At 35.4% G+C, this 134,257-nt stretch overlaps 3 protein-coding genes, 1 long non-coding RNA gene and 1 other non-coding gene across 12 annotated transcripts; 3 read left to right on the top strand and 2 right to left on the bottom strand.

The window, feature by feature from the left end:
- Positions 1 to 15,063: 15,063 nt before the first annotated feature.
- Positions 15,064 to 65,701, top strand: CALS5 (callose synthase 5). 8 transcript variants are annotated; one of them, XM_011626000.3, is made up of 43 exons: positions 15,064 to 15,370; positions 17,322 to 17,517; positions 20,469 to 20,569; positions 29,715 to 29,836; positions 31,081 to 31,177; positions 31,373 to 31,483; positions 31,738 to 31,866; positions 32,020 to 32,112; positions 33,829 to 33,920; positions 34,082 to 34,208; positions 34,373 to 34,510; positions 34,591 to 34,667; positions 34,763 to 34,850; positions 34,945 to 35,073; positions 35,163 to 35,277; positions 36,445 to 36,779; positions 36,911 to 36,963; positions 37,151 to 37,211; positions 37,318 to 37,399; positions 37,495 to 37,544; positions 38,382 to 38,468; positions 47,138 to 47,260; positions 47,352 to 47,446; positions 47,545 to 47,629; positions 48,198 to 48,358; positions 49,426 to 49,549; positions 49,645 to 49,739; positions 49,853 to 50,006; positions 50,232 to 50,383; positions 51,677 to 51,786; positions 51,902 to 52,027; positions 52,110 to 52,178; positions 52,276 to 52,465; positions 59,101 to 59,212; positions 59,303 to 59,422; positions 59,524 to 59,639; positions 59,759 to 59,842; positions 60,332 to 60,444; positions 60,552 to 60,781; positions 61,599 to 62,396; positions 63,003 to 63,053; positions 63,205 to 63,390; positions 65,237 to 65,701. In XM_011626000.3, the coding sequence occupies exons 2-43, from the start codon at positions 17,322 to 17,324 to the stop codon at positions 65,465 to 65,467; spliced, it is 5,808 nt and encodes a 1,935-aa protein (XP_011624302.2). In that variant the 5' UTR covers positions 15,064 to 15,370; the 3' UTR covers positions 65,468 to 65,701. The 8 variants fall into 8 exon arrangements, with proteins under 8 accessions (XP_011624302.2, XP_088709721.1, XP_088709726.1 ...); XM_088853595.1 differs by having other exon boundaries at positions 59,101 to 59,422; XM_088853601.1 differs by lacking the exons at positions 15,064 to 15,370; positions 17,322 to 17,517; positions 20,469 to 20,569 and adding exons at positions 27,883 to 28,220; positions 28,839 to 28,907.
- Positions 52,107 to 52,184, top strand: LOC148779528 (small nucleolar RNA J33). Its single transcript, XR_016046639.1, has one exon. It is a non-coding gene; the product is annotated as a small nucleolar RNA J33 (small nucleolar RNA).
- A 263-nt stretch (positions 65,702 to 65,964) lies between the features above and the next one.
- Positions 65,965 to 68,202, top strand: LOC18436574 (class V chitinase CHIT5). Its single transcript, XM_006846792.4, has 2 exons — positions 65,965 to 67,451; positions 67,919 to 68,202. Exons 1-2 carry the CDS (start codon positions 66,353 to 66,355, stop codon positions 67,942 to 67,944), a joined length of 1,125 nt encoding a protein of 374 aa, XP_006846855.1. The 5' UTR covers positions 65,965 to 66,352; the 3' UTR covers positions 67,945 to 68,202.
- A 25,407-nt stretch (positions 68,203 to 93,609) lies between these two features.
- Positions 93,610 to 95,075, bottom strand: LOC148779527 (uncharacterized). Its single transcript, XR_016045740.1, has 2 exons — positions 94,341 to 95,075; positions 93,610 to 94,193 (listed from the first exon to the last, which is right to left on the bottom strand). It is a non-coding gene; the product is annotated as an uncharacterized LOC148779527 (long non-coding RNA).
- Positions 95,076 to 120,340: 25,265 nt separating this feature from the next.
- Positions 120,341 to 123,119, bottom strand: LOC18436563 (receptor-like protein 8). Its single transcript, XM_006846795.4, has 2 exons — positions 122,576 to 123,119; positions 120,341 to 122,478 (listed from the first exon to the last, which is right to left on the bottom strand). The coding sequence occupies exons 1-2, from the start codon at positions 123,081 to 123,083 to the stop codon at positions 120,518 to 120,520; spliced, it is 2,469 nt and encodes an 822-aa protein (XP_006846858.4). The 5' UTR covers positions 123,084 to 123,119; the 3' UTR covers positions 120,341 to 120,517.
- Positions 123,120 to 134,257: the final 11,138 nt, after the last annotated feature.

Below are 134,257 nucleotides of genomic sequence, written 5' to 3'. Positions count from 1 at the left end.
TAAAGTAAAATTTGAATTTATTGACAAACCAAAAGTAAAAGAAATAAATCAGGTTTAAAACCAACTGAAAAATAAAGAAAAATTTTGATTCCCCCTGAAGGAAGAAATAAATTATAAAATAATGGAGAAAATTTTAAAATCTTCTATCAATCAAAACGAAATCAAAATATTTCGGGAAAAACTTGAAAAAGAAATTTGTGCAGATGTCCCTAATGCCTTTTGGAACAGAAAGCAGCATATGGTGGAACTGCCATACGAACCAAAATTTGATGAAAAACATATTCCTATAAAATCCAGACCTATTCAACTGAACAGACGATTATTGAAGATTTGTAAAAAGGAAATACAAGAATTGTTAGAGAAAAACCTTATAAGGAAATCTTATTCCTCTTGGAGCTGCCCAGCTTTTTATGTGGAAAAAGCAACAGAATTAGATAAAGGAGTACCCAGATTAGTAATTAATTATAAACCGCTAAACAAGGCATTGAGATGGATTCGTTATCCAATCCCTAATAAAAGGGATTTGCTGAACAGACTGTTTAAAGCTACGATCTTCTCCAAATTTGATATGAAATCAAGATACTGGCAAATTAAGATCACCGAAAAAGATAAATACAAAACTGCATTCACTTTACCATTTGGACATTATGAATGAAACGTAATGCCTTTCGGACTAAAAAATGCTCATTCTGAATTTCAAAATATTATGAATGAAATATTCAATCCATATACCACTTTTATATTTGTGTATATTGATGATGTATTTATATTATCTAAATCTATAGATCAACATTGGAAACACTTGCATATTTTTCATAAGATTATTATGCAAGCTAGTTTGGTAGTCTCGGCCAAAAATATTAAGCTCTTTCAAATTAATATCTGATTTTAGGACACGATATTTCTCAATGTACCATAACTCCTATTGACAGAGTCCTACAATTTGCAGACAAATTTCATGATAAAATTAAAGATAAAACCCAATTCCAAAGGTTTTTAGGGTCTTTCAATTATATTGCGGATTATTATAAAAATCTGGCAGCTGATTGTAAACCCTTTTTTCAAAGGCTTTGAAAAAATCCGCCAGATTGGGGGGAGCAGCATACTCTTGCAGTAAAAAAGATTAAGGCAAAAGCTAAACAACTCCCTTGTCTAGTTATTTCTCATCTAAAAAGCTTTCAAAATTATTGAAACAGATGCCTCTGAACTCGGTTATGGTGGAATCTTAAAACAAAGGTTTCAATCAACTGAAAAAGTAAAATTAGTAAGATATACCTCTGAAATTTGGAACCCAGCACAACAAAATTACTCAACTATTAAAAAGAAATTCTTTCAATTGTCAAATGTGTTACACAATTCAAAAGTGATATTTTAAATCAATAATTTTTTATAAGAGTCGTCTGTAAAATTGCTAAAGATATTCTAGAAAAATATGTTAAAAATATAGCATCTAAACAGGTTTTTGCTAGATGACAAGTCATTCTTTCCTCATTCGATTTTACAATAGAATATATAAAAAGAGAGTTCTTACATGGACACTAGAAGGAAAATAGAAGCTAATACATCCAGCAGCAGCAATAAAAAAGATCTTCTCCTTATAATAAGGAGACCAGTGAAAAGGCTAAAAACCTAAATACACAGCCTAGAACGCCTTATATTGAAATGTGTTCATACCTATAATGGTTATTGAAAATAAGCATGCTCTAAAAGAGTCTAATCAAGTAGTTGATCTTTATCTTATAGATAATATGCATCTTGAAATAAGATATAAAACCCGAGAATATTATGAAATAATATTGACTGAAACAGAGTCAATAAAGATTTTCCATTATAATAGGAATAACAAAATTATTGGCTATTCAAAATTTCAGATCTTAGAGATCATTACTTATAAAGAATGGGGGTTTAATCATCTGAAACATAAAAATCTTTTAGGAACCCTAAATATCAGGGCTTATAATTATTATGACTACATTAAAGCTTGGGATGTAGTCTTGCTATTTGAAAATCCTCAAAGGACCCATAGTTGGTTTTTACAATTTCAATTAAATACTAAAATAAGTGCATTTCCGTAATGGTTTAAAAGATGGATGTTGTACTGGGGACCTACTCCAGACATCTATCCAAAAAACCTAAAAGAATTATATGAGCTCTTTCACGCATTTAATAGATGAATAAATCAAGTAGATATATATATATACATTTTACAGCACTATATGAAATCCCTTGGATTCTGAGATGGGAATATGATAACTCCTAATAATAATGAATGAGATTATCTCCCTTATTTAGAAAGGATGGTCATGATAAAATAGTGGGATTCATTCGAAGATACTTATCTTTACCCACAAAATATAAAACTTGAAAAGCTTATACAAGCTAATTTTGAAACCTCATCAATTCTATACTTATCTTCACCTACAAAATATAAAACTTGAAAAGCTTATACAAGCTAATTTTGAAACGCCAAATCCTAATAGGATTGATGAGTATTTTAGCTCTTAAAAAAATATAATCCGAGTTTATCAAATAAAGAAATTAAAAGGCAATTATCATTAGCTCTAAATGAAGAAGATTCAGATGATATGTCCTTAACCTCCTCAAAAGACAAAGAAAACACCATGCGGAAGAAAACGAAGATGACTCTTATGGAGTCCTTACAACTATTAGACGATAAGACAGTAAACAAGTACAATGGGCTGGCCCGACTCCATAACAATCTAGGACACGAAGGCCAAAAGAGGATGACGTAAGCCATGATGACACTCTTCATCAACATGAGTTACTGTAGCAACGAAATAATACTGTAATGTCGGCAAAATAATTGAAGGCCACTGTATCAAGGACAGGATTATTGTAGTGTCGGCACAATAATTCGAAAATTACTATTGCCTTTAACCACCTGGAGATGCTATCATCCTTATCTCTTTTCGGACTCCAAAATAAATTTAAAGTTTGACTTTCGCCTATAAAAGAGAAATGAAGCCTCATTTCAAGGCATCGAAGGTAGTCTGAGGGCTTTAGTTTGAGTATAAGTTCTTAGCCTGTAAACTTTGAGAGTCTTAAAAATGTTTGTTTGAAAGCATATGTGTGACTGTTTTTGGAAAGTACCAGAATATACTCCAGAGCAATTAAAGTTGTTCACAAGCTTCTGCATATATGAAGTGTAAGTCTTTATTTTATAAGTCTTCTGTATACATTCCAATGCTGATCTATAGATTTAGAGAATATAAGTACATCATCAATATAAACAATTGTAAAAGTGGTAGATGGATTGAATATTTCATTCATAATATTTTAAAATTCAGAATGAGCATTTTTTAGTCCGAGACATTACATTCCATTCATAATGTCCAAATGGTATAGTGAATGCAATTTTGTATTTATCTTTTTTGGCGATCTGAATTTGCCAGTATCCTGATTTCATATCAAATTTGGAGAAGATCGTAGCTTTAAACAGTCTGTTCAACAAATCCCTTTTATTAGGGATTGGATAACGAATCCATCTCAACGCCTTGTTTAGCGGTTTGTAATTAATTACTAATCTGGGTACTCCTCTCTCTAATTATGCTATTTTTTAGACATAAAAAGCGGGGCAGCTCTAAGGGGAATAAGATTTCCTTATAAGGCTTTTATATAACAATTCTTGTATTTACGTTTACAAATCTCCAATAATCGGTTGTTTATTTGAATAGTGTAGGAATATGTTTGTCATCAAATTTTGGTTCATAAGGCAGTTCCACCATATGCTACTTTCTGTTCCAAAAGGCATTAAGTACATCTGCAAAAACTTCTTTTTCAAGTTTTTCCGAAAATTTTGATTTCGTTTTGAATAATAGAAGATTTTAATTTTTTTCTATTATTTTATAATTTATTTCTTCTTTCGGGGAGAATTAAAATTTTTCTTTATTTTTCAATTAGTTTTGAACCTGATTTATTTTTTTTACTTTTGACTTGTCAATAAATTCAAATTTTACGTTATTACCATCAATTTCGAATTCTATATCTGTATGGTCCAAAAGTTTTATTGGATATAAGAGGTTCAAAAAAGGTGTTCCAAGTATGACAGCTTGTGATAGACCTTTAACGATTATGAACGGTAATATAAAACAGGCTCCATTATTGCAAACTGCTGCATCAGAAAGTTTATAATTAATCATCATTCTCTTACTATTAGCAGTATTCAATATTTGTGTAGTTTTGTCAAAATATTTAGAAGGAATAAGACCTTCATTATTACAATTTAAATATGCGTCTGAGTCCATTAAGGCGACAGCCTTAAAGTTAAATTATTTGTTTACCAAAATTGTGACATAAGTATGCCATTTTAGATTAAGGTATGTCAAGGTTTTCAGATTTTTATAAGAAATATGATTGTTTTATGCTATCGAGATGTTAAGGTCTTCGAATTCATCTACTAAAAGGATAACGGGTTCTTTTTCTCCTATGTGAGGAGTCTCTAACTGTTCAATTCTTATTCTAAGCTATTTTATTGCTTACTTAATATTGTTTACTTCATATTTCAATTCTTCCTCAGTAGTATCTTTGGAATAATCCTTTGATTTTTTCTTTTGTTTCTTCATACTAATACTATTTTTAAAAGTGGGATTAGTATAGCAATTATTTTGTTTAGGAAAATCTTCATTGGGTTTTAGCTTAGAAATATAAGTAAATAAAGCTTCTCTTTTAGAAATAGGATCGTCAATTTTGTCGATAATATCCAGAATAATATTGTCTTCCTGGGTTAAAGTATTAATTTCTAATTCATTCATAAGAAAGATTGATTTATAATAATCACATTGACAATTAGAATTATTGCTTAATTTTTCATCAGTAAAGGAATTAGATTCATCAATAATATTAATAAAGTCTTCAGAAAGAAACTTTGAGTTGTTATAAGAGGTTAAGAGAACCTGGCAGAGTTGCCTTTTAAGGCCCTCATTAATATTCAAGTTATAAAAATTTTTTTTTGGTTCTACATTTATTACTATAATGTCCGAATTTACCACAATTTCTACAGATGATAGGTTTTCTTTTACGCCTTGAAGATTTTTCTTTATTACCTTCATCAGTACCAGTCTTTTTTTGTTTTAGGAAATGTTTTCTAGATCTTTTAGATTTTTTCTTGTATGAATTAAAAGATCTTCCCTTATCAACTTCAGATTTGTGGAATTTTGTCTTAATGAATTCAAAACCAAATTGTTCACAGAAATCACCTAACTCTTTTCTTCTTGTCAGGTTTTGTTTTTTTAATTGTTTCCTTAGTGTTATATCTGTACATACTTCTAAGCCTGTGGCATAGACCTTAGCAGATGATTCCCCTAGATTATAATGATCATAATTTAGCTCACCATTATTCTTGCCTTTTAGCTTGTTTTTGACCTTTTCAGCAAATAATCTTGAGAGTCCCACAATGAATTGTCATTTCCAATAACTCACTCTACAGTCTTCAATTGTAAAGAGTCTGGATGTAAAAGTATTTTTATACCATTTGTAATGGGAAACAGTAAAACATCTGAGGCTTTGCAAGAGATCTGACTGTCTTTGAGTCAGTATACTAGTATTTCTTATGAAATGAAGGGCAATAATATATATTAGAGTGTTTACACACTCATCTTTAGCGTGTTTGTATTTGGTCAGGTTGTATTGCTCTAGTTCTTGTGTACTGTTTTTTAGCAGTCAGAATATAGTTTTTTTCTGTCTTAATGAAATAATCATCCCACCAATCTCTAAGTTGTCCTATAAATCATACTATAATTGCTTTGGCCACATCCGGGTCTTGGTTTCCATTATTGATGCTAGCTGTGGTATACATCATCATGTGTCTAAGCAAGGTAAGAGCCTGATATTCACTAAGAGTATCCAAGTTCCATTATACAATTGCTTTGCCATCATGCATGGCAGATCCCATCAGGATATCTTCTTCATGTTGGATATCAACAGGGGGAGGTCTCAGATAATACATTTTTGTAGGGGCTGTTGGTCCGGTTTTAATGTCATATCCTACTTTATTGATTTTAGCAAGCTCAATATTGATTAATTGTTTAAATATTTGCTCCAGACTATCAATATCTTATTTAGAATAGTTATCAGTAATGTCTTAAATCATGTTATTGGAAGTCTCTAGAATTTTTTCAAGGGTTTTACATTTTTCTTTTATTTTCAGATTTCCTAATCTAGATATAACTTCTTCAAGAAATTTTGAGCTTACAGGCTGTAATCTAAACCCGTTTTTAGGTAATTCAAGTGAGGGTTTAAAAATTAAGGGAGCAGTAGTTTTTATGGATGGTGGTATTTCTTTTGAAGATAAATGTTTATCTTCCAGGGTATCTTTTTTATATACTAAATCTTCTATTATGTTGGCTTGCTCTCCTATGGATTTAAGATAAAGATTAGTATAGTTATTTTGTTCTATAATTGTTTTAAATCCTTCTATATTAGGATTATCAGAAGGTTTTTTATATGAGGCAACAGTGGCTCCCTTAACATCTAATATAATATCTTCCGGAGGATGCCTAAATTTTATCTCTCCTTTAGTAGTTTTGTAAGAATTGTATTGGGAATTTAACATATTAAGATCAAGAGATTTTCTAACATATCTCTTTCCTATATATTCGAATGGAAATGTTAGTTTATGTTGTCTAGCAAAGATTTCCCCAAAGCATCTAAAAAAGAACATATTTTCTTAGCCTTATTCATGGCTTTTATATATTTTTCCTTAATATATTGGTGAGATTTATCAGTTCCTTTATTAAGAAACCATTCTCTGATATCTTTATTATGGCTAAAATTAAAATCAGCTTCAATTTTTTCATGATTAATTTGAAATGTACTAATTTATATAACATTGATTTGATGATCATATTCCACATCAGAAAAAGTTGGCCCATGTGAAATAGGTCTAGATTTACCAGTCTTTGGAGTTTTAATATTATAAATAGGCTGTTGTGTTTCACCAACTCTCCTTAACTACTGTAGCATTATTAATTTGTTGATACATATATTACGCATTTGGAATAGAGGAAGTAGAACTTCTAGCAAGAATTCTAGGGTTTTGTGAAGTTATATGAATTCAAGCACTTCTTTGAGGGTTGAATTGAATTTGGATTTCCCCATTTGGGAATTCAACTATAGAGTTATTTAGCTTTTGCCTTAATCTTTTTGAATTATTTAGTCTAGTGCGAATAAAAGGTTTAACAATAATTTGGACTAATCCTATATGCAAATTGTTGTAACATTTCTTTTTATACTTATCTAATTTGTCTTTAGATAGAAGAGAAAAGGTATTCTGTGAATCAAAGATGAAAAAAGTTTTTTCAACTGTATTTATAACATAGTCACTTTAAACTAAAAAGATCATCTTTTGTATATTTCACAAATTGGGACCTTAGGAATACTTCAATTTTGTATACTCTTTTATATACTGGAAATAACGATTTCTACAGTATTATTAATACTATTGATAAGAGACCTAGAAGAACTAGCTTCATTGCTTAAAGTTTGAGATCTACTCCTAAATAAGCTGGTCATTGAGTCAATAATACAGTTACCTATTTCCTGTTTCACAGTCAATGGGATAAATGCACTAGCGACTTGTCTTATCCGCGTACCTGCTCGACCATGACTTAGGGTTCCACATGATTAAGCATACTGTCTATTATGACTGGTTTATTTAGGTCTAGATCAAACTTAAATGAATAAATTAGAAACTTTTCTGATTCTTTATTAGGAATTGTTGAATTTAGCCTTTCTGAAGGCCCAATTTTCTTCAATTGCTATTCCAATTTCTCAGTTTCTTTAACAGATCCCAACCTTTTAAAGGTTTTAGCCTCAAACCTTAAAACTCAGGGTTTGATATGAAATTTGGCTCGCAAAACATTGCTATAATTTATCGTATCTGTTATAAGGTATACAATTTACCCTATTATTAAAAAAATGGATAAGAGGGGCCAAACGATATATTTTCAAATTAATGTTGAAAAATCAAATTTAATTGTTTCTAAGATGATAACCTGAAACCAAGTGAATTTACCAGTACAATGGAATTTACAATATGAAACATCTGCAAGACCTGTGCAAAATTCCAATGTCACCTCTATAGTTGAATTCCCAAATGGGAAAGTCCAAATTCAATTCAACCTTCAAAGAAGTGCTAGAATTCATATAGCCTCACAAAACACTAGAATTCCTGCTAGAAGTTCTACTTCCAAATGCGTAATATGAGTATCAACAAATTAATACTATGTTATAAGAGTTAAGAAGAGTTGGTGAAACACAACAATCTATTTATAATATTAAAACTCCAAAGACTGATAAATCTAGACCTATTTCACCTAGGCCAACTTTTTTTAATGTGGAATATGATCTTTAAATCAATGTTATAGAAATTAGTACATATCAAATTAATCATGAAAAAATTGAAGCTAATTTTAATTCTTGCCATAATAAAGATATTAGAGAATGGTTTCTTAATAAAGGAACTCATAGATCTCGCTAATATATTAAGGAAAAATATATTGAAGCCATAAATAAGGCTAAAGGAAATATGTTTTTTTTTTAGATGGTTTGGAGAAGTTTTTGTTAAACAACAGAAACTAACATTTCCATTCGAATATATAGGAAAGAGATATGTTAGAAAATCTCTTGATCTTAATACGTTAAATTCCCAATACAATTCTTACAAAACCATTAAAGGAGAGATAAAATTTAGGCATCCTCTGAAAGATATTATATTAGATGTTAAGGGAATCACTGCTGCCCCATATAAAAAACCTTATGATAATCCTAATATGGAAGGATTTAAATCCATAGGAGAACAAAACAACATAATAGAAGATTTAGTATCTAAAAATGATACTCTGGAATTACTTAAAAACAGGTTTAGAGTACATCCTGTAAGCTCAAAATTTATTGAAGAAGTTATATTTAGATTAGGAAATCTAAAAATAAATGAAAAATATAAAACCCTTGAAAAAATTCTAGAGACTTTCAATAACATGATTGAAGACATTACTGATGACTGTTCTGAGCAAGATATTGATAGTCTGGAGCAAAACAATCAATCAATACTGAGCCTGCTGAAATCAATAAAGTAGGATATGACATTAAAACCGGACCAACAACCCCTACAAAAATGTATTATCGGAGACCTTCCCCAGCTGATATCCAACATGAAGAAGATATCCTGATGGGATTTGCCATGTATGATGGCAAAGTAATTGTAGAATGAAACTTGGATACTCTTAGTGAATGTTAGACTCTTACCTTGCTTAGACACATGATGATGTATACCACAGCTAGCATCAATAATGGAAACCAAGACCCGGATGTGGCCAAAGCAATTATAGTAGGATTTACAGGACAACTTAGAGATTGGTGGGATGATTATTTCACTAAGACAGAAAAAACCTATATTCTGACTGCTAAAAAGCAGTACATAAGAACTAGAGCAATACAACGTGACCAAATACAAACAGTTCAGGTTACTAAAGATGAATGTGTAAACACTCTAATCTATACTATTGCCCTTCATTTCATAGGAAATACTAGTATACTGACTCAAAGATAGTCAGATCTCTTGCAAAACCTCAAATGTTTTACTATTTCCCATTACAAATGGTATAAAAATACTTTTACATCCAGACTCTTTACAGTTGAAGACTGTAGAGCAAGTTATTGGAAATGACAATTCATTGTCGGACTCCCAAGATTATTTGCTGAAAAGGTAAAAAACAAGCTAAAAGGCAAGAATAATAGTGAGCTAAATTACGATCTTTATAATCTAGTAGGATCATCTGCTGACGTCTGTGCCACAGGCTTAGAAATATGTACTAACATAACACTAAGGAAACAATTAAAAAAACAAAACCTGACAAGAAGAAAAGAGTTAGGTGATTTCTGTGAACAATTTGGTTTTGAATCCATAAAGACAAAATTCCACAAATCTGAAGTTGATAAGGGAAGATCTTTTAATTCATACAAGAAAAAATTTAAAAGATCTAGAAAAAATTCCAAAAACAAAAAAAAACTGGTATTGATGAAAGTAATAAAGAAAAATCTTCTAGGCATAAAAGAAAACCTATCATATGTATAAAATATAATAAATTCCGTTGTGCTGTGTTCTAAATTCGAAAGGTTTATCATACTAATTTTTCTTTTTCAGTTAGTTGAAACCTTTGTTTTAAGATTTCACCATAACCGAGTTCAGAGGCATATGTTTCAATAATTTTGAAAGCTTTTGGATGAGAAATATCTATAATGTTGAATTCTCAATTGGGGAAGTCCAAATTCAATTCATCCCTCAAAGAAGTGCTAGAATTCATATAGCTTCACATAACCCTATTTTTCCTGCTAGAAGTTCTACTTCCTATATTCCAAATGCGGAGTATGAGCATCAACATATTAATACTATGTTACAGGAGTTAAGGAGAGTTGGTGAAATACAACAACCTATTTATAATATTATATAGATTTATAAATTAGAATTATTGCTTAATTCTATTGAAACTCCAATATTATAAATAGGTTTACTTACTATTGAAACTCTAATGTTTCACTTGAGAATTAAGCAACTATTTATAATATTGGAGTTTCAATAGTTGCTTTATAATATTGGAGTGTAAGAATATTATAAATAGGTTTACTTATAGAATATTATAAATAGGTTTACTTACAATATTATGAATAGGTTGAAGTGCTAGAATTCATATACCTTCACATAACAATATTTTTCCAACTAGAAGTTCTACTTCCTCTATTCCAAATGTGGAATATGAGCATCAACATATTAATACTATGTTACAGGAGTTAAGGAGAATTGGAGAAATACAACAACCTATTTATAATATTATACAGATTTATATATTAGAATTATTGCTTAATTCTGTAGTGCTAGGTTCCAAATTCCAGAGGTATACATAATTCATCTATATATATATATATATATATATATATATATATATATATATATATATATATATATATATATATATATATATATATATATATATATATATATATATATATATATATATATATATATATATATATATATATATGAAAAAGCTGGGGTTAGCTCACTGTCTCATATGAATATATAAGCCCAACGGTCTAGATTGAATCTGGACCGATCTGACGATCATGGATGTCCGATAATATTTGAATTTTTTTTTCTACAAATCCAAATGACTTGAAATTTTAAGAGTATGTTCATAAAAAATAATTGAATCTTCAAAAAATATCCAAAAAATATTTTCTATATGAAATAATTTGACAAAAATACCCCCAAAAAGTTTTGGGGTGTAGTTTGGTCATTTATTTTTCACGAATAAATTTTTTTATATTTTTATTAGGTGCGCCTTGATGAGAAGAACACACACCTAAAATTTCAAGTGATTTGAAATTTTTTTTTTTAAAAAAAATTCAAGCACTACTGGATATCCGTAATCGTCAGATCGGCCCATATTCAATTTGGGCTGTTGGGCTCATATGTTCAAATGAGCTAGTGGGCTAACCCCAACTTTTTTCACACATATATATATATATATATATATATATATATATATATATATATATATATATATATATATATATATATATATATATATATATATATATATATATATATACACATGCGGTTTGCATAGAGCCTAAACAATCAAATTAGAGCCTACCTTCAAATAGTATCGTGAAATGTGGTTTCAATACTGGAATTCTTTGTGATAGCCTTAAAATATATTTTCATCTTTGTTTATAATATTTAAAGCTTAAAAAATAGTGTAGATCGGCAAATCTATGAAAACTTGAAAATCTTGAAAATTGACGATCCAAAAGTGCATTACAAAATGCACCATTTCCAAAATTTAAAATCCATTTTTTTCTCATGTCTATGCATCTTGATGTCGAGATGATCAATTCGATGATATTTGGGCATCAAAACAACCTCTACTAATAAACTTTTTGTAGTAGGCTCGAATTTGATCGTTTAGAGTATTTATAAAAAGCACACACGTTAAACGTGCTACATACTTTGGTGTTAATTAATCATCTAAATCATTTAACACGTTAGCCATCCATATGAATATGTTGTACTTCTTATAACATACAATTTGACAATACAGTAATGGAATTCATAAACCAGAGTTACTATGTAATTGAAGTAAGGACATAGCTCACGGATCACTCTCTACTTGATAGCATAAAAACGATACAATTCAACCCAAGAAGTACTCTTACACGAATATCTACTCCAAATGCATAAAAATAACTAGAAAATAACGAAAAATAACTTAAATTTCTCTCATAATCCATCACTATTCATGGTTTATTTAAAACTAAAATTTCGGAACTGGTTATAAAGGTGCCGTAAATCTAGAATATGAAAAAATGGGAATTGGTAGTTACAACCAACCAGGGTAAGTGAGAAATCTTTTGCAAAATTGGAAACTCCAATAATATAAATTTTCCCCAAACCAAAATTCTAAAACTTCAACAAAAATTCCAAGTCAAAGATGGTATTATTAACAATGAGAGTGAGAGAAAGAGAGAATGGATTAAGACCTCAAATAAGCTAATGTACAAAACAAAATGCAAATTTCTCATGATAAAGAAACCCAAAACACCAAAACCAAAATTAAGTAACAAGAAATAGGTCTCATAAAACCCACCTTCTAATAATAAAGAAACCCAAAACACCAAAAACAAACTTAAGTAAGAATAAATTGATCTCATAAAACCCCACTCTGACTCTCTTATTGAATTTACCTAAAAATGGAGAAATTAGGTGCTCTTGAACTACAATGATTTTTTTTCCAATCACTCTTCTTTCCCTTCATTTGATAATCGCAACCCTCATACAGCTTAACAAGGTAGCTATCGCATTGAACCATACAAGGAAGAGAGTCTAATGACTTTGGGATGAGAAAGGGAAATGTTGGTTTTGGAATCAAAGTGAAAAAATGGTAAGGGTATGATCGAATGGGCTCGGAGGCATTTTTCAACAGTCTTATAATTGAGGGAAAGAGACGGGGTAAAATTATAAGCGTTAAAATGCAATTTTTTTTTTTTTTTTTTGATGAATGTTGCTAATCACTTTATTTACAATCAATACAAGAAAGACATGAAACTCATGTGAAGCTATGAAACCTATAAATCTTAGGGGTGGTAAGGGCCTGGTGGCTCGGCCCTAACAAACTAGGGCTTGGGGCACAAAATAGGGTATGAGGACTGGGCTAGGGCCTAGCAATCATGGCCAGAGGGTAATTCCAATTTGAACTTCGGCCAGGGATAGCCTGGTTCGGCCCGATCCTCCCCTCTTTTTCTTTTTTCCTTTTCTTTTATTTTTGGTTTATTTCATTTGGCCTAGCCCCGATTAGGGCCAGGCCGAGGCTGGGTTGGCCGTTTGGAGACTAGGCCCAGGCCTGGCCCTTTGCCAACCCTAATTAATCTATAAAACATCAAAGGAGTAACCCTCCTTAGAAAGTTTATGAGCCTCTTCATTAATTTCTTTAAAAACATGCATAAAACATTTGTTTAAATTTAATTGTTGTGATATAAAATTACTCCAACACTTTGTATTTATAATACACATGATCAGTAGCTTATAGGTTAGGATTTCATCTTTTGGGTTTCAGATTTCTAATCTCTATAGAGCATGAAACTCAAGATAAAGGAAGAAAGATATACTTAATAAAACGAGAAGTTGAGAAGTTTATAAAAGACATTGTATTTTCCCCAAGACGATAACGCACAAATATTCACAAGCTTATGATCGTGGATTTTAAGGTAGTACAGTGTACCAAGATCACAAGAAAAATAAGATACTAGGCACCCGACACCAGTGAAGGTAAAAAGGAGGTAGAAGATAAATATTCGCCAGAACTCTCAAGGAAGCTTTTATGATGGTCATTTATGGCACAATTTAATTAAACTTTTGAATGTCCTTAGTTTCTCTGAGAAAGTGGCCATCAAAATCTGAGAGCATGAACCCACTATTTGGAATACTTATTTTCTCTTTCTAAAAAAACCTTTAGATCTGATTTTCGTGAGTCAGCCGAATGCATCCCCCTCTAAAATTTATCTTAAAGAAGATTTTGGATACAAGTTTTTAGAGTTTGATAATCTAGACCATGATCGTCGTGTATGCGAATAAACAAATAATTTTAATATTTTAAAAAAATATTTTTTTGAAATTTTTTTACACCCTTTATTTTTAGTTTTGGTTGGATCCCTGCCGCCGCCCATCTTAAAAATGAGCGTTTGATGGACGTGCATACTCACAAAACACTTTGTTAAAACCTTAATAGAAAAAATGTCCATTTAGGCAACTAAATACATATAGGAAAAGTTCATATAGAGCAGAGGCTAAACAATCAAATTATAGTGCACCTCAAACCTTTCATTAGAAGAAGTTGTTTTGATGCCCAAATATCTTTAAATTGATCATCTCGACATCAAGATGCGTGGACATGAGAAAAAAATATATTACAAGTTTTGAAAATAGTCCATCTTGTAATGCATTTCTAGACCATCGATTTTCAAGAATTTCAAATTTTTATAGATCTGCTCGATCTACACTATTTTGAAGCTTTAAATTTTTGGATTGTATACAATGAGATCATTTACCTTTTGTATAAAAATGTCACAATTAGTTATAACCATCTGATGTGAAATTTGATAGCTTGGATGTGTCATAAAGTTCGAAATTTTTTTTTTTAAACTTTGAGCTTAATCAATGAAATAAATGCAGCCACCTAATTTTACATCCAATGATCAAAGATCAATGGTAACTACCTTGTAACAAAGATAAATGGTCTTATTATACATTTTATCTCAAATTTTATGATTAAAAATAAAAATATATTTTAAGGCTGAAACCACGTTGTGCACTTTACTTTGATTGTTTAGAGCCTCCGCTCTTTACAAGCCTCACCTTCAGAGAAATGTTAATTTAGGCAAGCAAAAGTATCGATGGCACAGAAGCCCTGGGCCACACACGTGCCAACATTTGAAAAGGAAGCGGAGGTCCATCGCGCGTTTAAGGTGAGTGATTCCTCTCTCCCTCTCTTGATTTTGTCTCGTCATTTTAAGGTGTTTTCCATTGGACAGACGAGAGAGGGAACCGACCCGTAAAGATCAGGCCATCTTCTCTCTTAATTCAAAGCCAACTCGATTTTAAGGCTTCCTCAGAGTGATAGAGGGAGAGAGACGATCTTAAAAGGTGAGGCATTCCTTTTTTGATTCAGAGGCTTCTTCCTCTGAATCAAGAAGGCGAGGCATTCCAAAAATTTGAGGCATTCCTTTCTCTTGATTCAGAGGCTGTTTCCTTTTAAGGTTTTTCAGAGAGACAGAACGTGGAGAACCGATCTTAACAGTGAGTCCTTCTTTCTTGATCAAAATGCAGGAAGATTTTAAGGTAGTAGACCAGTTTTTCCTGTGATTTGAGGTCAAATTACAGTCTTAAAACTGGTAATCATCAATGGATTTCAAACTATTGGGAAGCAATTTGTGATATTCATTGAATTATTGGATGTTTTCTAAAACTTGTCTCGAATCCATTGTAGTTCATCTTCATGCATGCACTTTCCTAGTTTTCAGCTAGGTTCTCCATTATTTCTCTACGTTTGACGAGATTATAGTATGCATTTATTATTGTCATTATCCATTTGCGAAGGCGAGGTATTTCTTTCTCTTGTTTCAGAGGCTGCTTCCTTTTAAGGTTTTTTTACAGAGACAGAGAGGAGAACCGACCCTAAAAGTTAGTCCTTCTTTCTTGATCAAAATGCAGCAAGATTTTAAGATAGTAAAGCAGGTTTTTGGGCGATTTCCATGGGATTTTTAGGTCAAATGACGGTCTTAAAGCTGGTAATCATGTATTCAGGCTGGCTTTTCAGAATCCGCATCAATCGATTTCAAATTTATGGCTTTTAGATTTTATTTTTCGCTATTAGGAAGAAATTTGAAGATATGAATTCTTGGATACTGTCTAATTTTGTAATGAATCCATAGTAGTTTGTATTCATGCATGTATTTTCCTCGCTTTTTTTAGCGAGATTCTCCATTATATCTCTGCTTCTAACGATAGTATAATACACATTTATTGTCAGAATCCATTTGCGTGTGCCTGGTTTTATTACATGGAAAAAAGACTGATTATTCGGTTTTGTTTTTTATTTTCGTTATTTTGCAACAGAATATAGGGAGTATTCGTGGTCCATATTTGTGAAGTTGTTTTGGTTTCATTTTAGTAAATTTTATGACAATGGAGCAATGTTTTAGGAGATTGTGCGCCTCTACTAAAATTTCGGCATTTTTTTCTCTCTCTTCCTTCCCGCTAAAGTTTCAGCATTTATTTTATTTTTTCAGGTTTAGCGGACTCTTCTCTCTCTTTCTCTTTCTCTCTCTCTTCCAGCTAAAGTTCATCATTTGTTTCGTAACGGTCTCTCTCTCTCTCTCGGCTAAAATTTTAAGTTTTGGACATTTTGGTTTTCGTCGGGGTTGGACTCCCCCTCTCTCTCCCATAAATTTAGCATTCCCTATTTTGTCATGGTTAAAGGGGCTCTCTCTCTCTCTTTCAGCGAAAGTTTTATCCCTTATTGGTCATGGTGAAATGCACACACACTCTTTCCCCCCCTCTCTCTCTCTAAAATTTCAGAAGTGCCTTCTTATTTTCCGCGTTTCCGATTTAGTTATGGTCAACGAAATAACGGACTGACTCTCTCTCTCCAACCAAATTTTGGTCATTTCCTTTTCGTTCATAGTTAATTGGACTCTGTCTCGCTCATGTTGTCCATTCGAGATTTGTCTGGCATTTGATGAAATCACGCCTAATAATCTTTTATTATTTAGTGTACACGGTTTTACCATTCCGTTATAATTTGTTTCTTTCTTTGCAACATTTTTCTCTCCTGCCGCCTTCAAAACGACCTTAAAATGTTGGAGTTTTATTATGCTTTTTTTAAGGTCCTTATAACAACGATTCAAGCTTTTTAATTTTTGTTTAAGCTAATTTTTGTTTCTTATTTTGCCGCCTTTTGCCTGATTAGTAATTTCACTGTTTTTCTGGTTGCCCTTAAATGGGAAACCCCCTAATTTTGTAATATCTCACTCTACACGTCTTAAAACTGTAATGTTCCATGTCTAAATAAACTCTTTCGCCAACCTTTTCACCCCTTCGCAATAATAAAACAAAATATTTTCACCTGTGCTCCCCGGCCTTGATAGTATGAGCATTTAAAATCCCCCGTTAATAGAAACAAGGAGAATTTATTCTTCTTCGAACAAGCAGCGAAATGAGTGACAAACGTTGGCCGTTGAATGAGCAGATGTGGAGCCAGGAATCGAGCTCGGCGGGGCCGCAGACTCTGATGAGGCGGCCCTCGACGAGGAGTGCGGCCATGACCACATTCAGTCAGGAGGTGTTCGACAACGAGGTGGTGCCTTCGTCCCTCGGCAGCATCGCGCCCATCCTCCGTGTCGCCACTGAGATCGAAGCTGAACGCCCACGTGTCGGTTATCTATGTGAGTACACTAAAAACTTGGCCCCTACATACATTTCTCTCCGGTCGTCCTGCTCTCCTTTGTCCTTGTTAATATATATATATATATATATATATAAAATAAAAAAGAAAAAAGAAAAAAAAATGGTTTCATACGGGTTGACAGCGTTTTTATATATGTGGTCCGAACTGTATAACGTATCCATTGGATACAAGTAGGTGTTTTATCTAAAACCAATGTAAACTAACTGTCTAAATGTTTTTTTATTAGAATTATTATTTTTAGTTTTTAAAATTTATTTATTTTTTTATATTCATGATCTTCATGTTAAAGATTAAAAATTAAGTCTTCAAATCTATCTAAAAAATAGATTTATTTAAAAGCTCGTACTTCTACATATGTGGGCTTGGCAGCATAGAAACTGGGTCTTAAAAAACATCTCTACGGGGTAGTGTACTGCACATATCTCGTGAATCTAAGCATCATACACAGGCGGTGTATGCGTATGATATCCCATCGGAAGCTAAAACTTAAAAGACGGGACGATGCACAAGATGTGGAAGCAGTACCCACTGCATGGTATACAATGCACGTCTCGTGTATGGTATACATACGGCAGAAAGCACCTGTGTGTGGGCTATCGTAGGATGAATTTTGAGCCTCAGTCAAGTTTCAGGTAAGATTAACTGAAGTCTACGGCTAAGATGCAGATAAAATATTTTTCTTGTCTGAAACGCACACGTAGAATCCGGGTCCCACTTCAAATGCGCCCCCATTTACATGGCAAACCTGGGACTACTTGATCCCATTGGAAATCATTTATTTTTCGTGTCACTTGAAAGATAACTATTTTCATATGGAAAATCCCATTGGAAATCATTTATTTTTTGTGTCACTTGAAAGATAGCTATTTTCATATGGAAATGTTGAAAGCAAAACTCCCAACCATGATAGGATTGGATGTTAAACAGTCTATTGAACAACTGCCTACAATTTTTTTTTTTTTAAAAAAACAACTAGAAAGAAAGGGTTGGGGTTTGTCGTTCCTACCAATATAAGTGCTAGCAAAATGTTTGAAATCCGAATGCATGTTTAGTCCACAAACCTATGTTCTAAGTTACTTTGGGGAAGGCATTTGGCAACTACTTGGAATTCAGTTACGAATCACTAGATCACAATTTTGAAAAATTAAATTTAGATTTTGAGTTTTTCAACTCTTGGATCTCACTATTCAAAATTGATGTTCCATGCTCGATCTTAGGGCGTTATTATTTTGATTTAATCTTGGCCAAACAAACAAGTTTTTTATTTTTTTAAAATAATTTTTAAGTAATTCTATGGACATGAAATTTAGAGTAATAATCTTATGAGACCCTCCCACACCCATGTGTGTAGGATCCCAAAAGATCACCATTAAATATGATACAGATATCTAGAAAAGTTATCACATGGATATGGGATTTGATTTTTCTAAAGATCTATACTATATTTAATGGTGATCCTTTGGGGTCCTACACACATAGATATAGGAGGGTTTCATAAGATCATTACTCTGAAATCCATGAATAATAAAAATGATAAAATGATTTAAGTTAAAATACCCCTCAAATATAAGGGCTATTTTGGTAATTTTTATTTGAATTACTTTTCTTAAGTTTTATTAAGTGCCCCTCTTGCTTGATACATTAATGCCTCGAAGGTATTATAAAGAAGATTTATAGAAAAACTTAAAAATAAAAAGAAAATTTAGTAATGGCCACCCAACAGACTCGATTCAATCAATGACCATGGGCATAGACGAGGTATGTGACTTGGCATAGCCCATCTTTCCACACACATACGAGTAGTGATTTCGTGTAATTGTGTTATAGTAACATAACGAGACATACATCCAAAAACCATATTAGAAAGACTACTTGTTTGACCCTAATTGTTTATTTTATATTGAATTCACCATGTGATCTGAAAAAAAAAAAAATTTGAAAACGCACCATAAAAATTTACTTTTTTTAAACCAATGAACATTGACCGTCCATTTTATGGGATGTTTATATCTAGACTTTAAATGATATATATTTTTTATCAAAATTTTTCAGATGGCCTAATAGATATTAGATGAACAATCATATGAAGTAAAATATTAATTGAGTTTTTAAAGGCTTAGATCTCAATGTCCACCAAATGGATAGTTTGAACTCATTGTTAGAGAATAACTCATTTTGACATTTTTTTTTATTTTTTTTTCCTTTTCCTTTTTGGCATTGATTGTTGGAATTAGGAGAATGTAAATACAAAATTTAGAATTATACAATTGCCACAATTATCATTTCTAACAAGGACAGTTTCAGTTAATTATAATGCGACGGGATGGTACCATGCAATCAATCCTCTTACATAAAATCTTTTTGGTTTTAATCAAATCTTTGTGTCTCTGTTCTTTTGTTCTACCGCCAACCGCATGTCTCTTATGAGTAGGTAGACAGCCCCGAGCCTAAGAAAATGAATGAAAACGCCCTTCCATATTTGAATGTAACTGTTGTGCCCTAAGGCCAAAATGTGGGTAGTTTTGTATGTGTTTTAATACATTTTCTTGAGAATTTGGCACTTGATGATGTGACACTTTCATTTGGTATATTTAAAAGGGAAATTTATTGAAATACTCATGAGATGTCAAGTATTTCACCCATATCTTTTATTTTAATTTAAAAATACCCATCAAAATACACATAGTTGAAAAACATGAGTCCGTATAATTGAAAAGGGAAAAATTGTTAAATCATTGAAAAGTCAAATGTATTTGGTAATTTTTTTCCCTATCTAAAACTATTACGGCATTCCTTTAACTATTGAAAAATATAAGTGTATTTTGATAAATTTCCAAAACTATAGCAGAGCACATGCATGCCTTTGACTATTTAGCTTCTTATGTAACAAATAAAAGGGGGCAAAATTAAATTTGGTGCCGTGTGCAGGCCGATTTTATGCTTTCGAGAAAGCACATAGGTTGGATATGAGCTCAACCGGACGAGGCGTTCGTCAGTTCAAGACTTCATTGCTTCAACGTTTAGAAAGGGTGCGCACTATTCTTTGCTTCTCATATTTTACTGATATGATTAAATTGTTCATAGATTTCAAGAAGAAAAGCAATGTATCATGACACGATAACAATACTTTATAAGCAATGCACCATAACAACAATGACGACAACAACCACAACAACAACCTTCTATCATTATTGTTGTTGTTTTTGATATTATTGTTCGTATTAGTAGTACCATTAGTAATGGAATGTTAATTTCACTCTCATGGTCTTTGGTATTTCCACTCCTCGAGTTTGTGGCCGACACAAATTTTTGAAAATAATAAACTTGTTTTTGTTGTTTCCACCAAACTATGAATCTAATCAACTGTATTGATCTTTATGAATATTCATAATACGTTTGAGGGTAGTCTTTATGTGATTAATATTTACAATTGTCTCATAACAATTCTCTCGTAGTCCTCCTTTGTGCATGGTTATCTCACTGCATTTGCTTTGTCTCACCCAAGTTCAATTGAGTCAGAAATTTGCATTCCCTTTCGTATATGACTTCGATTTCATTCCTTAGGGGAATTATCTTTGTTTATGGGATGTTATTGTTATCTTTCCATGCCTCGAGTGTATTATTTTTGGCTCCGTGCTCTCTAAGAAGTGCATTAAAAAATTTTCATGTAAATATTTGTTGGACATCTATATTAGCTTATCTTTACCCACACCCTACCCACAATAGGACTTTGTTCTTTTTTTCTTTTCTTACTAGTAGGTCTTTGTTTTGTTTTATTTTTTGAAACGTTACAAGTAATATTCATTAGATAGTGGAGTAAAGCTCTTAAATACAAAAGTACAAGCTGAAAAAATAGGGAGGAGCACTCCCTAAATCCAAGATTGACCAAACCGAATTCATGGAACACAACAATCCCAAAAACCACATCAATCCTACACCAAAACTACCTAAGCACCAATCAATCCATACAAAAAATTCACAAGAGTCTCATCTTCTTAAAACAACACTTTCGAGCTCCAACATCCAACAAGTAGCCTCAGGTTCCTTATCAAAGATCCTTGCATAGTAAGGGTTGGGGCAACCAACAACCTACACTAGTCCGTAGCTGGAGTGCCGATGCTACAACCACCACCCAACAAAATAACAAAAAAGGCTAAGAGGGAAAAGAACAAGAAAAGAGGTAAAAAAAGAAACAGGCAAGAGTAAGGACATGAGAGGACCAAGACCAAGAGGAACAAAGTAGATGTGAGAAAATCAAAGCTATCTCCAACAAAGTAGATGTGAGAAAATCAAAGCTATCTCCCCAAAAATTGTACTTGGCAACAAAACAAGAAAATTAGATCCACAAAGGAACTCCAACCTCTGTGGCAGGGATCCCAGTGAAAAGCTCCATATTAAGCTTTAGCCTATTGTAGCCTCATACATGGATCTTTCAGTCCTCAAAAGAAACCTTGATGACCAATCCTTTGCAACATGGCTCCTAATGAAGAAGGAACCATATGGACCAATCCTCCACGACATGGCTCCCTATGAACAAGCGTCATCTTAGGCGTTAGCATTAAGTGACCTCATGCAAATATATTCATGACCAAATGATCTAGAAAAATAATGACGGGGTGCCTAACCCAAAGGGGTCACCCCTTCTTAGGGGTTAGCCTTATTGGGGTAGATGAGATGAGGAAAAGAGAGAGAGGTAAGAAGAAAGAAGAGCAGGATGAAGACGACGAATGGAAATGATAGCAACATGAGAGATGGAGATTGAAAGGGTGGAGAAAAGACAAAAGGAGGAAAGGAGGATGAGAGGGGCAGGGGTGGGGGAGTCCCCCACCCCCACCCCCACCCCTACCCCTACCCCTAGCCCAATGCCACAAAACTCTTTCTCTCTCTCTCTCTCTCTCCCTCCCTGAAAATTGAAATGAAGGAAACTCCTAAAAGAGATGCAAAGAAAGGGGTCAAGAAAACAAAGAGCTTAAGAAAGAAAAGGAGAGAGCAGCAAAAAATAAAAAGTAGGCAAGACGCAGGAAAAAAATTGTGATCTGATGGCAAAAGCTGAGAACTGAGCCCAGTAACAGAGAACCAAGAAAAAGATGTCAGGAAAGAAAGAAGCTATTGGGAAAAAAGGGTTATGAGAAAAAAACGATGTTGGTCGCTAGAGGTTGTTGTTGTTGGTTTCCGAAGGTAGTTGCTAGTCGCCAGAAGGTTGTTGCAAGTCGCTGAAGGCTGCTACGGGTCACCAGAAAGTTGATGTAGGAAGCTGAAAGTCTCTCTTCTCGAGGGTTAAGGGCATAAACTGGAGCGGTGGCTTGAAGGTGGCTGCAAGGGACGCCAGTTGCTATAGTAAGACTGTGCCTGGCAGCAAGGGCTTGCAGGCGGTGGTTGGATAGTGGCTAGCGGCAAGGGTTTGCAAGCAGTGAAGGCCTAAAACCCTAGCAGAACCTTGTGCCATACTAGAGTTATAAAATTGTGGCAGGTCCTCCAAGGAGAGCATTTAATTTGGAACTTACTAGTAGGTTTGAAACCCACAAAAGTAATTAACTAGTTGTTATACAAAAGTGCAATTGCTACTAATAATCACGAAAAAGTCGTCCCAATGCCTATAGGTGAAAATGAACAATATTTTCACCTACCTTCATCACCATCCAAAGTTCATCGCACGGTCACGATTGTCCAGTAGTATTTCATTTTTCATTTTTTTTTACAAATCGGAATGATATGAAATTTGGAGCGTGCGTACATCTTAGTGAGGCGAACCTAATAAAAATATAAAAAAAATAATTTGTAAAAAAATGGACCAAAATACCTCCAAAACATTTCAGGGGTATTTTGGTTAATTTTTTTCATGTAAAACTTTTTGATATTTTTCGTATATTCTCTTATTTTTTATGAACAATATTCTCCTATTTTTTATGAACACACTCTTCAAATTTTAAGTCATTTTGATTTGTAGAAATAAATGAAAAATAAAACATTACTGGACAATCGTGACCGTGCGATGAAATTTGGGCGGTGATCAGGATAGGCGAAATCACTTTTCATTTTCGCTTATAGGCGTTTTGTAGTATCTTCCAATAATCACATGTTCTTGTTTACCGTAACCAGAGTTACCATTAGCTTGGAATCACTTGTAGAGGCTGCAAGATGGACCCTTTACCGAAAAAGGTTTATGTATAGTTGACACCTTACAATGTAGAATATTCGGTGCACCTCTGAAATTCTTAGGAAAAGAGGTTATTTTAATATTGGAAAAGTACCTAATTGAACATCACGACATCGAGATGTATAGATGTGGAGAAAAAAAGAGATTTCAAGTCCTAAAAATAGTATATCTTGCAACATATTATCTGGACTATCCATTTTATGATTTTCATGTATATAAATCTGCTTGATTCGAACCATTTTTAGAGTTTAAAATTTTTAAAATAGAAATAAAAATAGATTCTCATACCATCCTAAATATTTTCAAAATCAAATTTATATCTCATGACAAACTTTGAAGGTACACCTTACTGTAATTATTAAGGTTTCAACTTTATGCAAATCACACCCTTTACTTTTTGTGGTGGTACTTGGTTTGTATAAAGAGGCATGAGGATGCTGGAGAGCTGGAAAATTTGTCCCGAAACCATACCACATCCACCAATCCTCTTATTGGTTCAACCTTTTTGCACCGATGGCAAGGGTGTGGTTGGCCTTGGCATGGCCATAGGTATTAGTGACCTACCATGGAACACCCGAAATGCACCGATTACATGATATTTTCTTCCGTATCCAACCAGGCTACAATAACTTAGGGCCATTCGGACCCTTGGAAAAATATTACTGGGAGATGGTTTTCTAGGGAGATTGCTTAATTTAGTAGTTTGGATATAAAATTTGGGTTGGAAATTTTTTTTCTGCCTTAAATCATTTTCTCTATTCTGAGCCCAACAGAGAAATTGTTTGCTCCCTATACACTAAAAGATTAATTTCCTTGTCAGATTTCTTTGTTGAGTCTAACAAAAAAGAAAAGAAAATTAAAACAAGCATAGAGTCAATTGGAACCCAAGCCAAAAACTTTCCCATCTCTCTCTCGTTGCTAACATGACTCCCCCAACCCAATTCTCTGTCCCTCTCTCTCTCTCTCTACCTAATTGTGAAATTATTTTCTACTTTTATCTTGCTCTAACCATTTCTTACTCTAACCATTTTTTTCTCTATCATGTTTTCTTTATTAGATATTAAATTGCTTCTAACCCCTTTCTATGATATAAATTTATCTTTTAGGGTGCATCCAAATAATTTCCAAATAGCAAAAACTCATTTCACGTGAAATTTTTAGCAAGATTGTATTTCATGGGATATAGTTTTATCTATACTTTTTTTTCGAGGGAGATCTAAACGGGCCCTAGTGTTGAGGTAGAGCAAAATAATTCACAGTTATAAAGGCAAAGGTGAATATATTATAACAAATATATATATATATATATATATATATATATATATATATATATATATATATATATATATATATATATATATATATATATATATATATATATATATATATATATATATATAGGCAAACGGAACCGTTACATGGCCTCCTCCAATGCATCAAGGAAAACTCATTTTTATGGTATGAAACCAGAGTAGGATTAGAACCATCTGTATTACAAAGAAGCCTCCAATACTATTCTTTTTGAATGATATTTTTGGCAAAGTCAATAGCTTTATGAAATTTTGTACAGTCGTACTTATAGTTTCACACAAAATTTTTTAATTAGTGTTGGAAAGTATTGTCATGGTATGCAAATAAATGATAACTATAAATGACAACTAAAATTTTCACGCTCGAACTGCATTTATCGCAGGAGTTGAGGTGTGCCTGAACAAGAAAATTGCTTTATCTATGGGTGAGGTTTATAGAAGGCGCCTTCCTTGTACTATAGAAGTAAGGCACACCTCTAAAATTTGCTTGGAGATGTAGTCCAGTGTCGAAAACCTTATGCTGGCTTAAAAATCTATTTTCATTCTTCATTATTAAAAACTTAAAAAATGGTACAGATTGAGTAGATATATAAACAATTAAAAATCATGAAAATAGATAGTTCAGATAACTTATTACAAGATGCACCATATTTAGGACTTGTATTTTTTTTATTTATCTTTTTTTTTTTTAACATTAACACAACATTTCCATTAAATTAAAAAAGAGAAACAAGATACAGAATGTACGGGAAATAAAAAAGAGGAAGCATTAGAAAAAATTGACAAGCAGAGAGGTGGAGTTTGCCCCTGCTTTGGCTAAGGCATCTGCCTCCTCATTTGCCTCAAAATAGCAATGATGCAAGATAGCGTTGAGAAGAAAGGATGTTCCTGACCTTATGAAATAATACTCTAAGTCTCCATGGAACATTGAATTCTTCATGGCTCCATGCCATGACATTTGTCGAATCTCATTCAATAATCTTATGCCATTCCCACCGTGAAAGAAGTTTCAAACCCTCCAGGAGACCTCTAGCCTCTGCTTCATTAGCGATAGTAATACCACACTGACGTGAATATGAGCATAATACATGACCCAAATGATGTCTAATCAACCCACCATAGCCTACTGCTCTTGGATTGCCAAAGTTGCTGCCGTCAAAGTTCAATTTGATTGAGTATAAAGGAGGAGGAGACCAAACAATAGCTCTTCGAGTAGATCTCATGTTGCCCAAGGTTGTGATTGCTAAAGGGCATTGTTAATGATAAAACTCTTTGGTGTAGTGCCACTATCTTTGTGAGAGGAAAACTAATCTGCTGATAAGGCTAAAATATTAGATTTTAGTATAGCAAAATCAGTAAAGATTCCTTCAAGCACTCTTTGGTTTCTCTCCTTCCACACACCCCAAAGGACACTTACCCATAGAGAATGTCAAAATACATTGCCCACCTTTGGGATACTAGGGGATAACCACTGAGAGATAAATAATCTGCAAAATTATGGAATTGGAATAGATAAGTTGAAACATTGGCAAATCCCATTCCAAAGATAAAAAATGAAAGGGTAGAAGAGGAATAAATGTTGGGCCATCTCGTTGCTAGCTTTGCACAAAATGCAGACATTGCGTATAATGAACCCTCGCTTCCTTAAGTTATCCACAGTGGCTAGCTTGTCTTGACGAAATATCCATAGAAACAACTGAACTTTAAGCCGAACATGGAGTTTCTTTATTTGAGAAAGCCATGGATCCAGTTGTCTATATCGATTGTAAAAGATAAGAGTATATGCGGACCCTCGCCCCTTCCCCCCAGGTAGTACCCTTGAGGTTGTAAAGTCCCAGATCACATCATCCTATAGAGTAGGGAAAAGTTGGACATTGTTTAACATGTCCAACAAGGTTTGATACTCATGGATAAAAGTATTAGTTATTATCTTGTACCTGCAATGAATTGACCAAACAATGTTAGTATGAGCATCCCCACTAGTCTCCTTTACTGTAGAGAACACTTTAGGGAAGCGGTATCTGAGAGGATAGTCACCAAACTATTTATCATTCTAGAAAAGTGTAGATTCCCCATTACCCACAACTTCTCGAAAATGACAAAGATAGATAGGTATCTCACGGTCAATCTCCCTCCAAATATGAGAAAGAGTGGCTTTATTCAATGTTAGGCGGCAGGAGCGCGCTACATCCTATAGCGATTAAATTTCTTTAATTATAAAATGTAACTCCAAGTTTGAACATTCAAATCCCATTTTTTCAAATCAGTCAAGAGGAAAAGTTCAGTAAGGAACATTATGCTAAGTGCCCCAGGTTATAACAAATTCAAGTGCATTTTGGTTTCACTGCATAGAGTTTATAGTTTAATCTTATTCAGAAATTGCCATTTCCAGATATTGAATGTCACCAGTTGAGTGACGAGTTTGGAGAGATTTCTACAAACCAAATACTCTAGGTATGAATTGGAGCAAGGTTGTCATCTTCTTCCGATACCTGTTGTGGGATCAACTCCTTGACACATACACAATTTGGATTGAAGGCGTTTGGGTGGGTGAAGATTTTTGTGGAGCTTCTAGTTATTGTTGTAAGCTTTGTTCTGTTTCAGAGCTCCAGGGTCATTTCCTACCAATTCAGTAAGAAAAATTTCTTTATGCTTAGTGAACAATGTTGATTCATTAACACATCTTAGTAGTTGTACGAACAACTTTAGTAACAGTCTTAGGCAAACAAGAAAAGAGACTGTGCTTAATTGGTTAGCACTTGACAAATTGCCTGGCTACATCCTAAGCTCAATTCCTACCATGGGTGATGGCCCTCTCCCCACTGACTCACCTAAAAAAAACAGTCTTGGGCAAACCCTAAAGACTTGTTGGCACTTTTGGCATGAAGTATTCATGCACAATATCCCATTAATGTTGGTTAATACCTCACCAAGTGTCTGAATTGCTTTAAGGATTCCCATGGAAGTAATGGACTCTTAGATGTGTCGCTCAGTATTTTTCAAGATTCTAACACAACTTTAGAAGTGCCCATGTGTGGAAACTTGCACATTAAAACTATCAATCGCCGAGTGATAAATATTCATATAAGGAACTGACCATTTTTTAGAAGTATCTAGAAAGGGGCGGATTGGAAAATTTGGGATGCCATATTGGATTCCCCATGATATGTATTAGACGACGACAACTATGTTGATGTCCGCACAGCGATGGTGGTAAATATAAAATTAGGCATTGCATGAAGTAAAGTTTGATTTTGATGCCAATGGCTAAAAAGTAATTATGAGAGGGGTTAGCATTTTTAAATGGTCATGTTGTATAGGAGAGGCATTAGAGAATGGATGCAAAAACTTTTCCTGAACATCCCTTCGGCCATTATTTGAAAAAAGGATGTTTATTCCTTTTGGATAGCCAAAATCATTAATGCTTATCTTTTGACTCTAGAAAGTTGTTCCTTTTGCTAATGTGTTGGAGATTCTTTTTGGCTGGGTGTATAGATGCACAGTTGGTTGTTAAAGATTTGTGATGCTGGTGGTGGATTATCAAAGCCTCTTACAATTTCTATGGTTCAAGTAGAAATGAAAAGTAATAATTATGTATGAAGTGGGATGCTAGGGCCTGGATTGGGTTATGGGAGCGAAAGCAAGAATGTGCCTTAGGGCACTTATTGCTGTAGCATAGAGTGATAGGAAATAAATTAAATTCTCCTTCTGTGCCTGTTTTCTTCGCCGATTGTTGAAAATGAATATAGTTTCTTATTGCAGCATTCACACTATTAAGTCCTGTTCTTGGAACATTTGGTACATGATTTCTTCTCTTCTAAATGAAACTAGGACTGTCCTGCTTCTTGTTGCAACCGCTGCCATGGATTGAGAGGACACCGCTGCCATGGTTTGAGAAATGTAATTCAGAAACACTGAAGTGAACCTTGCTTGCTAATTCTATGTTGTAGTATTTCAGATTTAAGAATGCGAATGAACAGGTGTCTATAAAACTTGAGATGAACATATACTGTGCAAAACTTTATTATTCTAAAGAATGGTTGACAATGGGAATTGACAGTGTTACAGGAGTTGTTAAGTTGATATTCGTACAATATATTACCATGGAAGCTATATTTGTCATATTAGTTTTCTTTCTCCTTATGCATACCAATTGAGATATACTAAATTATTAGCTGTCTATTAATGACTGGTTCTAAGGCTTCATATAACTGTACCAATTCACAATAGAACACTTTTTCTCTGATATTTTCAAACTTCTGATTTAAGGTTTTGATCCATAAGGTAAAATAATATGCTATCTTAGATTGTGGTTATTACTTATTAGTCATCTACCGTCTGAACTGAATGACACCATCCATGATATCTTTTTAGGCACAATATTTAGTTTTGAATATTATGTTTTATCTTATGGAAAAACAAAGAACTGGAATATCGTTGTGAATACTAAAAATATAACTTTTTGCAAAACAGTTAATGCTTTAGTTTTGATTACTGTGTCTGAAGGTTTTAACTACTGCAATCTATGGTTGCAAGCATTAATGGACTGGATCCCATGAGAACTCAAAAGTTTAGTGTGCTTTTGCAAGAGCAGTTCTAGGATGGGTGACCTCCTAGTTTACCCTTGCTTTGCTCCTAATGAAGCAAACAAATTACAAAGGTTTCATTTTTTGCAAGTGCAAATAATATATTGATTTCCATGGACAGGACAATGCACCGAGTCTTGCAGCAAGGATAAAAAAAAGTGATGCACGAGAGATAGAGAGCTTTTACCAACAATACTATGAGCATTATGTTAGAGCTCTGGATAGAGGAGAGCAGGCAGATAGGTATGCATCAGTAAATGATCTATATATGCATGCATATATTTCTTGTATCCTTTAAGAAGAGATGTACACCTACACATAGAAAAAGTCACGTAGAATGTAGAAAAAGTCATGTAGAATGTTCAATTCTTTCTGCAACTTGAAGTAAAAAGTGCTATTGTCTTCTTAGTGATATATATATATATATATATATATGTTCTTAATGATACACATACACATACGCACACACACACACACAATAAGACTATTTACTTTTGGTACAAGGAAGTCATAATCATTATTGACCATTAGATGTGAAGTCAGTTGGCTGATGTTGTATCACTAATTGAGCACGAAAATATAATTTCTCAAACTATGTGATACTTTAAGCTGTCAGATTTCACAATCTAATGGTTAATCCTTATACCAAAAATAGATGGTCTTATAAAATAATGTACATATATTTATGTGTGTGTATGTGTTGTGTTGTGTGTGGGGGTGTGTGTGTGGGGGGAAGGGGGGGGGGGGGGGGGGAGCGATTTTATGCTACACCACTCAAACGGTGAACTTCGAATTTCCTACTCCGAAATTTGTGACCATAAAATGGCCTTACAAATATAAAAATTACATGGGCAATAACTTATTTGAAAATTTAAGAAAGGGCATATTTATAATTTTAAATTACTTTTAAAATTAAAACATGATTAAACAAGTCAGAGGAATCTTCTTAAATTTGACATTGACTTTTGGAGGGAGTTTGAATAACAAAAATACCCTTCCAAAAATAACTGAACTATTTATAGCACATTTTCAGACATATAATGGATTTTATGGTCGAAAATTTTGCAGTAGAAATTCTAACTTCACCATTAGAGTGGTGCATCCAAGAATAACCCTCTCTTACATGCTAACAATGTACAAGTTCAACTATCCCTCATATTTGGTGTTAGGTGCAATTTTTTTAGGGCCATCGTTTGCACACACATCCTCTTGACCTTAGAGAATCCCATGAAAAAAAATATTTTAAAGAAAGTCTAAAAAATGGGGTTTCAAAGAGAGTGAATATGGTGCATTGTTAGCTATCTGGTTTGGTGCATGATAAATCCACTGTTAGTTGTGCCCAAAATCAATTTTTTTTAGTGAAATTGTTGATCTATTGTTTTAATCACCATCTCAAAAAAATGGTCCTAGAAAAAAAATCACCAAACACCAAATCTTGGGGGTAATTGTAAAATTTGCTTATTTTTTCTGATTTTGTTTCTTCATAGAGCTCAACTTGGAAAGGCCTACCAAACTGCTGGAGTGCTCTTTGAAGTGCTTTGTGCTGTTAACAAGACTGAAAAAGTCGAAGAAGTTGCTCCTGAGGTTTGTACTTGTTGTGCACATAGAGCTCCAAGAGCAATTTAAAATTTCATAAGTTTCTCACTATTTATGTTTAGTTGTAATGGTCCCATCTCCTAATCATATGCAGCATTTAAGGGTTTTTTGTTTCTTTTAAGCCAACCTTTCGTTTGAACTAATTTCTTGAATTATCTCTCTTGATCCTATAACACTGAGCAGATTATTGCGGCTGCCAGAGATGTCCAAGAAAAGACGGAAATTTATACCCCGTATAATATTCTTCCTCTGGATGCTGCTGGTGCTTCCCAATCTATTATGCAACTTGAAGAGGTATAACAATGATTGTAGCAACCATTGGAGAGAATTCCAAGAGGGAATTGGAAACAGATATACTCATCAAAAGAAAAAAGAGCAACAAAACATGTTTTTCTTGCTTGAATTGTCTACATGGACTTTTCTTTCTTTTAGTGACACCATGTTAATATGATTACTTATTTTCTTTATTTAACATGGATTGTATCTTTCTATCCATTACTTTATGTCCTACATTTAGATAACATGAATGGATGGACTTGTATCCCCAGATTAAAGCAGCAGTTGCTGCTTTGTGGAACACTCGTGGTTTGAATTGGCCTGCCACATTTGAACAGCACAGGCAGAAATCTGGAGACCTAGATCTTCTTGATTGGCTGAGGGCTATGTTCGGATTTCAGGTCAGTTGAATAGTGAACTTATGCATTCAAGCTTATGTTTGTGCAGTATTGGGACCATAAATCGATGAAATGATATATGCTGATTGTGAAATGATATATGCTAATTGGAGAAATATTTTTTAATTGCACTGTGGCTTTATGTGGGCTTCACAGAGGGACAATGTCAGGAACCAGAGGGAGCATTTGATATTAATGCTTGCCAATGTACATATACGACTGGTTCCGAAGCCTGAACCTCTTAACAAGGTAATGTCATTAATTCTGAATCTTTGCAGCTTCAAGCATTTGTAGGCATTTCTGAAGCTTATTTGTACCTATATTTGTGTATATATCCATGTACATACATTGGTATCTGTTTATGTTTAAGCAAGACCTTGTTTATTTGGTATATGTAGCATGATGCATACATACATTTGTATGCTTAGCAGTAGCACCTCCTTAATTGGGGTTTCTTCAAATATGGACTTGCAAAATGAACATGCCTAAGAGCAATGGTTTAGTATGATGAAGCTCTATGTTAAGTACTAAGCTTACTTTTTAAATATGTATATGTGATACTTTTTGACCCATCAATGTTTCAAAAAATGGCGGGGCTGCCTGCCGCCCAGGTTTCTGGGCGGCCCAGGTGGAAGAGTAGGGGTGGGAGGTGTCTGATCCAACTGTTTTAGGTTCAAATTCAGTGTAAAAAATGCATGTTAAGGCATGACATATTAAGAATGCATAATACATAGTTCATCCATTGTCCATACCCTCCACACCATTAGTCCATACTCCATACATAGTAAAAAAAATGCATATTGAGGTCCAAAGTATTTGAGATTTGGACAATTAGTTAATAACACATTAAGAAAAATAGGAAAATAGAATCCAGCATTCAAATTCAGTACTAGACATAACACATAATCCATAGTCCATACGCTTCATACTCCATAGTCTATACACATAAGAGGAGAAAAAAAAAAGGAAAGAAATTTGGACTTGAAGACTCAAAGAGTCTTCAGTCATCCTAAGAAAAAGTAGGGTCAGTTGCATCATATGCATCGGAGTCGAGCCCATGTTTAGACCAATTTTTCAATAAGCTTCTAAAATCTACAAAATCAAATCCAAACCAAAAGGATGATGTTTGGATGAATTTTTCAAAACTTTGAATTACCCGATCTATCTTACAAAAATGCAAAAATGCAGTTTTTTTTTCCATTTTTTTTCTCTAAAAGGTAAAGAAAGTGGTTTAGGTCACAATAAAACCGAAATACTCCTTCCTCCCTTTTTCAGGGGGAAAATGGATATGAGGGGCATTTTTGCCCTTGTGTGGGCACCTTGGGACTGTATCCACCCAAGGCTAGGCGCTAGACGCAAGACTCGGGTCCCTGGGCGGGTGCCCGGGGAACCAGCTCCCAGAAGGGCTACCTAGGCCTGACAATGCGCTGAGGTCCCCCTAGCCTGCCTAGGCACTAGGTGGGCCACTTTTTTAAACTATGTGACCAATCTTTTGAACTATGTGTGGAGCCTGACATGGAATGGTAACCCTGATATGGGGGACATAATAGAGCTGGTGGTGCTCATAACTAAAGTTAAACTAGAAATAATGTGCCTTTTGTGTCTTAATGTATAGTAACATGTTATATTCTGGAGCAAATCATTTATTGTCTCTCATTCTTCAGGTAATGTATCTGTTGCAATTTTCACTGTTCACTTGGTACTTCAGAAATGTGAAAGGTCTTTTGTTGGACCTCACAACGTTTACAATGCCATGAACATTTGGAAGCACCTTGACTATAAAGTATTTCATATGAACAGAGAAGGGTGATACTTTGTGATTTTTGAGACAACACCTTTAAGTGGACTAATTCATTTTGATTGGTGATGAGTTGTGATTTTCTTATTTTCTTCTAGAGTTGCCCTTCCCATTGCATAATAATTTGTGAACTATGAATGTTGTTTGACCATTTTATTCTCTTACAGTTGGATGACCGCGCTGTAGATTCAGTTATGGGCAAGCTCTTCAAAAACTACAAAACCTGGTGCAAATTCTTGGGACGTAAGCACAGTTTGCGGTGAGATGGAGTAACAAGATTTTGCCAACATTTACATTTTCAGACCAACTTGTTGTGTGACTTTGTTATTGCATGGATGCATTGGATAAACCAATAGCTTTTGTGGTTCTTCATATATTGTTGAGGCTGTAGAATTAATTAAATCCAATTCATCATCTCAGGCTCTCACAAGGGCAACAAGATGTGCAGCAGAGGAAGATACTTTATATGGGTCTCTATCTTCTGATTTGGGGTGAAGCAGCAAATGTTCGCTTTATGCCAGAGTGCCTATGCTACATTTTTCATAATGTGGGTAGCATTAACTATGTTCTACTTTAGTAATTTCTTTTTGATCGGTATGGTTTAGATGAAATTCCTTTTGTTTATCTGTTCTTTTTGATGTCACTGCTACTGGTTAAATTATAATTTATTTTCTTCTATGAGATAACTGATGGTAAATTTTTACTTTTTAGATGGCATATGAACTTCATGGTCTATTGGCTGGAAATGTCAGCATTGTAACTGGGGAGAACATTAAACCTTCTTATGGTGGGGAAGACGAGTCTTTTCTGAGAAAAGTTGTAACCCCAGTGTACCGTGTAATTGAAAAGGTGCAATTATTTAGATGACTTATTGCTCATTTCTTTTTATTTGACTTTTCAAAATAATAATCTTTGCTGTGATCCTTCAGGAAGCCAAGAAAAGCAAGAACGGAAGGGCCCCTCATTCGGCTTGGTGTAACTATGATGATTTAAATGAGTATTTCTGGTGAGTCAGAAATTGGAGACATCTTCTTCTACCACGTTAACTTGGAGTTGTTATTCATTTGACTGACATTGGAGCTGGATGCTTGTTTAACTCAGGTCTGCTGATTGCTTCTCTCTGGGTTGGCCTATGCGTGATGATGGTGATTTCTTTAAATCAACTTGTGATTCTAGGTCTGCATCTCAGGTAGTCAGTTGTCGCATTTGAAAATTTACCATATGCAAGCAAAACAAATCTTTTTTAAACTTCTACTTATTCCTTGGAAAATATTGGCAAGCAGGGAAGACATGCATCTCAAAAGAAACCAGAGAAAAGAACTGGGAAGTCAAATTTTGTAGAAACCAGAACATTTTGGCATATTTTTAGGAGTTTTGACCGTATGTGGACGTTCTACATACTGGCATTACAGGTATTTGTTTGTTATAAACTTTATAGTGTACCTGTTTTGATTGAAACACCTTGAATTAAATAACTTATGCTTGAAATGGTTTTGTGCAGGCTATGATTATAATTGCATGGCATGGTGCTTCTCCTTTGGATATCATGCAGAAAGACCTCTTGTATCCTGTGTTAAGCATCTTCATCACAGCTGCTGTTCTACGCCTCCTCCAAAGTATGCATATCCTCTTAGCTTAAGATATGATGTTCTTTTCTAAGATTATTAAAATCTTAAAACAACTGTTTGGATTTTTCTTGCGATCCTACCATTGACAATCAATGAGACATGGGCCTAAATAGTAGCCACTAAGTTTCAATAAATGCACATCCAACCAAGTCCTGATCTTTATGCGAACTTGAAAGAGCTCTCTGCATTTTAGTGTACACATTTTTGTTATGATTTCTTAATGAAAGGTGTTTATCAATGCCATTCTTATTAATTTGTTTGACGACTAATTAACTTCTGATCTGGTAACTGGAGCATTAGGTGCCTTAATTTGGACTGTTAGTATGACACATGCAGTTGCATATAGAGATACTTCACTTCGATTGTAAAACTCATTGTCTGTTATAAATAACATTTTACATGTTACTTTAGTCCCCATAAGTTTAGATGCATCTTCTCATCCATAATTTTATATTATCTTCATGTCATATTTTTTCTTTATATGCTTCAGTATGGTATTGTCTGAATACTGTTATGCTTAGTATGGTAAGTTTCCATGAATCTTTGATGTCACATTGACAAATTGTTTTACATTCTAGTAAGAAGGTTGAGTATCAAGCAGACATATTGAGTTTCTCTTGTGTAAATTGGGTGTTCATGTAACATTCTCACAACCTTTCATGATGATGACAGTGTCGTCATACACTTGGCCTTGATATTATGTTTCATGCTCGGATAAACCACGTAGATGTCAGCTATAACTTCATTTTAAGAAGTTTTTGCTGAAGTAAGAGAGGGAACATCTGCCATCTTCACTTAAGCCTTTTAATGGTATTGCATTAAATACCTATCATCTAGGCCCTACGCACACTGATATGCATTAGTGCTTGCAGCAGACATAAATGTACTATCATTATGCATTATTTGTATGACCTGCATTGAAAAAACACATTTTGTTTGAAATGAGCTTGTAATGAAACAACTTAGAACAAACTTCATTAAATAATTTCCTTCTTTGTATGCGTCTTCTTAAGTACTTTGTAGGAAATAACAGAATCCCCATATTGAGTTCTGAGTTCTTAATCGCTTCTGATAAGTTTGGTTCTTTGGACCTTTGTTGTGCGGTGATGTTACTTTTTGATTCCTGATTGGGTTCTTTCCTTGTTCTGGTGGTAGGCATTTTGGACTTTGTGTTGAACTTCCCGGGTTATCATAGATGGAAATTCACTGATGTGTTGAGAAATGTGCTCAAGATACTTCTTAGTCTTGCATGGGTTGTCATCCTACCCGTATGCTATATGCATTCCTGGAAAAAGCCGCCGATTCTAGTGAAAGATTTGAGAATGTTGCTTCATGATACATTGGGTGTGCCACCTTTGTATATCTTGGCTGTGTTGTTGTACTTGCTTCCAAATATTCTTGCTGGAATATTTTTTATATTTCCTATGCTGCGACGTTGGATAGAAAACTCAGATTGGCACATTATAAGATTTCTTCTATGGTGGTCTCAGGTATTTAAAATCGCACTTTTCCTCTATTATATCTGCATATGCACTGTCCAGTTATTGAAGGCCATCACATTGCAATTGCTGATTTCTTGCATTTGACAGACTCAGTTTTTTCACTAATTTATTACTGGCAGCCAAGAATTTATATTGGAAGGGGGATGCACGAGAGCCAGTTTGCACTTTTCAAGTAAGTTGGGAATATTTTCCTTTTCTTACTTGTCTTACTGGTTCATTCGAATATAATATCGCTGCTTACATTTACTCTCAGGCATTGCAGCATGCTTCGTATTTATTTAATATTTCGGGATAGCAATACATGTGACAAACTGTTTGATTTTGTTTTGAATGATTAATCTTTACTTTTCTAACTTCAGGTACACTTTTTTCTGGGTGCTGCTTCTGTTTTGCAAATTTGCATGCAGCTATTACATCCAGGCAATACCTTTAGTTTCTCTCTACTCTGTTACAAGATGAAGTTATATATTTCCAGTCTGATTTTCTTAGTTATTGTTTTTTGGATATATATGTCATATTCATGCAGATAAAGCCTTTGGTGAAACCTACAAAAGACATCATGAATGTTCGTCATGTGCAATATACCTGGCATGAGTTCTTCCCTAATGGTATCAGACTAGAACTATTTAGACAGTTTGTTTACTTTCTGGTACCATACTCTTTTATTTGTCCACTTATTGGCAATGTTCTCTGGTCATTACAGCTCAACATTATATTGGTGCTATTGTCTCACTCTGGGCACCTGTAATACTGGTAAGCATCTCTGTTGTTTATGGTATTGTGAATTGGGTAGAAATTGAATTTTACTGTACACTGTTTCAAAGTGAAACTTTATTACTTTTATAACATCTATAAATGTCCAAGATACCCCTAAAATTTCTTTTTGTTGGAATATTATTGGTTCCTTACCTACACTCTTGTGTTGATTCTTCCTTGTGCATTCATTAATGGTGTCCATTCTCTGATCTTTCTTCCAGATCCTCCCAAATTTGAAATTTTGGTTCATCATTAACCTACAAAAACATGAGAACTGGGTAGAAATTGAGTTTTACTGTACACTGTTTCAAAGTGAAACTTTATTACTTTTATAACATGTATAAATGTCCAAGATGGCCCTAAAATTTCTTTTCGTTGGAATATTATTGGTTCCTTACCTACACTCTTGTGTTGATTCTTCCTTGTGCATTCATTAATGGTGTCCATTCTCTCATCTTTCTTCCAGATCCTTCCAAATTTGAAATTTTGGTAATCATAATTTTTACAAAAAAACTAACTCCTAAACCATTTGGAAAAATGGGTAGGGGCCTGTCTTCCCCACTTAATTAACCAAACTCTTTTTTCCTTGTTCTATTTAACTATTTGTAAGATTCAGTAAAGCTTCTTTGTTGTAGATAAGATTTGTTTAGTTCTCTTTGTTCGAGTATAATCTATTATCTTGATCATGCCCCTGCAAACACATTGCATCGTTGTTCTTGTATCTCTCTGCTGAGTTGAAGTTCATAGAAGATTACAGTTATAAATTTGCATTTGAGCAACACAACATCTTTTGCATGTTCCAACTTTCAAATTCAATGATTTATATTTCTGCAGGTTTACTTTATGGATACCCAAATTTGGTATGCGATTTTCTCTACCCTATATGGTGGTGTTTCTGGAGCTTTTGGTCGTCTTGGCGAGGTAAAGAAGTCTTCAGCTATTAACTTCAATGATTTCTTGATCAGATTAAAACGTGTCCCTGTCTTGCACATTATGTTGGCATCTTGTTTCAGTTGGGAATTTTTATTTTTTTTCAGACTTTTCTGTGGTGGAATTTTTTTTTTATTATTTATGGTAAATAAATTTTCTATTGGATTCAACATTCCTTCACTACGAGCTCAAAATGAATGGTAAACCAGTTGCTGATTAATTAATTATGAGAAGGAACTCACTTCTTATTGGCACTTTCTTTGCCTATAAAAAAAAGGGGAAAAATCACAATAGATTTAATAAAACTATACATTTGCTATTTAAGTAAGAACTGCATTTATTTGCTTGAAAGTATAGTTCTCTGAGTTATGAAGATACCATGATAAGATGTCAAGTGGGTGAAAATTTCTGCAATCATCTACGTAACATGATTAGCATAGCGTAGAAACTTTGTGATGTATAGGGGAATGGTTTTGGCAGTACGAGGTGATTGTAATTCATCATCATCATTAGTGCCTTTTCGCAACTATTTGGGGTTGGCTACACGAATCCAGGTCTGTCATTTTGCTCTATTAAGGTTCATACTTGCATAAAAGTTTATTGTAATTGTGACAATTAATTTGAATTTCATATGGTAGACCTTTCTTTAGCACTTCGGTTTTGATCAGGTGAGCCTTTGTCTTTAAGTGGTTGTGATACACATTGTTTCAAAAGGTGGACCGCCTAGCTCCTAAGCAGCCGCCTAGGCGATCGAGAGGGCCTGGGCGTCTCGCCCCTGTCTAGGCGGCCAAATTAGGTGGTCTGCCATGGGCAGCTGCTTCGGCAGTAGGGCACCCATTTAGGCGGCCGCCCACCCAGGGCCTGCGCCCTACCCAGGGGCTGAATGCCCCTTGTTGAGGGGCGTTTTTGGAATAAAAAATATTTAAATGGTGGGTTTTGGTTCATTTGAAACCTAAACTCCATTAGAGTCCATTTTAGAGAGAGAAAAACCTCAAAAAAACTAGGTTTTGTGATTTTATTGGATCAAAAGTTATGAGAAATGGTTCCAAACATCATCCATTGAGATTAGATTTAGTTTTGGAGTTTTTTAGGCATATTAGAGGGTGTTTTGAAAATTTTAGCACTAGAAAACATCTAAGAGGTAGAAGTTTGGAGATCGAGCAATCATAGTAAGTGCAAAATTTTATTTTTTAGATTGCTTGTAAGCCTGATATTATTTTGAGATGTCTTCTTCAGGATCTAGTCGAAGTGGTGATCCGAGTTGGAAATATGGCTATCATCCAAATCCTTGAGATAAAAATTGCATAAGATACAATTATTGTGAAAAAGATACAAAAAGGGGCATAAACCGGTTTAATAAATATATTGTCGGTATTAGGGACCCCTTGTAAAAATGGTTCTGAAGCTATCAAAGAGGAGATTCACCAATAAATGAGTTCAGTAAAATACAAACAGGAACAAAATCCTTGTCATTTGGATAGGTATATTTTTGGTTCCCCTAGTAGAGGTGATTCGGGTTGGAAGTATGGTTATAACCCGAAACCAAACAATAAAAATTGTATAAGATGTAAATTTTGTAAAAAAAAAGATACCAATGGGGGTATTAATCGATTCTAGAAAGACCTTGCCGGTATTAAAGAGAATGTTGCTTATTGTAAAAAAGATCCTGAAGCTATTAGGGATGATACTAGCCAATATTTGAATTTAGTAGAACAAGAAAAGGAAGAAAATGAGTCTTGTTCTATGGAAATATCTTTTCCAAGTTCTTTTAGAAGTAGTGATCCGGGTTGGAAGTATGGTCATAACCCAAATTCAAATGGCAAAAATCATATTAAGTATAATTATTGTGGAAATGATACTAATGGGGGTATTTACCGATTCAAGAAACACCATGTCGGTATTAAGATGGACATTGCCTCATGTAAAAATATTCCTTAGGCTACCAGGGAGGAATTGTACAATATTTGAGTTCAGAGAAGCACAAAAAGAAAGAAAAGGAGAAGTGACAAGACTCCTAGGGCCTCCTCTGCACAGAGTAAGAGGGGGGAAGAACAAGAGGTGGACGAGGCGGATTTGGAAGAAACAAAGGACAAGCGTTTTTTGAAGAGGGGGATGACTCTGATGATGATGGCCTCGAATCTATGATGATGCTTACCCTACTTCTGATGATGATGATAATGATGATTGAAGAATGAAGATGCTTGACGCTTGGTGTTGATTGTTGAGTCTTAGATTGTATATTTTCTTTTTCTTGTTTTTTCTAGTTTCTAGTTTCTACTATCTAACTCCTGTGTATATGCTTGTATGGTTCTAGCATTGTATGGAAATATGGCCCATGGACTATGCAAATTCTCCTCATTCACTTATGACTTATTCAACTATTTTCTTATTTAACCTGGGCGGCTGCCTAAGTGCTGGGCGCCTAGCATTTTTTTGGAACACTGGTGATACAGTAAGGTTCAGTTTGTCGAGGGGTGGGTACGTTTAATATGTCTCTTCAGATATGGAAGGACATTGTGTTATAATAACATATTAGTTATGGTAAGTGAACCTTTAGTGACCTCCTTCTAAGCCTTGCATCTTGATAGTGATCCCAATGGTTTGGTCCATGATCATTTAGAGTTAGCAAGGGTAGGGTTATTTGGTATGTTGGTTTAGAAGGGGTTCAAGGGATCATCACTAATGAGCATATTGATCCACACATTCTATTCAATTGTATGTATCTGTCTTCATCCTTCGTGTTCTGTCTAATAGGTTGATTTATAGCTTGGAATTTTGCTGGTTGTTTTTCATTTAAGTCTTTTATCAAGATGCTGCAAGTTGGGTTCATTGGGTGTTTTCTGTGTTTCAGGGTGTGGTTGCCTTCCACTCTAGATAAGCTATAGGTTTTGGTTGTCTAGTATTGCTTGACTAGTCAATAATGGAAATTATCTCTAGCATTAACGCTTGCAATACCTGAAGGCATGTTGTTTGTCTTCTCCACTCTTCTATTTTTTGTTTAGTTATTTTTATATAGTTGAGGTTAATTTTGTTCTACAGTGCAAACTTCTAATAATATTGTTTTCTTGAAACCGTTTTTTTTTTGTTTTTGGTAAATAAGAGTTGCTTTCCCAAACCCTAATTTATTACCTTGAGTTGGTGATGACAAATAATGATGTAGATCAAGATCTAGTTGCTAGAAAATTTTAATCTTATTTTTGTTAATTTTACTTTTTGACATAGAGTAGAATTTTTTATCTTTTTTAATTGCTAGGCCGGTTAGGAACTTTTTAGATGTTTTAATTAAAGTTAGGGAGTTTAGTTTCAAGTTACACTTAGGATCTTTTAATCAAAAGTTAATGTATGGACAAATATTGTCCAAAACAATAATTTTCCTTTACAAATAAGGTTGTGGATGAGCTAGAGATGCAGTCACATATTCCTCTTTAAGGGAAAAAAAAGGGACTTTGTCTTGTAAAAGAAGCCCAAGGGCTGAGCCCGAGGTGGGAGAAAACCTTAGGGTTTCTCCAAAATTGCTTGTGTCAAGGTGCTTCTTGCTGATTTTCCTATGTTTCTTCATGTTCTCCTACATCAGGTGGTATTAGAGCTTAGTCAATTCTTGTGGATCATGGCATTTTTTTTTAAGCATCATGGCTCGTGCATATGGTCTATGGCTGCGTATCGGGAATGAGCCCATTCAATGAGAACGAGACCTCCGAGATCTCTGAGATAAAGAGATTGAAAATTTGAGAAGGCAAGTAGTGGAGCTGACCTTGTGCTTGGCGCAAAATTAGGCCCCGACACACTATGATGACTGTAGTGAGTCGGAAGCTGTTTTCGAGAACCCGTTCGATGCACATGCTCTGCATCAAAAGCCTCATGGTCGGGAGAATGACCTAGTTGAGTTTGATGAACTAGTAGGTATGGATCATCAATTGGAATTATCATTCCGAAGCGATCTCATCTTTGATGAAGGTTCTATATTTGATGGAGAACAAGATGAAAAGAGAGAAGTTGTTCTTGAAGAAGCAAAGATATCTAATTTTCTCATCAATGGAGAGGTGGAGAATCGAGATGCTGACTTGAACCCAAATGAGATAGAACCTTTGGAGATACTTGACAAAGAAAAAGATGCGTACGTGTGTGCCCTAAGTTGCATTCCAGCCAGTTTAGGTGCTTGAAAAATCGATATACAACGACCTGTTCCTCGAGGGCTTATCATTTTCAATGCTCAATTGTTATGTTTTGATTAGTGCAGTAACCCACAAGTCTCAGGATCGTGTTTATAATGTTCAAGTTGAAGAAGGTTGCGAGGAAAATTTCATCTTAGCGCATTTTAAAACTCTAGGACGAGTTATCTCCGACTAGGGGAAAATGATGCAGATTAAGATCTGGTTGTTAGAAAATTTTAATTTTATTTTTGTTAATTTTATTTTTAGACATTGGGTAGACTTTTTAAATTTTTTTTAGGATTAATTGTTAAAAATAGGATTTTTATGTTAGTTTGATTAAATCCATTTTTTTAGCAAGTTTTGTTTTTTTTTTAAGATAATAAGGTCCAATTTCTTTAGGCAAGTTGACCCATATTTTTAGTGGGGATTTATTTAGGAAAGTTATAGTTTTTCTTTTGAAGTCTTGTTTTAAAGATAGTTACAATACTTTGGTATTAGGGGATGGGGTCTATTTTGGTGATATTGTCATTTGAAGATGATATTGTAGAGGGAAGATTTTGACTTGAGATAGGGAGTATCTTGATGCCAAAAAAAAAAATGAAGGATAAGTATGGATGTCCTTTTGGTAGGTATTAGTTTGGTCCTTTTCTTAGGAAGGGTTTCTTTTTCACATGGTCTACTATTATTGTCATCATTAAAATGGAAAGGGTCTTATTTTTGGGTAAGCATGTAGGTTGGAGTTAGACTTATCAAAAAGAAAAAGGTAAGGTAAGATTAGAGGTTGTTAGAGAGGGAATAAAAGGCCAAAGGATGGCTCTTTGTAAGGTGATTTTTTATGAAATAAAGAAAAGTGCAGTTTGGCATAGAGAGAGACCCATCTTGAGGGTGTTTTTCTTTTTTTCTTGTGTTTGTGGGCCCATAGCGGAATACTCGGATCATCAGATTTGTTCCTTCCACTTGCGATTTCGTTCTCGGTTTTTATCCCCCTCTCTAAAACGCGGTTATTTTTGCCGGTGTTAGTTGCCGGTAATTTTATATTGCGTCAAATAACGTGCTGAGTGCTGGGCTGTGAGATGCATCAAAATTCTTTCATCCCTTTTAATATCATATTTACCACTATTTTGATTAAGTTCTATACATATGGATGTGTATGTATGGATTTTGTGACAAAAAATGTTTTCGAAGTACATAATAGGACAATGGATGAAAGGGTTTTGACCCTAAGTGTTCGAGTAGTTAATGCTGGTATAAGTAGATGGGCTACTACTCCGACTACCTGAGTGCTCAATGGCATCATATGTGGATGGTTTGTAGGAGAATTGACTAAGTGTTTAATGGTGGTGCAGATAATCAAACCTACGTTAAAATCGTCTAAAGTGTTCCATTGGTACCTATGTGCAGATCCATGACTCAACTAAGTACTCAAAGGCAGTGTAAGTGCATGATCTGTCCCTGGATCATCTAAAGCGCTTAATAGAGATATAAATGTGAACGAACTCAATAACTCATGAGTCAGAGGGCAATGGTAGAACATGAATGGATTCCATGGCCTGACCTTCATAGAGTTGAATGGTGAAATGGTTATGTGACCTCCCACTTGAAACGCCTTAATGTTCAATGGTGGAATAGTAGCATGGGCCTAAGGCCTTGATAATATGTATAAATGTTTAGGATGCATTATCAAAACCAGAGTGTGATAGAGGTTCCATGACAGTTTATACCCTGGTGGATATCTTAAATACTTAATAGTAGCCGAGGCTGCAGAGTACTAGTGTACAAGGGCCAGAAATCGCTTAATAGCAAAACATAATGGAGAAATTCTATGCTCTGAGCTTGCTATACAACACGAGGGAACCATGGACATCCCGAACTATAATGGGATGGTCCTAAGTCAATGGTGAGACCACTACGCATCAAAATCCAAACAAATTCAAACCCATCCACGCCCTATCAAACTCATCCGCTTACTTATATATAGGAGCATAAAGCTCTAAAAGAAGAAGGAAGCACCACATGATCCCTCTTACATCTTTGTTGGTTCCCAAGTTCAAAAACACGGATTCGGATGCTTAGGCGGTTTGGGTGCCTGGCCACCTAGGTGGTTAGGCGGATGCCCAGAGACAGGAAGCCTTGACCAAAATCAACCCCCCACCCCAAACATAAAAAATAGGGGAGTTCTTAGGGCTGGTTTATAGCCTTAGGGAGTTTACAATAAGACTTAAATGAATAACTAAATATATAAGACATTTTAAGAATAATTAAGACTTTAGTTTCACTTTCACATAAGACTTAACCCATTAAGATATCACATAATCAATTATTTATTAAATAAACTAAAACAAAAAAAATAGAATATCAAAATAAGACACATAGGATAAAAAAGGAATAAATTATTTATAAAGGAATACGATAAATGCTCAATTTCATTGTCCAAGTGAGAAAAAAATCAATAAATCACCAAAAAAGAAATCTTTTAATTATAAACATGTAAATATATCATAAAAGAAAAAAAAATAAAAAAAACACATGATTCATAATCGAATGTGTTGCAGCAAAATAAAATCAAAACCCTCTTTTAGATATGATAATACTTAAAACATATCAAAATCAAATCGGAGTCGACGCAAACCTCGTTTATTGGGTCGTCAAAAGTTCTCAAAATCAACTATTAGAAGCTCCAAATCCGCCCATGAACTTTTGTCTTTGTTTTGGGAAGAAATCAGAAAAATAGAAAATTTATCGATCTTTTGATAAATCACAAAATAGTGGTTTTTGAGGTGTTTTTGTCACTCTAAATGCCATGGATTGTGTATTGGGGGTTTAGAATACCCCCTAAAACCCTCTCCCCCCCCCTTTTTAGGGGAAAATATTGCGTATTTACCCTCACCTGAGGGCTTTTTTCTGTCACCTGAAAGTTGTCACGGGGCGGCCCCTAGGCGGCTGCAGAGAATAGCACCTAGGCGGCCTCCCAGAGTATAGCACCTAGGCGGGCGCCCAGAAGCAAAACGCCTTATGCACCCACCCAAATTGCGCCTAGGCGTTTGGAAAAATTTTCCGCCTAGGCGATTGGGCGGTCAAATTTTCGAACACTGGTGGTTCCATAACTACCTCAGGACATTCCATAAGCAGAGGATAGAATAAAGGGAATAGGGTTATCTGGTGGCTACTTAGTGGTAAAAATTGAGTTACATAGTAGCGTTAGCAAACTCAGACTCGCTTCAGAACTTGCCTTGGGTCCTGAGTGTGTCAGCTTGACGAGTCTCGAGTGGGCTCGCTGTGTTATTTCTCTGCTGGGTGAGTTGCCCAAAAAATTGCCTAATAAAAGGATAAAATAGGAAAAAAAATAGAAAGCATATAAGCAAAATGGAAAATAATAAATAATTGATGTTAATGGCTTACATAGTGTTTCAATTTCAAAAAATGATAAAAACTTTTGGGTAAATAGTGCTGCAAGTTTCAAAATCTCACAAATCTGAGATTTGAAGTGATTTTGTGTGAAGTAAGCTATGATTCGATAAATAACTAAAGAATAGGAATCAATAGCAAATTTCAACCAAGATTGAGCTAGGGTTGCAAAGAAATCACAAGTTTGAGGACTTTGGGCCAAAGCCTATCTTGACAATTTCATTCGCTCAAATTAAGAAATTTGACTTGGTTTTTCCAAGTCTAATCTATTCAATAACTAGATCATGCAAAAATGATCTTACACACAAATTTGAGCTCAATCTGAAGCTTGGTGGAAGAGAAATGAGCAAAAAGGGGGGTTTAGTTCCACCTCCCTTTTAAACAGAAAAATTGATCAGACTAGGTGAATCTCGGCAGACTCGGCATATTTATTAGAAACTTGCGGAGTTTACAACTTGCCCGAGTTACTACAGTGACTCAGCTGAGTAAGTATACTGTACAACCATCCACCCCCAACCTCATTCCATCTGAGGAGGGGACTCTTCGGGCTCAGTAGGGTGCCAAGCCTGAGTGAACTCAGCACATTTTTAATACTGCTAATAAATATGAGAAGCCACCATCTTGATATTTCGAACTTCATGCATTGGATAGAAAGCGATCATCCAAAAAGGGGAGAACCGAAGAGAGAAATGACAAGTCATTTGTTGCATTGTTTTTTGCCTTTTCCTTGTAAATTTGTTTCGTTGGAATCAGAGGTGTTCTCTTTGAGATGTAATTAACGAGGCATTAGTTGATGCCCCAAAGGGATGTATCCCCAGAATCATTAATATAAATCCTGGAAAAGGAATGATTTGTTGTTTCTTGCCATCTCTTTCATCTTCTTTTAAAAGGATAATAAAACACAAAAACAATGTGATTCAATGCATGGTAAAGTTTAGCAATATTATTTTCCTTGGGTTTAATATTACATTGTCATATTTGTTTTGTATCTCTAATGTTCGCCGCAGAATGTTGTGCAAGTTTATTGAGTTGGATAAAAGCTTCATAAGAATTTCAGAGCTTCCTAGAGTTTTCAATATGTAATGAACTTATTGCTTTTTGCAGATACGCACCTTGGGCATGCTGCGGTCAAGATTCCATTCTTTACCGGGTGCATTTAATTCATATTTGGTTCCTTCTGAAAAGATTAGGAATCGGGGATTTTCTTTCTCGAAACGCTTTGTGGAGGTTGAATCTTACAAAAATGAAAACTATTGGCGTTCAATTGTACAGTGCTCACCACTCTGTTTATCTTATCATTCTCAAAATCACTTTTCAGGTCTCTCCGGGCAGGAGAATTGAGGCTGCAAGATTTGCTCAGTTATGGAATGAAGTAATATGTAGTTTCCGCGAAGAAGACATTATAAGTGACAGGTTTTTCCTCTCACAAAATGTATTGTTTTTCAATCCTTGTTGGGTTATTTGATTTTGACATGTACATTGTCAATTGAATGGTTTCTTTCTCATTCTAGGGAAATGGATCTCATGTTGGTTCCATATTCGTGTGACCCAAGTTTGAAACTCATTCAGTGGCCACCTTTCCTGTTGGCTAGCAAGGTTTGGACGTTCACTTTTTGTCAATGTTGGTTAGTTATATTTTTCTTTTGGGGAAAGCATCTCTGTGTACCTTGATTTGGTGTACCATTTACTCATAGACCCAGGGTTTGAAAAATTTCTGGCTGCATAGGTTTTCTAAATGATACATCTTCTGACCCCCTGGACCCAATTTTCCCTTTTTGACTGCTCATTTTTTGGCCCAAGCAAAAACTAAAAAGGCACCTCTATCTGTCTACTAAACCTCGCTCTCTCTATACAACGTCTTTATTGCTCTCTCTCTCTATAACATCTCTCTCTCTCCTACATAGAGAGAGAAATAAAGATGCATAGATAGAGGTTTAGTAGACAGATACAGGTGTCTTTCTAGTTTTTGTTTGGCCAAAAAATGAGCAGTCAAAAAGGGTAAATTGGGTCGAGGGGGTAGAAATATTTTAGGAAACCTATGCTGCCGTAAAGTTTTGAAAACCCTGGGTCTGTAGGGAAATGGTACACATCAAAATAGGGCGTACAGGTATATTTTCCTTAATTTTCATTGCAGAATCATGTGAGTGTTTCTTGACCCTTACAGATACCTATAGCCCTGGATATGGCAGCCCAATTTCGGTCCAAAGATTCTGATCTTTGGAAGCGCATCTGTGCTGATGAATATATGAAGTGTGCTGTGCTTGAATGCTATGAATCATTTAAACACGTCCTTAACATTTTGGTGGTTGGAGACAATGAGAAAAGGTATGAATTGACCCTTTCGGTTCCTAAGGACATATTCTTCTTTTTCTGTAATTACTCATGTTCATTGATCACTTTGATCTTAAATGAATACTGAGTCAAGAAAATTTTCATAGCTTCACAGCAATTATCCAAAATAATTGGATAATTAACCATAAAGTTGCATGCTTGTTGCGCTCTTTGCTTTGCATTAAGTTGGTTACTCCATGCTATTGTGGTCTGCTGTGATGGACATTTGAAGATATTAAATATATGCTTATTATATTAACCCTGAAGGATCTATTTCTACTTTGATAATGCTCATTTAACTATCAATTACTGTTCAATATGCCGAAAGGGAAAAATGAATTAATCTTTTATGGTGATTTATTGATGTACAATATTGTACATCATCTGGTAACTCTATATACTGACACATGTAGGGTAGGTCAATTTGGTAAATTTATGGCAACATGACTTGAAGTTGCAATCCCATTTCTTTTACTTAATAACAGTAATTTTTCCCATTGTTTTGTTCAATTGACATGGTATTAGAGTCATATGAGTCATGAGTGGTTACATGTTCCTAGAATTTTTGAATGATTTTGCAGACTTCTCCGTTCTACAACACCATTGGCAATCTTCAACATAGAAATGAAGATTTATCAGTATATTAAGAAGAATTTGCAAATATGGGTTCGGTCATGATTGTATAAAGTATGCACAAAAAAGATCATGCATGACATACAATTGTTTGACGTGTATATTCATCTACAAGGATGTCTCCATCTTTTTTTTTTCCATTAATTTAGTTTACAATAGAGATAATTCTATCATCTTTGGAAGTTTTTTCTGTTATTGGTTGTGTACTTCAACTGCATCTCCGATATTCTGGCTGTCTATTTATATTTCAATCTATGGGTCTTCTGCTATTGCTTCCGGCTTATTGAATTTCAAGGGACATATACATTGTAATGGTTTGACTAAAAACTGATTTAGAGTAGCTTCCCAGTCCTGGCTGTATGCAGTTATTTGTGGCAGTGGTTTGGAAACAATCTTACTGATGTTGACTGATTTTTATAATATTACAGGATAATTGGAATTATTATTAAAGAAATTGAGGTTAATATCTCAAAGAACATATTTCTAGCAAATTTTAGAATGGGTCCACTGCCTGCCCTTTGTAAGAAATTTGTGGAGCTTGTAGAAATCTTGGTAAGTCATTTACAGTACAGTAGTACTTCTGCTTTGGATGACTGTTTTGTGTTAATCAACCAAGGCTCTTAATCGTTTTCCCTTTTGTTTTCCAGAAAGATGGTGATCCCTCTAAGAGAGACATGGTTGTGTTATTGCTTCAAGACATGTTAGAAGTCGTTACCCGTGATATGATGGTGAATGAGATCCGGTTGGTATACTGTGACCTTGAATCCAAAATGACTAGTTGTATTAACGTGCCAGCTATGCTATTCTTATGATTATGTAAGGCTGAATATAATTTTCATATATTTGAATTATTAGTGAATTGGTGGAACTTGGTCACGGTACCAAAGATTCAGTTCCTGGAAAATATGACATAGTTACATCACAAACTGGTAGACAGCTTTTTGCCGGTACAGATCCAAAGCCTGCTGTTCTATTCCCTCCAGTTGTTACTGCACAATGGGAAGAACAGGTATGTAATTTTTTCATGTGAAGACTAAATTGCTCTTACCTATTACTGGAATCATATTTATAACAGTGCTTATGTGTTTGTTTTTTCTTCCCTTGGTGTACCGATATCCTTTATTCTTGATGATGTGATGAGATGATTGCCAGTGTCAAGTGCAAGGCAACTGTTGCTTAATTGGGTCCCATTGAGTTGTATTCTCATAATGGCGTCATGCCTGCTTTGTTGCAGATCAAACGCCTTTACCTGCTTCTAACAGTGAAGGAGTCTGCTGTAGAGGTTCCTACTAATCTTGAAGCTCGAAGGAGGATTGCATTCTTTGCAAATTCTTTATTTATGGACATGCCACGTGCTCCTCGAGTCCGTAAAATGCTTTCATTCAGGTCGGATACTCTATTTTTTTAAATATGGTTTATGTAAAAATATTGATCGATAATTAGAATTTTCGTTGACATAGGTTCAATAGTTCTCGTTTTGAATGGTTCTACCTGCCAATTCTTGCTTATTTCACAGTTAACAACTGAGAACTATTGTTGAGATAGAGTTGGTAGTTTAACTATTCCCTGTAGATGAATTAGAAACAGTGATTCAATTTATGGATTGTCATTAGCGATTCACTAACAATAAGACACATGGAAAGTCACTCTTCCTTTGTACTGGTGCTACTAGGAAGTGCATGCTTTGAGAACCATAGTGCACACAGAATTTCACTAATAAATTTCCAGAAAAAGCTTATTTCTATCGTGCTAGTGCTGTTGGCAAATCCATGCATGTTAATATTCCTGTCAACTTTAGGAGATGTTTTCTTTTCAAAAGCTTGGAAATGAGTCTTGAAATGCAATCTGAGGTTTTTAGCTGTATTAAGGATGTTGACCTGCTATTGAGAAAACTGAGGTTTTGGAAGTTGATAATATATTATCATCATTACCCGCTGTCAGTTTAAGAAAAGGTTTGCATGAGACTTAAATAATGGAAGAAAATGTTGCCCTCAACACACTGAAGAATTATGCTTATTCGTTAGGTATGGGCACTGCAATGGAAGTGATTGACATCCACATTATTGAATGAGTTTGTAAGTTGTGAGACTCTTCTTCTGGATCGATGGACTTGGGTGATTAATTTGATAAATTTCAGGGAAGCAATTGCATTCCATTGGTCTATATTGGTGTATATAGTAAAACGCAAAGGTCATGGGACTAGTTTGTTTTGTGTAAAGGTAAGTAGTTTAAAAACCATGGTGTTTTGAACTTGGCAAAAGCTATTGTCATTTGGTCTTTTTTTTTGCCAGATTTAAGAGTTTCATTTTGCCTTTTGCTGTTCTACAAGTGAAGTTCTGTTTTGGATTATGGGATAGATAATAAGCCCTACATTAATCACATGACAGTCAACCTACAACTCGAGCTACTTATGGTTTGCTACTCATGAATGTTCTTTTCACGGTGGTTGTGTAAGTATTCATGCATAGTTCTTTTTGGAGAAAACTGTGCTCTTGGTACCAGGAGCTTTTCTTGTTATACATTTATTGATCTGTGTTTCTTATAAATTTAATGTTCAACGAGAAACAGAAAACACTGCAATGTGCAGAATTACTGGCATTTATATTCATTTTAGTACTTGATGATTTTTGCTTCCTTGAGAGAAATTACTATCCTAATCAAATTGCTTGACTTTGACAGTGTCATGACTCCATACTACAGTGAGGAGACGGTTTATTCTAAAACTGACCTTGAGCTAGAAAATGAAGATGGTGTATCAATCATTTTCTACCTGCAAAAGATTTTCCCAGGTTCTTTTCTGATGTTTCCTTTGATAAATATCTATTGATTTATTATTTTTAGATATTCCTGCTTTATGGATTTTGTCATGGATATGACTGCTTCAAATGTGGTGGGAATCTTCAGATGAGTGGAACAATTTCATGGAGCGGCTTAACTGCAAACGAGAGAGTGAGGTGTGGAGTAATGAAGAGAATGTCTTGCATCTTCGTCATTGGGCCTCTCAACGAGGACAGACACTTAGCAGAACTGGTATCTGATACCTTTCTTTTTGTGAGTGGATATATTTGGATATTACGTTCTCTAATTCTTGTGACTTCTCTTATTAATGCAGTTCGTGGAATGATGTACTATAGAAGGGCTTTGAAGCTTCAGGCTTTCCTTGACATGGCTTCTGAAAGTGGTAATGACGCATTACCTGCATCCCACATGATGTTGCAAATTTTGTTTTACTTTTTCGAAAAATCTATTGAACTTTTTTAATTCATTTTTCATTACAGAGATCTTAGAAGGCTACAAGGCAGTTACGGATCCTTCAGAGGAAGAAAAGAAGAGCCAAAGATCACTATCTGCTCAGCTAGAGGCTCTGGCTGATATGAAGTTTACGTATGTTGCCACCTGCCAAAATTATGGCAACCAAAAGCAATCTGGAGATCGCCGTGCTACAGATATACTGAATTTGATGGTTAAGTATGTTATACCTTTCCATTATCCACAATTATTGGTATTTTATGCATCATATTCACATTGTTGTTTGAGGACTGCGACCTTGCTTCTATTTGCTTGTAGGAGTCTTGTTTGGCTTCCCTTGTTTGTTTTTTTGTTGTTCGGGAAGACGTTTCACATCGCATCCATGATGTTCAAGATGTGGGCCGGTTAGAATTTTTACTTGGTTTCTTTTTTTTGGTGGAGAATTTTAGGAGGGGTTTGAACTTATTTATTTATTATTTTTATTGTTAGCTTTAATTTTGAGCTATTTATAGTGTGGGGATTAAATAGGGTTTCTTATTTATTATCATGGTAAGGGATAGTCGTTTAGCAATGTGCCCCGTTCTTTTGGATTTACTTTAGATCTTTCTTGATTTTGTTAGCCTAGTTTCTTGTTCAAGTGGGAGAGTCATATAGATCCCTAAGTTTGTGGGAATGCAGAGAGAAGACCTAAAAATTTGGAAGTGAGAGATTGCCATGAGGGAGAGAGCATAGAGACATTGTGAGAGAGAGAGAGGGGGATAGAGAGGCGGTGAGGTGCTGTCCAGAAATATAGGAATCTGGGAGAGAATATATGAGTTAAAAGGAGATGGAAGTTGCCTTTGGACTTCTCTTTATTTAGTTCGTATGCTTGTATATATAGAAAAAGGTTGGACGTCGCATTACGGGGGGCCTTTGGCTTGTTAATGTGAGTTCTTACTGAGGGAGATCTCCTTTTAACTTGAGTTACAACCATATTCTTTCTCGTTGTGTTGCTGAATTTTGCTTGTTCCAATACCAAAAGAAAGGTGGATTTAGCTTCTCATCGTCCTTTTGCATCAAAATCACTTGGAGATAGCCTTATCTTGTAGATTTTCTTTGGCACCCTACTTATTCTTTTGATTGTTGACTGAATCTCATAACTGTTCGTATAAAAGGATTGACAAAATACGAATTTTGCATATAAAAAATTGAGTCTGTGTAGATAGTCCTCAGAAAAATGAGCTTATGTACAGGAGACTCACAGGGTATTTACCAAACTCAGCCACCATTAACTTTGCTAAGGAAAACCCTTCCCTAGCTAAAGAATCTGCCTCTTGTTTGGTTCTTGCCACTCATTCTCTAGGTACACTTGCAGCTTATTTATTTGGTGCCAAATATCCTCGAACATGTAAGAAATACCAAGGATATACTTCCCCATGATCTGCCCACTTTATAACCTTGCTGGAATCGACTTCTATGATTGGTGATTTCTATCTCAAATCAAGATTTCTACAGCCAATCAAAAGTGCGCATGACCCAGCTTCACTAGAATCATGATTATGCAATCTACCTAAGTCTTCAATATTCACTCTTGGTGATTATTTTTTAGTATTTGCCCTTGGCAATCCCTCATGAGGCCTCCCACAACTGAGTTGAAATTAAAGACGAGAAGAAAATAATTTCGTAGGATCTAGAGAGAGCAAAAGAAAATAATGATGATGATGATGAAGAAGAAAAAGGGTCTCGAATGGAAGCCTGTTGCTTGAGATCCAAGAGCTCTCTTTTAGGAATAGTCCCCAATTCTTGTTGAGGTTCCAAGGAGATGGTATGTTGTTGCCCTTGAGTAACTGGAGCAGTACTTTCACTGATTGTTGCTGAATTTTCCCTTAGAAAGTTTTGCCTTGGGCGTCCAACCAGATCCCAACATGTTTTCCTTGTGTGTCGAGTCTTCCTATAGTGGGTGCACTTTAATTTGTCCTTCTCATCAGATGTGGGGTTTCCACGGCTACGTCAATCGCCTCAGCCTCCACCACAGCTCCCAAAATGTCCTCCACCTTGATTATCACTAAAACTTGTGAATAGGGGAGATCTTTCAGTTTCACCGATAGACACTACTGTTATCTTGCGTTGAGTAACCTTCTTTTGTTCTAGTCTCTCTCTTTGTTCCTTTGCACAAGAAGAATGTTGTGTCGGCTGATGTTGGCTTAATTCATCTCAAAGACCATGGAGATGAGCATAATAGTCTCCGAGTGACAAGTCACCTTGTTTAAAATCACTGATTTGCTGCTCCAATTCATAAACCCTTGCAATAGTTTTCTTTTGAGAATATAAGTCAGAGATGCCTCCCATAATTTCTTGAGGTATTGTAGTTTATTAAAGATCGACTCATATTAGGTTACATATAAAATAATGTCCAATTCATAATAGCCATATTTTCAGCTCCCAGTCTGCATATTAAGCATCCTTCAGGTCAGTTTTTCCATAGCTGTTGGAGGCAAGAGAGGGATTGGTTCGGGATTCGCCGAACCGACCTATAGTGGAAGCTCCCTAGGGTTAGGATTGATATCCGTACAATGAACAAGACAAGGAGCGATATCCTTAAGTTTATGGAAGTAAGATCTGATGTCAATGAGTTTGACTAGCAGGAATCTAAGCTCCTCTATACAAAAAAATGAGGTTGTAAGTAAGCTAGTACAAGTTCCCCTGGTTAAGGAATCGAGATTTAAGTATGTCATATAACGAGGTTCCTCCTGTTCTTATATCGAGATTCATAAAGTACAAAAATCAAGGTCCTCAGCTGATTGGCCTTGAGGTTTGCAAGTGCCATTTACCAGGGATCCCTTATCAAGTGCCCCCTGCCCTTAACAATAGATTTATTTGTTTTTGCGTGAATAGCAACGGATTATTTATGTTGCTCTATAAGTCGGTCTTTCTAATGATCACTACATCTTCAGGCCATGACACAAGTTTGGCATACACCATTCCCGCTGAGTCCTCAGCAACCCAGAATCCTACCATTCAAGAGTCATCTTCTTCAAATGTAGTCTCCTCTGCTTCCATTGTTTCTCAAAGGCTGGCTCTCCGAAGGGGCAAGAGGACAAGATGAACTACTCTCTCTCTCTGATTGATGTAAAAGAAGCTTTTTAAATCTTGAAATGAAAGCATATATTCTCATCTTTCAACTGCAATAAGATTTAAGACTCTAAAACAATAGAACATCATAAATGTAAGATTTCAAATAAAATATATTTTCTCACAATTACGAGGGATGGCTTACACTATAGGACTTAATAAAACAATGGGCTACTCTCGACTATGCCTAGTTCAAGTTAAGACTCTAAAATAATGGAACTTCGTGCTATGCAAAAAAAGGATTGGAGTTTAACATCATGGATCTTATAATTTCTAAATAATGGGAACTTCGGACATTGGCAATCTCTAACTTGGTATCATCTGTTAATGAAAGTAGATTTCACAAACATAGAACCCAAGATTTTAATGTACCAAAACCTTGGACCATGGGTGATGGGAGCGGGGATCTATTTCGAAATGGAACTGGATTCAACTGATGGATTAAACATGGTCTCCCGTTTCTGAGAGAGAGATCCCAAATTCGAAAAAACGAGGTCCCTACAAGATCCCTTGCAGGAACCATGGGATTGAGGTTCCGGAGCGATATCATCACTTTATCCACATGGTTCCCTTAAGTTTATCCACATAACTATGGGCTTTTCTACACGGCCGTCAATGTATATCCCAGGTTTTTCTCTCCACCCAAAAATAATCTAACCAACCTGGCCTATTCTAAATAGTTGGTTCTATCAAATTTGACTGTGGTGATTTGGGCTCTCGATGACTCTATATTTGATGCTTGTAGAGACATTGTCTATTGTAGTTAAGATCCAGTTACACCCTTAGATCTTAATCAGCAATTGAGATCAAGTTACACCCTTTGATCTCTTCAAATAAGAGGTTTTACATATTTGGTTACACCCTCAGATTTGATCATACTCCTTTTTTTTTTCCAAAAAAACATAAAAAAACAACACTAACAGTACTTCTTTATTTGGGCACAAACCCTAATCCATCCAACAACTAGGTTTTCGAATAATTACTTAATCGGCATCTGGACTCATAAAAAAAAAAATTACCTCCATTGGCATAGATATTGTCGGAAAAAAAAGTTTTGGTTTTAGGGCATGATGATGCCATCTAACCCAAAGGATGACATCATCCCTAAACCCAGTTCCGTGCACCTTTTTGAAGATTGATTCCCTGCTACAATTCCATCATTACTGATCGTTTGGCTTTGATACCAAGTTGAGATTAAGTAGAGAAGAAAACAATTTGGTAGGATCTAGAGAGAAAGAGAACAAAAAAAATAACGATGATGATGATGAAGAGGAAGAAGGGAGAGGGAGAGACACGTGTGAGAGATAAAGAGATTGAGAGAGAAAGTAAGTGGCTTAGAGGTCACAAGTGACCTCTACCCCTCTTATAACATTAAGTAATAACCCTAATTACAATTTATGGACAATATAGTCCTTGTTTAGAGAATAAGATAAATAAGGACTAAACAAAAGAGAAATGACAGTTCTGTCCATCGAATACAATAAAGCTTAATCTTTTTATTTCCAATAAGCCCAGGTTGCCACTAGAGATACCATTGGGATTCTACTTCACAACTTCTGAGGTTGGGTTCCGTCTTATTGGCCTACTATTTAGTGCTGCCTTTGATCTCACAATATTGTTCTTGTGGTACTCAAAATCTGCAACTGAGAACCCTCAAAATGCTTCTCTTGAATGAGCTCACAAGGTAACCGTGGTGTTGAGTAGCTCCTTGTTCAATGCAACTCCTGTATTTTGTCCCTAAACCAACACCTATTATTTAGCCAGATTGTTGAAATAGTCACCAATAATGTCAGGCTGAATAGCAACAAACCCATTTTTGGCAGTGGTGGGGGAAACCACTGCCTGAACAGAGAGTCTATGGAATTGGGTTGTGCCCATCCTTTGTCAAATGTCTAGAAGACCAAATCTGACTAGCAAGAGGGCAGTGCAAGAATAGGTGGCTTTCCTTTTTATAGCGCTAGTGTTATACATTAGTCATATATTTGGTAATGGCATCCACAACTAATGAAATGGTCTACAGTTGACACGATGTCCAGAAGCACCAGCCACACAAACATCTTAATTTGTTGTGGGGGGGGGGGGGTTGAGTACTCATCTCATGCATTTAAGAACTATTTAGTAACAGATTGAGCAACAAATTTCTTGTCTATATACTCTAAAGCAAAATGGAGCAGCAGAACGAAAGTGCCACCATATTAGTGGGCAATTGATTTTCACACGACCATTTATGTCATAAATCGATTGCCCAATAACATTTTAATAGCCGAACTCCTTGTGATATGTGTTATGGCAAGCATGCAGATTATTCATTTCTTTGATCTTTTGGATGTCCATCTTTGTTCATATAGACCGGAGTCAAAGCAAGAAACTTTCTCCAAAACTTGCATTTTTGTTAGACCGGAAGATGGTTTTATAGGCTATCGTTGTTACAGCCCTAGACTTAAATGTGTTCTTATCTCAAGAAATGCCACCTGTGATCAAATGATGATGTGCAATCCAGTTGGGAAAGATGTTGTGGGCAGCAAATGGGTGTACAAAATAAAATACAAGTCAGATGAAAGTATCAAGCGATTTAAAGCTCGATTAGTGGCAAGATCGAACACATAAGCTGAATACAAACCATTGGCTAGTGCTATAGCAAAGATTTCTTGGATTCAGAACCTGATTATATCACTTGGATATAAGGTGCATTGCTCAACAATTTATTGTGATAAACAAAGTGCACAAGCTATTGGAGCTAATCCTATTTTTCATGGTCGCACTAAATGCATTGACATCGATTATCATTTTATAAATGATATGATGGAAGAAGAGGCAATTCAAATAAAAATATTGGGACCAAGAGAAGCTGCGGATATCTTCACCAAAGGACTCACAAGTGGACCACTTGATTTTCTAAAAGACAAAATGTACATGTTTGAACACGATATACAATTTGAGGAGGCTTGTTACGAATATGCTCTGAAAGATATTGTGTTTTGTATCATGATGTCATATTTGTTACAGCCAATGGCATACTTGTATATATTAATGTAAGAGGCACCCCCTGCCTTGTTAGAATCTAAGGGGGGTTTTCATGCACTTCTCTCGCCCTTGGTCTCTCACTTTTTCTCTCCACGCCAAGATTTTCTATCACTCAAGTTCTCCTTTTGGTCTTGGGCACACACTCTTTTCCCATCTAGCTAAACGGAACCTTTGGTTCACAGTTGAACCGCCCACCCCCTCCCCCAAGGAGAATAAATTTCTTCATGAGTTTCTTTATTTGGTTTGACCAAGTAGAATGTAGAGAACAATGATATAATATAATGGGAAGTTGGGAGAGGGTAGATTAGATTGGGGTAATCCTCCCATCGATAGATATAAACCTTGCCTTCCATGCGGCCAGCTTGTACTTGAATCTTTCTATCAGTCCATAATGCTTAAATGGCTTGCTTATACACAAAATCAAACCAAGATATTTCCTTGGCATTTGATCTATTCCACAGCCAGCTATCCCACAAATGCATTTAGCTTTGATAAACATTACTCTTGAGTCACTTCTTTGAAAATTATGTTATGAAACATAGGTTATCTGAATATAGTTTCCACTCCTAAATTCCGTGTGCAAGCCCTATGGAAGTTATATAATAATCTGAATGTTTTATCCAATTTTACTTTTATATTTCGTTTTGGATATTTTTGTTTTCTAAATGACTGGGATGTCTAACGAGTCAAGCAACCTAAATTCTGATTGTCTTGTCCAGCCATCCTTCTCTTCGTGTGGCATATATTGATGAAGTTGAGGAAAGAGAAGGTGGCCAAGTACAGAAGGTCTACTATTCTGTTTTGGTTAAAGCTGTTGACAATCTTGACCAGGTAATTGTCCTGACATTCTTAACAGCAATTGCAATGACCTCCAGTATTATTGCAATCACTCATTATTGTTTGCTTTTTTCAATGAAACAGGAAATCTACCGTATAAAGTTGCCAGGATCTGCAAAGATAGGGGAAGGCAAGCCAGAAAATCAAAACCATGCAATCGTTTTTACTCGTGGGGAAGCTCTTCAGACTATTGACATGAACCAGGTGCATACTGAAGACTTAGAAGCATAGAGAGGTTTTGTGCAGCAGAGTTCATTTGCCCTTAGAATGAGCTTTATCGATATAATTTTCATTCATATTCCTAGGATAATTACTTGGAAGAGGCTTTCAAAATGCGGAATCTCTTGGAAGAGTTCAATGAAGATCATGGAGTTCGCTCGCCAACAATTCTTGGTGTTCGGGAACACATTTTCACAGGAAGGTGGGTTTGAATTTCATACTGTTTATTGAAAAGAATCAGGCGCTGATGAGTATCCCTAATGAAAATCTAAAATGAGGATTGAGCTAATGAGAACTGATACTCTTGCTTTGCACCTGTAGTGTGTCATCTTTGGCGTGGTTCATGTCAAACCAGGAGACGAGTTTTGTCACTATTGGTCAAAGGGTACTTGCAAACCCATTGAAGTAAGTTCTCTCACTTAGGACATAGGATTAATCAAATTTGTGCTAGTCTAGATTTTATGATGTTTCCAGGATGAGTAGCCATATGTCATGAGTTCTCGTCACAACTTCATATTAGTTATTTAATCGTGGAATCGTGAATAAGGAAACACTAAGATGTTGCTGAATTGATGTTTCTTCTGAATCAACATTTGAGTGTAATCTTAAACACAAGCAAATACCTAGAAAAATGTTATATTTTGGCATTATGGCTCGGCAGTTTTCCTTCAAGTTTGAATTTTACGTCCAGAATTTGGTCACTGTCGCCCAATTTCACATGAAATTTGAAACATTTTGTCTTTTAATAATCAGCATTCTACTCCCAAATTTTATCCCATTTGAGTGCAAAATCTGAAAGTTTGATTTCATCTTCCCGCTTTATCCTTCACATTCCAGTATTTTGAATGTTGCAATGAACTGATGCTGTGAGGCTCTCTTTTGTGGTTGTTCCAGGGTCCGATTCCACTATGGTCATCCAGATGTGTTTGATAGGATCTTTCACATTACGAGAGGTGGAATCAGCAAAGCTTCCCGGGGAATCAATCTAAGTGAGGATATTTTTGCAGGTAATAAAGTATTATCTCTCTCTGAGTGCTCCATGAATTTGTATAATCCCTCAAATTAATGCCCTTATTTCCACTCAGTGACCAAAATTTATAACTTAAATTTGTAGGTTTCAACTCCACACTGAGGCGGGGCAATGTCACCCACCATGAGTACATCCAAGTTGGGAAAGGACGTGATGTGGGTCTTAATCAAATCTCACTCTTTGAAGCAAAGGTAGCCTGTGGAAATGGAGAGCAGATACTGAGTAGAGACATTTATCGCTTGGGCCATCGTTTTGATATGTTTCGCATGCTATCTTGTTACTTCACCACTGTTGGATTTTATGTCAGCTCCATGGTTAGCCGTCTATCCTTCTCTCTTCTTCACTGTTACACCATTACCTGCTAGCTTGCTATGTAGCTCTAGTCATCTTACGCTAAAAACATGATCCTCGTAATTTAGAGGTTAATTGCATAGAGGATATGCAACAATTGCTACATAATGGAGTTGATTGGTAGATTTTGTTCTATATTATTGATTGGGATGGGTGGGCTCAGAGTTGATGTGACATTTGCATCGAGACCCCTAGTTTACAGAATGAGAAATGCATGTAAGTAGGAAAAGTTTTCTGTACATGATCATGTACCAGCTGGGGAGAGTTCAGGACCCTCAGGTTGCTTCAGGAATGATATGGACTAGCTGGTTCTTTATGGCATCTAAGAATGAGAACACTGCAATTTCTTTCCTGCTATTTTTGGATAACATGTACTATCTATCTGTATAACTAAACACCACTACCTACCAGTATGCATGGTTTCTTAGTGGAGGCTATATTTTCTGGACTACATGCAGACAATTAAGTCAGACTACTTTTGCTGCCTTCTCACGATTCTCATTTTTATCCCATGTAATATCAGAAGTATACACCACCTATATATAAATCACACTCTAAAAAATGGCAAATTCGCTCAATATATTAAACCTAACCATTTTTTTTATTGTTTGAACTCATCTGATCTTTAACTTTCATGTGACCACCCAAAATACACAAGTTTTCTCCTTTGTTTTATTTATGATAGTTGATCAACATCTGTATCACTGTAGGGTTCACTTTTCTCTGTTAAGTTTTTTTGTGCATCATACGGGATAACAACTAGTGTTTAATGGTGTGCAGTTGGTGGTCATCATTGTTTATGTCTTCCTCTATGGAAAATTGTACTTATCACTGAGCGGGCTGGAGAAGTCACTTGTGAAGGTGGCCAAGTCAAGGGGAAACAACCCACTAGAGGCAGCTTTGGCCTCACAGTCCCTTGTCCAAATTGGATTGCTTATGTCACTGCCCATGGTGATGGAGATTGGGCTAGAGAGAGGTTTCAGGACTGCTCTAAGTGACATTGTGATCATGCAATTGCAGCTTGCCGCTGTCTTCTTCACCTTCTCTCTAGGCACCAAGACGCACTATTTTGGTCGCACAGTGCTTCATGGAGGGGCCAAGTATAGGGCAACTGGCCGTGGTTTCGTGGTGCGCCATGAGAAGTTCACTGAGAACTACAGGCTCTATTCGAGAAGTCACTTTGTTAAAGGACTTGAGCTTATGGTCCTGCTTCTTGTGTACATGATCTATGGATCAGTGGCCACTGACTTCTCTTCTTATGTGCTTCTCACTGTGTCGATGTGGTTTCTGGTGGTTTCATGGCTTTTTGCTCCATTTTCGTTCAACCCATCAGGATTTGAGTGGCAAAAGATTGTGGAGGATTGGGATGATTGGACCAAGTGGATTAGTAGCAGAGGGGGAATTGGTGTGCCAGCAACCAAGAGTTGGGAGTCTTGGTGGGATGAGGAGCAAGAGCATCTGCAATACACAGGGTTTATGGGGCGACTTTGGGAGATAGTCCTTTCGTTTCGCTTCTTCCTCTACCAGTATGGCATTGTGTACCACCTCCATGTTTCCAATGGAAACACCAGCATAGTGGTAGGAACCTGTCGCTTGTGTTTATCTGATTTAGATCTGTGGGTGTGTGTGCACATTCGTGCGTGTGCATGTGTGTGTGCATGCGTGTGTGTGTGTATATGTTTGTGTGTGTGTATGTTTGAGAGAGAGAGAGAGAGAGAGAGAGAGAGAGAGCTATTTCCTCACTGTGCACTTCTTTTTAGGCTATTATGTTGCTTTTTTTTTTTTCTTGTGATAGTTTATTGGTTCGCTTGTGTTAGTAGAAAGATTTAGCAAACTTTTGATGAAGTCATGGAAATACCAGAATGTTATCAAAATACAAGAGGTCATTTTTGTGTCTTTTTCCTAAGGACTATTCATTTTCAAATGGATTGCTACTAAATGAATTCAAAGGTGGGAAAAGAAGCGGATTGTTCTCTAGTCTGGACATTTATTACTCTATTTATGCGTTTTCCACAGTAACAGAGCAGCTTTTCTCACTGCAATCTATTTCACTTAGCAATCAGGTCTATTTTATTCAAAATGCGTGATACTGTTGGTTAAGAAGATTGCAACATCCTTTTTGTGTGGCTATTATAGTGATCATCCTGTATAATCTAATTTCTTTATAACTTTCCCTTCTTATAGGTGTATGGTCTGTCTTGGCTCGTTATTCTTGCTGTGATGTTGATCTTAAAGGTTGGTATCTACTTGTGATAGTGCTGATTTTAACGTTATTTGTTACTTATGTTTCACAGATTTTATAGATTTTTGTAGTTTGTGAAACAAATTTTCTATATTAAATAGATCAGTAAAGCAATCACTATATTAAACAATTCCTTTCCTACAGGTGGTATCAATGGGAAGGAAGAAGTTCAGTGCAGATTTCCAGCTGATGTTCAGGCTCCTTAAGCTGTTTCTATTTATTGGCTCAGTAGGAACCCTTGGGGTTCTGTTCGCCTTCCTTAACCTCACAGTTGGGGATCTTTTTGCCAGCATTTTGGCTTTCATGCCAACAGGGTGGGCTATATTACAGGTATTCATCTGTTGCTAAATGACACGGGCTAACTATGCATATCTAGCTGTAAAATTATTTACCATGTTTATCAAATATCCTACCTGTTATTCCAGATTCCCACACAACCACTTACCATTTAAACTTGAAATTTGTGTTGAACCATCTGGTCTTGGAATGCTAAGTGTTTCAAGGAATTAATAGATACCAAAATGTTCAATGCATTTATTTGGCATGCAAACAGAGGTTTTCTAGTGATGTTTATTGATCATTCAAATGCTTCAGATAATTAGATGCGAATATATGTGGTTCATTTTGTACTTACTTTGCTTCAACATTGATCCAAATTGCAACTAGGTATATGTGGTACATTTTTCTTTTTGGGTATATGTGGTACATTTGTTTAACTTTTACTCATTTCAAATGTGCATCTAAAATTATTTCTTGATTTGAATTCTTTTCAAAACATCTTATCTTAATCAAGTACACTTACCCCGACATGGCATTCTAGTCCCACCAGGAAATTGGTTTCTTTGGCAATTAGGCATAATTTTTTGCTCTTATGGCTCTTTTTCCAGTGCTATTACTGTATATGATATTCTTCTAGTTAATGTATGTCCCATAGTTCCCTCCCACGGTTGGATATTTCCCTATCAGTTATTTAATCAATTTCAAAAGTCTCCTTGATTCTCTTGGATCATTCAAATGCTTCAAATAACTCTTAAAAGGACGGCTTTTTTGATTCTTCTTCTCTCACCTGCCTTTTTCAGAAGGGCTTTTGTACTTTGAGCTTTCCGCTTTGTCGTTAGCCTCTCTTCTTTACGCTTTATATCCTTTTATCCGTATAATTAAAGGTTAACTTTCTAAAAAAAAAAGTCTCGTTAGAAAAGATTCTATACCAGTCCTTCAAGTTGGTGAATCAAGGAATCATATTATCTATAGAGTAAATCCATTTGCAATGGCCCCTGCTTTTATCTGACTTCATAATCAAGAGGCTGGAAGCTGTTGCTCTTCCCATAGAATTCAGTGTACATGATTGAATCATCTGTAGACTACTTGTGAATCATGAAAGATGCACTCCGGTGTTCCGGTTGGAGTGATTGACAAATTTGATGTCGGATGGGGTTTAAATGTGCCAGCCATTGCAAATGTGATCTCCTTCAGGAAATCTATCATAGAGATGGATTTTAGATAAATTCACAGGTAGATAATCTCGACCACGATCATGATTCTGAAATACAAAAAAGAACTTTAAAATAGACTATTTTAAACTTTCGTTTTCGATTGTCCATTTTAATTTCATCACAGATAATCAGATCTCAACTATTTTTTTATCTGTAAAATCATGGATCTCAAAATGAAATGCATCTAGAATGACTTAGGAAGCTTAATCCTTCTGTCTTGGAAGGGGACCGAATTTGAATGGATGTATCTGGAATGCACCATAAAATGTTTTTTGTTTGATCTTCCATCACTGATAATGTCAGTTTTATAAATGTGTCATCCCAACTGGAATACCTACGTAAAGACTATCTGCACACTTGCATAGGGAAAATGAGGAAAACCACGTGTACAAGTACACCAGTACGCAACACTCACCCAGTTGCATATTAGCTGAGTCACATGCAAAAGCACATACATGCACATATGCATGCGTATGTAACTACCTTTTCATTTGCATGTATAGATATATATTATATGCATGTATGTATGATTGGGTAGGCAGGTGGATGGATGGATGGATGCATGCATGTCTGTGATGTATACATGTGTGTTTGCCTAAGATGTTTCTCATCTTTCAAACATGTTAATGATTATCAATACTGGTATTCATAGCTTGCTTCTATTCGTGTCCCGGTCTTTGCAGATTGCACAGGCATGCAGGCCAGTGATGAAGGCTTTCGGTCTATGGGGCTCAGTGAAAGCCCTTGCAAGGGGTTATGAGTACCTCATGGGCCTCATCATCTTTACACCAGTTGTTGTTCTCGCATGGTTCCCCTTTGTCTCAGAGTTCCAAACTAGGCTTCTATTCAACCAAGCATTCAGCAGAGGCCTCCAAATTTCACGTATTCTGTCCGGTGGGAAGAAGCAAAACTAAAAAATCATATAGAAGAATTTAGGTCTTCGAAATGTCTTTTCTTTTTTCCTGTTTATTATTAGATGGGAAAAGTCCAACCAGAAGGAAACCTGTGTATTTTGAAAAGGAAGATGCTGTTAAATTGTAAAATAGCGTTCTTTTTTGTAGATTTGTGAAGCCATTGTTCTCAGTTGAACATTCCATCTCTATATACGCATACATCACTTATTATTATTTTACCATGGAGTTTCTTTTTCCCCTTGTATTGGACAAGTTGGGGTAATGCTTTTTCTCCACCATTCTAGAAACATTGAATATATCTTAGGTCAATTTTGAACATTGAATATATCTTAGGTCAATTTTGAAACCGATAACAACAAACAAGCCTGTTTTTCAAGATTAAATATTATATACTCGTATTGTGGCGCAGGAAGTTTAACTTGTCCATTGTCAAGCAATAAACGCACATGCATAAAGCCTCCTCTCACTAAATACTTCCAACCAGAAAATTCAAAGTCAGTCACAAAATATCAATCCTTTGGGAGTGTGGGGCGGCTTTCTAGAGAGAGAGAGAGAGAAAGAGAGAGGGAGAGAGAGAGGAGCAATCACTATGGCAAAAGTAATCATAGCTCAACCACTATGGAAAAGTAATCACAGCTCATTCCACTTATCTTTTGACTTTCTTGTCACTTCTCTCACTCTTTCTTGTGGATTGCATAATACATTAGATAAAAAATTCTACCATGGCTATCGATAAACACACCATACAAATGCAACGAAGAGATCCAACAAGACAGACATGTATTAGGTAGAACCCATGTTGAATATTCTAACCATTTTGTGTTTAGCGTGTTTCCTATATAAAGCACCTTTCCCACACGTCAACTTCTTCACCCAACTTTAACCATGGCTAGCTGGAGAAGAGTGGTTTTTGGGCTCATTCTTGTCCTATGTTTCTCAGGCGAATCCATCGTCTCTATGGCGGCCATTAAAGCAGCTTACTGGCCTTCATGGACCAATTCTTATCGACCCCCATCGTCCATAGACACAAACTACTTCACGCACCTCTACTATGCCTTCTTAGAGATGGACCCCCTCACTTTCAAGCTCAGGATTTCACCAAATGAAAGTGTCTTGCTATCGGAATTCACCGCTGGGATCAAGCAGCGGGACCCACGAGTCAAAACCCTGGTTTCGATTGGAGGAGGCGGTAGCAACTCGACTGCCTTTGCCCTCATGGCCTCCTCAAAGCCTTCTCGAAAAATTTTCATTGATTCTACAGTCGAAGTTGCTCGAAAGTTTGGCTTACATGGCCTTGACCTTGACTGGGAATTCCCAGCTAACCCAAATGAGATGGCCAGCCTCGCCAAACTCTTCTTTGAGTGGAGGGGAGCCATTGAGGCCGAGGCATACTCGTCTCGAAGGCCCCGCCTCTTGTTGACGGCTGCAGTGTACTTCTCTCCCAAGTTCTTCCTCTCTGATACCCCTCGGTCTTACCCAAGCAAAGCCATAAAATACCACTTGGATTGGGTTAACGCTATGTGCTTTGACTACAGAGGCTCATGGGACACATCAAAGACTGGAGCTCATGCTGCTCTTTATGATCCTAAGAGCAACATTAGCACGAGCTATGGCATTGATGCGTGGGTAAGGTCAGGGGTCCCTCAAAGTAAGTTGGTGATGGGATTGCCACTTTATGGGCGCACTTGGAAGTTGAAAGACCCCAATGTGCATGGGATAGGGGCACCAGCGGTTGGGGTAGGCCCCGGGGATACTGGGGTTTTGACTTATACCGAGGTGGTGCAGTTCAAGAGTGCCAACAATGGTACTGTAGTGTATGATAGGACCACTGTCTCTACGTATTTGTATGCAGGGGATTCTTGGGTCGGTTATGATGATGCTCAGTCGACTGTTGGCAAGATCCGGTTTGCTATTACCCGACATATCCGCGGCTACTTTTTCTGGGCAGTTAGCTACGATCAGGACTGGGAGATATCTAGACAAGGTGTGTGAGCTTCAATGACTGTCTCTATCTCTCTATTCTTCCTTTCTTTATGGGCTTTTGGGAATTTGAGAGTACACACTTGATGAGGCTCCTCAGATTTGAAAATCTGAACTGTTTTTCTTAGAACTGAACCATAAAAATTGTTGAAGTTTTTAGTCTTTTTGAACTGCGAATCAAGTAGCTCAAACCTCCATACACCTGCAGAGTGAACCCACATGCTAGGTTTTGTTTTTCAGGCACAGAGATATCTGCTCTTAATGGACCAAATTATTTTTTATTTTCTAATCTTTAGGGCGTGTTTGATTGGTGGAACTTTTTGGGAGTGGGAGACCCAAGTTCTACCAATCAAGCCTCTCATGTTTGTTATGGGGCGTGGAAGCCGAAATATGGCAGCTGCCTCCCCAAAAAAAAGATACAAAGGTAGACAAAAATTCGAACTGACCAGCTTTATCTGTGATGGTTCGCAGCTTCGGAGGCCTGGGGGCATCACTAGGAATTCCATTATTAGGAGTACGAAGAAGAATAAAAAGCATCGATCAAGATTCAAAAACCATTTTGAGAAATCAGAGCCATTGGGCTTTTTAGCCCTTCATGAGGTTTAAGTTGCAGGTTGTTTGTGGTCTTAGCTGACTATGTTCATGTTTAATTTGATTGAATCTCCATAGAAATGTGAAATTCCATGATGTACTGCATGAGAATAAATTGTAACCTTGTATTCAATCTATATGGGAATTTGGATTTTCCTGATGTATATTGTATGGAGCCACCAAGACTTCATTCGGAAATTTAGAAGATTTTGTGGTACCATGGTGCCAAATTGTATTTTTGATACCACGGCCAACATAATTAACCAAAATCTAAGGCTCTCAAACTTTTGACATAAAATTTAATCATATTGTCAATGATAATATTATCAAAATTCACCGTTTGTTTTGTTCAATTGCTAGGATATTAGAATTCCATGGAAATTAAAATCGTGAAAAATCATCTAACTTTTCTACGATTTCATTTCCACACCAAAACCTGGGTTTTTATTATCTTTTAATTTCCAAGGCCCTTGGATTCCACTTATTGGCCCCTTAACCCAAAACTTAGGGAGAGAGAAACTATTTCAAATCTTATGTTTTAGAGAGAGAAAGTATCTTAAAGTTTTAGAGAGAGAAACTATATTAAATTTTAGAGAGATAAACTACTTGAAATTTTTAAGAGAGAGAAATATCTCAAATTTTTGGAGCAAGAAGATGACATAAATCTTAAGTTTTAAAGAGAAAAAGTATCTTAAAATTTTAGAGAGAGAAACTAGATTAAATTGTAGGAAAATAAACTACTTGAATTTTTTTTGAGAGAAATATCTCAAATTTTAAAGTTTAGTTTATTTTTAAAATATTAGAGAGAGAAAAACTATATCCAAGTTTAGAGAGAAATTACTTGAAAATTTTTAGAATGACAAAATTTTAGAAAGAGAGAGATTACCTTAAATTTTAAGTTCTAGTGAGGGAAGCATCTTAAAATTTTTGAGATATTAACTATATCAAAATTTAGAGAAAAAAAACATCTAAGAGCCCCGTTTGGGTACCTGGATTGGACTCTCCAGGATAAGGCTATCTAGGTATTGGGCCATTATCTCTTATTTGGGTAAAACATTCACGCGTGGATAGCTGAATCCTGCAGAGTGGCTAATGCACGTTTTTTGGGCAAAAAAATGTAGAGAATGCTATTCCACCAAAATAGTTGGAATAGGGCTGGCTACCCACAGTTTTTTGGATTGCCTAATCCGCGTCCCATTCGAAATTTTGAATAAGGCTATCTCAAAAACGTTAAGAGATTGAAACTATCTCAAATTTTTTGGATAAAAACTATCTCAAATTTTAAGTTTTAGAGAAAGAAAGTATCTTAAAATTTTAGAAAGAAACTACCTGAAATTTTTAGAACGGAAACTATCTACAAAATTTTAGATTGAGAAACTATCTCAAATTGGAGTTTTAGAGAGAGAAAGTTTCTTTAAATTTTAGATAAAAAAAATACCTAAAACTTTTAGAGAGAGGAATTATATTAAAATTTTAGATAAAGTACTTGAAATTTTTTAAGAGAAACTATCTCAAAATTTTTAGATGGGGAAAGTAACCCAAATTTTAAGTTTTAAAGAGAGAAAGTACTTGAAAGTTTTTAGAGAGAAACACTCTTACAATTTTTCTAAAGAAATTATATCAATTTTTAAGTTTTATAGAGAGAAAATATTTTAAAATTTTAGAGAGAGAAACTAAATTAAATTTTAGATAGAGAAATGACCTCAAAATTTTTAGAGAGAAAGTATCTCAATATTTTTAGACAGAGAAACTATCTCAAATTTTAAGTTTTATAGAGAGAAAATATCTTAAAATTTTAGAGAGAAACTATATCAAATTTTAGATAAATGAAATACTAAATTTTTTTAGAGAGAGAAAGTATCTCAAAATTTTAGAGAGAGAAATTATTTAAAATTTTAAGTTTTAAAAAGAGGGAGAGTATTCAAATTTTAGAAAGGGAAATTTTTTCAAAATTTTTAGAGAGCTCTATCCCAAATTTTGAGTTTTAAAGAGAGAAAGTATATTAAAATTTTATAGAGAAAAGTTCTATCATTTGTTTCCAAACAATAGACACGGAGATGATTGTATCGAATAAATGAATTTTGTGTTGTATATCCAAACCAGATATTTGTAGAATATATGAAATAATCATTGATATTGGAAATTCGTAGATTTTTTTGGATTTCAAATATCCAAATATCCAAATTTCTTCCAATCCAAACATGCCCAAAAAGAATTGCACGAACTCTTTCATGATTTTCGTTGTGTGCCGCAATTGACTTATCTTACCTGAACTCTTTGTTAAGAATGAACACGACCGATTACGGTTATATATTTAAGGGAGAGCTTTCTATAAAACTTATATATTTCCCCTATTCTAGCGTTCATTATGAATGGAGGGCTAAGATTGCTTCAATCACAATGTCACGTCTCCACACTATTTTACTTTTAAATTTTTTTATAAACTATATTGACACCAAATTTTGCACGTCCAATCATCTATTAAACTTGCACTAATGAAAAATGTAAAAAAAATATTTCCAATAAAATAAAATGACCAAAATACCCCTAAAATTTCAAGGGGTATTTTGGTCATTAAATTTTATGGAAAAAATATTTGTAATACTTTTTTTATAGGTGCACCCTAATGAGAAAATGGCACGTACCAAATTTCATATTCATATAAATTGTATGAAAAAAACTAAAAATAAAATACTTTGAAACGTCGGATCTAAGATCAAACAGTGAGTGACTCTCTTGATCAAAATTGGATGACTGAATGGTAGGGGAGGATAGTTCTTATATGTTGTAGGGAAGTATAGAAACATTTCCCTATATTTAAAACATGAACTCTTTGTTAAGAATCAACGCCACCGATTACGGTTATATATTTAAAACATGGGTGCAGTTGACATAAAGATGCATCCGTAGGTGTAGAGGTAAGGTGCACCTTCAAATTTTATATATAATTTTGATGTAAAATGTTTTTAAGATTATCTCAAAATCTAATTTTATATCTAATTATAAAATTTTAAAGTTAAAAAATAGCTAAAATCAAGTAGATCTATAAACATATGAAAATCTTGAAAATGGACAGTGTAGATAATATGTTGTAAAATGCACTATCTCTGAGATTTAAAATATTTTTTAATTTTCATAGTCACACATCTCAATGTCGAGATGATCAATCAAAGGGTTTTTCAACATTAAAACTACCTTTTCCGATGGATTATTGGGGGGCATATGTAGTTCTACATAATAAGGTAGCATCTTCATATAAACTTTTTCCTTAAAACATTTGAGGAAAGTATTGTTTAGGGGCCCCCTTACAAAAATTATTGAAGGCGTAAAATGATCCCAAGTAGCATTCGAGGATTTTCTTTTTCATTTTCGTTTCACATGTACCTTCTAAAAAAAATGTCAAAAATTTCCAAAATACCATTGTTTAGGATTTGAAAACCTAATAATAAGAGGCATTTAAGTATGGGTGCAGTTTGTATAGAACCTAGGCTCTAAACAATCCAATTAGAGCCTACCTTCAGATAGTCGAGAAATGCGATTTTAATACTAGAAATCTTTGTGATAGCCTTCAAACATATTTTTATCTTTATTTATAAAATTTAAAGCTTCAAAAATAATGTAGATCGACATATCTATAAAAACTTAAAAATCTTGAAAATTGACGGTCCAAAAATATATTAGAAAATATACTATTTCCAAAACTTGAAATCTATTTTTTTCTCATGTCCATACATCTTCATGTCAAGACGATTAATTTGAGGATATTTGAGCATCAAAACAACATCTTCTAGTGAAAATTTTGAGATAGGCTCAAATTTGATTGTTTAGAGCCTCGGCTCTGTATAAACTTTTCCCTTTAAGCCCCCTAAGATGCCCGTATACAATGATGAAAATGGCATTAGATCATTTTCCATGGAACATAATTTCCAGGGTTAGTAATGAGGGAGGCCTTCAAACACTCTTATACAGGGACTATTCCTATTTGCTTTATGCTTAGCTCAACAATCCTAATAGGACGAACGCAATGTCCAAGGTTAATAATGGGAACCAACTAAGCTTATTTTTATCATTTTTGGATTCTAGTGCCAAGTAAAATAAATACCCCTAATTGTTCCCAATAGGGCACCTGAACAATGTTTTTTTTATATTTATAACTATGAACAACTAGGTGTTCATCATTTTGTTTAGGCCTCTTGGGTGTCAAATTGTTGAAATGTCCTTGAATGTTCATTATTCCTAACTTGGCCATTTCAGCACTTTTTTTTTTTTGAGGAGGTACTTGTATAAAATGTAAATGAGTTTCACCAGTGTTTCAAAAATTGTAGTAACCATGCAAACTGACATTCTGAAAATCCAATCTTGACTTTGAACCAACATCCAAATCAGCCATAGGATTGATTCTCTCATGTGATAAATAGTCCAAATAATTAAATAATATTCTTAATTATGAAAAAATATTTGATAAGGGTGATTCAACCAACCCGAATCGCCTAGTTCCCAGATATACTCGCCAGGTTCTTTCATGGAAACTAAAGAGTCCATAAAATTGTTACAAATTCCCAATCATATCTAACGATTTTCTACCTAGATTGGCAATTTGTTTAATCATTTCTTTCAAAATTGGCCAAGGGATGTTCATGTAGACATTGGACAAGCTATATTTAACATATCCTAGACTCAGTTAAGTGCATTCTGCAATATCCAATGATTCCAAGGGAATATTAAGTTTTAATTAATTCCATAAATTTGTTCTCTTTCTTTGTTTTTGTTTTTTTGTTTGGGGGGTGGGGAAGTGTTTCCATTTGTTGGCTTTTACAAGTACTTAGTTATATTTAAAATATACCTACACATATCTAAGGGAAAAGTTACAGAGCGAAGCTCGATAAAGAAGCAATAAAGATCTACCCTTGTCCTTAACAAACAAGATTCCCCTAAAATATCCTTTGAGCCATTCCATATTGTGGTGCCCTCTTCTAAACCCACTTCTAGAAGGCTTTCAACTCCCACAGGCACAAAGAATACATGTTTGCATATGTACGTTGAAATATTCATTGCAATGGCAAATAAAATTAAGGAAAAGTATTTGTATTAGGACATCATTGTGTAAAAAGAAATCTAGGTATTTAATGGAGCCTTCCTTACAAGTTGGCTTGCGTATGGAAAGTATAGAAGTTTATTGAGTTTTAAAAATCAATCACTTTATAAAATGGGTCTTTCTATTGTTAATACCTTATGAAATTCTATAGGTTCTATTTAGAAAAGAGAGTGAAATGTCAGAATACATTAGTTGCTTGTTTCTATGATCTCAAATTAAAGCCCACCTCAAAAAAAAAAGAAAAAAAAAAGAAAAGGGCACACATGTCGAACCTTTGTGTAGAATTGAGGATCTGCTTCATCAAACCCTTGAAAAGTGGTATGGATTTATTTTATGAACATAATTTTACAATATCAAATTCTTCAAATTTAAATTAATAAAATAAAATAAAATTATAATTATAATTATGAATTAAATTTTATTAGTGGTCAATATCATTAATTAATGGTAAATTTTTATATAGGGCCGAAGCTCTAAACAATCAAATTAGATCTTGCCTCAAAAATTTCACTAGAAGAGGTTGTTTTGATGTCCAAATATCCTTAAATTGATTCTCTCTATATCAAGATGCATTGACATGAGAAAAAAATGGATTTCAAGTTTTGAAAATAGTGCATCTTGTAACGTACTTTTGGATCATCAATTTTCAAGATTTTCAAGTTTTCATAGATATACTCGATCTACACTATTTTGAAGCTTTAAATTTTTATAATTAAAGATGAAAATATATTTTAAGGCTATCAAATAGGTTTCCAGTATTGAAACTATATTTGTTGACACTATTTGAAGGTGTGCTTTACTTTGATTGTTTAGAGCTGAGGTTCTAAACAAACCGCACCCTAATAATATTATTTGTAATAATAAAAATGTCCTTACTCATTTTAACAACATGGATTAAAAGAAGGGGCAAATAAAGTAATTTGATTGGTTCACGTCCCTTTCTAAGATCTGATAAAGAAGAGGCAAATAAAGAAGGGGCAAATAAAGTAATAAAATTTCATGAGGAGTTTACTATATAAAAAGCCATTTATAATTTATAAGATCTGATAAAGCAATGGGTTAATAGCTAGGAAAGAGGGTTGCTTACAAACAAGCAAAGGCAGAAGAAGTCTATAGAAAGAGGTGTAGAGACATAGGTTAGTGCATGGGCATGATGGAGTCTTAGAGATGGGGACTGGGAATAGGAATAAGAGTGGAGGCAACTGAGTTCTAGAGAGAGTGGGTAAGCAGGCCCATCAACAATCAAAGCTTCTACATATTTTTCAACGTGGTATCAAAGTTGGCACACTAATGGGTCAATTGGAAACCCCGTATACCCCAAAACGGTTTTTAGTTATACCTGTTTCTGTTGATTCTAGTATATATAAAAGCTGGTTTTGAGCACAATGCTGTTTGGCTGGCTACAGAAAGAATTTAGAATATATATAAGCTGGTAAGTTACCCTCTTTGGCACCATGAAGATGAAAACTAGTTTTTGGTTGTTTTCTGTTAATGCAGCCTGGCCGTGGATTCTTAAAGTTGATGATTATGTGGTAATACATGGTCAGTTAAAATTATTTTTTGGGAATTAGTTATTCATCATATAATAAATAAATTAGACGGTTCGGATTTTAATAATCTCCCTCTCTCTCTCTCTCTAACCATTCTAATCCTTGCACAATAAAAATTGTCTATATAGCTTTGGAAATCATGATCCAAATTATGGATGCTTAGGTTCACTGAAGCATATTTAGTTCGCTGAACTTGATGTTACGATTTTATCCATGTGTTGCGATATTTTTTACTTCACATTTGTTAGATCCTAAATGTTGGCACTAAACTAAAACATCCATGTGTTGTGCCTATACCTTCTCATTTGTTATTGGCAAATGATGAAACTTCCTCACTTAAAAATGGTTCATAAGAGAGGCAAGAGTAATTCTAGACAAAGATCTTGAAGGACATCAAAGGAAATTAACATATGAAGTATGCCGGTAAATCTAAAAAAAAACCTATTCTCCTCCATCATCTCAGTGAGATCATAGTGAGGCAAGTCCAACCATCATCTCTCTCCTATTCTACAATTTTAATGGAAAAACAGGAAGGGAAAGAAAACTTTCAAGAGGGAAGGAGTATAAAAGTGCTAATCCACTCATGAAAGTCTAATACATGACATTACAAAAACCAGGTCCATAAAGTGCATAGGTGGTAGGACGTTACTGAACTTCCTTGCAGCTGCCTCATTTCCTTGAATATATTCCTCCCAACCCAATCCAGATACCTTCCTTGTACCTCCATCGAAGTGGAAACCAGGTCGATGAAGGAGCTGTTTAACATTTCTAGACACAACCTTCAACCATTTAACCCTAGATTTGAGTCTTTCTTTGGTGAACATAGGCCTGTATGCTTTACGCATAACATGAACTATTCCTATCTAGTCCTTCTTTTTAAGGCTCATAGCACCCACTTCAACCATGGTTTTGAACATGAGTTTGTCATGTCCAAGAGTCCAATTGATATGCCTGTAAACGTCGCCACTTGGTAGAGTATTTGGGATAGATTTTTAATAGTATTTCATGTCAAATAACATAGAACAACGATTATAGTACATGCAATACATGTTCAAAACCTGTAACAATCAATGAAATAAATTACTATTTCATTCGCGCCTATTTCATACAAAACACGTCAAAAGTCCATATGGAAATAAGGAGAGTTAGTTTGCACCAACATCTAGTTTAGCTTAGAGAAGTAATGCAAAATAATTCATATTAGAAGAAAATACAATATGATAACACACATATGCATATAAGTAATGCAAGTCTGAATTTTACTTTGCATTTGTGAAATTTCACTGTATGGTTGAAAGGAGATTTGAGAAACGAATTAGAAAATTTTAATGTGATGGAGGTGGTGAATTTTCTAAGAAAGAATTCATTGCTGATCTTACTGAAAATGGAATTGTGCAACAAATATCATGTCTGGGAACTCCTGAACAAAATTGAATAGCTGAAAGGAAACATAGAAATGTTGTAGAAATAAGTCTTGCAATGATGTTTCATGCAAGAATTCCTTAGCGGTTTTGGGTTGAAGCATTCCATACCACAGTCTTTGTAATAAATATGCTTCCCTCGGCTAATTTGCAAATGTATTCATCATATTCTTTGTTGTTTGATAGCCTACTAGACTATTCGACCCTTGTTTTTCTATGTGTATTTTTGGGTTATAGTATCCAGCATAAGGGTTACATATGTCTGCATCCACCCACAGGACGAGTCTATATCTTTAGATATGTATTTGATAAAAATATATGTCCTTATGTTAAGCTAAATTCTTTGTTTAGTGCTCAGGTTCAGAGGGAGTTGTCCACTTATGCAGAATGGTTAGAATATTATGAGCTTGACACACATACTCATTCATCTTTTGATTCATCACCTCTATATAAATTACCCATATGATTTACGCTTGATGTATCTGGTCCCTTAGGTCTTATTTTGCCCATCACAAATGATAGCTCTCCAACTTTTCTTATAAAAAAAGATGTCATCATTGCAACACCAAGCCAAAATACCCAAGATGATGCAACACACAATCATGGCGATGGAAAATGTTGTTATTCAAGAATAACCAATCTAACTTTTTACCTACCTTTGAGCATTTTCGTCATCACATGGTCACAAGATCTCAAGATGATACTCGAAGACCTCAGATTCTCCTGTTCATGGTAGCAATCTCAAGTGCTCCTATTATTGAAGCTATCCCTTCTGAACAAAAAAACCATTAAGTCTGCCTTGGGTCATCTAGGTTAACATCGTGCAATGGAAGAGGAAATTAAAGCCCTACATGTTAACTTAACTTGGGAGCTAGTATCACATCTTCCAAGTATAAATAGTGTTGGTTGTTGTTGGGTCTATAAGACTAAATTAAAGTCTGATGGTAGTCTAGAGAGAATTAAAGCTAGATTAGTTGCTAAGTGATACAATCAGGTTGCTGGAATTGATTTCTCTGAAACATTCAGTCCTATTATTAATCCTGACAGTATTCAAAGTGTACTCACCATAGCTATTGTGTGCCACTGGCCTATCAAACAACTTGATGTGAAAAATGTTTTCATGTATAGCTTTCTTAAGGAGCATGAATTTCTGGAACAACGTCTTGGATTTGTGAGTTCAAAATATCCAAATCATAACTGCAAATTAAAAAGAACTTTTTATGGCCTCAAGCATACACCGCAGGCCTAATTTGATCGATTTAATGCCTATTTATTATCATTGGGGTTTTATTGCAGCATACCTGATTCATCTCTATTTGTTTGTCGCACTACTAAAAACAATATTATCATTCTCCTTTATGTTAATATTATTGTTACTGGTGATAATTTAGATCTTTTAGAGTCGTTCATTTCCCAACTTGGAAGATAATTTGCAATGAAAGATCTTGGTCCTCTTCACTACTTTCTTGGCATAGAGGTATCTTATTTTTCAGGTTGAATTTTCTATTGCAAAGCAAATATACATGGGAACTTCTTGATTGTATTCAGATGCTCAGTGCTAAACCTATTTCCACACCAATGGCACTGAAGAATAATATTCATGAGAATTCTGATCTATTTCCCGATCCATCCCTTTATCGGAGCATTGTTGGTGCATTCCAATGCATTACCATAGCACGACCTGACCTTTCCCATTGTGTTAGTATAATATGTCAATTTATGCATGCCCCTACAATTGCACATTTTCAGGCAGTGAAGTGGATTCTTTGTTATCTCAGTGGTATACAGTCTTGTGGTATAAGAATCTTATTTGATAGTTCCCCTGAGTTATTTGTTTTCTCTAATGTAGATTGGGTTGGGTGTCAAAATAATCACCGTTCAGCCACTTGTTTTTGTCATATCTTGGTTCCAATTGCATATCTTGGAGTGCTAAGAAACAATCAACTGTGACTCGTTCTAGTGCTGAAGCAGAATACCGATCTATGGCATCCACTGTTGTAAAATTGATATGGCTTCCTTTTATTCTTCACGATATTGGGGTGCCTCTTCCTCAGCCACTAACACTTTTTTATGACAATATTAGTGCTTTTTACATGACAATCCTGTTTTTTATGCCCTGACAAAGCACATTGCGTTAGACTATCATTTTATGCGTGAAAAAGTTGCTATTGGATTACTTATCACTCGCTTTGTTTCCTGTCGTAATCAAGTGGTTGATATCATCACCAAGCCTTTCCACGAGATCTTTTTTGAGGTCTTTGCTTTAAACTCGGGCTTCAAATGCCTCCTCAACCGAGTTTGAGGGGTAGTAATAGAAACAAAATTCAACTAAGATAGGAAAGTGGATTGCTCTTTCCTTTTGAGAAGTATGCAACAAGATAAGAAAGTGCATATTGCATGTCACAAGATAGGAAAGTGTCTATCACAACATTGTATTATTATTATATATAGCGTCTGTGTTTCCAAGTAATGGCTCATGTTCCAAAAGGTGAAATTTTTCAATTAGAACAAAGTAGAGGAGATATTGAAGGAAAATTTTCGAATTCCATAAGCCTAAGGTCGAGCTTCTCCCAATCTTAGGACAATGATGCAAATAAATTTTTTACTTGGAACAAAGTAGATAAGATAATGAAGGAAAATTTTCAAATTCTATAAGCTTGAGGCCGAGGTTCTCCCAGTCCTAGGAGAATGATGCAAATAAAAGATCGGGGTTTTTTATTTTTTATTTCTATATTTTCTTGATTTTAGATTTCGAATTATTTAGGTTTTTATTTTATTTAGGATTATTTTTTGTATTGTTTTGTTGTAGATATTTGATAGGTATAAAGGATATTTATTTACAATGCAAATCGGAGAGATTTTCGAATGAAAATCCCTCAGATCTGATATTGTAAACTCAATTTTTAAAAGTGATAGAAAGTGATCGTCAATCGAATTGTAATTTAAGGCTAGATATACTTTGGCCTCAGATTAGAATTTGATTAACCCCAACTCTCTATCACTTTTAATAATTGAGTTTGTAGTGTCAGATATGAGGGATTTTCATTCGAAAATCTCTTCGATTTGCATAGTAAACAGTTTGGCACCCACCATAGAGTAACTCGAGCTAGATCTGAGCACGAAATACCTATTTTTATTCATTATTTTCTGTTTCCTCTTAAAAATAAAAAACTTGGATTTTTTTGGAGCATCTCCGGGATTGCAACAATGTGTTAGGCCAAGTAGTCGCGCACATCCACGCGCTTGGTCTTGCTAGTCTTCATACCTAAGCGTATTTTCTCTCCTAACTGTTGTGCTTCCTTGCACCATCCGTTAGACATTATTTTTTATTTTTTTTTGAACTTCTCCATTCTGATGGGAACAATTAAAAAAAAAAAAATATGTTGCCGTTTCACAAGAGAGCATCGTTTTTTATTTTTGGGTTTTTGTAAGGCTTCTAAAGAAAGATTTGAGGAATTTTTTTTTTTTTTTTCTGTTCTTTAATGATAAACTTATCTTGTTCCTTTCGTAGATTGTCAAATAATACCATATTGAATTAGCGTAAGGTCTCTTCTTAGCATGGTGAATTAGCAGTAGTGTGAGTGTCTGAAATTTTTCTTCGTGTCAAAATTGGATCATATTCAAGTTTGTTATTTTGTTGAAATCCCTTATCAAAACAAATCTCATCGGAGACTTTCACTAGGAAACTTTTTGGAGAAGCATAGCAATCTCATCATCTCACCTTCTCGTTTTTTTGCTTATTGGATTTCTTTTTGCTTTTTTGCTTCTTGCTTTTTACTCTTGGTTCAAAGGAAAAGAGAATTGGGGAACACAAGATTATCGTCATAAGGCTTTATTGTGATCTTTTGCTCATGGTCATCACGCCTTTCTATCCATCTTATAAAAAACTTGTTAACTTGTTATTATCTTGCTAAAGTAATAAGGCTTTCAATCATCTTCTTTTTCTTCTTTCCTAAAAAGAGGTTATGTTAAATACTCACACGAAGCATAACATAGTTTTTTTTTATTTAAAAAAAACACTTTTTCTTGAAAAAAAATAAATAAGCCCTCCTCGCCTTAAAAACTAAACTAAATGAAAAACGAATTTTCTTTAAAAGAGGAACAAAAAAAATTTGAGGCCATTTCAGTTTTCAGAAAAAAAAAAAGAAAAAGTTCTTTCTTTAAATAAGAAAAGAAATTTTTTTAAGAAGTTTTCTTTCTTTCAAAAAATAAAATAAAATAAAATAAAAACAAATCTTTTTAGGCCTCTTTGTTGAAAAAAAAGATTATTGATATGAAAAAATAGTTTTTTTTTTTTTAGGGCCATTCTATCTCCGAAAAAAAACAAAAGTGGGTGTTTAAGGTTATCTTTCTTATTAAAAAGAAAGAAAAAAAAATGCATCTTTAGCCATTTTCATTTAAAAATTAATAAAAATCATTTTTCTGAAAAATAAAATTTCTCTTAAGGCCATGTTGCTGTTTTTTTTTTTTTTTTAAATTTAACGGCTTTCTCATTTTCTAAAGGAAAGTTTGCTTTGCAAAGAAAAATAAAAAATAAAATTAGGGCTTATTTTGTTTCAAAAAACAACAAATCACTTTTGATACAAAAGTTCCTTTTTTAAAACCACTTCATTTAAAAAAAAAAAAAAAACAAAATAGAATCTTCACTTTAAAAATAAAAAATCACCTCTGTGGCCTCTCCATCTTTTCAAAAAAAGAAAAGAAAAAAAAAGCATTGTAAAAAAAACAAAAAAAAAAAAAAAAAATCTCTTTCATGTCTTTTGTTGTAATTGGTCATTTGCCGCTTCGTGATCTTTTTGTAAAGTAAAAGGGGTTTCAAAAAAAAAATCCAGGGTGACTTGAACTCTCTCTCAAATCCAGGGTGAGTTGCATAAGCTTCTCATGGTTCCATGTTTATTAACTACATACCTTCTTAGGGGTTGCTTACCCCTGCACCTTCACTGTGCTATAGATCGTTGCACTCCAACTCAAAGTGCACCTCACTTGACACGATTTGTGTCAAGTGCTCACATTTCTTGCATTGCGTGCTCCTTAACACACTACTACACACAACGGACCTGGGAAACTAAGGAAACTAATAATTTTTTCTCGAAAACTCCCAAAATCCGGCATTAACTGTCATAAGGGGAACCTAGCTTTGTGAGCCAAGGTTGTTGAGATTCACGTAACTTTAATAGTGAGAGCTCCTCCGTAATCCTTGGCCTCAAAGCAACTCCACATACAATAGGACGTAGCAGATTCCCTTAACAGGTGGTCAGGACCTACGTGGGGACCCACTCAACCTAGCTGCATTTCTATAGTTAGGAACCCACTCAGATCCAACCTACCCATTGTTTAGGGCAAAGTTTTCGAGTGCGTTGTTTGCTTATCTGAGTTGATTAATTTTAAATCTTAGTCCAGATCCACTTCTGGTCTGAGCTGAAATCTTTTGGGTCCAAGTCCAAGCTTGTGCGTAGCCTAGTCCAGGTCAGAACCAAGTTCACACCTAGGTCCGAATCTAGGCCCCCTTTTGGTCCAATCCAAGACTCGTGCCTAATCCAACTTTGATCCAGTTCGTGTCAACACCCGGTTAGATATCCAACCCTTCTAGGTTCAAGCCTAAGCATATGCCCAGCCTAGACCAGGTCTAAACCGAGTTTATACCCAAGTCCAAACCTAGGCCCTCTCGGTCCGAGCTAAGACTCGTAGCCATCTAGATTCGATCTCAATCTAGGTTTAAGTATATAGTTGTCTCTAGAACTAGATTAGGTTCGTCTTAGCTCAAGTTCAAATCGAAACCCATCGAGTCTAGCAAGATCCATCCAGTCTGGTCTTAGCTTAAGTCTAGATATAGAGTTGCTCCTAGAACTAGACTAGGTTCACCTTAGTTCAGGGTCCAAACCTAAGCTCATTGAGTCTAAACCCAAGTCTTTCTAAGTTTGGGTTAGGACCCACGGCCAATTAAACCCAACTCTTGAATTAGGTCCAAACCAGGTTTTGACTTCCAGTCTATCCATATGCCCAAACAAGGCTCACCCTTAGTCTAAGCCTCAGTTTAACATATACTCAATCTAGGTCTAGCCATGTTTGGGTATTAGTCCAACTAGGTCCATTTAGGCTCAAGTCAAAGTCTAGCCTATGTTCATCTCCAAGCTAAGTCCAACCTTTCTAGTTTAACACAAGTCTAGGAATCATGGCCTAGAATCAAAGCAGCGCAAGGTCCAACCCTATGGCTTCAGCCTAGTCTAGATTCAAGGAACCTAGTCAGTCTAAGAGGCACTGTTCCAGTGCTCCCTCACAAATCCATAGCACTCGTGTTAGTGAGCCGAGTCTCAACCCACATGGAATCATACTTAGGGTCCAAGCCGCCCTCAGGGCTATCATTTGGAAGCTTCGAGCCAGCAGGTTAATAGGGTCCATAATACTCTGAACAGTCAAGGGGTTAAGCAGGGGGCAATCCCCCAAGACATGGGGGTTAGCCTTACATCCAGTCAACATACCAAAGGTAAGGCCTCGACCCAAATCTCTAAGTCAGTCAATCCCATCTAGGTTAACCTCGAAGTTCAATTAGCGGCTCAACGTTCTAGTCTTAGTAATCTGCCAGTTAGGAGCAAGTTGGTTCACACATCACCAGTAAAAGTTAGAATTTTGACCTAACCAGGTATTAAGGCAATCTCAAGGTACATGCATACTTTCAAGACCTGTTGAACCGAGGGTGCACCATCCCGTGTAATTAATCAGAAGCTCAAGATATAAGCCATGCCTAACTTGTTGGCTCAAACCAGGATAACCTTAGGGGTGCTAGCATGCCAGTTCAATCAACTCGGGGCCATGAGTTTAACTCTAGTAATCACTCGAGTCTAGGATTGCCTCGATGGTAGACTCCATCTAGTAGTAGTTATGGCCGCGCTTCACTCTTCCAGTCCAGTGCTAAGGCAAAAGAATATCCTAACCTAAGAATAGATCATCCAGTCATGGTCAGGGATATGCAGACCTCATTGCCCAAGGTTAGAGATCTAGTCATCATAACAGCTCGAGTCGTCCATCCCAGTCAAGTGGTGATCCTATCTTGTAGGTCTTATTAGGTGGCCATGTAGTCCAAACTCCGAGCGACGAGTCAGCTCTGGTCCAATTCAACTCGGGTGAGTCTATAGGCCGACAGCTGGCAAGTTCAACACAGTCCCTAGGCTCAATCCTTGGGGCAACCTGCTACATGGGCCCAACAGCCAGTTTATGCAAGCCATATACCACAAACTCATGTTCAACAGACCATACAACAAAGCCAGGTCACTGTTATACCAACGACCCAATTCACCAAGATGAAATCCCTCCAAGACTCTTTAGAGATGATGGAAATAAGATATTTCTCAACTCCTAACGCCTATGTACAAGAAATTCTAGGACACCTAGAAGATTTACCAGTAGGATTTATAATACCACAATTTAGAAACAAATTTTATAGGAAAAATGATCTTGAGGCACATATCAGTGCTCACATGTTAATGGTCCATACACTGCGAGACCTACCCAACCAACTTAAGGTCATGTTCTCACATAGCTTATCAGAAGAGCCCCTGATGTGGAACTAAAAGTTCATGAAGGATAACCCTCAAGCAACTTTTGATGAAATCTTTAGGCAATTTTCCTCCCGCTATTGTGGGGGAAGACCAAGACCTGTCACCTTTGATGAGTTAACATCCACCAATTAAACGTCGTGCGAGTCTCCTTCTGACTTTATGACAAGATTCAGAGAGTTGCTGAAACTCCACTCCTTGAATCTATGAAGGTAGGGATGACATTAGAGGACATGACCTTGGAATATATCGTATTCTTAAGCAAGGGGACAATCCCTTATTCGTTTGATGCTATGCATGAAAGATATCGCGATATGAGCGAGCCAAGGAGGATGAGACCAGAGTCTTTCATAACTTAATGATAGTTGACCTTCCATAAGAAGGAGATGAGAATGATGACTCGACCGGTGAGGAACCGTCTCAAGAAGGAGAGGTGAACTTGATCCGAGTGAAATTGATCGAGAAAAGTGACCCAGGCACGAGAAGAGTCTAAAACTTACTCTACAGCATGGAGGATGTAGACATCCATGCCAAGAGAATTCACTCCCATTGACGATCCTTCTAACTCGTTGTTCCAAGTGAATGTGATATAAGATGACCCACACATGTGGGATGGTGAATTAAACTCTCAAGGGATCCGAGATGAGCCCGAGCATAAGCTCGGTCAAGGCTCCAAAACTAGTGATTCTTGTAATCACAGAGACATGGATAGTTTGAGGATAGGAATAACGAGGAAATAAAAGAACAAATCTTTGAAGAGAAATTATCACCCCGAGAAACCAAACCACTAAGGCAAGATGACATTCTAAAGGTTTTCAGGGGACCTCTCGAACCTCCTTCACAAGATTTCTTGAATGACCCACCAATCTGGGATGAAGGGTTGGATCCAACCATGTTACCTCCTCAAGTGGTAAACTCTCTTGAAGTCGTTAATAACATGGGCACTATCCTGATTACTAGGGAACCCCAAGATCAAGAGACCTCATCTAATGATGAACAAGCAATTGTTGATTCAAAAGACTCTGCAGAGGCAGTCCTATCAAATCATTCAATGGGGGCACCCACATTAGATATTGAAAACATAACAGGGGCAATTAATGAAGTTGAACCCCTATTCGTTAACTTCCAACATGCCATAGGGCCATCCAATGTTAACTCAGTCACTCTTCTTGTACGAGAGTCTCACCTTGACTCAAGCACTGAAAAGGAGCCTACCATGAAGTTAACTTTCGAAAAGCAATACAAATCCTGGAATGAAAAAGATAATCGAAAAGGAGTTGGGTGATCACTCACCTCTTGCAAATAACCAAATGGGGCATTCATGCCTCATACTTCACAAGGTATTAACGCCTACTGAGTAATATAAATTATCGTATTAACGGGGAAAACCAAATAAGCTTCCATCAAAAGATTGAGGTATTAGGAAACTGAGAGTGTTTCTTAGTCTGAAAATCAAAGTTTAGGTAGGGACATTCAAAGGATAGGTCCAATGGGGATTCGATGACCATTGTCAAAGAGATATTGGATGCCAACCTGAGGCAAGGGAAATCAGAAGATAAGGAGAATGGAAAGATGATCGAATTCCTACATGATCTTTGGACAAATTACTATAAAAAATGAAAAAAAAAAAGAAAGAGGGCAACATTGATTCTTCTTCTTCCTCCGCCTCATCTTCATTCGTCATCGTCTTCTTCTTCTTCTTCCAAAAAAAAAAAAAAAAAAATCGTTGGGCTGAAAATCTAAAATGAGCTCCAAGCGTTGGAAAAAAACAAGGTAACGGGGTTGAACACCTGAAAGAGACCTGGGGCAAAGAAAAATAAATAAAAAAGGAATCTGCTGGGCTGAAAATCCAAAAGGAACCAAGTGTTAGAAAAAAAGCTATCAGGCTAAACACCCAAAAGGGGCCCTAGGGCGACAAAAACAAGAAAAATAAAAAGAAGAAAGTCATGTCTCTTCTGTAAAATCCTTTTCTCTCTAAACATCTTCACCTCCCTCGTCTTGAGTCCAAATGGCATCAAAAGAAAAATCAACAAGCATTAGTCTGATCAAACATGGTTAAGGACCTTGATCATCTAAACTTTGAAAGATATGTGGTGGAGGAACGAAATTAGAAATTCAAAGATATTATGAGCACTCAGGGGTAGTATCCTGTATTTTTCAAGACTCTGTGTTTGCTTGAAAACTCTGGAGAACTCTCCTTTGAATTGAAATACAAAAGTTGAGATTGGAAGATGAAGGAATACTTGATGATTCCTCATCCTGAAGATCCCGGCAAGAACCCAACAAGCTCATACAAGGGTCCACCAAAGAGGTCATAAGTGGTTAAACTGTAAGACCCACATTTTAAAAAGGAAAAAATTGAAAATTTCATTTCAAAACTTTTCCTTTTAAAAATACTCCTTGGTGGCACAAGCCTAAACTGTTAACCAATTTCAAAAGAAAAATGTTTTATTCAAAAAAAAAAATTATTCTCCTTGGTGACACGAGCTTAAACTACCAACCAATTTCAAAAGAAAAGTCCTAAAAAATAAAAGGTCCAAAAAATTGCTTCTTGGTGGCACGAGCCTAAACTACCGACCAAAATCTAGTTTAGAAAAGGTTTAGCCCTGTATTACGTAAAAAGTCGGGTGTATCCATCTAACCTCGTATGATGCTAAAAGTCAGGTGTATCCAGAAAACATCTAGCCCTGTGTGATGTAAAAGGTCGGGTATATCAGTCTAACCCCGTATGACATAAAAGGTCGGGTACGTCTGTCTAACCCCGTATGACATAAAAGGTAGGGTAGGGTGTATCCGTCTAACCCCGTATGACGTTAAAGGTCGGGTGTATTAAGTAAATGTCTAGCCCTGTATGACATAAAAGGTTGGGTATATCTGTTTAACCCTGTACGATGTAAAAGGTCAGGTGTATCCGTCCATCACTGCATGATGTTAAACTACTTAGAGGGCTCTATAGTTGCAGGAACTAAAACTACTTACTAAAATTTTGTCATTGAAAATATCTTTCTTTTTCAAAAATTTCCCTTCTATGTCTTGTATTTTCAAAAACTTTAATTTTTTGGTTAAAATCATGACCTGTCCAAGGTTTGGGTTCTATTTCAAACCGCTCCCAATTTTTAAAAACTTCTAAAATATCTTTTAAAATGAATGAGCTTGGACACTCGTACATGATGATTATCGCATCGCCGCCTCATCTCGCTTTTCAGATTTGACCGAGAAACATTTTCCCATTAGGTAAAGCCTTTTAAATCTTAGGAAACCCTAAAGAAAATAAAGGAAAATGCCAGGTTTAAATCAAGGGAAATGCCAGAAAATCCAACTCGAGTTCAAAGCTTGAATAAATCATCGGAACATCTCACGCCAAAGCCCTAGAATGAAAATGCCCTTGGTGGGTGAGTGGGGAGTGTAATGTCTTGGACATATAGTTGGTGTGCCATTTGACCACGAAACGTTAGGACGAAATTTAAAATGTTTACAATGTTTACTTCTTTGCCACCCACTTGTCCCTCGAAGGACATGGAGTGCCAAAAAGGGGCAATTGTAAACACCCAATTTTGAAACTGCTAAATTTCATGGTTTTCTTGAAACCCTTAGGGCTACACTATTTCAATAGACCTTTAAACCGTAGACCACTGCAGTCCATAATCCCCATCCTGTGATATAGTGTCCTAGTAGTTCTAGTGATTTTTGTACTTATTCGCTTACACTCTATTTTCAATCTTTAAAAATATAATGGGGCTACCGTTTTAGGGAGAGAGAAAAAATGTAGGAAAAATTAGAGAACATGTGAGTTAATAAACAAGAGAGAGCTAGAGAGGAAGCCTAGATCTAGAGAAGCAACTTAGAAGTCCTAGCCCCTGAAAACAACTTTTAGCTTAAATCGACAAAACTCTAGTTCAACCAAGCCAATGCTTGATCAAGTTTGAAGAGAGAACAATAGAGGACACATGGTTTAATCACAGCCGTGGTTAGGATATGAGCGAGGCCTCAAAGCCTTGGGTGCTTCGGGCTAACTGGCCCAGCCATGTATTTTTTTCATCATCTTTTCCTCTTATTTTTCAGTTAGTTTTGTTAAATTTATGATTTTATTTGCTTTTCATTCAATCTTTCGTTCTTTTGGATCGATGCTGGCTCTACCACTGATCTGAGAGCATATCTGCTCATTTATAAGTAGATTTAACCTCATATTAGAATTTGATTGACCTACTCTCTATCACTAAAAAAAATTCAACTTGTGATTCTGATCTTATCGATTCTCATTTTGAGATCGTCCCAATCTGCATCGTAAACAATATTTATTTTAGAATTTTAGGAATTATCTTTTAGATAGAGAAAAATAGGAAGGGTTATCTTCTCTAATATTTAGAAAGTCAATCTTTTAGTTAGAAAGTCAATCTTTTGATAAATATGTAGTTAGAAAGAGTATCTTTTGTAGGAAAGAAAGGAGTTTTAGAAGGAGAGATAAATATGTATTTATTTTATTATTTCAGTTGTATTGAAAGGGGAAAAGTCCCTCATTGTGAAGATTAGATATTAAAAATTAGTAAAGTTGATATTGTGAAAAAATCTTTTTGGGATAAATTCTTTTGCAGACCTTGAGAGATGATATATTCTATCAACCCGTCTTATTTTATATTTTTATTTTTTCTCCCTGCATCACATTGTAAGAGATCTTTCCATGTAATAACATAAAAGGGACTCTGCAATGATGAAACCAAATACCATAGTTTTTGAAGTCCTCATTGAAAGGAATTATGGAAATTGAAACTATGGTTGGAAAGTCACTTGGTAGGGCAAGGACAATATAGTCAATATAACAGTACCTAGATTTCATATCCAAAATAAGCTCATGGCATGAAAACAACAAAACAGCAAGGCACAAAACACAATCTAAATCATTATCGCATGTGAGGGATATAGACATAATGAAAGTAGCTTGGGATGGTTGGCCATATGCATAAACATGTAGTAAAGTAAAATCAGAGCAAACACACAAGGTATATAAAACAAAATTTTAAGAACTCTTTCCGTAAATTAAACCTTGGGAAAACCCTTATTTATTATAAACTACAAAATCAAAATACAGTGGTCTTTGATCGACGACAATAGCCTTACTAATCGAGCACATCTCTTTTACAATTCAATTGAAATAAAATAAAACGAAAGCAAAGATTAAAATTAATGTGCATGAGTTTAATAATTTATGAGAAGCCGATTCTAAACATCCATCGTGTGAATACCATTGGATATCGCAGAATGCACTAAATTGAGAAGTTAAATAGAGCTTATGCAATGTCCATAGGAATATCCCTTGGCCAATTTTGAAAGCAACAATTAAAAAATTTACAGATCGGGATACGAAATCATTTGAAGGATTGGGAATTTGTCTAATTTATGGACTCTTCAATTTCCATGAAAGAACCAGGGGAGTATATTACGGAACTAAGCGATTCGGGTTGGTTGAATCACCCTTATCATATTTTTTCACAATTAAGATTACTATCTTATTATTTGGACTAGATCTCACATAAGAGAATCAATCCTATAGCAAATTTGGATTGCTGGTTCCAGATCGCACAGCTATTCCATATTTTGAAACACTTGTGAACTTCATATGCATTTTACTCAAGTATCTCAAAAAAAAAAAAAAAAAAAAAAAAAAGGCTTTAAATTTCCCATTTAGCAATATTGATTCGTGAGTCCCTCTTCTTGATCCCTGCAGTGAATCCCGATGGCAAGACACTTTCATCTTGTGAAACCCTGAGCTTGAAAGTGAGGGGGTCCATGTTTATAAAGGCATGGTAGATGTGGGTGAAGTAGGTTGTCTATGGATGATGGGGAACTAACTGATAAGAGTTGGTCCATGAAGGCCAGTAAGCTGCTTTAATGGCCGCCGTAGAAAGGAGGGATTCGTCGGAGAAACATAGGACAAGAATGAGCCCAAAACCCACTCTTCTCCAGCCAGCCATGGTTAAAGTTGCGTGAGGAAGTGCGAGTGTGGGAAAGGTGCTTTATATAGTAAACACATAGAACACAAAAGGCAAAAGTTTATATAGAGCCTAGGCTCTAAACAATCAAATTAAAGCCTACCTAAACAATTTCACTAGAAGAGGTTCTTTTGATGCCAAAATAACTTCAACTTGATCATCTCAACACCAAGATGCATGGGCATGAGAAAAAAATGGATTTTAAGTTTTGGAAATAGTGCATCTTGGAACGCATTTTTGGACCGTCAGTTTTCAAGATTTTCAAGTTTTTATAGATCTGCTCGATCTACACTATTTTTGAAGCTTTAAATTTTATAATTAAATGTGAAAATCTATTTTAGGGCTATCACATGAAAGAAAGACCTATGTGATCTTTTACCGGGGAATACAATTTTTTTTTTTTTTTTTCTTCACTCATTTCTTTTGGCAAAAGATCACTTACATGTGGTCTTTATTTTAATAAGATAACTTTCAAAATAAAATCAATATAACAATAAAACCAAGATCTTAACTACTTGATGTCATTGAAACAACTATGCACTATGCTTGAGAATAAAAGATAAGATTGCAAGAAACAAAAGGAAAAGTGCCGAAGATTACCTCAATCAGGCTTATTACACCCACATCGAGTCACCACCATCCGACGGCGTAGGATCAATGGTTGAGCTTCAATCTCGAATCGAGAAAATAAATTTCGGCCAAGCCACGCCAATGGAACATGAACCCCTTTGATCACAAACTCAAACCCTAGGTGAATTCTCTTAGCAACCTAGTTTGAGAGAGATTGATTCTCTTTTTGCTAAACCCTAAAACCCTTAGCCATAAATTTATATTTGAGAGATAAGACAGAAGAACTTCATAATCTAAACCCTTAGGTTCTTTCACAATGTGGGAGAGAGATAGAAAGATAAAGTGTAGAGATTTTTTAGTAGAGACAATCCCTTTTTATAGGCTTTGAATAAGATTAAGGTTTCTTAGGGTTTTCTTTGACTTGCATCTTCTTGTGAGATTGAACATAGACCGTCGATCAAAGGTGACTTGTGGGGTGAGAGATTTGAGCCATCCATTCTATAGATTGGTCATCAACATTATAGAAGGTACATGAACTATTATATCCCTTTTTTAAACTATTTTCTCATCAATAGAAATTAAATAAATTAAATCTAATCAAAATGTTGTGCATATCATAAAATAGCACAAGTCTACTCAACCTTTTCACAAAATCTTTCAAAGATATATTAAGTCAATATTTAGCCAATATCTTCCAACCATATGGCCACTTGTCATATCACCAAACAATAGGAAAGAGAAAGGATGGGGCGTGCCACCCAAGGGAGCCACTCATGGGCCCCACCTTCTAAAAATATGGTGGGCCCATGTGGACAATGGACCCCCATGATATTTTTATGTATTTAAAATTAATAAAAGAATTTTAGAATATTATTTGAATATTTAAACAATTGTAAAAGCAATATGTTTAATTTTATAAATCCAAAAATTATAAATAAGATATCCAGGGGTTCATAAAAATTTAAATAATAATCTTACAATAATTTCTATCATAAAACAAATACAATTAAATTAATTTGATGGGAAAAAGATCCATATGGTTTAGGAATCAACAATTATGGGGTACTCCACCTTCAACTGTAGACTACAGACCACACTTGCTTTATCAGACCGACCCAGTGTTTCTCATGACCCACAGTCCAAGCAGGAGTTCATTAGGGGGTCATCAAAGTCCGGCCGATGAGCCAATGGATCACAATCCCAATCTGTGGATTTCAGGTCCTTCTCTAAAGACGAGTCAAAGTCACCTAGACCTGATGCCACCATAGTTCCTATGGTCCATAGCGGTATCTCTCGTACATACATACGCTTCACCCTAAAATGTGGATTTCTGGCTTTCCCCAATGATTTATCGATATGTATGCCGTGTGATGTTATATGGATGAGGTTTTGGACCGTGTCTTTGTTGGTCATCATCACACAATCCCTCGACTCACTCATCTGGGCATGTTCTCCGATCTCATTAAGGGCTAACTCATAAACCCTCATCGGTTTGTTCTTCATGCCCAGGTAACATGGATTTTCCCAACTGACTGGTCTAGATCGTTAAACACAGATCGGTATCAACAAACTATCGTTTATTTAGTATGGTCCACGAGGGACCACACTCCTATTGAATTCATGTTCCACTATATCATTTCATTTTACAAGCACTTATAAAGTTTTTAAAGGTCACATGAACCTAACATAAAGGTCACATGAACCTAACATCACAAAGATTTTCAATATTCAAACCACATTTTTTACTATTTGAAAATGCACTTTACTTTGATTGTTTAGAGCGTCGGCTCTATACAAACCGCATCTAGGTCCTTGACTCCAATAACAAGACAGAGTAGAGGAGGCCACGTTGTGGCAAAAAGAAGCTCCGAGATATAGGCTTTCAATTCCTTTAAAGACTATTTTTTAAAGAGAGCAATTTTTGTCTCTCTTTGTGAAAACGATTTAGTAAATAAAAACGTCTTCTCAATAATGGCACCTTTATTTCTCCGTATTGAAGGCTAAAAAGATTATTTCTTTCTCCATATTAAAGGCTAAAAAGATTATTATGTAAGAAAGGAGAAAATTGAGATCGAAAAAAGTTCCAATTAGGTTTGGAAAAAAACACGATGTAATGGGTTAAGTGGAGTAAGTGAAAACAATTGGATTAATTGGAGTAACATTTGGCTTTATCTTTTACTCATGGCCTCTTTATTCCACAACATGGGCTCCTCTACTCTGCCTTGTTATCAGAGTCTGGACGAGTGTACGAAAAATTGCGCGGTTCAAATCAGAACCGCCCGGTTAGAGCGGAATCGGCCGGTTTTATTTTTTGACGGTTTTGGTGAACCGGTTGAGTATTTTTTTTTTTAAAAAAAATTATATAAAATCTCAAAAGAAAAGGATTTTGTTGGTAATGTATTTTATAATGTTTATCACATTTTGGCAAATATTGAAAATTGTTTTGGCCATTAATACTTATTTTTATATGTTTTCAGCCTTTTTGAAAACTTTCAAACGCAAATCGATTCTTTAAAATCCATCTTTTTCGTTAATTTCCAACTTGATTTCGATGTTCTTTGTTTAATCGTGCTTTAAATATATTTTTCATATTTTATTATATTTTTTTGTATTTTTTATTTTTTAGCACTTTTTGGACCATGAGGGACTTGCCCGATTAGGCTAGTCGAACCGACTGATTTACAGGTTAGTATCGAGCAACCGCTTCTAGCCCCACATTCGGTAAACCATTCTGGTTTGATTTTTCCTGCACTTGTTTGGACCTAGATGCTAGACCAAGATTGAGCCCCATATTCATGGCTAAAAAGACTATTACTTAATGAAGGAGAAAATTGAGAACGGGAAAAGTTCCAACTAGGTTCCAAAAAAAATATGATGTAGTGGAAAGCAATGTTTAAAAAATCGTTCAGTCGATCCAGATTTATCCAATTCGAATCGGGTATCGTCAAGTCCATTATGGATCTGCTAATAAATGGGATCCATCTGGCTTGCTACAGTAACTTGATCGCATGACATCCCATATCAGTTATATCACATAACCATTCAAGTCATTCGGTTAGAATGAGATGCCTATGATGTCAACAACTGAAGTCATCATCCTGTTTTGTTCTTTGAAATCCGGTCGTTGTGAGCTTTTTATGACATCAGCGAAATTGGTTATGACGTCGTCATCATGTTTTATTTTTTGAAATCCCATGTTGAATTGTTTAAAAAATATTTTTTGAAATCCCATGTTGAATTGTTTAAAAAATAAGTCGTAGCCCATACAATTAAAAAAGGAAAAATATCCTTTTATCTTTGTTTTTTAAATTCAATATCTTAAGAGACTCAAAAATTGAAAATATTACTTGTAAGCAAAATGTCTCAAAATTTTCTATCTTACAACTTCTTGGAACTTTTTAACCATAAATTTTTGATTTAAAAAAACACTAAAATGACACCCTATCCAAACTTTTCTTCTCTCACAAAATTCCATCTCTTTTTTTCTTTCTAAATCCAAAATTATAGAAAAATGACCCTCTACATTGTCTCTTTCTCCGCTCTCTCTCTAAAAATTATCAAGCATATTTTCCCTAAAAACTTAATCCCACGCTACTTTTTCTCTCTCTCTAAAACTCAGCTGATTGGCCATGGAGTTCTTGTCCATGTAAAGCTTGGGCCAGGTTAAACCCCATCAACGACAATGTATTAGTTGCAGGATTCATGGTTGGTGCATTGAGGTTTTCATCGACCAGGCCAGTTCTTTGGAGGAAGTCCTCTAGAGTCACAGCCCCTCCTGAGTTTGAACCAAGGGCTCTATCGGAAGAAGGGTAAGCACCCTTAAAGAATTCGTCAATATTCATGGTGATCAAGGGTTTTGAGAGGTCACCACCATGGCTCTGCATCTCCTCTAGGGCAAGATTGAAGATGGAGCTCTGCCTCTTCAGAGGTTGAAACTGGTGCAATGTCGCCTCATACCCCATTCAACAAACCTCAAACCCTAAAATATAGCATTAAAACTAGGTAGAAATCAGCATAACCCTAAAATTCTTAAACCATAAAGAATAATAGATTAAACGAATCAGATAATAAGATCAATCAAAATCATTAGAAAAAGAAAAAAAAAAAGTTGAGAAGATTGAATCACCCAAGTGCATTTTCGGTCGATATTCATTTCCATCAGTGAATTTTCCGGTGACCCACTTGTTTTTCAGGCTGTTAATGGTTGTTTCTTGACCTTGCCTCTTGATTCTTTCCTTTTAAGGCAAATTACCACCCCCCAACATGAGCAAAGAAGGAGAAATGAATCCTTATCAGAGTGCACCACCATTTCTTCAAATGATACTAGAAAATGGCAAACAATCTCAGAGAAATGAAGTCAAAAAGGAAGTGAGAGAAAGTTTTAGGGTTCTGGAGGTGGGGAGGCTTGGGCCCAAAACCAGAGAGATAGAGCTTCGACTAGGTCATCCTGGTGATTACCAGGCCCTCAATTGTCCATCTCCAGTTTCCAAAAATGGCAGTTTTTTTGGAGCAAAACATGGTTTTCAAGACACTATAGCATCAAAACCTGCAACTAGTGAGAGAAACCAGAAGCTTTCAGGCCCAAGAAACAGAGCTACTTTGGCAACAACCTGCTTTTCCTCTCTCCAAAAAATCACTTCACCAAAAAAACCCCAACCTTTCTTCCATCAAAACAGGCCTCGCCATCGATTTTAGTGAGAGAAACAAGCCCAAAATTAGAAACACAAAAGAGAAATGAGAGAGAAACTGTTCTATGCTCGTCCTCTGCTCGATCCAATCTAAACAAACCAAGTATGGGGAGCTTTGAACAGAGATAATTTTTAGAGAGAGAAAAGAGAGAAAGAGAGAGAAAAAATAGCATGGGATTAAATTTTAAGGTGTTATTTTAGATAAAACATTTATGGTTAAAGAAGTTTTAGGGTTTGTGCGATAGAAAATAAGAAGATCTTTTTTTACAAATAATATTTTTAATATTTGAGTCTCATGAAATATAAAAATAAAAAATAAAAACATATTTTTCCATAAAAAATTGGCCGTAATCCACACGACTTTCTTGTATGGCGTCACATATTGGACTGCATTCAACCGCGTTGACTTTATGTCTTCTTCGTACGTTGAATTGTTTTCCGGAACTGGAGATAATACCATCATCCTGTTTTGTTCTTTGAAATACCATATCGCATTGGATTGAAGCGTGTCGAATTATTGAAGATGACACCGTTTTATTCGTTGAAATGCAGTGCTGTATGACATCACGTATCGCGTTACACGTTTCGGACCGATCTCGCACCGGTTCTGTCAAAATCATCATCGTGTTTTATTTTTTGAAATACCGTGCTGAATTTTTCAAAAAGCAAGCTTTGGCCACACAAGTAATGACTTTCCCTGCAGTCATCTCTGCTTTAAATGGGTTGCAGCAGAAGATGATTGCACCACGTGATCAACTCGATGGTCCACAAGTGGTTGGCTAAGTCTTTGCATCCGATATGGTACTTTACTTCGGGCTGTCCACATCTCTCGCTCCCCTCTCCGCGTCTCACTCTTTCAAGAGTTAAAGAAATATAACTTTGTTTCTCAACTATCATTACAAACTTATCTAGGGACAATGTTTTTCGCTATTAATATGACAATGTCATGTTTAAATGGTCTTGGCACAAAAAATAATTTACCTCGACATCTCTCTCCACTTGGCATCCATCTCTCTCTACATCTCTAGCATCCATCACTCTTTTTAGAATATGTTTTTGACCAAGATCATTGATTTTATTAAAGTTAGATCATTGATTTTATTAAAGTTACTCAAAAGAGATTGAGAGACCCCCTTAGCAAGACATTCGACTACCCCATTAGCCTCTTTATAAATATGGGTAAAAGATACCACACCATTTGACGCCAAATCCATCACTTGCAGTCACAAAGGCCAAAGTTTTCTAGGGATTTTTGTTCCATTCTATACCTTCTTATCGCATTCAAAGAGTCGCCTTCTATCGTGCAGTTAGTTCCCAAATTCCTTTCAATGAAAATCTTAAGGCCACACAATAAAGCATTCAATTCCGTGAAATTAGCTATAGCATAACCAATTGGCCCAGCAAAGGAAAAAAGTTTATTACCATAACAATATCGCAAAATTCCACCAATTCCAGTCGGTCTCGGATTACCCAATGAACTTCCATCAAAGTTGAGCTTCAAGCTACCCGGACATGGAACCATCCAAACACTTCTTGGTCGCGATTTGCTAGAACTAAGAAAGAACAAATTGTACAAATTGGCCATCACATGCACCTTACAAATACCCTATCCCTTTCTATTCACAGACAACCACAACCAGATGGAAGATTTGCAAATATGGATGAGCCTTTCAAAAGGGCATGCTACCACATCAAAAGTCCTTCTATTTATTTCTTTCCAAACTTCCCAAAGAATAGCTCCTACTGAAATTTTCCAAACAATCCGTCCTATCTTCGGTAGAAAGGAAATTTTTAGTGAAGACACAATGTCCCCAACATTTTGTGGAAGTGACGTTTGAACGCCAACCATCCTAAAAAGCCAATACCACAGCCTCACAGTAAAAGAGCAATGAATAAAGAGATGTGCTTCAGACTCACCATCCTCTTGCAAAAGAGACACATATTGGGAAGAATTTTCTCCCTTTTAATCAGATTATCAATTGTCAAAATTTTATATCAATTGTCAAAATTTTATCTTACGTCGCCAACCAAATAAAAATTTGAACCTTATGTGCTATAGGCCATTTTCATATTTGTGCAATGTATTTACAAGACCGCCTCCATCTATCATGAAAAAATAAATTGTAACATGATTTCACCGGGAATATACCATCACTCTCTATCTCCCAAATTAATTCATCATCTGCATTATTGGAGATATATACCTTATCTAACAATTCCATAAGTTGACACCATTGTGCTAATAGCGTGTTATTCAATCGGCTATAAGTTACATAAATGTCCCATGAGACGTTTTGACCTCTCCTATCTACAACCTCACTCACTTTCAAATCGGGTCTAGTCACCAAATTGAAAAGATATGAGAATATTGACTTCAAAGAATAATCCCCCAACCACTTATGGTGCCAAAATGAGATTTGTACACCATTGCCAATAATCCACTGAAACTACCTTGAGATCATCGACCTGCAACTCAAAATAGATTTCGATAGCAGAGACATCATCTTACCCCTTCCACCCCCAAGCCACATTTGTGATCTATCTAAGCCATATTTTGCAAATAAGACTTGGTACCAAAAGTGATATTTCAAGTGAATACTGTGTCACCACCATTTGCATAGTAAAGCTTGGTTGAAAGTTCTAATTTTTCGGATCCCCAAACCACCTTCTCTCTTAGGAGTACAAACTCTATCCTACCTTAACAAATGGAATTTTCGGTTCTCACCGAAAGTACCCCACAAAAAGTCCCTCATCATTTTTTGCCACCGAGCTTGGAATAGAGTTTAAGGACATTTGATAAACCGGTAAATTGGTCAAGCATGATTGCAACAAAGTTATTCTTCCTCCTAATGATAAATATTTCGATTTCCATAAATTAAGTTTTAGTTGTACTCTTTCCAACACCTTATCCCAAACTGAAATAGATAACCTTGAATCCGAAATAGGTATACCAAGATAAACAACAGGGAACGATCCAATTTGCATCCCATTGTGTTGGCCAATATCTCAACAAAGGATTGAGGACAGTTGACTCCAATCAAAGAGGATTTATTCAAGTTCACTTTAATACCCAGAGTCACCTCACAGCATTCCAAGCATCTTGCAATGCTCTTCACTTGCGAGATATCAGCATCACAAAAAATTAAGGTATCGCCAACATATTGCAAGTGAGAAATTGTAATTGACGAGTTTGCAATTTTAAATCCCGAGAAATACCCAGCTCGTTCCACCTTAGAGAGTATCATGCTAAAACATTCAGCATAGATAGTGAATAAAAATGGAAAAAGATGATCTCCTTAGCACAGACCTCTTGATGCATTGAAAAAACCAATAGGGCTTCCTTTATAGAGCACAGAGAAGTGAGTTGAAGATAGACATCTCCAAATCCAACTTTGCTTTTAATTACCAAAACCCATCATTTTCATAATTTTTAATAAAGCCCCCCATTCCACTCTGTCATAAGCTTTTTCCATATCTAGTTTAAGCATAACACCTGGTTTTTTATCAATCACCCTTGAATGAATATATTCATGTGCCAACAATACACTATTAGTGATATGGTGTTTCTCTATAAAAGCAGATTGCATGCTGGATATTAAGATGGTCGTACTTCTTTTAATCTTTCAACCAAGACTTTCACAATAATTTTATACAAACTAGTGAGTAAGCTGATCGGTCTGACATCTGAAATATCCGAAATGACTGTTTACTTGGGAATCAACGCTAAAAAAGTTGAATTTGCCCCTCGAAACACATGCCCTGTGATCATGAAGGCCCTGACCATTTCTAACAACCAACATTTAACCAAATCCCAGAATTTTTGGAAAAAGGCTAAAGGGATGCTATCTGATCCAGGAGCTTTATCCCCAGGTAAAGCGAAGACCGCTTCTTTCACGTCTGTCAATGTCACATCTCTTTCCAAATGACTTTGCAGATTATGAGATAACACTTTTAAAAGGAATTCTCTAAAATTTTGGAGTAAAAGAAACTTCCTTGAAAGAACCTTTTTGAAATGATTAATCATTACTAGTTCCATGGCCCGATCATTTTCAGAATCAACTCCAGGGAAAGTCAGGCCAGATATGTCATTCTGCCTTCTCTTGGTACTAGCAATCGAATGAAAGAATTTAGTGTTGAGGTCCCCTTCCTTAAGCCATTTGGATGTTGACCTTTACCTCTAATAAATTTTTTCCACTCTTCTGAGATCATAAAGCCCTTTCAGTGTCTTGCTTCTATCCACAAAGAACTGTTCAGCGAATGAACCGGCTTCTTGAATACTCTGATCCAAACCTTTAATATCAAGTAACACCTTTTCAAATTTTCCTTTGATATCAAAGTTATTCTCTACCTTCAACCACACAATTGGTCCAAATCCCTTTGATTAGATCAGGAACCCCATTCACCTCCAACCATTCCAAATTTAATCTAAAGGGTTTTGGACCCCCACACACCATATACATATTTAAAAGAATGGGTTGATGGCCCGAGTTTAGTCTCGGCACAGTCTTTACAGTCAATAATGGGTATTCCTCTAGCAATTCCATTGAAATCAAGAAACGGTCTAACTTAGACATAGTTGGCATTGACAAACTATTATTGGACCAAGTGAATTTGGATCCAATAATAGGAGGATGCATGAAAGCATTACTTTCAATAAATCGATTAAAAAGTCTCATAAAGGAATTAATAAGAGTAGCAGCAAGACACTCCTCTGGCCATCGAATTAAATTGAAATCCCCCCCAACTACCACCGGAAATTGAAAATAATGAATAATAGAATTCATCTCAGCAATAAACACTTCAGAGCAGGAACTGTGGGTCCATAGACATTCATAAACCCCCAAGAAAACCTTGGTCTAGGACCATGAAATCCCAAAGGTAAACAACTTTTTTTAGTAATAACATCAAAATTTTGTAGAACCAAGGGGTCCTACAGTACCCACAGACCCCCTAAAGCATCCACTGCATCAATACCATAGAAAGAAACTGCATCTGAACCCCATACTTCCCTGGCCCCAGACACAGTGGGCCTGGGAAGTTTGGTTTCTTGTAAAAGAAAAATAACAAGTTTATACTTAAACACAAAAAGCAAAAGATTATTTTTCCTACGGGAGTTCCCTAGACCCCGCATATTCCATGAAAGAAAATTCATTTATCAAAGGGGTTAGAGGAGGTAGTACCTGGTCCGTCAGGACCTGCACGAAAGTAATGCTCTTCCAAAAGCAAAACTTCGTTGAGGTTGTCAACATCACCACGGGAGGATTCACTTGAGGAAGAGGATGATCCATCAATAACCATCGGTTCACGAAAGGAAATTCCTCTTGGCGGTCTCTTCTTGATAATTCCGCGAGCCTCCAATCTTGCAGAAGATCTCACCCCCACTTTGGTCATCTCCTTCTTTCTCCCCTGTGCCATCTCTTTGGCCGAAATCTTCATAACATTCTCCTTGGTGGCCACTTTCAGTGAATTTACAGATGAAGCCTCGCCTTTGTTCACAGGCCAATCACCGAGAGCCAGAAAAAATTCCAGTAGTGCAGCAGAGTTGCAAGCTTTCTATACACAACGCATCCCAAAAGAAAATTTACCCTCGAAATTATTTGGAAAAAATTGCTCTTTGTCTCTATCTCCTTCCAAAGATGGGAGATTGACATTGGTACAACCACCTTCTCGAAACACATCATACCTTTTGAAAATGTCAGCCACATCTTTGACACTAATCACCGCACCTTTCTCGGGACTCAAACTAGCTGACTTCTCAGTGAGAGAAAAAGGAATACTGAGCATTTGAATTCGAAATCATACAAATCATCGTGAACTTGCACAGAGGAATGAATGTGGCATTTCCATTCACTGTGACTGTAACCGAAGTAGAAAACGGCGTAAGACCAGTCGAGGATTCCGGGAACCTGCTAATTGGGATCCATCTCTTGGAGATCTTCAAAGATTGCCGTTTCTGAACTTTTTAAAATTTTGATTGCCATTGATTTCTCCAATTGTGTCACCCTTGATTTTGACGGTTTTCATACCTGCCGGAGTTTGCCACTGTAATTCTTCCCTTCAAGCTTTCCGGCCAAGAGCTTGGCTTTGAATGCATATTGGATTGAAAGTCGATCATACCAGAACTTTGAGCCACATTCATAGCCATTGGCTATCCATTATCTTGAGTGATCATAATAGTAAATAAATCTTCTCCAATCTTTAAACATGCTTTCTGTGGTATTAGTGAGCCACATATTTCCCAGATTTTGACCCGCACAAAATTACTATTTAGTTTCTAGAAAGAATCCTAGTCCAAATCATAATACTCACTGAAACTACTCACCATCAACTTGATAACATTCAAATTCTTGGCATATAATGGGATTCCCCAAAATTTAATCCAAACAGATTTCTTCTGGACCAGGGAAGCATGGTCTGACGGTCTCCAAAGGTCTAACAACAAGAGACTACGTCGCACTCTGCAGAATCTATTTAAAAGAGCCTTCCGTACCTCTTCAAAAGAGTGAAGTTTAAATACAATTTTATTTTCTCCAATAATCTAGACATCAGGGAGATAAGACAATTGCCATCCTCTCTGGGCCCAGTCAGAAAGGCCAAAGTAATCCTTTAGTGGAGGTGAGAAGGATCCTATCACCAAGAATCTTGTAGAAGTTTTACACTATTCGTCCACCGAACTATCTACAACCACTGTCAAACATGAAAATCCCGATGAAATAACATTACCAGTCTGGTGAAAGCTGTCATTCTTCTCCTTCATAGCCTTCCTCCAATCCATCCGACGCCCTCCTCTCAAAGTTCGTCACCTCACTACTGCATCTCTCGTCATCTCCACCTCTCTCTCTCTCGTGCATATGTAAATACCCCTACATCCTTTGAAACAAATGCCTATGACTTCCATCATCTCCCTCCTTAGCATCCATCACATACAATTTCCTTGGCATCCATCTCTCTCTCTCCATAAAGTTTATATTGTTTTTTTTTTCGTTTTTAATTATATGATATGAAAGCATTTTTTAATAAATTTTTAATTATATTTATTATAATATTATAACTAATAATTATACATTGACAACCAAATCTTATATTTTATTTATTAATTTATTTATATTATAAATTATGTAATGTATTATTTTTTCTTATAATTATAAATTGTAAATAATAATTTTTATATTAGATGATATTATAAGATATTTTAGATTTGTTCTTAATTGTATAGTAAAATAATTATAAAATATAAACCAACTATTTCAATTTCAGTATATGATATTATAGTTAGTTAAACGCTGATAATTTTGGGTGAGTAAAGTGAATAAATAAATGTTTGATATTTTGATGTGATACTAATTTCACTTTATATGAACAATTATTTTTTTAATCTTATAATATGAAAATATTTTTTAATATTTTAAATTATTTTGATACAATATTATAATGCTATATTATAATTAACAACTATATAGACATCCAAACTCGAATATAATGACTCAGTATTCACCTACTTTTACGAAGTAATGAAAGTACACAATGTATCTCTCCTAATTTTTTATAGAAACTAAAAGAACATTATTTTTAGAGATTTATAGTGATTTTTTGAAAACCTTTTGGGACAAAGTTTTCCGATTCTCCGATTCGATCCACCGATTGGCTGATCCATTTTTTTAATCCTTGGTGGAAAATAAAAGACAATTAAGTGGCGTAACGTTTGTTTTATCTATATCTTTAAGTACTCATAGCTCGTTTATTTCACAACGTGGGCTCCTCTACTCTGTCTTGTTATTAGAGTCTGAGCCAGTGTTTATAAAATCAAACTGGAATAATTAACCAAACATGGGCTCGGAAGTGGTTTAAGCGGCCTAATTGGTAAATCGGCCGATTCAACCGTTCTAACCAAGCAAGTCTTGGGCAGTCAAAAAAGTTTTGAAAAAAATAAAAAGATACAAAAAAAAAAAAAGCGACTAAACTATGAAAATCATACAAAAAATAGTTAAAATAAAACACATTCAAATAAGTTGAAAATTAATGAAAAACATTGATTTTAATGAATCGATTTGTGCTTAGGGGTATTTTTAAAATTTTATGAAAACGATGGAAGAATATAAAAGTAAGCGTTAATTACCAAAACAATTTTTACTCTTTACCATAATGTAAAAAATATTTAAAAATACATTACAAACCAAATTCCTCATTTTGGGGTATTTATATAAATTTTTTTTTCAAATACTGGTCGATCACTAAAACTGCTAAAAACAGGCCTGTTCCGATCTAACCGAGCGGTTAGTGGTTGGATCGCCCAACTTTTCTAACCGTCGTTTGGACCCAACAAGATTGGGGCTGGGTCTTGGTCCATTCCTTATCCCATACGTTTTAGTGTTAGGAAAAATTGTGTGTCTAAATATTTACAAGATCTTTACCACACGTAAAATGTATTTTAAAATAGGCTAGTGTTTTGTGTAGAGAAAATGAAAGAGTCGCGTGAAGAGAAAGATAAGTGGCTATTGAGAGGCAATACTTGGTCATTCTCTCTCTACATGTGTCTCTCTCTATTGTTTCCCTTTTGTAGCTATGTATGGGAAATAGTTTTGGGAGGCCAGGGTACCTTTGCATGAGCATCCTCTCTCTCTCTCTCTAAATCCTCTTTCCCTCTTTTAAACTTCCTTGTGAGTTGGGTACTAGGGACGTGCCTCTCATTCCTATGGGAGCCCTCTAATGTCACAAGATAATTTACATTACTGTCTTGTATCTTGTAGAAGTTTTTGACTCTCTTTATATTATTTGCTAACCATTGTTTTGCAATAAGTTTCTCTTCACCTTGTGCAATATTGTTGGCTATGTTGCATTTCAATAGTCTTTTCACTCAGTGGGAGTTAGAGAGAGAGACTGAATCTGGGTGCTTTGTGAACTGGAGCCCAGATTCATATATCCCAAGTATTTGAGATATTGAGAGTATACGTTTTCAGAGAATGATCTCTCGGAAGGTGTAAAGATCACCTCCAAGTCAGGACTGTATTGATTAGAATACCTTATAGTTTATGCGATTAGCTACGGATTGGACAATCCAATTGAATATAATAGAACCCGACTATTTAAAAATCTATTGGCCCTGTATGGAATGGTTATGGCTCATAAGACATGAGCCCGTATCCTGACACAAGACTATTCCATAGCATGTGTACTACAATCGTATGAGAAGTTACTCTTTCAAATGATGTATCCGACTTTGGAATAGCTAGTGCACATGTGTTTTGAGAGGACCTTTGTAAATTGAGTAAAGAACATGTCTTACAGGGGTGTACCCGTAATCTTTGAGAATCGAATGATAGAAAGCTCTGGCTCAGTGACTTTGATGTGACCAATTATATGTCATTACCATAGACTGTGGAACATAGGTCCATTGGGTCAGCTTGTGACATCAGTAGAACATTATTCCAAACTAACCTAATGGATTACCCCGATAACTAGAATTAAAGCCAAGAGATCTCACAATACCCTTAATCCGATATAATTATAAAGAGAAATGATGTAAACGTGTTCATAAATATTTTAAATATTTATTGTACATTTTGAAGAATTTTTTGAAAATTTTTTTATCGCGTAAAATGAGTTTTTATGATTTGTTTGAACCTAATACCATATAAGGACAGCCTTGTAGGTGCCACGTGTCACCCTAGTGGCCATAGGGTGGCCATGTGGCGCCCCAAGGACCTACATGCTGATAATCGCCCTTTTGTGCGCTCATCCCAAGGTGTAGGAACCCCTTGGGTTAGGTCTTTTGTTTTGTTATGATATGTTGTTTTGAGTTGTTATTTAAACTTGTTGTGATTGTTATGTTATGTAATAACTAATGGTAACATTTAGTCACATGTTAATTAGGCTCTCACATATGACAAATTTGGCACGTGTGAGGCCAAGTGAATTTGGTTTCGAAATTAAGATTGAATTTGAATTTGAAATTCATTTCCATATTTTTGAATCTACTCACATGTGTGAAAAGGGACACTGGTTATCATTTGATTGGATTGAAAAAATAGATCTAAGTTTGTAATTGGTTTTCACAAAGAGAAATTTTCCCACACATGTGGGTTCCCCTTTTACTCTTTTACCAATTGCCCTTTGCAAATCTCGACTCCTATGTTATACTCAATAATAATATCATAGTAGAGGTGAATATGCCTCGGCCTCAATGGCTCCCCTCCACTCAATGAAGAGTTCAACGAGGCAACCATCTCATTTGGGTTAGATAAAAATTTGTCGAGAAGGCTTTGAGGAGGCTGTTGACTTGCTAACAATCGAAACCAGGGTGATTCATGAGTCCCTCTGCTTGATTCCAGCCGTGAAATCCGAAAGCAAGACACTTTCGTATGGTGAAACCCTGAGCTTGAAAGTGAGGGGGTCCATCTCTATGAAGGCATAGTAGAGGTGGGTGAAGTAGGTTGTGTCTATGGACGACGGGGGTTGATAAGAATAGGCCCATGAATTTTGATATAAAATACAAAAGGTGTTTGCATAAGGTTGCAACCTTAAACAATCCAATTAAGGGGCACCTTTAAATTTTTATCATAAATGTAATTTTGATATAAAATTATTAGGGAAAATTATAGATATCTCCTAAAAATAACTTTGTGGACATCTTAACCCGAATACTTTTATTATCACATCCTTGATGTAATAATGTTTTTTCTTATATTAGGTCTAAAATGCTCATTCTCTCTCTCTCTACCCGCTATCTCTCTTTCTCTCTCTCTGCACAATTGGAATTATGTAGCATGTTAGCTTTTCTTATTCTCTCTCTAGCACCCTCTTTCTCTCATTTTCTCTCTACCTCTCTCTACCCCCAACCCTATCTTTCTCTCTCTATTTGCCTTCTCTCTCTTTCTCTCTACCTTCTCTCTCTTTTTAGTAGAGAGAGAGTACTGAGAGAGCAACATGGGTTTTTTGGTAGAGAGGGAGTTTGGGTAGAGAGAGAAAGATCGAGCATAGAGGGAGAGGATATGCCGAATTACACATGAAAAAAACATAAGAGAAGAGAGAGGTAAGGGCATTTTAATCTTAAAATTTTTGACTTTTTGTCTGGAGAGTAAATACAAGAAAAAAAATAATGTTGGAGTTTAGGATATGATACTAAAAGTATTGGGGGCAGAATGTCTACAAAGTTGTATTTGCGGGGGGTTTATAATTTTCCCAAATTATTATTGATTGTTAAACGTGAAATTAGATAGCTAGGGGTGTCACATTGATAAGCTAAAATTTAAAAGATTTTTTTTTTAAATTCACAATACACCATAAGTTGTTGATTTCACATTTGATTGCTAAATGTGATTGTGATCTCCTTGTACCAAAAATAAATAATCATATATTCTACAATCGTTTTCTATTACTATTGAATAATTACAAGATGTTTTAGTCTAAGCTAAACTCCTAGGATGTATAAGTGAGACCAGAGAACGACATGATTCAAGGGGCAAGTACTGTGTGCATTGACCACTCACTTGGGATGTGTATGAGGCGATTGGTAGAGTAACTCTTGATCGTAATTTTCGATATGAATATTGCGCTCGACCCGAAATTTGTGATTGGTAGTAAAACATCGATCTTTTTTTTATTTGACCAAGATCATTGATATTATTAGAAATTACTCAAAGGAAATTACATCATGAGAAACAATAACAGAAGAACAAGAAGTACCTCCCTTAGCAAGTAAGTCAGCTAACCTATTAGCTTCCCTGTAAACATGTATGAAAGACATCACACCAAATGTAGCCAAATCCATCACTTGCAACCCTAAGGGTCGAAGTTCCCAAGGTATTTTTTGTTCCATACGACACCATCTGATGACATTTAAGGAGTCACGCTCTATCATGCAACAGGCTTCCAAATTTTTCTCGAAGAATATCTTCAAACCACAAAGAAGAGCACTCATCTCTACGAAATTAGCTGAAGCAATTCCAATTGGTCCAACAAAGGAGAAGGAAACATCACCACACTAATCTCACAAAACTCCGCCAATTCCAGTCGGCCCCGGTTTACCCAAAGAGCTTCCATCAAAGTTTGGGACAGAGTTAGATTAATATATATTCAATGAGATGCACAATAATTGAGAGGGAGATTTATGGAAAGATTAAAGGATCAATATGGTATAAAAAAATCAAATGGACAAATTTAAAATTCAAAAAAATACTTGTCAAAATAATAAAGGAGGACCGCTTCTCACTTAATATGTAACACATGGATATCACATTTCATATATTATAAAACTTATTGATAATTTAGAATTGACTAATACCAAGGAAAGACAAATAGGGTTGGTAAAGGGCTAGGCTTGGGTTGGGCTTACCCTGGTCTTAGCCCGGCCTAGTTCCCTTGAGAGCTGGCCCAGATTATGCCAAAGAGACCCTCGCAGGATGGGATGGTTAGGCTGAGCAGGGCTAGGCAATGTTGTCAAATTCGCTTCAGGGTCTTCTTCGGTTTAGTGAGAAAAATAAAGCTATTAAATGCTTCGACAGATTCGAGGCAAGACTTCAGATTTTTTATTAAATTTATAGAAATAAATTAGATATTTATATATATAAATATATAAAAACAATAAAAAATGAAAATAAAATTTTCATTAAAAAAATACTTCTATATAGTTTTTCTTTGCTTGGGCCAAAGAGGCCGAAACGTTAGTAGAATCTGCCTGAAGAAGACCCGAATCTGACTAGAGCGGCAACATCAATATATAAAAAAACTAAAAAAAAAAGATTAAAAAAAATACTTTTATATAGATATTTCTTTGCTTGGACTGAAGAGGTCGAAGCTTCGACCAAATCTACGCGAAGCAAACCCAAATATGACTGAAGCGGCAACACCAGGCTTCGCTTCGCTTTAATTTAGGCCTAAAATCTAAAGGCATTAGCCTAAGCAAAGCGAATTTGACAACATTGGGGCTAGGGTAAATAAAATTTATAATAAAAAAATTAAATAAAAAGAAAAAGAAATGAGGATTGGGCCAGGGTGAACCGAGCTTGCTCGACTTGGACCTGGCCCATTCGTAGCTCGGCCCAGCCACATTTTGTAGCCCAAGCCCTAATTTTTTAGAGCTAGGCTGCGCGACTTTGCCCGTTCCCACCCTTAAAATGAAAGGGAAGGCATAGGTGAAATGACCTTGCCCGTTCCCACCCTTAAAAGGAAAGGCAAGGCATAGGTGAAATGTACAACCCTTGCTCAAGTCAAAAGAACCGCATTGAACGTTCAGCAACACATCATGTTAGGGGAACTTCTAAGAAAAAGCTTGCATGCTTCTCAAGCCACCATGTCGTACAAATGATAAATTCTCAATTTTATCATCTTAATGGCCAGGAGCCGTAGTTAGAGTGCAATTGATTTGGAGCAATTTTTGACCTCTAATAACTTCCTTTTTTTTTCTAAATTCATTAGGAATAAGTACCATTCGGGGAGTCAGATAAGCCACATGTATATTTGTTGGGCTGCTCACCTAAAATAGAATCAATTATAGACCGCTGTAACGAAACTTCGTAAGAGGGTATCTCTAGAAATCTATGAAGATAGAACCATGTCCCAACAAGAAGATCGATTTTTTATTCCACTTTGGAAATCTATTTTGAGCTGTAGGCCGATGATCTCAGGGTATTTTTGATGGACCATTGGCAATGGGGAACAAGTTTTCTTTTGGCATCATAAGTTGTTGGGGGATTATATTTTGAAATCAGCATTTCTAGAGTTGTTGAATCGGGTAACCAGTCTCAATTTGAAAGTAAGTGAGGCTCTAGAGAGGCGAGGTCTAAATGTCTCCTGGGACATCCATTTAGCCAATAGCCGATTGAATATTGTGCTTTTAGCGCAATGGTGCCAACTGATGGAATTACTTGACAAGGTTTATATCTCCACTGCTGCAGATGATGAATTAATTTGGGAAATAGAAAGTGATGGTGGTTTCTCTGTCAAATCATGTTATAATTTATTTTTTCATGATAGATGGAGATGGTTTTGTAAATACATTGCTCAAATTTGGAAATGGCCAATCCCTCACAAGGTACAGATTTTTATTTGGTTGGCGGCACATGATAAAATCTTGACAGTTGATAATCGCATTAATAGGGGGAAAGTTTTACCAAATGTATGTTTATTTTGTAAGGAGGATGGTGAGTCTGGAGCACATCGTCTTCTCCACTGCCCTTTTACTGTGAGATTGTGGTATTGACATTTTTGGATGGTTGGCGCTCTAATGCCACTTCCACAAACTATTCGGGAGATTGTGTCTTATCTACAGGGTCATTTCTTCCAAAGACAGGACGGATTGTGTGGAAAATTGCAATAGGAGCTATTCTATGGGAAGTTTGGAAAGAAAGAAATCGTAGAACTTTTGATGGAGTAGCTTGCTCTTTTGATAGGCTTATTGGGGTATTTATAAGGTGGATGTGATGGCCAATTTACACAATTTGTTCCCTCTTGGTTCGTGTATTTCGAGACCAAGATGTGTTTGGATGGCGCCTGGTCCAGGCAACTTTAAGCTATCAAAGATCCACCATCTGGTTCTATGAGTGAGGACTTCACAGACAAAACCATATAGGACATTGAAGAAGGAGTTGCAATAATGGTGATTGAATGGGTTACTCTTGGAAGGTTCAAGTGGTATATAAGAGGTGGGTTGCCCTCTATATGAGAATTTGAAAATGTATTTTGTGTTGAGAAGTAGAGGGAGAGAATCTCAAGAGCAATTATTTGGAGAGAGTTTTACTAGCATTCAAGATGGGGAGAGGTATAAAAGGAAGCGAAAAAAGGGTTTAAAATAATAATTTTAATTTTTTTTGGGAGGAGAGGGAGAAGGGGGTTGAAGAAAATCAGGAACGATAGACAAGAGCCCATTCCAGTGGGCGCCTCCAGACAAGTAGATTTTTATGCTACAGGAGGGAGAGAATCTAAGGAGCAATTCTGATACAGAGAGAAAATAAAAACCAGAATAATAAAAAGAAAAGAGAAAGGTTGAGAGAATATACGCTCTCTCAAGGTTTACAAGGGAATCCACCCCAAAAATCTCTTCACAAGACCAAATTTTATTAACTCATTCACTTCCTCAACAATGAAGGGAAACGTCATTTAAATAGATTAAAAGAAGAAAAAGAGATAAACAAGTGACTTTCCTATTTTATCTCCCTTAACCTATTTTCTTAATCATCCCTATCTTCTTTCTTTACCCATCACGTACCAAAAAAAAACATAATATTTTCCACGTTTTATCCAAAGCCATGCTTCTCATGTTTTTATCTAAAGCATTCCTAATAAAACTCCCCTTAGATCTAACTAACTCCCCTAATTTAACCTTATCTATTTACCTTCCTAATCGAACCATATTTAACCTTATCCTATTTATATTTCTAAACTAACAAACCAATTGATAAATATCATGCACATGCACAAACAAAACTCTTGCCCACCTATCCTTGCGCACCTCCTCTTCTGGAGTTAAAAAACTCAAAAACACTAATAATAATAACAATTAATTAATTTTTTCTCTACATCAAATTCTTTGGAGAGAGTTTACTGGCATTCAAGGAGATGGGGAGAGGTATAAAAGAAAGAGAAAAAAGGGTTTAAAATAATAATTTTAAATTCGTTTTGGGAAGAGAGGGAGGAGGAAGTTGAAGAAAGCTAATAATAAATTTAAATTTATTTTGGGAGGAGAGAGAGAAGGAGGTTGAAGAAACCACGAGCCATGGACGAGAACCCATTCCAGTGGGCTCCTCTAGACTGGCAGATTTTTATGCCACAGGAGGAGGGAGAAAGAATTAAAGAGAATAGATTTAGAGAGGTAGCGAGTAGTTCTTAAAGAGAGAGAAAGAGAGAGCAGTAGAGAGAGAAAGTGGCTTTGAGTAGAAAGAGAAAGACTTCGGTAGGAAGAGAGCTTGGGCATAGAGAGAGAGAGAGGAACACGGTATAAAAACAAAAAGCAATCCATGAAAACAAAAAAGAAGAAACAAATACAAAAGAAGGAGACAACCAACCATAATGCAAAGATATACGTGGTTCGGTAATGTGCCTACGTCCACGAGAGATGAGTGCTTCTTTACTGGTAATGGAGAATAGGGTTACAATAGCTCTCTTCCTCACACCTCTATGTTCTCTCTGATTACAAAGAAATCTCCATTTTCCCCTTAACCCTAAAAAAGAACCCCCATCACTATAATATATAGAGTCTTGTACAAATTACTAAAATACCCATGTACGAATATATATCGAGTCCCAAATAGATGGTACAAATAATCGAAATACCCTTGTACGCTTCTAGAGTTGTCCTTTTGACTCCACTTTGGCATATCTATTTCCTCATAATACAAGACATCAGTCTTCAACAATCTCCACCTTGGCTTGAATTTTGTTGAGCCACCCTGAAGATAACCTGAAGATGTCTTAATCCCCGTACCTCCATAAAGGTATGCGGCTGCACCCCCACCTGCCATGAGGTGCTTCCCTCACACTCAATAATGAGTGACATTAACCAAGTCCAAGCAAAGCTTGAACTTCTCTGTAGTGACCGGCTCTGTAAGTATATCTGTAGGGTTGTCATTCGTATGAATTTTCTTCAGGTGGATAATTCTTTCTGACACTAGCTCTCTGATCTTGTGATATCTCACATCAATGTGTTTTGTCCTTGTATGAAACACTTGATTCTTTACAAGATTTATAGAACTCTGACTATCACAATGTAGCACAACACCTTCTTTCTCTACCCCCAACTCACGAGCCAAACAAGTCGACCAGATCACCTCCTTTGCAGCCTCAACTGCTACCACGTACGATGCCTCTATCGTAGATAAGGTAATTGTTGGTTGAAGCATGACCTTCCATGAAATAGATCCACCTGCTAGAGTGAAAACATACCTTATAGTAGACCTCTACTTGTTTAAATCACCAGCATAGTCGGAATCGACATATCCCACGAATTCTGTAGATCTTCTCTTCCTGTTGAATATAATTTTGAGATCTGATGTCCCGCTCAGATATTTGAAAATCCACTTAATAGCATTCTAATGCTTCCTGCCAGGATTACTCATGTATCGACTAAATCACTTGATAACATGAGACAAATCTGGTTTACTGCAAACTATGGCACACATGAGGCGTCCGACTGCGCTAACATAGGGCACTAGAGACATCTGTTCTATCTCCTCATCTGTAGTGAGACACTGCTGTCCAGATAACTTTAAATGACTCACCAATGGAGTGCTAACTGACTTAGCCATTTTCATGTTGAAACGCTCTAGTACATTTTCAACATATATTTTCTGAGTTATCCAGAGTTTACATGCACTTCTATCTCTATGAATCTCCATACCAAGGATCCTATTAGCAACCCCTAGATCCTTCATATCAAACTCAGAACTTAATATAGACTTGAGAGAGGTTATGTCATATGCATTATTGGCAGCGATAAACATGACATCAATATAAAGCATCAAGAGAATAAGGGAATTATCATCAATAACTTTAAAATAAAAACAACAATTATTCACACTTCTTTAATAGCCAATCCACACCATGAAAGAGTCGAAGCGCTTATACCATTGCTTGGGAGATTGCTTAAAACCATAAACCGATCACTTGAGCAAGCAAACTTGATCTTCCTTTTCATGCACCTTGAAGCCTTGAGGTTGCTCTATGAAGATTTTTTCCTCTAGATTATCATGAAGAAACGTTGTCTTCACATCAAGCTGTTCTAGCTCCAAATTAAACATGGCTATTAGAGGAAGTTATAGCCTTATTGAAGTGTGCTTCACAACCGGAGAGAACATTTCATTGTAGTCCACTATCTCCTTCTGAGCATAGCCCTTTACTACGAGCCTCGCCTTGAATCTCTCACATTCATTTTATGTTGCTGCTTATTTCTTCCGAAAGATCCACTGGCACCCAATCACTTTCCTTCCCGTGAGCCTCTTGACAGCTCCCAAGTCTTGTTATTTTTCAACGATTCCATCTCCTCCGTCATGACTGTCATCCATTTATCACTATGTTCATCACTTAGAGCATCTTCAAAATAGTCGATTTCCTCAGTACTAGCTGTTAGAGCAAAAGCTACCATGTCCTTAAAGCTGTATCTCATAGGGGCTTTGTGAACATGCTTTTTTCTACCTTTTGTCAAACTGTAGGGTTCACCATGTGGTTGTTGCTGTTCTGATATGCTGCTAGATGATTGTACCTCTTCTGGTGTTTCAGACCCTTCTAGCTCCACCTGGACTATCGATCTTTCTCCATCACTTTCATTTACTTGCACTTTGTTATTTTACATGTTGATTAACTTCACCATGTGAGATTCATCAAACACATCATCCCTTCTAAGCACAACCTTATCTGAAGTAGGATCCCAAAGCTTGAATCCCTTCACTCACTTCTCAAAACTGAGAAAGATGCACTGCTTAGATTTGAAACGTTGCCCACTCTGCACATGGACATAGGCTGGACATCTGAAGATCTTCAGCATAGAGTAATCTACCGGCTTTCCTGTCTACACCTCATCTGGAGTTTTGCAATCAATAGTTGTAGATGGCGACTTGTTAATGATGAAAGATGCTATGTTAACTGCTTCTGCCCATAAACTTTTATTCAAGTATGCATTTAATCGCATACTGTGAGCACTTTTCAGAAGAGTTATGTTCATCCTCTCAGCCACACCATTTTGCTGAGGAGTTTCAGGTGTGGTAAAGTGATGTACAATCCCCTATTCTTTACAAAATTCTTGAAATTCTCTAGACTTATACTCCCTTCCATTATCTGATATCAAGCATTTCAGTTTCTTTCTTGTCTTCCTTTCTACCTTTACTTTCTATTGTTTAAACTTCGTTTGTGTTTCATGAAGTAGACCTAGACCTTTCTTGAGTAATCGTTAATGAAGGTAATAAAGTATTCTGCCTCACCCATGGATTTGATTGGTGAAGGCCCCCATACATCAGTGTGTATATAGTCTAGTATATCCTTACTCGTATGAATTGCAGTTTTGAATCTAATCTTGCACTGTTTACTGAAAACAAAGTACTTACAGAAATCCACTTTACAGGCTCTGACATCTTTCAGCAATTTCCTTTTATGAATATTCATCATACCTCGTTCACTAATATACCCTAAACGTACATGCCACAATTTTGTGTCATTTGTGTTGGACTCTACATCTGTGGTTACAGAAGCTCTACGTATAATTGTATTCCCTATCAACCTGTATAGGTTCCCAATCATCTGATCTTTCATGACAACCATAGATCCCTTACTAACCTTGAGGACTCCACCTGTTGTTGTATACTTGCAACCATTTGAGTCAAGGGCCCCCAAAGATATTAAGTTTTTCTTTAATTGTGGGACATGCCTCACATCTGATAAGATTCGTACTATCCCATCAAACGTCTTGATTGTGATAGATGCTATTCCAATGGTATTGCGTACCGCATCATTCCCCATTAGAACAGACCCACCACTATATGATTTGTAGGTTTCTAACTAATTTTTATTTGAGCACATATAAAAAAAACGACCAGAATCTAAAATTCAAGAATCAGTAAATTGATTCTTACCTGAAAATATAGAGAGAAGATCTCCATCATCGTTGTTAGAGCTATCAACCACGCTAACTTCATCAGATGCTTTTCCTGTTTTTATCCTTTGTGTATCCTCAATTCTTTTCGGGCAGTCTCTCTTCATATGACCTTTTCTTTTATAGTAATAGCAAATAAACTTGCCCTTCACCTTCGATTTTGACCGATTTCGGCTTCCAGACCTCATTTGATTTGATCTGCCCCTTTCATTACTCTCTTTGTGTTTTCCAAAGAAACTTTTTCCTTGAGATTTTATACTGCTTGTCTTCTTCCTTGTCTCGTTTGACATAAGAGTAGCAGTGACTTCGTCCATCTCAAGAGTCTCATTCCCGTACAGTAGAGTCGTAACCACGTGATTGTATGATCCTGGAAGCGAAGCCAACAGAAGTAGGGCCTTGTCTTCATCCTCGATTTCGACCTCAAGGCTTGCTAATTGGCTTATGATTTGGTTGAACTCGTTGAAATGTTCAAGCAGATTCGTGTCTTCTTCCATCTGAAGAAAATACAACTGCTTCTTCAAGAACAACTTGTTCGTCAAAGATTTCATCATGTAGATACTCTCAAGTTTTGCCTAAACCTCTAGAGCAGTTTCGAAGTCCACCACATAACGTAAGGCGTCGTCTGATAGATTCAGACGAATCGTACGTACCGCCTTTTCCTCAATCTCTCGCTACTCTTCATTGTATATCTTTGCTGGTTTTTTCAATTTCACTAGCAAAACCTTAGCTAGACCTTGCTGTATCAAAAGATCCTTCATCCTTCGTTGCCAAAGGGTGAAGTTGTTCTTTTCATTGAACCTCTCAATGTTATACCTGACGCTTGAGCCATTTCCTGTCATCGTGGCAGCAAACCCCAGAATGCGGAATAACCTGGTAGGCTTTGATACCAATTTTTAGAAACAAAAAACAATCCACGAAAATAAGAAAGAAAAAACAAACACAAAAGAAAGAGACAACCTTCCACAATGCAAATATATATGTTGTTCGGCAACGTGCCTACATCCACGGGAAATGAGAGCTTCTTTACTAACAATGGAGAATAGGGTTACAATAGCTCTCTTCCTCATGCCTTTCTGTTTTATTTGATTATAAAGAAATTTGTGTTTTTCCCTTAACCCAAAAAAGAACTCCCATCACTACAATATATAGTCTCATATAAATTACCAAAATACCCATGTATGGATATATATCGGGTCCCAAATAGATGGTACAAGTTATCTAAATACCTTTGTATCCTTTTAACTCCACCTTGGCAGATCTATTTCTTTAGAATACAAGACATCAATCCTCAACACACATTACTATAAAATGAGAGGAAGAGAGAGGAAAAAGGCATTATAGTCTTAAATTTTTTGACGTGTTTATTGGGAGGTAAATATAAGAAAATATAGTAATAGGGTTTATGGTGAGATAGTAAAAAGTATTGGGAGGTAGGATGTCTTCAAACTTTATTTTGGGAGGTATCTATAATTTTCCCAATTAAAAAAATATAAACGAGAAAGAGGGAGAGAGAGAGAAGTCTTTGCTACTATGAAATGGGAAAAAAAAATAAAAAAATATCAACATTATAATCAATTTAAATTGCAATAGATATCTCATTATTATAAGTTATTGATTTATTTATCATGGGACATATTTTTGTATTTTTATTTTCTCTATTTTTTCATAATAATATTTGCTTATAATTAACTAGTAAATTTACTAATATAGTTGAAGTTAAGGCTAATTAACTAAAAGAATAATATGAAAATACAAAAAAGATAAAGCAAAAAAATAAAAGACCAAAAATACAAATCATGTACTTAATAAAATATTGCTATATATATATATATATATAGATAAAAGTTAATACTTATATTGGTAATTACAAAGTATAAAAAGAAATTCCATTTTTGTTTTTCTTTTTGACATACGCTCTATCAAGGATTATATTCTCAGTCAAAGAATAAGTAAACATATCTCTTCTTGCTACTTCTATACAAATAATATAATTGACATTGTTTTAGAAAAATAACTAACTCAAAATGCAGTCATAAATAGCGCTATAATTATATTTTGAAGTTTATGTGATAGAGTTTTTTATTTTTATTTATTTTTAATGTTAGAAAATAATATTTACTTATGAGTAAATAATATATTTACTAATACTAATTTTAGAAATAATTATATCGAATAAAAACCTATATGTGAATACGGATCCATCAAACTCTCTGTCTTTTATAGACCCTTTCAATAAATGAAATTTATATCTTTTTGAATATTTTATTTTAGACTCAAAATTTTATTTTAATAATTAATAGTTAATACACGTGCATGTCGCAAGTAGAAGATAATGCGTAGGGAATGATAAGAAAAACTAGGTAGAGAACAACTCATTACACTCATGTGCATGAAGATATGTAATGTCCACTCAGTGTGGCAATTGTGAAGTTGGTGAGAGAAAGACCTCAAGGGCCATAGTAGTAGAATATCAACTGCTTGTTTAGTGGTTAGATGAGGGATGTATCACATACGGGATCGGAAATTACAAGTGAGAGAGCCCAATGGATATGATCTGGTTTTTGGAGAGAGAGCCATTGGCCTTTGATTCCTAAGTTTATTTAGCATCTATGACTTCAAGGTTTTCTCTCAAGTCATAATTTTGATCGAAGCTTAAAAAAAGATAACATTTAATAAAAGAAAAATAAAAGGGAAAATATGTATAAAATGATAAGGCAAACCTCAAAAAGTCAAGGAAACCTGTTTTATGAGTCAGCGGGCTGAGCCCATTGACTTGCAATCGTCCATCCTAAAGATGGATGTTATCTAATGTCCAAGATATGGATGCTGCATAAAAAAAAAATAAAAAAAAAATAAAAAAAAATAAACAAAATATATTTTTAATTTTAAAGTTTTTTTTTTTCGTTTTTGTTTTTGTCTTTGTTTTGTAATTTTGTTTTTTTTTTTGGTGTTTTTGTCTTTTTTTTTTTTTTCCAAATTCATAATCATCTTGATGAATCTACAAAAACAACTAGATAAAAAATTCATCTTTAAAATGGATTTTAGTGGGGGATCACATATGTAAATATGAAATTCATCTTTAAAATGGATTTTAGTGGGTGATCACATATGTAAATATGAGTCGACCAACTCACAGAAACCACATCAAAAAGTCATTGAGGTTGTTAGACAAGTTCATTTACCAATAAAATATTTATTTTGAAAAGATCATCTCACGTATGTACGTCCTACAACTATTTTGTTTGAAAATTCCAAACTTTCATTGTTCCGGGTTTGGAAACTTGCATATGCAGGGTATTTTAGTAATTTGGCCATTCATGTTGCTCAAGTCTACTGCTTTAGATGCCCTTACTTGTTCTGGGACTCAAACTCGACATATGTTTTTTCATTAAAATTTATTCTTTAAGTTAGGAACTTGGAGCTTTTGGTCACGTGATTTAAGAAAGGGCCAATGCTATTTGGAAGTGGCGAATTCCCCATAAAATTCAATTTTTTTTGGGGCTCAATCTTAGGATAAACTATTGACAATAGAAATTTGAGGAGATGAGGTAAAGTAATTGTCAATATTTGTATCTTGTTCAAAGAGACCAGTGGGGATCACCTTTTTATTCATGGTAAATTTACTTTTAGCTTATGATGTTGGGCTTTCCAACTTGTTGGGTGCTCTTTTTCTCTGATGCTTAGACATCACAACATTATTTACCTGTTATCTCTTCCCTCTTTGCCTAAGAAAGTGCAATTATTTGGAAGATCTTTAGGGCGTCTCTCTTATGGGAAGTCTGGCTTGAAAAGAACGGGAGAACATTTGAGGGGTTCGGAGACGTATATTAAACATAAAATTTTGCACAATGTTTGGTTCTAGTACTCCAAGACGAAAGATGGTTTTGGGGTGTCAAAAACACTTTTTTTTTCCTTTTTTAGCCTTCACTTTTTTATTTCTCAGCCTACAGTGAATTCTAGACCTCAGAAGGATGCCTCTTGTTCAATAGTGTATTAAATTGAATTTCGATGCGAGTTCTCTGGGTAACCCAGGCTCAATTGGTTTTGGTGGAGTCATTAGGGATTGGAGGGGAGAGGAGATTTTCTCCTTTTGGGGTACTTGCGAGGCTGCTACGGCTAATTGTGTTGAGTTGTTAGCGGTGTTGAATGGTGTTAGGCTGTTAAAGGCTTGGTGTGCCCATGTGGGATGGATGGTTGAAAGTGACTCGTTGAATGTAATTAATTGGTGCTCTAGGATAGGAAAACCTCTATGGTGTCTAAGGAAATATTTGCTTAACCAATAGATATTTGTCAGAGTCAAGTGGTTCATTTCCATCACGTTTATAGGGAGGCCAATGATAGGGGGGACTCTTCAGCAAAACTTGGGGTTAATACTGACCGTGTCTTTATTTTGCCTTTGTTATAGTCATGTTGTGATATGCCTCTCGTAATTAATAAAGTTCTTTGCTCTTGTCAAAAAAAATAAATTAAATTCAATACCATTGCTCCTTACAGGTTGCAATCCTGTAATAGGATAATGAATGAAAAAGTATGTTTTAGATTTGAGACCCAAAAGAAGCGAGGGGGTATCTAGGTCATCAAGATTAAGTTATTTAAATGGGTTAAAATTATATAGTTAGCCCAACTTGTTTTGGATTCTAAAACCCGAATGAGGGCAGTTTAGGTATTTTTCAACAAAAGTCTTGAGAAGCTACTGTTGGATTTGGTGCTATTCAAAATTACCTATATTAGAAAATATCATATTATGTGGGATTGAGAAATTATCATATTATGTCGTAGTGAGATATTCCCATATTATGTGGAATTAAGATATTTCCATATTATGTGGGATTGAGATATTTCCTTATTAAGAGAGATTGATATTGATATTTCATAAATTTCTTAAAGGAAATAGAAATCCAAAAAGATTAGGACTTTTGGATACATCTCTTTAGTTTGAGATATATGTAATATCAATAGGAAGTTTTCTATTTGGTTTGGATTCCTAACCTTATATATATGGATGAAAGTACAAGGAATTTGTGTACCCTATTTGGGTCACCATATGGGAATAGTGATTCCTTTACAGAGAGAGGGAGGTAGAGGCTCCTGTGCATAATATCTAATTTCCTCTTAGAGAAGACAGTTTCCTATATAGAGAAACAATTGATGGTACCTCTTGTAGACTTCTGAAGATTGGAAGGCTTGCTTCCTGTAGAGAAGCGGTTTCCATAGAGATTTTAGGTTGTTTCTCTTTTTAGTTAGAGAGAAAGTTAGTTTCTCGTTGCTCTCGCGTTTCTATCTGGTGTTGTCGGTAATGGGTTCTAGAAGTAAAAAGAAAGAAGAGAAAGTGGTTTAAAAGAGTTTGTTCGATTGTGTTTTTGTCGAGATTTGTTCCAAAATCTTTGATGTAATTTTCATTGATATAATGGATTTCAGTTTGCCATGCCCGTGGATGTAGCCCTCTTGGTTGAACCATGTAAATATTTGTTTTCTTATGTATGTGTTTCATATTTTATTTCTCCTACTTTATTTGCCAAAAATCAACTAAGTGGGTTTAGAGCTTGCACACAACAGCTACCTAGATGAAAGGATTCTATAAAACTAACCACTGTCGGTAAATTATTGATTTTATTTTTTCTTATCCAAAACAAAATAATAACTCGGAAGATATTGTACATTTTTGGCTCTATGTAAAACAAAAATCCTTTGTTTTCTTTGTTTTTTGTTTTTTTTTTTGGGGTAATTCATTGAGAAAGATATGCCTCTACCCGTACTTTAATCTAGAATAGAATTGCCTCTTTTTTTATTTTTTTATTTTTTTTTATTTTTTTTATTTTTTTATTATTATAAAGTGTAGTGATTGAAAACTATGGGGTGCTACAACCTCGACCCAGCCCCTTACCAGATAAAAATCCTTTGTTTGTTCATGGGAACTTGCATTGTGCTAATCGTGCGTGAGAGAGAGAGTAGAAACACTTGAAAACCTTTGTTAGGCCAAATATGGAAAAATTATGCATTACTTTTGCTGTTCTACTAAAACCGTGAAGCATGCTACATTGTTTACCTTCGCACGAAGAAAAAATGGATACATCTATCCATGATATGGAAACATTTAGTTCCCAACTTCGGGATGAAAAATAGAATGGCTATGGAGCCCCCAAATCCTACCCCATATGACAAACCAACCATCCCATAGAAAAGTAAAGAATCATTCTTAACCTCCTCTTCTTCTTCTTTCATCTGCCCTTCATCTTCATCTTTGCCGGTGGTGCACTTCTTCTCCAGAGGCTTGCCACATAGATCCAAGTTACCAACATAGCTGTTTTCCATGAATGTGGAAAATTGCCCTCCAATGGGAATTCCTCCTGACAAATTATTTTCAGCCACATTGAAATTGGAAAGAAAATTGAGGTGTAGGAGCTCTTGAGGAATTTCTCCTGCTAGTTGATTGTTTGAAAGATCCAGACTCTCAATTTGCTCTAGGCCCATTAAAGAACTTGGGATTGCACCCTCTAAATGATTGTTTGATAAATTCAATGAACTCAACCATTTGAGGTCTCCGATCTCCGGTGGTATAGGACCCGCCAATTGGTTCATAGAAAGATCAATCCCAGTAATGAGAACAAGAATTATCCCCTTATACATGTGCTCTGTTCCTTTGGTTTGAAATTCCATTTCATCCATGAGAGATATGACGTTATCAACTCCTTTAATAACGAAAAACCCCATAAAATAGTTTGCCTGGTTAGGCCCCTTACTCGCCCATGCACTAATATTATTGAAGCAATTGGGTACAGCTCCCTTGAGATTGTTGCGAGATAGGTCTAAGATTTGTAAGTTTTGTAAGCGGCATATTTCGGTTGGAATCTGTCCTACAAAATTATTTCCTTCTAATGCAATGGCAAGCATATATGAGAAACCACCAAGCCAAGCTGGGAGTTTCCCAGATAAATTGTTGTTGGCAAGGTTTAATCTCTGCAATTCAGGACTGTTCAAAAGGCTGGGTGAAATTGGTCCTGCAAATCGATTCCCATCTAGGTGTAAATACCTCAATCCCGTTAGGTTGGATTTCTCAGATAGCATTTTGCCCTGCAGTTCATTGTTTGATAGTCTCAGAAGCCTCAAACTAGTAATAGTAGTTAGGTTATGGGGAATTTCTCCCGAGAAATTATTATGGGATAAGTCTAAGACTGCAAGTTTCTCCATGTTACCAAAGGACGCAGGTATGCTCCCTTGAAGTTTATTTCCAGACACGTTCAGCAAACCTAGATTAGGGAGCACTTCTCCAATTTCTATGGGAATTTCACCATCAATGTTATTAACAGAAAAATCGATGAACACGGTACTCAGATTGCGCTTGGAAGTTGTTGGGAAGGTGCCTGAAAAGGAATTATTTCTGAGAACCAATATTATTGTGATGTTCCTCATTAACCATGTTGGGATGCTCCCAATCAAGTTGTTATGGGAGAGGTCAATTTGCTGCAACTCTTCTTGAGCCAAAAGGAAATTTGGAATGCTATTGTTCTTGATCTTACAAGATGATAGGTTCAATGATTGGAGTTGGAACGAGGGAACCCAAAGTTTGTCTTCAATTTCAATTGTAAGTTCATTGTTGCTCGAAAGATCGATAGTGGAAAGATTAGAAAGGTTAGCAAACATGGCGAAAGAGATTGATCCATTCAGACGGTTATTTGAGAGAAAAAGCTTGGTTAGATTGTAACTGCCTTCTAAGGAGAGAGGTATGGGCCCTTCGAGTTGGTTCCATGATAAATCTAGGTGAGTGAGTGAAGATAATCGGCCTATAGAATCCGGTATAGCTCCTCCAATTCTATTTTCCATGAGATTTAGTTTTTGAAGGGAAGCGATATCACCAATACTTGGAGGAATGCTGCCTTGGAGTTCATTTCTTGAGAGATCGAGCTCTTTCAAGCTTGAGAGGAGACCAATAGATGAAGGAATGCTCCCACTAAGGTGATTCAAACTCAAATACAAGTAGCTCAGGTTCTTTATTCCCATCAACTCTGCAAAGAAAAATTGTTGGTAAGAAAGATAACCCTTATGCCCACCAGATAGATTTATGCAAACAAGTTTAGTTATGATTAAAGAATGAAGTTGCACCTTCCATTGGGAAAGGACCATATAGATCGATGTAACCTAATGCCAAATACTCGAGGGATGACATGTTGCGCAGACACGGAAGAATGATCCCATCGATCTTATTATTAGTAAGATCCAGGAACTTCAAATTCCTTAATGTAGCCAATCCTTCAAAGGATGATCGAACCCCTATATCGTTCCAGCTAAGGTCCAAATGAATAAGCTCATCGAAATGGATGAACAGTGAGGTATTCAGTGACCACGGTTCAAGCCAGTACGACCGAGCCCAACTGAGAGAGAGCTTTGCCACTCTAGCAGTGCCTGCATTGCACTCCACCCCTTGAAATTGGCAACAGTTTCTCCCTAACCATGACTGAAGGGAGGAGCCATTTGGATAGTTCATGGAAGCCTTGAGCTCCATGAGAGCAGATAGTTCAGTTTCCAAACACTCTGGGAAAGAGCTTGCATGACCACCAAATCCATTCAATCCCCCAAGTACCAATACAGTAAGCAAATATGGTATCCCCATTAAAACCCTCACTACCCTTTTGGTAGCCAAAGCACAAGTAATACAACTCATGTAGAGTGCACCAGCGATGGCCAACAAAATTTAGTGCAAATAAATGGTCTCTTTCACATTTAACCATAAATATATCCACGGCCGGCAAGACCACATAATATTACTTAAACTAATGCTTTCTCCGATAAAATATTGGAGGTGGTTGGGGCCGGCAAGAGAGAGAGAGAGAGAGCGAGAGAGTCCAAATATGCAGCTTTCAAGAGGTTTCTTCCAAATCTTCGTTCAGGCGCCCTTTTAAAGTCAAAGTCGCAAGTAAAAAATAAAAGTTGGTGATTAAGTCATAGGTTTTGGATGGGGAATGACGGTCAATGATGATTGTGATCACTTTGTATTAAAAGTAAGCGGCTTCATTATATAATTTGAATGTGGTTTGTATAAAGTTGCAACCTTTAACAATTAAATTAGGGTGCACCTCCAAATTCCATTGTTATGTAATTTTGGTATCAAAAGTTTTTAAGATGGTTTAAGAATTGATTTTCATTTCTAATTATAAAGTTTTAAACTTTAACAATGGATCAAATCAAGTAGATCTATAAACACATGAAAATATTGAAAATGGACGGTCTAGATAATGTGTTGAATGATTCACTAATTTGTGGACTCGCAATCCTTATTTCTTTTCATATTCATATATCTAGATGTCGAAGTCATCAATTAGATAGTTTTCTAACATCCAAACAATTTTTAATTATGGATTTTCAAGATGCACCTTTAATTCAACATTAAGATCGCACCCTTATATAAACTTTGTCCAACACGAAACTGATTTGAATATTGAACTTGGATTCCACCAAATACATGTGTCTTGTTGGGTCATCTTCTTTGCATTTGTATGGTAACGTTTCCTATCCAATGGATTTTCAATCCACAAGGTAGAGTGAAAAAAGTAAAAAGAAAAGTCAAAAGATAAGTGGAATAAGCTGTGATAACTTCCCCTAGTAACTATTGAAGTTGAGGAGGGTGCTAAAAGATATTGAATTTGCAAGGAGTTATGCATTTTCCAAGCCATAGAAGCCATCAAAATCTTTTGACGTGCATAGAACTTATCGTACTCTAGGTAGGGTGTGAACGAGTCGGATTCGGTCTTGGTCCTAGTTGGCCTGATGGGATAGGTCAGTTCCCTATTTAGATAAAAGAAATATATGTTGTAAGAGTGTCATTGACTTGACTTAAAGTTTAAAATTTTGTTATCGAATTTTGTAGAACATTTCAACCGATCCAATTTGACATATAATGACTAAGAATAGTTGTGACCTCCTTGTAACAAAGATAAATGGTTTCATAGTATACAATCTCTATAATTTTAATGATATATATATATATATATATATATATATATATATATATATATATATATATATATATATATATATATATATATATATATATATATATATATATATATTACAATGGGTTATATTAGGGTACTCACATTATGGATTAATTTATCATTGTACTCAACAAATATTGGACACTTCTACGATTGTTTTGTACATGTTGTATTTTTTTAATAGGTGCGGTTTGTATAGAGCCTAGGCTCTAAACAATCAAATTAGAGCCTACCTTCAAATAGTGTCGAGAAATGTAGCTTCAATATTGAAAATATTTGAGATAGCCTTAAAATATTTTTTCATTCTTATTTGTAAAGTTTAAAACTTAAAAAATAGTGTAGATAAATACATTTATGAAACCTTGAAAATCTTAAAAATTGACAGTAAAAAAATGCATGACTAAATACGCTATTTCTTTTAGAATTTATCAGACCCATATCTTAACCCCAAGATTTATTTTGGCATATCCCATACTACCCAACCCTTAGGCTATTCAAGATGAGATAGAGACTTAGGAGGTGACCTAGGACTAGGGCATGCCCCTCTAGAGATAGGCTAGGAGAGAGAGAGAGGTCTAGAGAGAGAGAGATGCTTTAGAGGGAAGAGAGAAAGTCTAGAGAGGGAGGAGAGAGAGTGGGGCGTGCCCCTTAGAGAAAGAGATAAGAGAGAGCGAAGAGAGATGTATAGAGAATAGGGGGGTACACCCCTATTTATAGTGCAAAAATGAGTTTAGGGTTTCTTAGGGTTTCCCATAGTTTGCCTCTTAACTGAGATTGAATGTAGACCATTGATCAAGGGTAACTTGTGAGGTGAGAAATCTAAGCTATCTATCCCATAGATGAGCCATTAACATTATGGAAGGTGCATGAACTATTATCCCCTTTTTTTAAACCATTTTTCCATCAATAGAAATTAAGTTAAGCTAAATTGAATATTATGCATACCATAAAATAGTATAATCCTTCTCATACTTTCACAAAATCTTTCAAAGATATATCAAGTCTTCAATATTTAGTTAATATACGATCAATATATTTGCAAGTCACATTTGATCACATGTCACAATTGACAATTACCATAACATAAAGTCACATGGACCACAAAACATAATCTTTGCATGAAATAGAAAGTGGTAAGAGGTGGGGCATGCCAGTTCAAGGAAGGCATGCATGGGCCCCACCTTCTAGAACATGGCGGGCCCATGTACACAATGGGACCCTATGAAATTTTATTTTATATTTAAAAATAATAAAAATAATAAAAATAATTTTAGAATATTTACTTGAATATTTAAACCATTGTAAATCTATTGTAAATTCAATATCTTTAATTTTACAAATCCAAATTTCAAAATAAATATCCAGACATTCATAAAAATTCAAATAATAATTCTATAAAACAAACATATTTAAATTAATTTGATGGGAAATGTATCCATATGGCTTAGGAATTAAATCAACAATCATGGGGCACTACACCTTCAACTGTGGACTACATACCACACTTGCTTTATCGAACCGACCAAGTATTTCCCATGACCCACAATCCAAGCAGTGGCTCATTAGCGGGTCACCAAAGTTTGGCCGATGAGCCAAGGGGTCGCAATCCCAGTTTGTGGATTCCAGGTCCTCCCTTAGAGACGAGTCAAGGTTACATAGAGCTGATGCGACTACAGCTCCTATGGTGCATAAGAGTATCTCTCACACATACATACATTTTACCCTTAAAGGTATATTGCTTTTTCGAAACGGTCTATTAATATGCATGCCGTGTGATGGTACATGGATGAGGCTTTAACCCCCATCTCTGTAGGCCACCATCACACACAAGGGTCACACAGTCCCTCGGCTCACTGGGCATACTTCGACCTCATCAAGGGGTGACCCATTAGAACCTTTATCGATTGATATTCTATGATCAAGTAACGCGGGTTTTTTTCAACCGACTGGCCTAGATCATCAAGCATAGTTCGGTATCAGCAAATATCGTTTGCTTAGTAAGGTCCACGAGGGATCACACTCCCACTGAGTTCATGTTTCACTATATTATTTCATTTTACAACCACTCATAAGACCTTTAAAACCCCCATAAACCTATCAGTTAGTTCCCCATCAGATATGTTGTGTAGGAAAGACGCGTGAACATCTAAGTGCCCTCTATAGCCATCTAAGCTTCTAAGTCATAAAGGTTTTGATGAGGTATTTCATGGAGAGTAGTGGGAGAGGATGGAAGGGCCATGGATATTGAATCTATGATCCAATCGTCTACTTGGAAAACATGCAACTGAATGTATTCTTCGCAACGAATACTTTACTCAAAAGGAAATACCACAAGCAACCAAACACAATATGTTCCCTTATTTTTGACACATGGTTAGTTGAAATTCTTTTTAAGTTAAGAATTTGATGAGAGAACTCATAAGGATTTTATGAAATATTTGTACGTCTTCTTTCTATGCTTTTAATGGATAATTATGGGGATTCGAACCAGAATATCATGGGGCTTGGAGATGCAGAGGGCTTTTCTTTACTCATGGTGGGTGCAAGTTTCAAATGATGGCATTGACCTGTCCAACTTGGCTTTTGGGCACAGCCCAACTTACCAATGTTGCCCCTATCATAATATTTGATATGAACAACTTAAATCTATGTAAGTCACTATGAAAGGATTTTATCTTCTAGAGTTATATAATTCTATCTTGTCAATTGCAGGAACTCAAGAAGCGTAACATATTCTCTCCACAGCCCTTGATCCCTAACTTCTTGATCACATGAATAAACATATGCGGTAGTAGTAGTACTATTAAAATAATGAAATATAATTTTATATTTTCTCCTTATTTGTCATAATATTCAATAAAACGGTTGATAAACCACTAACCGCTTACTTTATATAGGATAATATTTATCGAAATCAATGCATACATACATACTATGTTTTTATTTTTTCCCTTTTTTTTTTGTCATCACGCATGTTGTACTTTCATGAAATCAAATAATATATATTTATTGTTATGTAGTGCAATGTTTATCTGCGACAATAATTGTCGTAGTTGTCGCGTACATTCAACATATGTTCAAAATTTATAATGATATTACATAATAGGAAATTAGTGTTCAAATGCATATCCAAAATTTGTAGTGACTATGTAATAACAGGAAAAGGGTCGTAACCCTAGACACCACTCAATTCGTAAGAGTTATTTGTACAACACTACTCAATTCGTAAGAGTTCTTTGAACAAATATCTATCTAAAGCATGTTCCCATGCTCATCTGAAATTGATGCAAAAAGTATATCAACATATGCAATTCGAACAATCTCAGAATTCAAAAACAAATATTTCATAAGACAATTCTACACCAAAAATATTGATCAATTAAGAGAAATAGAATATACTTCCAAATTTTGTTGGTCAATGAAAAAATAACTGATCGTTGTAGTACTTACGAACGCCAAATCATTGTCATCTACACAAGTTTTTCTCACATAAAACTCTAAAATTCATTATTCTGCTTTCAGTTGAGATACGCCATTGACAAATATTATTCCTTCATCATAAAACTAATTCTTCAATGACAATATCCCTTATCACTCAGAGAGATGAGACCCTTTGCACAGGGATATAGATAATAGAATATATCCATCAGCTTCTGAGGATACCTCATGTAATATTGACAATGACAATGGTATGAACTCCAAATTATTGTCATTCTAGACAAATATTTCTCACATATTTTTTGGAGAAAAAAAACTTCTAAAATTCTTTCATTTCAGATACACCATTGACCATTGCTATTCTTTTCTCATCAAACCAAATCTTCAATGATAATATCCTTTACCACTCAGAGAGAAGCGATCACTTGCATAGGGATATATATATATATATATATATATATATATATATATATATATATATATATATATATATATATATATATATATATATATATATATATCCTCTTATGAGGATACCTCATGTAAGTAATAGTGACAATGACAATGGGTTTTATCTCAAGCCTCTCAATATTTGTCGACATTGTCATGCAATCTAGTTTCAATATGAACCCCTTGCTATCTGTTGTGGAGGACGTATAGTGCAATAAATCACCCAATACTTCAAATGAACTTTATGAATTATTTACCCAATCATCATATTTTGTTGATGAATATTCAAAGATATAATGTTGCATTCCAATTTACTATATTTGTTACTAGAGATGACAAAACAAGTTCTCAAAATAGAAGTGACATATATATGAGAAATTCATGATTGGTTATTTTATTCCTACGTGCAACACACGTAATTCAACTAGTATTAAATAATGCTTATATATATATATATTTTATTTATTTAAATACATAAAATTTTAATATATATTATGAAATATATTTAAATCAAGTTAACAAATATATAAAGGGTTTTGTTAGGGTACACCACTTGTGGTATAGACCCTTAAAGTGCTCAACATTTTTAGACATTTAGATACCCTTATCCTAAGCATAATAACTCTTTTTTAGGGGTATTTTAAGTAATTAGTCAATGGTAAACTAAAAAATCTTAATAGAAATAAAAACATTTATTAACAATAGTAGACAACGACATCACCGATGTGGTGTGTGACATCACCCACAAGATTTTTAACTTCCAATAGAATGCCACTATTTTCTTATAAAAATATCCGTTCTACCCCTTCTAAATGACCAAAAATGCCCCTCCTTGTTGTATGACAATTCAACTTTCTAAATGACCAAAAATACCCCTACTTATTGTATTACAATTCAAAAGTATTTTGGTGTCAAAAAAATGTTGAGCACTTTGAGGGTCTACACCACCAAATGGTGTAACCTAACAAAAGCCATATATAAAATTCATTGTACAGTTACTTTTAGACATGTTAACAAACATGGACAAAATTTACCTATGTAAAGAATTTTCCGCCAGAAATATTTACTCTCCAACCAAGGCGCCCTATGATAAGAGGACTTAAGCGGGTAACCCACCTGTTCTATAAATATTTTGAATTAAGAACAAGGCTTTTAAAAGGAAAGGAAATGCAAAGAGCTCCTGGAGCTTGCCATGCACAAAAATCCATAACTTGGATAACAGAGACCAAAGTCACTATACATGAGGAGCTCTGATTCCCCAAACTTCCTCCATTTTATGGCGGGTTGATTGCGCACTTCTAAACCCGAAACCTCGAAGACACCATGACGATTACGAAATTCCAGCTACTTATCTGAAACTCTAATTTTTTCCCATATAAGTCTCCTTGAAACCTCGAAGACACCATGACGATTACCAAATTCCAGCTACTTATCTGAAACCCTAATTTTTTCCCATATAAGTCTCCTTTGAGCAAGTAGCTACCATGGTTGAAGCTGCCGAATAAGGATTTCTACCTCTCAACAGAGTCCTTCTCATCCTAAACTAAAGTTTGGAACTGCACCAGGAGAGAGAGAGAGAGAGAGTGAGAGAGAGAGATGGAAATGTAAAACTACATTCCTACTTGAGATGCAAAGAGGCCAGAACTTGATTGAACAACTTCTGCTATTGTTGAATATGAGATATAAGCCAGCTTTCCCTTCCAAACATCTCATATAATGCCCCTCAACACTCGCTATCTCTGCAACTAATTGTTGCCATTGGAGTTATAGAAGAAACAAGTTGTTCTAGCATGAGAGAGAGAGAGCCATTTTCTCCTGATTTTTATTTCAATTTAAGGGAAATTCTTATACAGGCCCCTGATTTTATTTCAATTTCACTACACCTCCTCCCAATTTCTTTCTTTCAAACAACACTAATTTTTTGTTTAAAAAATCATTATGCCCCACATCCCATCACTCCCATCTTTTTCTTATTTCTTTTCCAAAATTTGATGCTAATAATCTTATTCTTATTAGAGAGAGAGAGAGGGGAGAGCAGATCTACATAAGAGACGAGTGATGGAGCCTTACCCACTATGAAATAGAGAGAGAGGAGCGAGGAGATTGAGGGGAGAGGTGAAATGGGTTAGATGAGAGGTGTAAAGTGGGAGAAGTGAAATTGTTAAAGGAGAGTATATAATGAGGCCATTTACTTTTAGTATAAAAAGGTGGCCACCATTAATCTTGGTCATTAAATATGAAATTAGGTGGTTGCACTTATTTCATTAATCAAGCTCAAAGGTCAAAAGAAATTTTTTCGAACTTTATGATACACCTAAGCTATAAGATTTCACATCGGATGGTTGTAAGTAATTGTGACCTCTCTGTACTAATTGTTATATCAATTTTTGAGTGAAAAAATGAGAAGAGAGGGGTTAGATGAGAGGTATAAAGAGGGAGGGGAAGTGAAAGTCCTTGTTTGGAATAAGTAAAATGTTTAATGTTTATTTTCAGGCTAAAAATAGTGAGAAAAGAGGGGAGGGAGGGGTACACTGATATTTTTAACAAAATTTTAATGCAACCTAAAAGAAGAAAAAAAAAAATCGGGAAGATGCTATTATAAAATTGAAATACAAAATAGGGGTCCATATACAATTTTCCCTAAATTTAAAGCTATGGAAACGTCTGGCCATTGCAAAATAACAAAATGAAATTTGGATAGGTTAATTAGTGCTTATCAAGAATTTTGGCACTCCAAACAAGCCTTGAAATTACTACAAGCAAAGATAGAAGTATAAAAAAATTTTAAGAAAGAAAATTTTTAAAACTTGGCCACTTTAGCGTATTAATCAGTAAGGCATTGACACTTTGATATAAAATAAGAGTGTTTAACCTTCCCTTAAACTTATATTTAATCAATGAGCGCATGTAGCCTGCTCTTGTGGGAAAATACTGTATAACAACTCCCTTGGGTAAAATAGCTACTTAGGATATTTTTTAATCCAAACTTTGTATTTTGAGTTATTGAACATCTAGATTTTCCCTTGAAAGATTAGATGGTTCTTGTTCAATCATATATTTATTTATTTTTTGGAATAGAGAGAGTGTGAGTTATTCTTGTCCTCCATTGAGGTTCTCGCTTGGTTTTAGGGATTACATCTCCAAAAGTTGGGGTCCAAAAAATATTCCAAGCTTTAATTTTGCCCGAGGAACAAATGGACAGTATGCTCCTATAAGAGCATGAAATATTTCCACTTAATCATTTGCCTTCACTTAAACTCAATATTCTTTGTTCTCCGTTCTTTGTGACTTAGGTATGCGCCAATTAGGAAAAGTATTCTCCGTATCTCATCTTCAATTCCTCATTTTCTATTGGAAACAAAACTATAAGCAAAGAACATTTGTTTTTGGTATAAGAAGGTCATAATCATTATCGGCCATTGGACGTGAAATCAAATAGTTAAAGATATCACATTGATGATCTAAAATAAAAAAGAATTTTTTTTAACTTTACAATCAAACTCTTGATTTCACATTTGATGGCTAAAAATGATTGTGATGTCCTTGTACGAAAAATAAAAAAAAAATTATTTTATGCGGGCGGGACCACATGACTACATATGCGGTCCAAAAAGTGTAAAGCATCCATCTTAAAGATGCATGCAAGTAGGTATTCTATCTAAAAACAAAAGAAACTAACGGTCTAAATGTCTTCTCACTAGAATTATTATTTCTAGTTTTTAAATTTTACTTACTTTTTCATATTCATGATGTCCATGTTAGAGATTACATGTCTTTAAAAAGTAAGTCCAAATGTAGATTTATTAATGGGCCCGCATTTCTACGTATGCAGGGTTGGCGGCATAAAAACCGGATCCAAAAATAAATGATCGTACAATAAACAATCTCTTTTCTAGCACCATTGATAAATTACAAGATTTTTTAGTGTAAGCTAAACTCGTAGGATGTAAAAGTGAGAAAAGAGAACTACATGATCCAAGGGGACAGTAGTGTGTGCACTCGCTCTCTTGGAAAACCATTTTAGAGGGATGTGTATGCGCCTATAAATCCCTGACTATATTTATTGATCATGAATGAAAAAAAAGTTGATTAGAGGTCAAAAATTGTTTTAGATCACCGGACCAACAAGATGATAAAATCGAGAATTTATCATTTTTTACGACATGGTGATTTGAGAAGCATGCAAACTTTTTCTTGAAATTCCACCAACATGATGTGTAGGTGAATGTTCAATGTGGTTCCCTTTTTTTTTTGTGTGAGTTGCCAAAGTGAAATGATATGTTTATTTCTCTCAAGGTTATAATAGACTTTACCTTTTTCTAATTTCTCGCACGCGCATTGCACCAGTGGCAATATAGTTGGGTCCCAATGAAGGATAATTTTATTCTACTTTAGGGGTCATACATTTCACATGTTCCCTTCTTAGCATTTAGTATAGTAACGGGTCGGGTGGCCCAGCCTGGCCCAGTCAGCGTAGCTCTAAAAAGACTTTAGCCTGGGTCACAAATGTGGCTGGGTAGGGCCAGGCGTAAGACAGGTCCACCCGGTTCAGCCTGTCCCGATCCTCATTTATTTTTTTATTTTTTATTTTATTTTTTAATTTTAATTACTTTGACCCTGCTCGGCCCCATCCTGCCATAATCTCTTTGGCATAATTTGGGCTGGCCCTCAAGGGAATTGGGCCGGGCTAGGACCAGGGTAGGCTTGACCCAGACCCGGCCCTTTGCCAACCCTACTTGTCTTGCCCTGGTATTAGTTCTCACTTCCAAGACGTCAATAAGTTTTATACTATACGAAATGAGATATCTATCGATCTATTATATTAAGGGAGATGAGGTCTCCCTTTATTATTTTGATAAGTAAATTTTTTAATTTCAAATTTGTCCATTTGATTTTTTTTATACCATATTGAATCATTAGTCCTTTAATCTCTCTATACATCTCTCTCAGTTAATGTACATCTCGTTGAATATCTATTAATCTATCTCTTTCCCTCTAATTAACGTCTCAATAAATTTGGTTTAAATTGATATTGCCAAAATAACACATATTTGATCATTAATTGAACATAGTATTATATTGGTAAAGATAATCATATATTTAATATACATAAATACAATAATGTAATAATTACTAATACAATTGAAAATAATTTACGTTATTTTTTAAAATAATATAATTAAAATAAAAAAGTGCTAATTCTATTTTTATAATAATTGTTAAATTATTATAATTAATTAGTTTGTTGCAATAGTTTATAGTAAAAAAAAAAATGTTAGTTATGATGGATAGAGAATTGAAGTAATAGAAATTATGTAATATTAATTATTGTATACTTGACAATGCAAAAGAAGAAAAAAAGAAACATGTTGATCAATGCAAAAAATAAAAACATAATTCCTTCTTTGTTTTTCTTTTAATGTTTACTTATGAGCAATTAATATATTTATTAATAAAATAATTATTATATTTACTAATATAAATAAAATAATTTAATTTATATTAGTAAATGATATAATTGTAAATACAAAAAATGATAAACAAAATAATAATGAACCAAAAATACAAATTGCAAAAATATAATATTATCACAAAAATAATTATTTTTAGAAAACTAGTTACCTCAAAATCCAAGTTACATTAATAAATAAATTAAGAGAGAGAGAGAGGTCTTTGCTCCCTTGAAATAAAGAAAAATAAATAATACCAACATTATAATCAGTTTTAATTGGAATATATATCTCAATATTATGGGGCTATTTATTATATGTATCATTTGTCATGTTTTGGTATATTCGTTTTCTTTAATTTCTCATAAGGAAAAAGTTTATATAAGGATGCTACCTTATAATGTAGAACTACTGATGCCCCTAAAAAATCCATCGGAAAAGGTAGTTTTAATATT

Source organism: Amborella trichopoda, chromosome 12 (genome assembly GCF_054954075.1).
Source record: "Amborella trichopoda isolate Santa Cruz 75 chromosome 12, AtrichopodaSantaCruz75HAP2 v2.0, whole genome shotgun sequence".
Lineage (NCBI taxonomy): Eukaryota > Viridiplantae > Streptophyta > Magnoliopsida > Amborellales > Amborellaceae > Amborella > Amborella trichopoda.
Note: the sequence above shows the minus strand (reverse complement) of the source record. Positions and strands in the feature narration are given on the sequence as shown.

Bases quoted from the DNA above. Each gene is read 5' to 3' on its own strand.
- CALS5 (XM_088853595.1), top strand. From the start codon at position 17,322: ATGTGGAGCCAGGAATCGAGCTCGGCGGGGCCGCAGACTCTGATGAGG. The intron at 49,550-49,644 runs GTAAGTCATTTA...TTTGTTTTCCAG, and splicing joins TGGAGCTTGTAGAAATCTTG to AAAGATGGTGATCCCTCTAA. The intron at 49,740-49,852 runs GTTGGTATACTG...TTGAATTATTAG, and splicing joins ATGATGGTGAATGAGATCCG to TGAATTGGTGGAACTTGGTC.
- LOC18436574 (XM_006846792.4), top strand. From the start codon at position 66,353: ATGGCTAGCTGGAGAAGAGTGGTTTTTGGGCTCATTCTTGTCCTATGT. The intron at 67,452-67,918 runs GTGTGTGAGCTT...GATGGTTCGCAG, and splicing joins CTGGGAGATATCTAGACAAG to CTTCGGAGGCCTGGGGGCAT.
- LOC18436563 (XM_006846795.4), bottom strand. From the start codon at position 123,083: ATGGGGATACCATATTTGCTTACTGTATTGGTACTTGGGGGATTGAAT. The intron at 122,479-122,575 runs GTGCAACTTCAT...TTTTCTTTGCAG, and splicing joins TGGTCCTTTCCCAATGGAAG to AGTTGATGGGAATAAAGAAC.